Genomic DNA, 116000 nt, shown 5'->3' with positions numbered 1-116000 from the left:
ACCCCCACCCCCCCACCTCACACACACCCCACCCCCTCACACACACACACCCCACCCCCCTCACACACACACCCCACCCCCCCTCACCCTCACCCCCACCCCCCCACCTCACACACACCTTACCCCCCTCACAGACCCCCCGCACCCCCCCACACACACACACACCCCACCCCCCCACACACCCCCACCACCCCTCACACACACACACCCCCCTCACACACACACCCCCCACCCCCCTCACACACACACCCACCCCTCTCAGACACACACCCCACACACCCACCCACCCCACACACACACCCCACCCCCCACACACCCCCCCCTCACACACACCCCCACCCCCCCCTCACACACACCCCCCACCCCCCTCACACACACACCCACCCCTCTCAGACACACACACACCCCACCCCTCCCACACACCCACCCCCCCCCTCACACACACCCCCCACCCCCCCTCTCACACCCACCCCTTACCCCTAACAGCCCTCTCTGTCCCCCACCCCCATACACACACAAACACACATCCCGCACCACCCCCCACACACCCCTCCACACCCCCACCCCCCCCCCCCCCACCCACACACACACACACACACACACACACACACACACACACACACCATCCACCTCTCTCCAGACTCCACTGCCCCAGGGAGCTGCCTCCCAGTGTTGACCCTGTCAAATTCTCCCTTAGTCTTGGCCACATTGACATTCATTGAGGAGGCTGGCCATTCATCTCCAAACTGATAACAAACCAAACCTTGATTTGCTTATCTGGTTGTAAAGTTTCCACATGAACTGACCATTGAACGGGTGGAGAGCAGCATCAGCTTTGCACAAGAGAGATCTGACTTTAATGTGAGATATTGAGATTGCTGGATGCTTAAGATTTATCCATTTGAATCCATCCACTGTTATTACTTTCCAATGAAGTGGCATATAATTGTCATTCTGAGATTAGCCTTCAGAAAGGCTTCGTGTCTGAAACCGAGCTATGCTGAGGTATGTGTTCCATATGGCTAAAAGAAATGGAAACAGGAGTAAGCCCTTTGGCCCCTCAAACCTACTCCACCAGCAAACTGTTAAATACCACCTTCGGTATTTGGGAATGCTGCTTGGAAACTACGTGGCCAGCCCAGCAAAGCTAAGCTCTGATGAGTGTGCTGTCAATACGGGTACACAGCACCTTTCCAAAAAAATTGAGATTTCAGACTTTGTTGCACCACTTGATTTTTTTTTAAGATAGGTCTCAAGCAGGAAAGATGTCGTGCCAGTAGATTGTCCATATCTCTCAGCCCCAGAGAAGTTAAGATCACACAACATCAGGTTATAAGCCAACAGGTTTATTTGGGAGTACAAGCTTGTGGAGCACTGCTCCTTCGTCTGGCAGTTGCCTGACCAGCTATCTGATGAAGGAGCAGTGCTCCAAAAGTTGTACTTCCAAATAAACCTTTTAGACTATAACCTGGTGTTGTGTGATCTTTAATTTTGAACACCGGCTCCTCCACCCCAGAGAAATTATTATAAGATTGGAAGACTTTGACTTTTGCTTTGTAGCAAATGTCATGTTCTCTCCAAAAATGGCAGTCGAGCCGTGGAGAACTGAGCTTTTTTTTGTGGCCGGCTGGTGACTTTTTCATCTTTTTATTTATTGATGAATAAAATGAGTGAGGGCATCATTAGTTAAGCAAGCATTAATCGCCCATCCTTAATTATCCAGCGGGCAATCACGGGTTAACCACATTTCTCTGGATCTGTAGTTATATGTCGGCCAGACCAGGTAGGGAGTACAATTTTCTTCTCAGAAGGACGTTCGTGAATCAGATGGGTTTTCCTGGCAATGAATTTGTGGTCAGCATTAAATTAGCATAATTCAACTTAATTCCAGATTTTTATTGAATTGAAATTCCACCATCTGTCACAGTGGGATTCAAGCCTGACTCCCCAGAACATGACCAGGGTTTCTGGATTAACCGTCCAGCAATAATACCACTCATGTCACTTCCAGCGTGGTGTTACTTGCACATCATATTCTCTCCAAAGAAAGCAGAATGCCTGAACTGACTTGAGGGGTCAAGTCTGTTCTTCTGAACTCCAGAGAATGAAGGCTCATTTGTCCTCGACCTCTCTCTGTAGGACAGTCTCTTGTTGGGGGAAAAAAAAGGAAAAAAAACCCATTTGCACCCCATTTAAGGTCAAGTCAGATCTCCCTTTTCTGAGGAGATCAGCACTGCAGGCAGTACTCTGGTCATGGTATTAGTAATACAATTGTAGCAAGGTTCTTCATAAACTTAATTCTTCACATGTGTCCATTCCTGACAAGACCAGGTTTTTTGACCCATTCCGAAGTGCCCTTGAGAAATTAGTGATGAACTGCTGTGAAGCTGAATGCTGCTTATATTGGCTTCTTTGAGCAATTGCTTTGCTGTGGAGTTGGAGTCACATTTGGGCCAGATGGCTGGTCCATATTGAGGAGATAAGCTTTTTATCTCAGATTTATGAACAAATTGAGATGCTCCCAGCTGGCCCAGTTGATGTTTACCTTCATGTTACTGAAGCAGGAGTCCACCCTCTGGATTTAGTGACATTATCACAGTACTGCCCTTTCTCCCATCTCTAAGCCCCAGTCAATGTCAGTCTGCCTTTTGCCTTCCTCACTATATGTTTATGTTCAACCCATGTCTTGTAAAAATGCATCTGACTGTCACTTTTAAAAGTCTTTTTAAAATTCTTTTAGCCAAAATGAAATTTCATTATAATGTTGCATTGCTGTCCTCTTGCCTGTCAGTCCAGCTACCTCTGTGCCATTACACCCTCCTTGTTACCAAGCTTCTGACCAAGCTTTGTATTGTTGCCATTCAGTTTCGACTCCTCTGCAAGCTCTGTGCATGCACACTGTTTCCCAATGCAAAGTGAGGAATTTCTTGCTGCTGTCTGGTTTCTGTCTTTTAACCAACCTCTGTCCGTGCTAATACCACTCCCCAAGCCCATGTGCATCGGATTCTCGTGACTGGACAGGAACAAAGTGGGGCTGGAGAGATGAGATGTTGGCAGGACATCTGGTTCAGGAGGGTGGTCAAAATGTGGAGAAGGGGGTTTGAGTGAGAGGAGACCAGTGAAGCATGAGGGGAGTGTGGTGACACTGGATGAGTATGCACTGGCAATAAGTCAAACAGGCCAAACTGTACTTCCAAAAGAGTACTGGACCTGTTTTAATTGAGTTGCGACTTCACCTGAAGTGCTCTCTCTCACATCCCTTGTGCTGAAGATAATCCTGGGTAGAGGAATTAAAAAAGAGAGGATCTGAATTGTACATCTGACTGCACTCAAATGTGCTGTCTAAGCCTGTTCAGAGAGAGTCAGGATTTACTGCACCCAAAGAAATCCTCTCTTTGCCTCATCTTTCAATAACTACTTCTGTAGCACCTATAACATAATGAAAAACATTTTACATTTGAGCAAACACATGAGGAGACCATACGACTCCTGGAGCTTGCTCTCCCATTTGCTGAGATCACGTTTGGTCCAACTTGTAGCTTCAACCCAACTTTCATGTCTTTTCTCATTCCCCACAATAATATATCCATAGACAACCGTGTTGCTATCTGCCACTGAGTTCTGCAATCCCTCACCTTAGAGATTAAAAAAAAAAGGTCTTTACAGACTTCTCTTCAGGGGAAGAGTAAAATTGGGCTTGAAACAATAATGCTGTTTCTTTCTCTGGCTGTTGCCACACTTTAAGTTTTTCCAGCACTTTTTATTTCAGATCTTCAGCACTCTCAGTATTTTACAGCCCCTGAAGTATGGTAAATGATTAAAATATAGCAAAGTCACTCTGCTTCATGAACAATTGACTGGGTCATTCATTTGAAATGTTGACTACATTACATTTGAGGAACCCTCCCATTTTTCTTACATCATTTTCTTTCTCATTTGCCTTGAGTATGTTCTGAAATTCATTAAAAAGATTGTTCTTTGCAACAGTGTGCCATTCCCTGGATACTGACCCTCTGACAGTGCAGTACTCCCTTGTTAATGACCTTTTCAACACTGCAGCTGCCCCTCAATGCTATTGCTTGACACCGTGCTGTTCCCAGTGTACAGAATTCACTGGTTGCTGACAGTCATTTGTGGCACAGGCCATGTTTGAGAGTAGTTCTGTGAGTGTGTGAAGCTGTGTTCTGGGTTGAATTCACGAGGAACTCAGTGTTTTTCTCTACCTCGCAGCTGTTCCGATTCCCCCAGCCCGCCGCCTCACCATGCAAGACGTCTACTCAGAAGGGAAACCGAAACTTGATGTCCTCAAGGCTCATTTCATTAAAGAGGGGAGACTGGAGGAAGATGCTGCCATCAAGATTATTGAGGATGGAGCTGCTATCTTTCGCAAGGAGCGGACACTTATCGAAGTGGATGCCCCCATCACAGGTCTGGGCTGTTTCTGCCCCTTCCCTCACATCTTTCCCCCAATCCCTGTCCTGGTTCCCCCCTCCATCCCAGCCACCTTCCCAACAAGGGGGTTGTGTGGGGCCATTGTGTTTGTTTGGACGTGGAAGTGGTTCACTGAAATTGCTCTCTTCCTTTGTATTTCTGTCAGTTTGTGGTGACATTCACGGTCAGTTCTTTGACCTGATGAAGCTGTTTGAAGTTGGTGGTCCACCCAGCAGCACCCAGTATCTCTTCCTCGGAGACTACGTAGATCGTGGCTACTTCAGTGTTGAGGTGAGTTGCGGTGTAACTATCTCTATGTCTGAACGACCAGGGAAGAACTCATTGACCGTGCTGTACATGATTGATCTTGCCCTTAAACAGAGTATCTGAATTGGAGGTGATTGTGCTGTGGTCTAGCTATCACTGACAATCCTCTTGAGCATGTCAAGGACAAGCAGTTTGATGTAGGAATGTTTGAAAGTTCACTCACTAGATCTGGTCCCTGAAACTGCTGCAGATTCTGACTGACCTGTTGAGTATGTTTGATACTCCCAACATGGGCGGCACGGTGGCACAGTGGTTAGCACTGCTGCCTCACAGCGCCAGAGACCCGGATTCAATTCCCGCCTCAGGCGACTGACTGTGTGGAGTTTGCACGTTCTCCCCGTGTCTGCGTGGGTTTCCTCCAGGTGCTCCGGTTTCCTCCCACAGTCCAAAGATGTGCAGGTTAGGTAAATTGGCCATGCTAAATTGCCCGTAGTGTTAGGTAAGGGGTATGGGTGGGTTGCGCTTCGGTGGGGCGGTGTAGACTTGTTGGGCTGAAGGGCCTGTTTCCACACTGTAAGTAATCTAATCTAATCTAATCCCACATGGCCGGGATTCAGTATGATGTTGAGATTCACACACAGCAATATCTAACCAAAACTGGTGAGCTTTATGGTTAAAAATAAAAACCTTGATGTCCTGAAAAGCCAGTTGGTTTGTTAATCCTTTAAAGGAAGGAAACCTGGTTTCCCTTTCTCAGCCTGGCCTCCATGTGTCTCCATGCACACACCAACTCAAATTGCCCTCTGGTGAGAACGAGAAAGCCCCACTCATCCACCAAATTGTTGCAGTCCAGGAAAGTCCATCATCAGCACCTCAAGGCAGCTCAGCACAGGCAATAGATACTGAGGTTCCAGTGCTACCGTACTCAAATTAGGAACAAAAGTGGACCATTTAACCCTTCCAATCTGCTCCACTATTCAGCTGGATCTTGGCTTCTCTGATCATGGCCTGAAATTTCCTTGGCAACTCCTTGGGGAGGCAAAGTCCTCAGACACGCCCTTCAGAGAAAATATTTTATTTAGTTTCGTCTCAAATGGGAGACCTTATTTTTAAACCATGTACCCTAGTTCTCATTTCTGCCCTGAGGAAAATTTCTCAGCTTACACCCTATCATTTCCCCTCAGATATTTCAAGAAGATTGTCTCTCATTTATTGCAGGACCAAACTGTCTAATCTCTCCCCATAACTAACCCCGACATCCCAGAAATGAGCTGAGTGAATATTTTCTGTACAGTTTTGTCCTTTATTAAACAAGGAGACTAAAACCGTGCGTTGTCACACCTAAGCCAGCCTTAGTAATGTCTCTACGTGTAAATTCCATTCCTCTTGCATTGAATGCCAACATTCTTTAGTCTTCCTAATCATTTGTTGTATCTGCATACTCAGTTTTGTGATTTCATACCAGTGCGTCCAGATTGCCCAATATAACCAAGTCCTGATGTCTCTCCCATTGCTTTTCTGCTCTTCCTGCCTAACTGAGCAAGTTGACGTTTTCCCACGGTGTGCTCCCTCTGCCAAAGTTTTGTTTATTTTCTTAACCTGTCTGTATCCATTTACCATCTCCTTCTGTTCCCTTTACAACTTAATCTCTATCCTTACGTCAGCAAATTTGTCGCATTTCTGATGCAGCAAGCCTCAGTTTGTCACATCATACGTGCAGCATTACTTTTGTTAGTCACATCAAATTGTGCTGTGTGCCTCTCCCCAGAGGAGGTTGTATTAACACAGAACTACAGGAAGGACCATATCATTAACCTCTCAGCAAGTCACTGCGAGTGTTTCACTTTGCCCAATCCAGTGCTGTATCGTGTGTTCTGTCTGAAGCTGTGAGGAGCAGTCTGATTTTGGAGATTTTGTTGTAATCTGCGTCTGAAATGTGTGGTATGTAAACCAGATTACTGAAACATTTGCTCTGTTTTTCCTGGCTGTGATGTGTGCAATGAGTGCGCTCCTACTGAAATGGAGAGACCTTGGCGACACCTTTTTGTGTGTCTTTGCTGTTGGTTTGTACGCTCCATTGACAATGTCAGCACTTATTCCTGTCTGTTGGGAAGGTGGTAGTGAGCTACCTTCTTGAAGTGTTGCTGGTACATTGATGGGGAGGGAATTCCAGGACTTTGACCCAGGGACATTGAAAGAACGGCAACATATTTCCAAGTCAGGATGGTCAGGTGGTGATATTCCCATCTATGTACTACCCTGATCCATTGAGGTGGAAGTGGGCCTGGTTGGAAGATGCTGCTGAAAAAGACTTGGTGAGTTTCTGCAGTGTGGCTCGGAGATGGTGCAACAATAAAAACAAAAACAGACATTGCTGGAAAAGCTCATAGGTCTGGCAGCATCTGTGAAGAGAAATCTGAGTTAACCCTCCCTCGGAACGCGAAACTTCTGGTTTTGTTTCTGATTTACAGCATCCGCAGTTTTTTCAGTTTTTTTTTGTGGATGGTGCACTCTGCTGCGACTGAGCATTAGTGGTGGAGGAAGTGAATTTCCAATGTGGAAGTTAAGGTGCTGATCAAGTGGGCTGCACTTCGTGTGTACAGAGCTGCTTTATTCACACTCAGGAAGTGGGTAACACAAGATAGCAAAGTGTTGTAAAGTGGACATGACAAGGATGCTAGGTGAAAGTGAGGGCTGCAGATACTGGAGATCAGAGTCAAGATTAGAGTGATGCTGGTTGATTTTAAATAGCTGAAGTTAATGAGCAAAAATCAAGTGGGTAAAGTATAATGTGGGAAAGTGAGACATGGCAGGAATAAAAAGAGAGAATGATGGTGGAATTCTGAGGGGCCAAGGAACCTCTGTGCTCTTGTGCATGAGCCACAAAAGGTGGGTACATTGGTGCTATCAGTAATTCTGAAAAATGTGTTGCTGGAAAAGCGCAGCAGGTCAGGCAGCATCCAAGGAGCAGGAGAATCGACATTTCAGAGAACCCAACCACTCCGAGGCTGAACACTTTAACTCTCCCTCCCACTCCGCCAAGGACATGCAGGTCCTTGGCCTCCTCCATCGCCAGACCATGGCAACACGATGCCTGGAGGAAGAGTGCCTCATCTTCTGCCTAGGAACCCTCCGACCACAAGGGATGAATGCGGATTTCTCCAGCTTTCTCATTTCCCCTCCCCCCACCCTATCTCAGTCCCAACCCTCGGACTCAGCACTACCTTCTTGACCTGCAATCTTCTTCCTGACCTCTCCGCCCCCACCCCCACTCCGGCCTATCACCCTCACCTTAACCTCCTTCCACCTATTGCATTCCCAACGCCCGTCTCCCAAGTCCCTCCTCCCTACCTTTTACCTTAGCCTGCTTGGCACACCCTCCTCATTCCTGAAGAAGGGCTTATACCCGAAACGTCGATTCTCCTGTTCCTTGGATGCTGCCTGACCTGCTGCATTTTTCCAGCAACACATTTTTCAGCTCTGATCTCCAGCATCTGCAGTTCTCACTTTCTCCTAGCTATCAGTAATTCAAAAGGTTAACAAGGTTGATAAATGTGGAGCCAGGAAAAGCACAGCAGGTCAGGCAGCATCAGAGGAGCAGGAGAGTTAAAGGTTCGGGCAGGAACCTTCAACAGGAGGGCAGTCAATACTGGTCATATTGAATGGCAGATCCATCTCAAAAGGCCACATGACTGCCTCCTGCTCCTGATTTATATATTTTTAGGTACTGCCTCCAGTAGTCTCAACAAGTCTGAAGGTCAAAATGTGTAGCCAATAGTGTGTCTATTAATGGTCCAAGATAGTGAATACATAGAGCAGTGAGGTTAGGGGAGAGGGCGTAATGGGTGCCCGTGTGAGGGAGCTGGATTAACATCAGTAGAAATTCTGTCTTGTTCATGTTGATCTTGTCAATCGCATGGCCTGTGCAATGTCACCTATATTGTCTAAGTTCTTCTTCACCTATGATCTGTATGTACTTGCTCACTATGAACTGCTTGTACTGCTCGTAAACAAAACTTTTCACTGTAGTAGGTACACGGGACAAGAAATCAAATCATAGGGCACGAATGGGTGAGGGATTACTGAGTCACAGTAAGTGGGAACTGAATGAACATCAGGAGGGATACAGTCAGTAACACAGGGCAGTGGGAGGGTGTGGGAGAGGGGTGACTGAGTGACAGCGCTCTTCACTCGCATCTTTCAGTTTGACTGCGATGCTTATCTAGTTATGTGCTTAGTTTACCTATCCCTGCTTCACTTGTTAAACATTTCTTCCTTGCAGTGTGTTCTGATGCTCTGGGTTCTGAAGATTCACCATACAAGCACACTGTTTCTGTTACGAGGGAATCATGAATGCAGACACCTCACTGAATATTTTACCTTCAAGCAGGAATGTGAGTATAACCTGCAAGTAAACTCTGCGATCAGGCCAATTGGCACACATCCTCCTGACCCAGAATCCCTGCTCTCATCCCCTGACCTTGACTCCCTTCACCTCTCAGGTCCTTGATCCAGAACTCCAGCTTGCTGACCTGGAAGCTTTGAGGACTTGGATCATGTTGTGCTGAGCATTCTCAGCTGTTCCTAAAGGACTGCTCCCCTCTTGGCTCCCTCCATGTCCCCAATCTTTCTCTTGCTTACTTCCCAATCTGTGCTTATTGTCTTTGAATTGTCACTGCTTTCAACATGTTTCCTTCACTCCTGTCAGTGGTTGTCAGAGGCTTTTTAGAATTCACAGTTTATCAGTAAATGCCATTGTAGGGAATTAAAGTATCATCCCCTTTTGTGTCAGTATTGTCTGCTTTTTAATGGCTCATTACAGAGATAATCCTGAAGGATTAATCCTGATAACTAACTCTCTGAATTTAGGTTGTGTTATTGTGTGACTGCTGATTGCTTCTGTTTATCATCATCATCATCATCACGGTATCTTGTTTGGAATGTAGTGGGAACTCCCTCCTATTTGAGTTTCTGACAATTGACTGTTTATTATGGAGCTGAACACTGCCCTGATGAGGAGAGCACTTTCACATGCCTGGAAACCCGATTTTTTTTGTGAGCTCAGAAGCTCTTGAAGCTATTCACATCCAGTGAAAGAATTGTTGCATCGCAGCCATTGTTGTTGGAATGTAGGGAATATAGCAGCCCTTTCATGTATTGTAAAATCCCACAGACAGGCATGGAAAAAATCAGATGATCATCTTTTCTTCATGATATTGGTAGAGGATAAATGTTCGAGTAAAGGTTTTGGCAAAAACTCTCCTACTCTTACTTAAGCTAAGACCAAACCCTGTCAGACCAGATTCCTTCACAGGTTTCTGACAATGTCCTCTCCTCCAGAGATCTGCCAGAGAAGGACAGAAAGCTCAGTGGGGTTTTATATCAATGTGATAGAGTTGTCTAAAAATGATCTTGCACTTATTTCAAACTTTGTCCTTTAACCACCATTGCCTTGGAAACACTCTGCATTCCGATATAACAGGATGACTGGAATTACATTGATCTGGTTTCTTAATGATAACAATCCAGTGTAACCCTTTGGCATACTATTCAGCGACCCTGTCTTAGCCCCAGGCTCCTCAATCAGAAGATTCAAGGCCTGGGATTGGGCACACTCCAAGATTAGGTCACATCATTCACCAGTTCCCAAGTTATGGAGGAGCTGGACAAATGCAGTTCTGTGATTAACTTGAATTATGTACAGTTCATTCTCGGTTCCAACTGGGCATAGGCTTTAACTGAGATAGCTCACTGATTGTATCCTGTAGCAGCTGACGTGGGCAACTCTTTGACCTCCAAAGAATGGTATTCTGTCCTTGCCAAAAGTTTGTGCATGAGCTAGCAGGCTCTGAAACCAGAGAACTGTTGTGTTGCACTTCAGGACTGAAGTGACTGTGTCTTACTGTAAACTACACAGGATGTTGTGTATAATGATCCAGCTGATAGTCACACTGGATAAGTCAAGATCTGGAGTGAAATCTTGCTGGATCTCCTTAACAGCTGACCCAGGGAGCTGGCTGTTAAGGAGATCTTTGAGGAGAGTGCAGAGTTTGATGGAGAGGAGCTCAGTATTTGAGGCCCAGAACTGAAGGCAGTTCTGGAGCATTTAATGTCAGTGATTGAGCAAGAGGCTGGAATTGGAGAACAGCATAGATCCTGTTGCAGTAGAAGGGTTTATAGAAATATGGAGGAAATTGAAATTGAGTACAGTTTTGTAAATGAGGCCGTTGCCAGATCAAGAGCTTGTGTTGGTCAGCAAGCACAGGGGTGATTGGGTTATAGACATGATGTCAGTTTGAATGGAGATAGCAGAGTGTTTAATGCAGTGGTATTGGATATTGAGTGAGAACTGTGGGAGGAAGCCAGGGGAAGATTTAATCATCTGGCTAATAGTTAATTTTGCTGATTTAGTGCATTTGGCCTGCAGTTTTGAGCAAATAGTGCAAGTGATATAAAGCAGTATGTATCAGAGAGGAGGGAATTGTGACCCATTGAAATATTTATGATATGAGTTGATATTACTGTGACAGTTTATGGCAGAAGGAGGCAATATTATTGGTCATAAGCTTGTCTTCAGCTCAGAATAATCTACGTTTAATTTTTGGTTAGGAAACCCGGGTTCCAAAAGATTTTAGGGCAGTTTGGAGTGACCTGACTTGGATCTGAAGCAAATGCAGTTTCTTTTAGAACATAGAACATAGAACAATACAGCACAGAACAGGCCCTTCGGCCCACGATGTTGTGCCGAACATTTGTCCTAGCTTAAGCACCTATCCATGTACCTATCCAATTGCCGCTTAAAGGTCACCAATGATTTTGACTCTGCCACTCCCACAGGCAGCGCATTCCATGCCCCCACCACTCTCTTGGTAAAGAACCTACCCCTGACATCTCCCCCCATCCCTTCCACCCTTCACCTTAAATTTATGTCCCCTTGTAACACTCTGTTGTACCCAGGGAAAAAGTTTCTGACTGTCTACTCTATCTATTCCCCTGATCATCTTATAAACCTCTATCAAGTCACCCCTTATCCTTCGCCGTTCCAATGAGAAAAGGCCTAGCGCACTCAACCTATCCTCGTACGACTTATTCTCCATTCCAGGCAGCATCCTGGTAAATCTCCTCTGCATCCTCTCCAAAGCTTCCACATCTTTCCTAAAGTGAGGCGACCAGAACTGCACACAGTACTCCAAATGTGGCCTTACTAAGGTCCTGTACAGCTGCAACATCACTTCACAACTCTTGAATTCAATCCCTCTGCTAATGTACGCTAATACACCATAGGCCTTCTTACAAGCTCTATCCACCTGAGTGGCAACTTTCAAAGATCTATGAACATAGACCCCAAGATCCCTCTGCTCCTCCACCTTACTAAGAACCCAACCGTTAACCCTGTATTCCGCATTCTTATTTGTCCTTCCAAAATGGACAACCTCACACTTGACAGGGTTGAACTCCATCTGCCACTCCTCAGCCCAGCTCTGCATCATATCTAAGTCCATTTGCAGCCGACAACAGCCCTCCTCACTATCCACAACTCCACCAATCTTCGTATCATCTGCAAATTTACTGACCCACCCTTCGACTCCCTCTTCCAAGTCATTAATAAAAATTACAAACAGAATTTTCCGCAGAGAACTTTATCAGAAAAGTTATGGGAATAAGTAGAAAAATTTAGCTTGTGTAACTTCAAAATGAGAAGAGTTTGGTTGAAAATCTTCTGCTTAGTAAAAGCTGAGAAAGTCGAAGCTCACAAAAAGATTTGATCGAGAGGGGTAATTTCTCTGGATTTGAATCTCTAGAATGATGGTGTGCGCAAAAAGGTTGAAAACTGTTTTGTCCTATGTCTCAAGATTTTCCTGAACTGTCATCTATATCTTGAGGTTTGTTTGTTTTTTTTTATTTTTATTTTTGTCTTCTGGATGAAAAACTTGTGTTGTTAAAGAAATTCTGCAGACTATGTGATTGCTTCAGTAACTGACTACCACATCAACTAACTTCTCAAAAGAGAAACCATTGATCAAGCTTGATATTGTTCTGGGATTTGATGTGTTCAGTAGCACTATCAACTGGGATCATAGCCCATGAAACAGGATCAGAGCATTTTTGGCCAATGTGCTGACCCATACCATATAATTCAACTCACAAACCAGTTCCACGTTGTGTGTAACTCACTGCTGCTTGTGGCATGTTGCTGCCAGATATCCAACATGATAGCAGGTGACTACGCTTCACTTGGTGGAAAGCAGTCTTTTCTTAGAACTTCTTCAGCTCAAACCAGTGGATTTGTTTAATCTTGTTTAAAGACAAATCTGCTGGAAGCTGAGAGTAATTTAAGGGCTGGCACAGCAGTTTGGTATGGGGATGGGGAAAACCCATGAGTGAGTGAGCTTATTGTATGGTTGTTTTGTTTAATTGTTTTTGTCCTTCTCCCCAGGTAGGATCAAGTACTCGGACCACCTCTACAATGCCTGCATGGGTGCGTTTGATTGTCTACCCCTGGCTGCAATAGTCAATCGTCAGTTCCTGTGTCTGCATGGGGGCCTCTCGCCCGATGTGCACACACTAGATGACATCAGGAGAGTAAGTACGATCCGTCCTTGAGCTGGGATAAGGAGTCACAGATGCCAAAGTGAATTGACAGACCTGTTCATGTTGGTGAACAGTTCTCCTTTCCCTGTCCCGTCACTCCTCAGCAAGCTACTGTTGTATCTGATTCATCTTTTGCAGGTATCAGTCCTCCATATTCTAGTCTCTGTCACTTCCCTGCTTTCTGTCCCAGTTTGTGAGATCTTCCTGTGCATAAATTGGGTCTTGAGCTTCTGGTCTTAAAGCAATGACTGGACCTCAGATGACCCGTTTTGTTGACTGTCCTCAATTTTCTGGTGCCCTGAGGTTGTGAAGTGTGTTCAGTAATGTTCTTTCTTTGCTTCGTTTTAACGTCTTGTCTTATGTCTTTCAGTTAGACAGATTCAAAGAGCCACCAGCCTTTGGGCCTATGTGTGACTTGCTGTGGTCAGACCCAACAGAGGATTACGGCAGTGAGAAGACACCAGATCACTTCAGTCATAACACTGTACGAGGCTGCTCCTACTTCTTTAGGTTTGTGTTCGGGCACATGTGCAAATGCTGGTGTTGTGAAGATTGGTGTGTCCCATAATAATACCATAAGGTAGAGAGTAGAATTATGCCATTCTGCCCGTTGAGTCTATTCTGTCATTTGATCATGGGTGTTATGTTCTCAACCTCATTCTCCTGTCGTCTTCTGGGTGGCACGGTGGGACAGTGGTTAGCACTGCTGCCTCACAGCGCCAGAGACCCGGGTTCAATTCCCACCTCAGGCAACTGACTGTGTGGAGTTTGCACGTTCTCCCCGTGTCTGCGTGGGTTTCCTCTGGGTGCTCCGGTTTCCTCCCACAGTCCATAAATGTGCAGGTCAGGTGAATTGGTCATACTAAATTGCCCGTACTGTTAGGTGAAGGGGTAAATGGAGGGGAATGGGTCTGGGTGGGTTGCTCTTCAGAGGGTCAGTGTGGACTTGTTGGGCCAAAGGGCCTGTTTCCACACTGTAAGTAATCTAATCTAAAAAGAAAATAAACTTCGATCTGTCACCGATCGAGAGCCCGTCTATCTCTATCTTAAATGTACTCAATGACTGGGCGTCCACATCCTTCTGGGGCAATGAGTTCCACAGTGTAACCACCTTCTGGCTGAAGAAATCCCTCCTCATCTCAGTCCTAAAGGGTCATCCCTTCACTCTGACGCTATAGTCTCACCATCCCACTCTATTCAGCCTCTCAGTATTCTGTAAGTTTTGATCAGATCAACTCATTCAAGTGTAGACCTAGAGTCCTTAACTGCTCCTCATATGACAAGCCCTTCATCCTTGGGAATCATTCTTGTAAACCTCCTCTGGAATCTGTCCAAAGCCAGCACATTCTTCCTTGGATTTGGGGCCCAAAACTATTCATGTTAATCCAAACAAAGTCTGACCGGAGCCTTATACAACCCCAGCAATCAATCTCTATGCTTGTATCCTACACTATCAAAATGAATGCTAACATTGCATTTGCCTTTGCAACTGCCAACTGAACCTGCTGGCAACCTTAACAGAATCATGAACTAGGATTCACAAGTACCTTTGTGCTTCAGATTTCCAAAGCCTTTCCGTGTTTAGAAAATAATTTGCGCCTCCATTCTTTATACCAATGTGCACAACCTCTCACTTTCCCACACTATACAGAGGAACCTTGATTATTTGAAGGACACGAGTGCGGAGTATTTTGATCAGTAATTGAATTCCAGATAATCCAATGCTGGATAACATAGTTTAGCTGAGCATCGGGACCTTGCAATCTTGCCAGATATTCCTAAGTGCTGGATAATCGAGGTTTCTCTGTATTCTGTCTGTCATTTCTTTGCCCACTCCTCCTTGCCTGTCGAACTCCTTCTGCAGTCTCCCCACTTCCGAAACACCAGCTGCCCCTCCACCTATCTTTGTATCATCTGAAGGCTAAGTGACAAAGCTCTCAGTACCTTCATCCAGATCTTTTTAATTTATAATGTGAATAATAATGGGCCCAATGGTGACCCCTGCGCAAGTTCATTAATTACTGGCTACCACCCTGAAAAAGACTCCTTTATCCTGTCTTCTGTCAGTCAGCCAACCTCTGTCCATGTCAGTACCTTGCCCTTCACATCATGGCCACTTATTTAAGAGCCGACTGTGCCATACTTTGTCAAAGGCCTTCTGGGAATCCAAATTGATCACGACCAGTATCACTTTCCAGCACTCCATTGTCAACTTGTGCCTCTCTCTTACCTTTGATAGATCTGAAAATACTCTTGCAATCTTCTTTTATATTATTACCAACTCGGTCTCCTATTTCATCTTCTCCCCTCTTATTATTTTTTCAGTTATCCTGGTTTCGAAAGGCATTTCAGTCCTCTGGTTTCCCAATAATCTTCCTCGAATTGGTTTGTTTTTGTTTTGCTTTTATGTAGTCCCTGACTTCCCTTATTAGCCATAGTTGCCTCATTCTCCCCTTATTATGTTTCTTCTTCCTTGGGATGAATTTCTGCTGTGCCACCTGAATTACTGCAGAAACTCCTTCATTGCTGCTCCACTGTCTTCCAGTCAACTCTGGCCAACTCCCCTCGCATGTCTTTCTAATTATCTTTACTCAGTTGTGGTATTATGACATCTGATTCCAGCTTCTCCCTCTCAGAAATCATCCTGTAGTTAAGCATATTTTGGTCACTGGCCCCGAGGGGTTCCTTCACCTTAAGCTCCCGAATCGAGTCTGCCTTGTTGCACATCACCAAATCTAAAATTGCCTGCTGCCTCGTGGGCTGTACCACAGTCTGCTCCAAAAATGGAATCAATTTAGGTAAAGGGGCAGTACAAAGAAATCTGGGCGTTCTTGTACACCAGTCAATGAAGGTAAGCATGCAGGTACAGCAGGTAGTGAAGAAGGCTAATAGCATGCTGGCCTTCATAACAAGACGGATCGAGTATAGAAGCAAAGAGGTTCTTCTGCAGCTGTACAGGGCCCTGGTGAGACCACACCTCGAGTACTGTGTGCAGTCCTGGTCTCCAAATTTGAGGAAAGACATTCTGGCTATTGAGGGAGTGCAGCGTAGGTTCATGAGGTCAGTTCCTGGAATGGCGGGATTACCTTACGCTGAAAGACTGGAGCAACTGGGCTTGTATACCCTTGAGTTCAGAAGATTGAGAGAGGATCTAATTGAGACATATAAGATTATGAAAGGATTGGACACTCTGGCAGCAGGAAACATGTTTCCGCTGATGGGTGAGTGCCGAACCAGCGGACACAGCTTAAAAATACGGGGTAGACCATTTAGGACAGAGATGAGGAGAAACTTCTTCACCCAGAGAGTGGTGGGTGTGTGGAATGCTCTGCCCCAGAGGGCAGTGGAGGCCCAGTCTCTGGATTCATTTGAGAAAGAGTTGGATAGCGCTCTCAAGGATAGTGGAATCAAGGGTTATGGAGATAAGGCAGGAACAGGATACTGATTAAGGATGATCAGCCATGATCATATTGAATGGTGGTGCAGGCTGGAAGGGCAGAATGGCCTACTCCTGCACCTATTGTCTATTGTCCATCTCACGGACATTTCACAAATTCCTTTTCTTGAGATCTGCTACCAATCTGATTTTCCCTGTCCACCTGTATTGAAGGCCTCTCTGATTATTGTAATGATGCCTTTCCTACATGCCTTTACTATCTCCTGATTTGTTTTCTTGCCCACATCCTGACTGCTGCTAGGAGGCCTGTATGTAAGTCCCATTGCATCTTAATCCCTCTCTCATAGGACAGGATTGAATCATCTGGTGAACTGTCATTGACCTTCTCACTCTCGGCAGAAGTCCTTTTAATAAGAAGTGCTCTCTTCCACCACAATTCCCTCTTGTGGACTGTACTGTCTGATAGACTCTCAGTGTAGACATTTCTGTTTCTTCCTGTCCCACTCGGTTTGTCCAGCTGTTTTCCCCAACCCCATCTTGGAGTGAGGCATCAAAATTGCTTATCTTATTTGCCCTCTGTTAATTTGCTCATGACTCCATTAATAATCCAGAATGTATTCCCTTTCCGATTCTGCTTTTTCATTCTCCCAGTGTCTGCGTGGGTTTCCTCCGGGTGCTCCAGTTTCCTCCCACAGTTCAAAGATTTGCAGGTTAGGTGAATTGGTCATGCTAAATTATCCATAGAATTAGGTGCATTAGTTAGGGGGAATGGGTCTGGGTGGGCTGCTCTTCGGAGAGTCGGTGTGGACTAGTTGGGCTGAACAGCCTCTTTCCACCCTGTAGAGAACCTAATCTAATTCAGGCCTCAGCTGATCATACTCCTGCAGCAGAATCATTGCAGCAGTATGGAAGATGTCCTTCAGCCAATTGAGTCTGCACTGACAAAAACTGCCCTAAATCTGCCCTCGTGCTACTTTTCAGTACATGGCCTTGAATGTTATGACATTTCAAGTGCTCATCCAATTTCTTATTAAAGCTTCTGAAATTTCCTGGTTGAATTATCCTTCCAGGCTGTGTATTCCAACCCTCACCGCCTTCTCGGTGAAAACATTTTTCCTCAAATCCTCTTTAAACCTCCTCCCCTTGGCCTTAAAATTATATTCCCTTGTTACTGACTCTTCCAGCAAGGGGAACAGATGCTTCCTCTTCCACCTGCCCATGTACTGAATAATCTTATACCCTTCTATCAGGGTCCGTCTTGCTCTTCTCTACTTGAAAAAAACTAATCCAAGCTCATCCAGCCTCTCTTCAAAACTGAAATGTTCTTTCCCAGGCAACATCCTGGAAACTCCTCTGCATCCTCTCCAGTGCAACCACGTCCTTCATGTTATGGACAGACCACAACAGCACACACTACTCCAGCTGTGGCCTAACCAAAATTTTATGCAACCCCAACATGACCTCCCTGCTCTTGTAATGCAAACCACGTCTGGTAAAGGCACGTGTCCCGTACACTTTCTTAACAGTGTTTTAGCTTGTATTTGCCAAGATAGCAGCATTCCATTTCCATTTTACCCTAACCAGACACAAACTTAGGGGATGTCAGTTTCTCATGCTTGAAATTTGATTACACTTGAAATAGATGAAGGAGGCACCGAGTTAGGGAGTATGCAAAGATGATTATCTGTAATGTGATGAGGGTCAGTGATTTTCAAAATGACCAAGATGTATATTTAACCACGTTATCTTTATTTCACTGGCAGCACTTTGTGTGTAAACTATTCAACTTTGAAAGCCCTCATCCAGATGGTTTCCTAATGTTAAATCCACATTGGGGTTAGTAGAAGGAAAACTCATCGATCTACCTCTACATCACTGACTGTTGTGTAGCTCCCAGCTGCTGCTCTGACAGTTTAGTCTAGTCAAAGTCAGTCACGGCCCAGAGAGTTCCACGGGGTTGTTGTATTCAAATCCAACTGCTAATGGCTACATTTCCAAATGACTGTTCCAAAATATTAGTTGCATTTAACACTGCTGAGGATCATGAGCAGAGCTTGTTGCATGATTTTCCGCTGATCACTTGATGAAAAACAATTGCCAGATTGTAGTCAGTTGGAGAAGAAGGCAGAAAGAAAACCAATTCGAGCTCAAGAAACAAACAGGAGTCAGGATTTATGTGGTGATGCTTGCTGTTTGTGAAAAGCTGTATTTGTTTCTGTGAATGAATGCTGGAATGGTGTTTGCAAGAATCCAGTTCCTGGAAAGGAAGGTGACGCATCACGGTGTGAGCAGACAGTGAGGCAATATGGATGGAGCAGCTTTTGAATGAGTTACTAGGTCAGATCATTGTCATCCTTTGTGAAGTTTAATGCAATCTAGTGACTCATTGTGTCATTAAGAAATGGGTGGGGGTTGGGGAGACTTGATTTGATCTATTGTGTGCTGTGGGGTGTTTGACTGTGGCTTGTCTGTTACCAATATTTGTTACATGTTAAATTTGTGCTGTGAGATCATTGTCGACAGTCCATACATGTTTGTATGTGGAGCTTCTCTTTTTCGTGAATGAGTTGTTCTTTGTTGACTAAAGAAAGCTGGCTGATCTCTTTCTAATGCTGAAAACCAATATGATTTAAATGACCCATGATGAGTGAGACTAAAAAGGTATCAGCACACCCTGTTCCCCCCCCCCCCCCCCCCAACTGTACCAGTAACACTGGGCTTTCTTTGTGAGCAATTTAAGCTGCACCATCACTGAATTAGGTAGGATGAGGATGTGGATATGTGTGAAACTAGATAGTGGTGATGTTGCAGTTTGGATTCTGACCATGGGCTTGTGAGCTGTCCCATTACACTGTTCTGTACATGCAGCCTGTTTTCCTCCTCTTATCTGCACATAATCCCTTATCACACTCCATCCTGCACCATGATAAAAAAAAGGTTTGCTTCATTTTTTTCCACTGATTCCAAGGGAAATATGGATTTTCTAATGAGTTTACATGTTTGTGAAGGAATTGAGGATTCCCAGTGGCTGAGCAATATTTTCATGCTGACACAACTTTCTTCTCCTTTTCAGTTATGCTGCAGTTTGTCGCTTTTTGCAGCACAACAACTTGTTGTCAGTAATCCGTGCACATGAGGCTCAGGATTCCGGGTAAGGACAGACCATTGCTCCCACCTCTCGTTTGCCTGTTTTTCCTGTCTCTCATAGCACTGGCACTGTTGTGGATATAGAGAGGCAAGGCAGGGCTCCCATGACCACACATGGGATTCTCAGTATCTGATTCAGTATTTGAAAAGGCTCATACAGAAGTTGGTCCCATCACCCACTTTCTGCAGTGAGTCTCTGTCTCATTACCCACTAGGAGAAAGTGAGGACTGCAGATGCTGGAGATCAGAGCTGAAAATGTGTTGCTGAAAAGCGCAGCAGGTCAGGCAGCATCCAAGGAGCAGGAGAATCGACGTTTCTGAAGAAGGGCTCATGCCTGAAACATCGATTCTCCTGCTCCTTGGATGCTGCCTGACCTGCTGCGCTTTTCCAGCAACACATTTTCAGCTCATTACCCACTAGCTCCAGTTTGTCTCGATTTCATCATCCACTCGCTCCAGTGAGTTTCAGTCCCATTACCCACTTTCTCCAGTGCATCTCAGTCCATTACCCACGAGCTCCAATACATCTCAGTCCCATCACCTACTCACTCCAGTGGGTCTTGGTTCCATCACCCACTTTCTCCAGTGAGTCTCTGTCCCATCACTCGCTCCAGTGCATCGAGGTCTCCTTTCTCTCTCTGTTCTCCTGCTGGTGTGAATCCAGTTTTTTCTCACTCCAATATGGAAGCAGTCTTTCATTGTCCATCAACCTCTGTGATACTGTGGCTGATTATTTGGTTAGTGTATTGTTTATTGTTGGATTCTTTAAATTGACAGGTACCGAATGTATCGGAAAAACCAGGCAACTGGCTTTCCATCTTTAATAACCATTTTCTCTGCACCAAATTATCTAGATGTCTATAATAACAAAGGTGAGAAAGTTAATTCATTTATTTACCACTGCCATAGTACATACTTTTTGACTGTTTTCTGTTCATACTTAAGTCCATTGCAGTGTTTGATCTGTGCTGAATCATTGTGATGTGTTTGCATTCTCTTTCCTACAGCTGCTATATTGAAATATGAAAATAATGTGATGAATATTAGGCAATTTAACTGCTCCCCTCACCCCTACTGGCTTCCAAACTTCATGGATGTATTCTCCTGGTCTCTGCCCTTTGTTGGTGAGAAAGGTAAGCGTTGCTTGCTTTAGGATTGATGAAGCTGCGCTTAATGATTACAGGAAGCTTATATTTATGAGTATAGCCTTTGGAACCTGAGATGTGGGTGAGGTGGACAGTCCAGCAGAGAGAGAATGTGTTGCTGAGAGACAGTAGGAGAAGAGTTAAATTTAGATAAATGTGAGGTGTTGCATTTTGGAAAGGCAAATCAGAGCAGGACTTATACACTTAATGGTAAGGTCCTGGGGAGTGTTGATAAACAACAAGACCTTGGAGTGCAGGTTCATAGCTCCTTGAAAGTGGAGTCACAGGTAGATAGGATAGTGAAGAAGGCGTTTGGTATGCTTTCCTTTATTGGTCAGAGCATTGAGTACAGGAGTTGGGAGGTCATGTTGCGGCTGTACAGGACATTGAACATAAAACAGTACTGCACGTTACAGGCCTTTTGGCCATTAATGTTGTGCCAACCTTTTATCCTACCCTAAGATCAAACTAACCTCCATACCCAGCATTTTACTATCATCCATGTGCTGAACCACAAGTCGCTTAAATGTCTCTAATATATCCGACTTTACTACCACCGCTGGCAGTGCATTCCACGCACCCACCACTCTCTGTGTAAACAACCTACCTCTGGCATCTCTCCTAAACCTTCCTCCGATCACCTTAAAATTAAGTCCCTCATGATAGACATTTCCGCCCTGGGAAAAAAGTCTCTGGCTGCCCACTCTATCTCTGCCTGTCAACATCTTGTACATCTCTATCAATTCACCTCTCATCCTCTTCGCTCCAATGAGAAAAGCCCTAGCTCCCTCAACCTTTCTTCGTAAGATACTTCATCCAGGCAGCACCCTGGTAAATGTCCTCTGCACTGTCTCCAAACTTTCCACATCTTTCCTACAGTGAGGCGACCAGAACTGAATGCAATATTCCAAATGTGGTCTAATCACGGCTTTTGGAGCTGCAGCATAGCCTCGTGGCTCTCAAACCCAACCCCACTGCTAATGTTAGCCAACACAGCATATGTCTTCTTAACAACCCTATCAACTTGGGTGGCAACTTTGAGGAATCTATGGACGTGGACCCCAAATCTCTCTGTTCCTCCACACTGTGAAGAATCCTGCCTTTAACCCTGTAATCTGCATTGAAATTCGCCCTTCCAAAGTGAATCACTTCATACTTTTCCAGGTTGAACTACATTTGCCACATCCCAGCCCAGTTCTGCATCCTGGCAGTGTTCCGTTGCAAGCTACAATAGCCCTCCACACTATCCACAAGTCCACCAACCTTTGTGTCATTGGAAAGCTTACTAACCCACCTGTCTACTTTCTCATCCAAGTCATTTAAAGAAGTCACAAAGAGCAGAGGTCCCAGAGTAGATCCCTGTGGAACACCACTGACCACCGAGCTCTAGGCTGAATACTTTGTATTTATTACCACCCTCGGTCTCCTATGGGCTAGCCAATTCTGTGTTAGACAGCCAAAATTTCCGTGTATCCCATGCCTCCTTACTTTCTGAATGAGCCTACCATGCAGAACCTTATCAAACACCTTGCTAAAATACACAAGCACCACATCCACTGATCTACCTTCATCAATGTGTTTTGTCACATCCTGAAAGAATTCAGTCAGGTCTGTGAGGCATGACCTGCCCATCACAAAGCCATACTCACTCTCTCTAATCAAGCTATGCTTTTCCAAATAATTATAAATCCAGTCTCTCAGAATCCCGTCCAATAGTTTGCCCACCACCGATGTAAGACTAATTGGTCTGTAATTCCCAGGGTTATCCCTATTCCCTTTCTTTGACACTCTTCAGTCATCTGGTACTACTCCAGTGGACAGTGAGGATGCAAAGATCATCGCCAAAGGCACAGTAATATCTTCCCTCACATCCTGTAGTAACCTTGAGTAGATCCCATCTGACCCGGGGGCTTATCTATCTTCATGTTTTTCAAAATGTCCAGCACATGCTCCTTCTCAACATCAATCTGTTTGAGTATATCAGCCTGTTCCACGCTGTCCTCACAAATGACAAGATCCCTCTTATTCATGAATACTGAGGCACATATTCATTAAAGACTTCTCCAGGCACATGTTCCCTCCACCCTCCCTGATTGGCCCTACCCTCACTCTGGCCATCCTCTTGTTCCTCACATCAGTGTAGAATGCCGTGGAGTTTTCCTTAATCCTATCCACCAAGGCTTTTTCATGCTCCCTTTTAGCTCTCCGAAGTCCATTCTTCAGTTCTTTCCTGGCTATCTGGTAACCCTCTAGAGTCCTGTCTGATCCTTGCTTTCATGACAACATGACAACAACCCTGTTACTTCTGCACCTTTCCAAAATCTGCTCCTCTATATCTCTGTTGCTACTGGGGGTTCTGTTGAAAACTCCCAGTAAAGTGATTGCTCCTTTCCTGTGTCTGACTTCCACCCATATTGACTCTGTAGATAAACCCTCCTCGATGACCTCTCTTCTTGCAGTTGTGATACTATCCCTGATTAGCAATGCCACTCCCCCACCTCTTTTACCTCCCTCCTTATTCCTTTTGAATCTAAACCCCAGAACATCCAACAACCATTCCTGCCCCATGTAACATCCAAGTCTCTATAATGGCCAACACATCATAGTTCCAAGTACTGATCTATGCTCTAAGTTCCTCCTCCTTATTCCTGACATTTTTTGCATTAAAATTGACGCACTTTAACCCATCACACTGACTGCAACTTTGCCCAATCACCTGTCTAGCCTTCTTCACAGATTCTCTGCACGCTGTATCTGCCTGTTCACCAGCTACCCCATCCTCTGATCCCTAGCTCTGCTTCCCACCTCCTCTGCCAAACTAGTTTAAACCCTCTCACAGAGGTCTCGCAAACCTTCTGCCTCGGATATTGGTGCCTCTCCAGTTCAGGTGCAACCCGTCCTCCTTGTCCCCAGAAGGTATCCCAATGATGCACGTATCTGAAGCCTCCCTCCTACACCAACTCTGCAGCCTCGTGTTCATCTGCATTCGCTCTCTGTTCCTAGCCTCACTAGCCCATGGCACCAGTAGCAATCTTGAGATTACGACTCTGCTCATCCTGCCTTCTAGCTTCCAACCGAACTCCCTGTATTCACTTTTCAGACCCTCATTCCTTTTCCTAGCAATGTCATTGGTACCGATGTGTACCACAGCTTCTGGCTGCTCACCCTCCCCCTTAAGAATCTTGTAGACTCGATCAGCAACATCCCTGACCTGCCACCCAGGAGGCAACATATTATCCAGGAGTCTCGATCACGACCACGGAATCTCCTGTCTGTTCCCCTCACCATTGAATCTCTTATCACTATTCTCTCCCTTTTCCTTCTGAGCCACAGAGCAGGCTCAGTGCCAGAGACCTGACCACTGTGGCTTTCCCCTGATAGGTTGTCCCCTCCAACAGTATCCAAAGTGGTATACCTATTATTGAGGGGGATGGCCACAGGGAACCCCTGCACTGACTGAGGACTACCTATCTCCTTTCCCTCTCCTTGCAGTCACCCAGCTATATTTATCCTGTAACTTTGGTGTGACTACCTCCCTGTAACTCCTCTCTATCACCCCCTCAGCCTCCAGAATAGTCCAAAGTTCATCCAATTCCAGCCCCCCTTCCCTAACGCGGTCTGGGAGGAGTTGGAGTTGGGTACACTTCCCGCAGGGGAAGTCAGTGGGGACACTAAGGTGACCCTTACTTCCCACATCCTGCAAGAGGAACATGCAACTGCCATAGCTTCTATCGCCTCTGCTCTAAATTGCCAAAAGAGATTTGAAAAATCCATTCTTTACTCATCCTCCAAAAAGTCTTTTTTTTTGGTTAGAGGAGGAAGACAGGTGGGAGATGCTGTATGTGCAGTGTTTCAGGTTTAGCCACTGCCTGAATATATTAGTTCACTTACTCAGTAGTACCCGTGTCTGCTTCCACTCACATTCAGCCTTCGCTCTGTTGATTCATGAGGTAAGTATTTTATATTGAAACGTCCTTCCTGGCTGACCCCTAGCTCGCGCTGCTGAAAAGGTTGTCACTTTTGGAATATTGTGTGCAATTCTGATCTCCCTGGCATAGGAAGGGTGTGGTGAAACTTGAATGGATTCAGAAAAGATGATGTTGCCAGGTTTGGAGGGTTTGAGCTTTCGGGAGAGACTGAATAGGCTGGGGCGCAGAGGCCAAGGGGTGACCTTATAGAGGTTTGTTAAATCGTGAGGGGCATGGATAGGGTAAATACACCAAAGTCTTTTCGCTGGAGTGGGGGAGTCCAGAAGTAGAGGGTACAAGTTTAGGGTGAGAGGGGGAAAATTTAAAAGGAACCTAAGGGCAATGGAATGAGCTGCCAGAGGAAGTGGTGGAGGCTGGTACAAATACAACATGTAAAAGGCATCTAGATGGGTAAACAAACAGGGAGGGTTTAGAGGAGTATAGGCCAAGTGCTGGCAAATGAGACTAGATTAATTTAGAATATCTGGTCGGCACGAACAAGTTGGACTGAAGGGTCTGTTTCCGTGCTGTACATCTCTATGACTCTGTGACAGGAGCTGGGTTTGGTGTTATTGCAAACTACAGGGGGACAAGACTTGATTCAGTCAGTGTAGTATCGGGTACATGTATTTATATTGAAGGACGATCAGGAACTGGAATTTGGAAATTTTTGGACAGTGTGGATTGAGAAGGTTTTGAAGTCAAAAGTTTGATGTAGATTTTTTACTGCTTGTCATTTAGTTTTAAATCAAGACTTTGAAAAGCGAACAGGCAAAACTTTAAGATAGATGAATGAAGGGACTTATAGCTTTAATTGTGAAGATTAGTTTGGGACTTCTCATGCTGAAGATTCAAAGAGTATGGTGCTGAAAAAACCCAGCCAGCCAGGCAGCATCTGAGGAGTAAGAGAGTCGATGTTACGAACAGAAACTCTTCATCAGGAATGAGGCGGTGGCCCAAGGGGGCTGAGAGATAAATAGGAGCGAGGGGGTGGGGCTGGGGTGAAGGTAGTTGGGAATGCGATAAGTAGATGAAGGTGGGGGTGAAGGTGGAACGGATCGGGGGTGTTATGAAAGTGTAGAGATGTACTGTACTTTGAAGAGAGTTGAAAAGCTAGCAAGGACGAACAAAGCACAGGAAGTCCTGAGCAATGTTACAATGTAATACTTGGTCAAAACAAATAGCTGCAGATGAGTTGCTGTGAAACAAAAAACAAATTCAAATTCAGCCAATCAGTTTAAAATTTGCCCCAAGATACCCAAATCCAATCAAATTTGAATTTAGTGTGTTGATAATATTAAAACCAATGAAACAATCTGATGTTTTGGGGTATGAAACCAGACATTTTGAACAGTTCGGGGGAGAACTGCCAAAGACCAACAAATAGAGACTGCTAGCTGAAGAGCTCTCTGCAAGGGACCAGTCTGTGGGGAGTTTGAGGCCAACCTGGAGAGAATCTACAAAGGAGATTTGGCAAAACTGACTGGGTTTGAAATGTGATTTTGTTTTTGTAAATCTTAATCAGGATTTTTTATCAGATGAGTATTGTAGAGTGGGAGGTAAAAGATAGATTTAAGAGAAATGAGTTACAAGTAGTAATTGGTTTTAATGTTCTCTGTTGAACTTAGAGTAATTACTTTAAATAGTGACTTCAGGGATAGTTCTTTGCCCGTCGAAATTTAACAGATTACAGCGTGAAGTGAGCTTCTCTGTGTGTCGAGTTTAAATTAGCAGAGGGGTTTACCCCATGTCATAATAGTGGGAAGGAAGATGGACAGGTAGGATAGTTCAAGAGGGCGGTGCCAAGTGGAAAGTTGGATCTGGGATAAGGTCAGGGGCGGGAAATGAGGAAACCGGTGAAATCCACATTGATCCCATGTTGTTGGATGGTCCCAAGGCAAAAGATGAGGCGTTCTTCCTCCAGGCATCAGGTGACTAGAGTTTGGCAGTGGAGGAAGCCCAGGATTTGCATGTCTTTGGCGGAGTGGGAAGGAGAGTTGAAGTGTTCAGCCATGGGGTGGTGGGGTTTGTTGGCTGCGTGTGTCCTAGAGATGTTGTCTGAACTGTTCTGCAAGTTGGTGTCCTGTCTCCTCAATGTAGAGGAGACAATTCAAGAGCATTGGACACAGTCGATGACATATGTGGAAGTACAGGTAAATCTCTGTCGGATGTGGAAGAGTCCTTTGGGGCCTTGGACAAAAGTGAGGGGGGAAGGTGTGGGCGCAGGTTTTGCACTTCTTGCGGTGGCAGGGGAAAGTGCAGGGAGCGCAGGGTGGGTTGTGGGGGGGTGTTGTGGTGTGGACCTGCCAAGGTTGCCCTCAACTAATTGATTGTACAGAATTGAACTATATCCCTCTAATCCCAAGCACGTTCACAAGACAGATTAACTCTGCAGGGACAATGTCAGTTACATAAAAAGGCGTGGACCTGCTGAATGTTGTCGAGCAACAGCCAACTGAAGATGCAGTTTCGATACACGTATAGGTGAGTGAGTTGGAGGAATAACCTCCAAGGAGCTGGTCACAAATGGAGAAGAAACCAGACAAGCTGCACAGTAAAATGTCTTCTGGGAACCTGAGGACATTCCAGAAATCACTATTTTTAAAATTCATCTTCAACTCTGACTGCTGAATGTTACTTATAATTGACTTTCATCTAAACGAAAAGCTGATCTGAAGATTGCCCAATAATTCTCAGAATGTCAGCATTGTGATCTTGATGACAGAAAATTGACTCGAATTTGTGTGAAGTCTTCCCAACTTTCTCACCTTTGAATTCAGACCCTTGGCCTTTTTATGTAACTGACCTTGTCCCTGCAGAGTTAATCTCTCTTGTGAATGTGCTTGGGATTAGAGGAATACAGTTCAATTCTGTACAATCACTTAGTTGAGGACAAGTCTTGCCATTTGTTCTAAGAATAATATTGCTTCTAACAGCCAAATGATTCTCGAGCTCTGAGTTCTGCATGGCACTGTGATTCTGCCTGGCCTGAATTGTCTGCTGTCTCTTCCAGTTACAGACATGCTGGTCAACATCCTGAACATCTGTACTGATGATGAGCTCCTGGATGATGACGATGGTAAGTATGAACTGAACCCAATGCCTTTGATCCAATGGTGGGTGATGGAAGGTTGCAGTTGATCAGGGGCTGGCCACCTTTCATCCAACTTCCTTTCTCCCTCCTGTTGTGACTAATGTTAGTATTGAGGGAGAAACCAACTTACATTTGTGTAGAGGTTTTCACAACCTCGAGCCATTGCAAGTCACTTCACAGTGAATGAAATGGCTTGGGGCAGCACGGTGTCTCAGTGGTTAGCACTGCTGCCTCACAGGGTCAGGTACCTGGGTTCGATTCCATCCTCAGGCAACTGTCCATGTGAGTTTGCACATTCTGACCGTGTCCATGTAGGTTTCTGTGGGATGCTGCAGTTTCCTCCCACAGTCCAACGATAGAGGTCAATTGGCCATGCTAAATTGTCCATAGTATCCAGGGATGTGCAGGCTAGGTGGGTTAGCTGTGGGAAATGCAGCTGTACAGGGATAGGGTAGGATGGTGGGTCTGGGTGGGATGCTCTTCATAGGGTCAGTATGGACTTGATGGGCTGAATGGCCTGCTTCAACACTGTACAGATTCTATGAAGTATTTTTGCAGCGTAGTCAATAATAAAGAGTAGAAAACACTGTAAACATATCGTGCACAGCAACCTTTTCAAGTAAGGTGGTCATGACCAGCGATCTCATTTTAATGACTGAATTTGACTGACATTACAAATGACTTTCTCACGATCACCGTGTCCTTAGCTTGACAGTTTAAGGACAGAGAGTGAGAGAAGAGTTCTCTCAGCCGAATGGCCTATTTCCTCACTATGGAGATTTTATGGAAAGTGGTGAATATATTGGGATGGATGCATTTTTGATGTAAGTGCTAAAATTAAGGCTCAAATCTGGACTCGGACCTCTCCTGTGCTTCTCCTCTCATTGTGAGCTTTCTTCTCGAGGAATTCATGGTGTATGTTCTGATGGCCCTGGATTGCACCTTGACCACTGGGTTTGTCACCATCCGTAAAACCCAACGCTTATGTGTAACTTGCTTGGGGCTGACTGGGTTAGGGGTCTGTCGAGCCTAATGATAGCCTTGTGCACCTCTTTGTCTCAGCTTCTCAACATGATCGCAAGGAAGTCATCAAGAACAAGATCCGTGCAATTGGCAAGATGGCCCGAGTCTTCACTGTTCTTAGGTAGGTTGTCTGATGTTCCTGATTTCTCAGTGGCTGGAAGTGTGCTGTGCTGCTGCTGTATGACTATGCACGCGGTGCCTTCATTTCATGTTTTTTTGGCAGCTCTTTCAAGTTAACCTTTCTGTTGGTTTGTTCTCTTTGCAGAGAGGAACATGAAAATGTACTGACGTTAAAAGGCTTGACTCCAAGCGGCAATCTGCCTCTTGGTGCCTTGGCAGGAGGAAAATCAGCCTTGGAGAAAGGTTAGGAAAGTTAGTGTATGCCTTCAGGACTGTCCCTCAGGGGCACAGACAAACTGTTTCTCTCCTATATACCATATGCCTTCTTTCCAGCTCTCTGTGGAACACATTGAACGCTCCTGTTCCCTCTCACGGTTATCCTTCCCTCTCCAGCCCCAGCCCTGTTCAAAGCACCTCACCACATTCTCTTTGCCAGTGCTTTAGTTGGAAAATTGGAACGTTGAAGCAATTCAGTTGGAAACAGAAACCAGAGGTGCCTGAGGGTTCACTGCGATCAATGCTATTGTCAGGGAGAAATTCCCTTTTCTCATTTCATGCACAATCACTGCAACATTGATCCCTCTCCTGGTTGTAACTTTGCAATGTCCTAGTTTGAAAGCTGCTGTCTCAGCTCCTGCTGACACCCTCAGAATGATGAATTCACATGCTGGTGTGAAATTTCCTCCCAACCCCAGTTCAGGGCTTTTACTTCGAGTGAGGTTGTGGGCTATGTGTTTTGTCCAGACTCATTAAGTGAACGGGTCACCAGCAGTGATACTGAGGACATAACTGGAGCCCTGAACCCAGACAGGAACTCCCTGCTGCTGCCTTTATACCCATTGGGAGATTGGCTGGAAATGGGGTCCCTGATATTGATGCTGCCTTGCTCCTCAGTCAGTCTGTGTTTCAAATTATACCTGAGCTGTATACCGGAGGTGAGAGTTGATGCAGATGAGGCAATAGCAAGAGGTAGACCAGCTAGTGGGAAGGATTTTCCTGGGAAGAAACCAAGGGGTCAGTTAAAGTGTGTATGCTTTAACACAAGGAGTATCAGGAATAAAAGTAATGAACTTAGAGCATGAATCAGTACCTGGTGCTATGATGTTGTGGTCATAACAGAGACATGGGTTTCTCAGGGGCAGGAATGGTTGCTGGATGTTCCAGGGTTTAGAGCATTTAAAAAGAATAGGGGGGGGGGAGGGGGAAAGAGGAGGGGGTGTAGCACTACTAATCAGAGAGGGTATCACAGCTACAGAAGCTTCCATTGTCGAGGAAGATCTGCCTACCGAGTCAGTATGGGTGGAAAATAGGAACAGCAAGGGAGCAGTCACCTCATTAGGGGTTTACTACAGGCCCCCCAATAGCAGCAGGGAGATTGAAGAAAGCATAGGTCGGCAGATTTTGGAAAAGTGTGGACGTAGTAGGGTTGTTGTAATGGGTGTCTTTAACTTTCCCAATATTGATTGGAACCTCCTTCGAGCAGAAGATTTGAATGGAGCTGTTTTTTTAAGGTGTGTTCAGGAGGGTTTCCTAACTCAGTACGTTGACAGGCTGATGAGGGGAGAGGCCATTCTAGACTTGGTACTCGGAAACGAGCCGGGGCAGGTATCAGATCTTGTGGTGGGAGAGCATTTTGGTGAAAGTGACCACAACTGCCTCACTTTCTACATAGCTATGGAGAAGGAGAGGATTAGGTAAAATGGGAGGAAATTTAATTCGGAAAGAGGAAACTATGATGCGATCAGACATGAGTTAGGAAGCATGGATTGGGAGCAATTGGACCATGGTACAGGCACTATGGACATGTGGAGACTGTTTAAGGAACAGTTGTTGCAAGTGATGAATAAATATGTCCCTCTGAGACAGGCAAGAAGGGGTAAGATAAAGGAACCTTGGATGACGAGAGCAGTGGAGCTTCTCGTCAAAAGGAAAAAGGTAGCTTACATAAGGTGGAGGAAGCTAGGGTCAAGCTCAGCTCTTCAGGATTACAGGCAGGTGAGGGAGGAGCTCAAAAATAGTCTGAGGAGAGCCAGGAGGGGGTACGAGAAAGGCTTGGCAGAACGGATTAGGGAGAACACAAAGGCATTTTACACTTATGTGAGGAATAAGAGAATGGTCAAAGAACGAGTAGGGCCGATCAGGGATAGTATAGGGAATTTGTGTGTGGAGTCTGAGGAGGTAGGGGAAGCCCTAAATGAGTTTTTTGCTTTTGTCTTAACGAAAGAAACGAACTTTGTAGTGAATGAAACCTTTGAAGAGCAGGTGTGCATGCTGGAATGGATAGAGATAGAGGAAGCTGATGTGCTGAAAATTTTGTCAAACATTAAGATTGACAAATCGCCAGGCCCAGACCAGATTTGTCCTCGGCTGCTTTGGGAAACGAGAAATGCAATTGCTTCGCCACTTGTGAAGGTCTTTGGATCCTTGCTCTCCACTGGAGTCGTACCTGAGGATTGGAGAGAGGCAAATGTAATTCCTCTCTTCAAGAAAGGAAATAGGGAAATCCCTGGCAATTACAGACCAGTCAGTCTCACGTCTGTTGTCTGCAAGGTGTTAGAAAGGATACTAAAGGATAGGATTTATGACCATCTGGAAGAGTATGACTTGATTAAATACAGTCAACGCGGCTTTGTGAGGGGCAGGTCATGCCTCACAAACCTTATCGAGTTCTTTGAGGATGTGACTAGAAAAGTTGATGAGGGTCGAGCTGTGGATGTGGTGTATATGGACTTCAGGTAGATAAAAACAATGACTCCAGATGCTAGAAACCAGATTCTGGATTAGTGGTGCTGGAAGAACACAGCAGTTCAGGCAGAATCCAAGGAGCTTCGAAATCAACGTTTCGGGCAAAAGCCCGTCATCAGGAATAAAGGCAGTGAGCCTGAAGCGTGGAGAGATAAGCTAGAGGAGGGTGGGGGTGGGGAGAAAGTAGCATAGAGTACAATGGGTGAGTGGGGGAGGGGATGAAGGTGATAGGTCAAGGAGGAGAGGGTGGAGTGGATAGGTGGAAAAGGAGATCGGCAGGTAGGACAAGTCTGGACAAGTCATGGGGACAGTTACTGAGCTGGAAGTTTAGAACTAGGGTGAGGTGGGGGAAGGGGAAATGAGGAAACTGTTGCAGTCCACATTGATGCCCTGGGGTTGGACTTCAGCAAGTCATTTGATAAGGTTCCCCATGGTAGGCTCATTCAGAAGGTCAGGAGAAATGGGATACAGGGGAACTTAGCTGTCTGGATACAGAATTGGCTGGTCGACAGAAGACAGCGAGTGGTAGTAGAAGGAAGATATTCTGCCTGGAAGACAGTGGTGAGTGGTGTTCCACAGGGCTCTGTCCTTGGGCCTCTACGGTTTGTAATTTTTATTAATGACTTGGATGTGGGGATTGAAGGATGGGTCAGCAAGTTTGCAGACGACACAAAGGTTGGAGGTGTCGTTGACAGTATAGAGGGATGTTATAGGCTGCAGCGGGACATTGACAGGATGCAGAGAAGGGCTGAGAGGTGGCAGATGGTGTTCAACCTGGATAAATGCGAGGTGATGCATTTTGGAAGGTCGAATTTGAAAGTTGAGTACAGGATTAAGGATAGGATTCTTGGCGGTGTGGAGGAACAGAGGGATCTTGGTGTGGAGGTACATAGATCCCTTAAAATGGCCACTCAAGTGGACAGGGTTGTCAAGAAAGCATATGGCGTTTTGGCTTTCATTAACAGGGGGATTGAGTTTAAGAGTCGTGAGATCTTGTTGCAGCTCTATAAAACTTTGGTTAGACCAAATACTGCGTCCAGTTCTGGTCGGCCTATTATAGGAAAGATGTGGATGCTTTGGAGAGGGTTCAGAGGAGGTTTACCAGGATGCTGCCTGGAATGGAGGGCTTATCTTATGAAGAGAGGTTGACTGAGCTTGGACTTTTTTCATTGGAGAAAAGGAGGAGGAGAGGGGACCGAATTGAGGTATACAAGATAATGAGAGGCATAGATAGAGTCGATAGCCAGAGACTATTTCCCAGGGCAGAAATGGCTAACACGAGGGGTCATAGATTTAAGCTGGTTAGAGGAAAGTATAGAGGGGATGTCAGAGACGGGTTCTTTACACAGAGAGTTGTGAGAGCATGGAATGCGTTGCCAGCAGCAGTTGTGGAAGCAAGGTCATTGGGGACATTTAAGAGAGTACTGGACATGCATATAGTCACAGAAATTTGAGGGTGCATACATGAGGATCAATGGTCGGCACAACATCGTGGGCTGAAGGGCCTGTTCTGTGCTGTACTGTTCTATGTTCTAAATTATTCGCAGGGAGAGCCAAGTGCTTGTGACTGGGTTGCAGGGTGGCACAAACCTCACTTTGATCTCGACTGAGTTCGGAGCAACCTGCCATTGGAGCCATCTCATGAGTCACCAAAATGTGTGTGACATGCCCAGAGTTTGCTGATTGTTGTATAATGCTTTGCAAATTAATGGTCAAGCCCAGAGTGTACTGAAGAGCGACTCTGCATTCTGCCGAGTACTTGAGTTGAGCTGGTGATAAATTGTGTTGCAAGAGTTTCTGGTGCCTCACATCATTGTCTCTTTTTTTTCCTCCATGCTGACGTTCATCCTCACAGCAATGACTGATGCAGTAACCTCTTCTTCAGGTATGTGTTTGTATGTTGGTAATTGTGTGTTCTCACTCATGGCCACATCCCAATTGCTGCTGTACAAGCCAAGCTGAGTATCTAGCCACACTCAACTGCTGAGTGTTGGTGATGAGTGTAGGTGTCCCTGGCTGCTGCTGCTTTTTCTTGTATTTAACATTTCAAAAGGAACAGTGGAATGCATACAGCCACAGGTTACCCTTCAAGTGAGAGGCCTCATTTTGCTGGCTGCAGTGGCCTTAGATTTCCCAATTTCCAAAACTGCAACAGGCAAGAGGAAACTGCTGTAAGCAAGTGCTGGATTTTTACTTTATTTCTCCCCTTCCCCTTCCTTAGGGGATAGGGTGAGGTGATATTATTGCCCATTGCTTTTTGCCTTGAGGATATGAGAATGTCAGTTGGGTCATGTGTGATTGGAGTGGATTGTCAGCCCAACTTGGGTAAAGATGGAGGTCCCATTGACCACAGGATGTCATTGAGCAGCTGACTGCATGGGGCCACCTCAGCTACAGTAGGGAGTGGACTTGAAACTACACTATGGGATGGTCCGACTCGGCTGTTACCTGGCACATTGTTCAACTGCCTCACCTGAGGTTATCACACCAGTGATACTGCTCTACGCTACACTGTCCAGAAGCTGCTTTTACTCAGCACAGCCAAAGGGAGGTTTTTTTGTTTTGAGTTGGAAGTGGTTATGTCTGAATTCCTGGAGGTTTAAATCCTGGTGCTACTGTTTGTCCCAGTTTGAAAAGGGAAATTTAGATCACTGTGCAACCAAGAATAATGACTGCACTTTTCATGTATGCTAGGTTATCAGTTGTTGCCTCTGTATTTGCTGTGTACTTCCATTTCCGAACCTCATTAATGAATATGTATGAAGTTATTGCTCATTGCTCTACTCTTTTTATTGTATGGTAAACAGAGTTTTAACTCCAGACAAATATCAACTTCAATTGTTCTTTTTTCCAAAGTAGCTTTCAGATACTTGTTGTCTATTAAACCTGGTTCCCTGATTGGATTTAGTTCCAGCAACGGTTTAACTGTCTAAATAGTCATTTAAAATCAGTGAAATAAAGCAAAGAGCTGGAGATCTGTAACAGAAATCACTGGTGGAATGCAGCAGGTCTGCATCATCTCTGGGGTGAAAACAGAGTTAATGTTTTGAGCCCAGTGACTGTTCATCAGTTCTGACTCCTCCCTACCCAAGTACGTTAAAGTTGAGAAGATTAGCAAAGAAAGAGTGGGAACTACTCGAGACCAAAGGGGGCAAACTTGCACAAAGTCAGAGGATGTGGGTGAGATCTGAAATGAAAATTTTTCAACTGCATTCACTTGCTTCGCTTAAACATGTTAAGATTAATAAGGATGAGATGTTGCAGGTTTTAACTGGTATGCAGGTGGATGAGAATCCAGGACTGGATGAGATGTACCCTAGTCTGCTTTTGAGGCAAGGGAGGAGATTCTGGGGCCCTGGCAGAGATATCTACTACCTGGCTGGCCACAGGTGAAGGGCCAGATCCCTGGAGGATAGCTCATGTGGTTTCTTTGTTCAAGAAAGGCAGCAGGGATAGGCCAGGTAATCACAGACCAGTTTTTAATGTCACCAGAAGGGAAATTATTGGAAAAAATTCTGAAGAACAGGATTAATCAATACTTGGAACGGAGAGACATGGTCAGCAATAGTCAGCATGGATTTGTTCGAGGGAGATCCTGTCTGACCAATTTAACTGAGTTTTTTGAAAAGTTGACGAAATACATTCGTGAGGGTAGTGTGTTTTACATGGCCTTCAGTCAGGCCTTTGACAAAGTCCCACATGGAAGGCAGGGCCAGAATGTAATAGCACATAGGATCTAAGGCAAGTTGGCAAACTGCATCCAAATCGGAAGTGAAAGAGTGATGGTGGAGAGATGTTTTATGTACCACAGTGATCGGTGCTGGGACCCTTGCTGTTTATTATGTGCATTAATGACTTGGATGTGAGTGTAGAAGTTATCAGAAGTACATTGGTCGGCATAGATGTGGTGAGCCTAAAGTCCTATTCCTATGCCATATGACTCAATGATAGTCACCATGTGAAGGAGCAAGCAGGTGGGGGGGGCACTGGAGAGGAATTCTGGAGGTCTATAAGGAAACTTGGATCAGTGTCTCCATCCCAATAAGGAAGGGAGCAGTGATGATGGAGAATGAAAGAACAAGGGAATCAATAACACTTTTCCACATCCTTTCCATGTCCTGAAGGACCTCACAGCCAATGACAGACAAGTAACATGTTTTCAGTGTTGTAATGCAGAATACCAACCAGTTGCTGCATAGCAAGCTCCCACAACCAGCAAAGGGGTAATGGTCTTGTTTGAGATATAAATGTTGATCATAATTCCATGTAAAACTCCTTAGCTCTTGAGCATAGTGTTGTGGAAACTGGGAGTCTTGTTTAGTGTGTGAGCTGTAAAATGGTTCCCCTGCCAGTGTGGCACTCCCACAGTATGTGAGATTTACACCAGTATCTGACTAGCAAGTAAGAGTCTGTCTACTGAGCCACAATTGACACATACGGAAGGAACACAAGAGACTTGCTCAAGATACATGACTGACCTGGGAACTGTGGAATTATCAAAGCAAATTGCCAAATGAACTGGCAGCTGCCTTGGTCAATAAGCCCACTGCCCAGTCACCATTCTACCCATGCTGTTTTTCTACTTTCTTCAATTGATCATGGGATGTGGGCATGCTGCTTAAGGCTATGATTTAATTCTAATTGACCAAAGGGCAGAGTCCACCACATTGCTTTGGATCCAGAGTCACATGTAGGTCAGATCAGGTATAGATGGCAGATTCCTCTCTGTTTGTGAACCTGATGGGGTGTTTTTCCAATACTCAACAATAATTAATGGTCACTGTTACGGTTTTAATTCTAGATTTTGATTGAATTCAGGTTCCATGTCTGACATGGCAGAATTCAAACTCGGGGCCCCAGAACATTACTCGAGTTTCTAGATTAATAGTCTGGCGCTATTACCAATAGGCCATCACTTCTTTATTTCTAACTGAGCAAGCAGAGGAGCAGGATGAGACCATTCAACACTTGAAGCCTGCTCTGCCATTCATCTAATCATCCCACATCTGCAAGGAGTTCCATTTCCTCACCTTGCTTTAGGATGCTTCATAATCTTGGCCAATGTCAATGTAGCAATTGGCTTGTCTGACCTCCCCCCTCAGACTCTCATGCTTTACGAGAGAACTACTCCAGATTTCTACCACCTGCTGTATAGAACAGTGCTTCCATTTCTCACCTTTGAACAACCTGGCTCCAACTTACCCGTACATGCAGACATAGGAATTAGGAGTAGAAGTAGACGATTTAGCCTGAGGAGCCTGTATCACCACTCCACAACTGATCTGGTTGTGTTTTGAATTCCACCTTCCCATCTTTTCTTGATAATCTGTGATTCCCTGACTTAGCAAAAATCTATTCACTGCCGTTAAACATTTCAGTGACTCCACCTCAGTTGTCTTCTAAATCAGGGTGATCCAAGATCATGAACCCTCTAAGAATAAAATTCCCAGGGACCTTAAGTTGTAGAAGTAGGTATGGTATGGGAACATGTCACAGAATTTCAGGGTCTATGGTGCAAAGGGAGGCTATTCGACCCATTGTATCTGCACCAGCTTTCCAAATGAGTATTCTGACTGTGCCGTTTTCTTGCCTTTTCCACAAGCCCTTGCATATACCTTTTAGTTTTAAATAATCACTGAGTAACTTCCTGAATGCCTCAAATGCCAATCTCACCATATTTCCAAGCTGTGCATTCCATATCCTAACGACTTGCTGAACAAAAAGCTTTTTTTCTCCCTTCACATTTGCTCCTTTTGGAATAAAACTTTTAAATTTATGCCTTCTCATTCTTGATCCTTTAAAGAGTGGGAAGATTTCTCTCTCTGTTCTATCCAATTCGCTTACGGTTTTGTAAATCTCTCTGAAATCTCTTTTTAGTCGCCTTCTCTCCAAGGAGAACATTCCAAGCTTTTAAATCTATTCTCATAACTTAAGTTTCTCATTTCTGGAGCTGTTTTTCTAAATCACTTCTGCACTGATTTCGGTGCATTCGCATCTCTCCTATAATGTGGTGCCCACAACTGTCCACAATACTCTAACAGGTCTACAAAGTAACTTCAAAATCACCTCTTGTTCTTGTGTACTATGCTCCCAATTAGTAAAGCTGAGAACACTGCTGTTTATTAATTTCTTTCTGCACCAATCCTACCACCTTCAATGACTTCTGCACATATGCACCCAGGTCCTTTTGGTCCTTCACACCCTTCAGAATTGTATCCCCTATTTTAGATTGCCTTTGTGCTCTTCATGTGCATCATCTCACACTTCTCTGAATTGAACGTCATCTGCCACCTCTCTGACCATTTGGAACTCTACCCTGTCCTTCTCATGGTTTACAATTCTTTGAGGTTGAGGGTGAAGATCAGTTGTGATTTTATTGAACGGTGGAGTTGGGGAGCTGAATAGTTTGCAGCAGCTCGTGTTTTGTATGTTCCTGTTTGTCTATAAGCTGTGTGATTGCCAGTGCATAGCCTTACATGTTGCTTGTGTCTCTGTCCATCTCTAAGGCAAAGCTTCGCTGCAGAAGATCAGCTTTGAACAGGCCAGAGGCTTGGACCGGATCAATGAAAGGATGCCTCCCCGCAAGCCGCTGACGTTAAACCAGCCCCTGTCTCAATCTCCGCCTCCTGCACCGACTCCAACTCAGGCCCAAGCTCGAGCTCAGGCCCAAGCCCAGGCTCAGGCACGGGCTCAGGCTCAGGCACGAGCCCAAGCCCAGGCCCAGATGAAATGGCCTCCTCAGGGTTACCAAGCCACCCGTGGACTGCAAAACACTTCTCCACAGCAGCAGCAAATGGCGGGGCGAGGCCAATTTGCCACCAACGTACCTCCTGACCGTCGGCAGCAAGCAATGGGCCAGCGCCCCATGCCCACTCAGTCAGGGATGCCAGCTGCCAAGACCAACCAGGGAATAAAAGGAAAAGATAAGATGGCACACTAACAAATAATGAGGTCCTATTTATTTATTGAGAGTGCTTGGGAGTGTCCTGAGATCCATAATTCCCGACCTGTCCCGTCACCTCCGCTGTGAGTGCCCAGTTTTACTGGAATATTGTGAAATCCGATCTCTTTGACTTCAGAAGCCAGCTCACCTCCCTCTTGGACTGAAGTGACTGGAGAGAAGCCGACTGACATAGCTCTTGATTTTGTGCGGACCTTGCTAAGTTTTCTGAAGGAACATTCTGGGGGAATGTGTGGTGGATTTGGGAAGTGGATGCCATCTCAGTCCCATCTCTGCTCTGAGTGCCCAAATCTAATATTTGTTCTCAACCTGGTTCAGGGCGCAGTTGGGGGAAGGACTGCGCTATTCACTTGTGTTGCTCTGCAGTAGATGATGACAAACAGCAAATCCTGCAAATGTTGAAGGGTTGCTGAAGGCATTAATTGCCTCTTGTCCAGTGGCTGACCTGCCTTCACCCACTCCCCCATTTTTACCTGTTCCCTTCACCTATACTTGTAACAACTCATGATTTCAACAGGTGAGGCTCAGTACATCTTAGCACTCCTGTGTGTTCACATTTGGCCACCTGAACAATTCTGCCCATTGGAGAACTCAGTCTCAGTTCCCAACTAGTCATGCCTTCAGCTTTTTTACAAATCTGGCTCCGATTTTTTTTTTAAATGTGTGATCTTGAAGGCTCATCGGGAGCCTTTTGGGAAAAGGAAATATGGATACAAAGTTGATTTGTTCCAAGTTTTTATTTTTAAAAAGACAAGCCTGTTGCATGGCATGATGTCTATATCCCATTTAGAAACTTTACTTTAAAATGAATGAATCTGTATGTGTGAACTAGATTGAATCCTGATGAATCGGGAAGGTCAACGTGAGAAGGATGTTCAATTGTGAACTCTGGTGTTGCCTTTGGGGATATGTCTCTGAGCTGGTGTATGTGTGGGAGGCCAATTTGTAACATGATTGAAATCGACTCGCTCTGTTCTGTTTCTCCTTCTCTGCCTTGCCTCTGTCTCTCTCCCCATTGTGTCTGCCAGTCTCTCTGTCCCCATTCCTTTCCCCTACTTTCTGCGTCTGCCTATTCTCTCACATGCTGTCTTCTCCATTTTGTCTCATTTTAACTGACTGTCTGTCTCTCCTCCCACCCACGTTGCACACTGTCTCTCTTTCACTAGCTCTCTCGTTCTTGACAGGACTGTCAGTAATCAGGAGACTCCTGCAGGCCAAATACACTTTCTTGTAATTGAGCTCTGTTTTGTATATTTGGAAGTCTGATTGTTCAGGTTCTGTCCTGCAGAATACATCTTCTTAGTCAAACTTGTCCCATTTTGGTATTGAGTTCAGGGTGCTGCAGTGTTTGAGGAGGTCATCAGAATGTCGAGAGAGAAAATAGATCTGAGATCTCTGGCGTACATCTTTTATCACCTGACCTTTTGGATGGAAAATCAATAGTTCTTGAAGTTGAAGAGCTGATGACGGTTGCTGTTCCTCAAGGGTTGGGCCACACACACCTTTTGGAACATTAGTTCCACAGTTCAAATGCTGAATGTTTTAAAACCCAGCTTCATCTGAGAAATGACTTTCAGACTACTTTAACCAATGAAAATGAATCCAACTTGTTTGGTTCCCTCTGTGAAGACTGCTAGAAGTAAATGTAATGATCTGCAGTACCTCTTCCACTGATTGCATGAGCATAACAGTGCCTCAGATTTCGGTGTGCAATTCTGGAAAATCTTTCCTAGTTTGTGCTTTCATTCTCTTGCAATGTATGTTTGCAATGCTCTTCATTCGAGTGCCTGTGTATTTAACTGCAGCACACTGCCAATTCTCGTCTGTACTGCACCCTTTGCAAAAAACCCCAAATCACCCTGAACAAAGAAAATCTGTTCTGCAACAGTACTGCAGTACCCACCCTAAACAGTTGGCACAAATCACTGTCACTGCCTTGGGATGCAGTTGTGTATTGTTAACAGGACAGGTGTCCTAAGACAGCAGTATTGGGTTTATTGTAGCTCTGAATAAAAAGGCCTACCGGATGAAGATCACTTTTTGAATGTCACAGACGTTTGGCAGCTGACAGTCACAAAATATCAGCCTACGTGCATGTGGTCAGGCCCCTTCTCGAGTGAGCTCTGACCTTGCAGCTCTCTTCCAGTGAGCTCTGTTGGGCTGCATTTGGGCACCTCTTACTTTGCAAGGAAGGCAACTGATTTTGTAGAACAGATAGCAGAGGTGATGCAAGAGGCCAAGCATCACTAGTCAGGGGTGGACTCCTGATGGCATGGATTGCCAGAGACCAGATCATCAGTGTTCGTACAAAGGTCATTTGCTTGAGTGAACCAGACAGTCTGTTTCATGGATTATCCCTCATCTCCCCTGCTGTTAAATGCCGAGTACTGGTACCTGTGGCTTTCCAGATGAGAATGCGCTTTCCTCTGGTCGAGAGAAGTGAGTACAACAGATGAAGAGGTAGGCCGTGGGTGTGTTTTCATTTTTAACCTTAGTGAGTTTGCTGATTGTTGGTATGGGTGCCAAAGTCATCTTGTTCTCACTGTTTTCATGTCAAGAGGGGGCATGAGGTCACTTTTAAAGCCAACTGATCCCAGACCAGTGACTGTCAACACTGATGCATTGACAGATTGCTTGAATTGGCAATTTGCTGCTAGAGCGAAGTCTGTATGAGAGCAAGAGAGTTGGCTCTCATATTGATCCCTTGTTCACAGCAGATGTCTTCAAACGTGGGCATTTGTGAGGCTTTGGCTTCAGTCTCTGACTATCTGTGAACAACTGACCACATTCCAGACAACATTGGGGTCATTCAGTTTGCATCCAAGCAATCCTATCTACCCCTTCTTCCCAACCTAAGACCTAATGTCGAACACTGGCTTCGAGCCCATTTTGAGAAAGCAAATGCAAGTTTGCCACAGTGGGATTTCAGGGGCTGTTGGGTTTGGACTATGGGGTAGAAGCTTGCTCAAGTTGAAACTAAACTGGGGAGAAAGGGCCTTTCAAAGAAACCTGACCCCATCCCTGTTTTAACCACTTGGCTTCCAATTCACACAAAGATTATTATTTTGGTGTCTTTTTTATTTAGGAAAAGTTCTTTTTGCAGAGTCTTTTAAAAAAGTGCTGTAACTGTTCCCCTTTTTTTGTGGAAGAAAAGGATAATTCCCCACAGGAGAGACATTCTACATTGATACTGTTGGTTAAAAAGAGTTTCATTAACTTGTGTTTTTTGTAAGTGCACTGAGAAAACTGTCGCGGTTTCTAATTAGCATAACGATAACATATACTGAACTTTTCTTGTAACAAAATTTGCATTAAAAATCCAAGTTTGGTTTTATTAGCTGGAGCTGCAGATGTGTGTTCCTGTTCCTGGCTTTCAAGTGTGATGTTTTGGTTTGTGTGAACTGTTTAAAGTGTGGAAGAGGAGGCACAGATAGACCCAGATTCAACAAGCTGACAGATTTTCCCACTGAAAGACCCTCAGAGGGGCAATTGAGTTTGTCAGACAGCTTCATGGTCACACTGAAACCAGGCTTCTATTTCCTATTATTCATGCTAATTTCAAACAGTCAAACTACAGCATGTGAGATGGCTTATTTGCTCTGAATATCCTGTCCAATCGTATTATGACTGTGTCTGTCTGATAGCACAGGACATCTCACTGAGAGATGTTTGAACCCAGGCAGTCATCCCACGGTAACGATTTTGGTCCTTGTTGCTTTGTAGCATTGCTACTGAAGGATGCTTGGAGGACAGTGACGTACTCTAAATAGTCTTTACCATCCTGATGAGAAGGATATATATAGTTGCATGTAAATTAGGAGCAGGAAGAAGCCATTTGGCTCCTCAAGCCTGCTCCACCATTCAGTAAGGTAATGACTGATCTGATTTTAATCTCACATCTACATTATCACTTACCCCTTATAACAAGAATCCATCCACCTGTGCCTTAACAATGTTCAAAGGTTCTGCTTCCATCTCCCTTTTGGATAGATCCAAAGACTCATCACCCTCGATGAGGAAATGGTCTTGGCTCAAGTCTGTTCTAAAGTAGTGACTTCGAGTTTTAGATTCTCCCACATGAGGAAACATTCTCTCCACAAGTCCTCTGTCAAGGCCCCACAAGATTTATTTTTAATATTTGTCTACGGCGTGTAACATTGCTGGCTAGGTCAGCATTTATTGCCCATTCCTAGTTTCCCAGAGGGCAGTGAAGAATCAACTACATTGCTTTGGGTCTGGAGTCACATGTGGGCCAATCCAGAGAAAGGCATTATGAACTGAATGTATTTTTACAGCCATTGATGGTTATTATGTGATCACCATCAGGATTTTAAAAAAATATTTATTCCAGAGATTATTGAATTCGAACTGCAACAACATCTGCCATGGTGGGATTGGAACCCATGTCCAGAGACCATTAGCCTTGTGCTCTGGATTACTGGTGACATTGCCAACATCTCCCCAAGACAAGTTCTTCAATCAAGTCACTTGTCATGGCTTGGAGGGCAGTAGGTCGTGTGTGTGTGTGTGTGTGTGTGTGTGTGTGTGTGTGTGTGTGTGTGTGTGTGTGTGTGTGTGTGACAGACAGATGGGGGACCATGACTCTGTGGGTTCATTGCTGATTCCTGGAATCACCGTTGCAGAGGTTGAGAGTGAACGTGAGTCTCTGCTGATGATTTCTCTTTGTGATTTTTGTGTGTTTAGTTGATGACACTACTTGCAGTGGTGGGGTGGGGGGGAGGGTGGGGTGCAGGGGAAGGGTCTTGAGAACCATTCACCAGAGTCTATAATTCCATTGTGAAAGTTGATTTTGGAAAATGAAATGAGTGATTTAGCTGTGGCAATTCACTTGAGTAAAGTTTGATGAAAAGAAAAATATGACAACAAACCAGCTTGCACAATCAAAGTTTTGGAATTCTTAATTTGATGATTAATAGAACAATACTACAACTTGGACAACGACAACAGATAGAATTAAGTTTTCTTTTCTGCACCAGCGTCTGACTGACAGAAACAACTTCAGGTTCTGCATAACACGTACCTGGCTTTGCTGTGGGCACCACATCAAAACTCAGGAGGGCCTTCAGCAGACAGGCAAGGTTCATAAGGACTCACTGGTGGGTGAAAAACCGCAAACAAGATGGTTATTCATTGTGCTGCATTCAAAGCACATAGACCTCCCTCCAGAAACTTCACCTTCCATCGACAAGTTATCACTCCAATGTGGAGGAGTACAGAAATCTGAAAACGATCCCCTCTGAAGAAAATTCTCAGGGCAAACAACATCAAGAGGTGCAGTGCAAGTGACAAAAATCAAAAGGCTTCCACCCTTCTGCATCGATGTGGGAAAACACTATAGCCTATGTGGAGGGAAGCACTGGAAGTAGATTCAGATATGAGGACTGTCCAAATCGAGCACAAACTTGTAGTGTGCCCAGAGGAAGATAAGAGATAGTAGGGCTGTAGGTGAGCCCTCCACACACACACACACACACACACTCTTGCAGAGACCTAGTGAGCTGTGGATGCCCAGGTCAATCCTGATACACAAACTTCAGTAACATGAGAGAACCCAGCAAAGGCAGTTGTCTTATTTCTAGCTTGGAGAGAATTCAAGAACAGGAAACCTGCCATAATGGGAGGAGATTAGTCTTGGATGGTAGGTGGATGGATGGATGGATCCAGAGCTGATGACAGTTGGGAATGTTTTCTGGTGAATTCCCCTTGTCATTTGGCTAATTGGGAGCTGTTCATTCTCAACTCTTCAATTGCAGCTTCAAAATTAAAGGTACTGGCTGGCAGAGCTTTCAGCTGGTGTAACAGCAAATAATGTTCGATGAACACTCCTACAGTGCTGAATGACAAACGCAGGCAGAAAATTGTTATTGTCCCAGAGGATCAGAGGCAGCTCTTGAGAGGTAAGCAATGATTAGTGAGTGTAACCTGAGGGTCACCACGTGTCAGCCAAAGGGCAAGATTGAGATGTCAGAACCTACATGCAGGGGGAATTGAACATGTACTGTTGGTGTCACTGCATCACAAATGAACCATCCAGTCATCTGAGCTAACTGAGCTCCAACATTATGGTGAACACTAACCACACCCGCTCAGAAACCAGAGTCAGAATGACAAAATCACTGGACCACTTTAATACGCATGGCTAAACACATTCCAAATGATTCTAATCTGTACTCTCTACCTAGACTAGTCGTACAGTAATGCTACACTGACATCTGTCAGCTGGATAAATCGAAAGAGATGTAGGACAGATGAGGCTGTACAGAGGAACTTCGTTGGAATGAGACAGAGTGAGTACCTGGATATTTGTGTCAAAGTGGGAATTCAATTCATAAATCTTTTGAAAGTGCAATAAGGTTGAATCAGTAGCCCTTAAAATAGTTAGAAAAGCCAAGTTAAACAGGCACCTGCCCAATACTGGTATTTAAATATCAAAAACCTGAAATTGCTTGGCACCTTTAACTATATGTTATTGCAGTAGGAAGTTCAGAAAAAAGAAGTGAATCTTCAGAGTTCTCAGTCTAAGAAAGTCCATTTTAGAATGTAGAAAGATAGATCAGGATAATTTCTATGATGGTATGCAGTTAAATATGGTGGAAGACCAAAAAACCTGGGATCCACGTATACAAATCATCAAAATGCTACAAACAGGTACAGAAAATAATCAAGAAAGCTCATGGAATGCTGGCTTTTCTATCTAGAGGACTGAGTGCAAGGAGCAGACGTTCAGCTGCAGTTATGCAAAACCCTGGTTAGGTTCCACTTGGAGTGCTGTGAGCAGAGTCAAGATTAGAGTGGTGCTGGAAAAGCACAGCTGGTCAGGCAGCATCCCAGGAGCAGGAAAATCGAAATTTCAGGCAAAAGCCCTTCATCAGGAATCTGCTGTGAGCAGATCTGGACACCATTGCCTTTGGCAGGATCTATTGACCTTGGAGGAAATACAGCGTAAGTTTACAAGAATGATAACTGGACTTTAGGGGTTGAGTTATGAGGACCGTGTACTAGTTAGACCTTTTTCCTCTGAATTTAGAAAGTTAAAGGGTAATCTGATTGAAGTCTTCAAGCTACAACAGGAAAAGAAGGGTCTTGTGAAACTTGAAATGGTTTAGAAACGATTGACAAGGATGTTGCCAGGGTTGGAGGGTTTGAGCTACAGGGAGAGGCTGTGAAGGCTGGGGCTATTTTCCCTGGAGCATTGGAGGCTGAGGGGTGACCTTATAGAGGTTTATAGAAACATGAGGGGCATGGCTAGGGTAAATAGACAAGATCTTTTCCCTGTGGTGGGGGAGTCTAGAACTAGAGGGCATAGGTTTAGGGTGAGTGGGGGACAATATAAAAGGGATTTAAGAGACAACTTTTTCACATCGAGGGTGGTGTGTGTATGGAATGAGCTACCAGTGGGAGTGGTGGAGGTGGGTACAATTACAGCATTTAAAAGGTATCTGGATGGGTATATGAATAGGAAGGGTTGAGAGTGGTATGGGCCAAATGCTGGCAAATAGCAAGAGATTAGGTTAGGATATCTGGTTGGCATGGACACATTGGACCAAAGGGTTTGTTGACTCCATTGGGGATTCTTGAACTATAAGACATAGGAGTGGAAGCAAGGCCATTCGGCCCATCGAGCCCACTGTGCCACTTAATCATGGCTGATGGGCGTTTCAATTCCACCAACCTGCACTCTCCCCGTAGCCCTTAAACCCTTGCGAGATCAGGAATTTATCAATATCTGCCTTGAAGTCACACACCACCCTGGCCTCCACTGCGCTCTGCGGCAATGAATTCCACAGGCCCATCACTCTCTGGCTGAAAAAATGTCGCCTCATTTCCGTTCTAAATTAACCCCCACTAATTCTAAGGCTGTGCCCACGGGTCCTAATCTCCCCACCTAACAGAAAAAACTTACCAGCGTACATCCTTTCTAAGCCATGCATAATCTTGTAAATTTCTATTAGATTTCCCCTCAACTTTCTAAATTCTAATGAATACGATCCCAGAATCCTTAGCTGATCAGAATCTGTTAGGCCTACCATTCCAGGGGATCATCTGTGTGAATCTCTGCTGGACACGCTCCAGGGCAAGTGCGTCCTTCCTGAGGTGTGAGGCCCAAAAGTGGACACAGTATTCTAAATGGGGTTTAACTAGAGCTTTATAAGGTCTCAGAAGCACATCGCCGCTTTTATATTCCAACCCTCTTGAGATAAATGACAACATTACATTTGCTTTTTTAATCACGGACTCAGCCTACAAATCAACCTTTAGAGAATCCTGAACTAGCACTCTCAGATCCCTTTGTGCTTTGCCTTTATGAATTTTCTCACCATTTTAAAAAATAGTCCATGCCTGTATTTTTTCCAAAGTTCAAGACCTTGCACTTGCTCACATTGAATTTCATCAGCCATTTCTTGGACCACTCTCCTAAACTGTCTAAATCTTGCTGCGGGGAGAAAGTGAGGACTGCAGATGCTGGAGATCAGAGCTGAAAAATGTGTTGCTGGAAAAGCGCAGCAGGTCAGGCAGCATCCAAGGAGGAGAATCGACAAACGTCGATTCTCCTGCTCCTTGGATGCTGCCTGACCTAAATCTTGCTGCAGCCTCCCCACCCCCTCAGTATTACCTGCCTGTCTGCCTAACTTTGTATCATCGGTGAACTTCACCAGACTGCCCCCAGTCCCTTCATCCAGATCATTAATATATAAAGTGAACAGCTGTGGCCCAGGACAGAACCCTGCAGGACCCACTTGTCACCAGCTGCCATTCTGAACTAGAGGCAGAGTATGAGAGTTAGAGTCAAACTGTTCAGGAGAGATGTTAGGAAACATTTCTACACAGAAAGGGTTTACAGCTCTCTTCCAGAATCGGTAGTGGATCCCAGATCAGTTGTTAACTTTAACGCTGAGATAGTTAGGTTTTAAGCAAAGGTGTTAAGGGATATGAGCCAAAAGCAGGTACATGGAGTCAGGCCATGGAGCAGCCATGACCTCATTGATAGTGGAACAGGCTTGACAGGCTGAATGACCTGACTCCTGCTCCTATGTTCCTGAGGGCCTCTTCGAAGTTTACGGTCGTTGAGAGAGACTTCATTGTAGTTAAACTGAGACAGAGTGAGTACCTAGAAATTTGGATCAAAGTGGTGGAAAGCGGTGCTTTCATTTATGTTTACTGCAAGTATTGAAGCTTGCAGAGTGCGAAGTGAACAGGAGAGGAAATGTTTTGAGGATCAAATTGCCACGCTGCACTGAGGCCAATGGCAGTCCAGTCTCATGAGTGGAGGGAAAGAGGCTGGTTGGTGAGTAGGTTAGATCAGTATTTCAAATCTTTAAAGTGAAAGTTGCATATACGTCTCTTGGCTTATTTTTCAAAGGTAGAGAGAAAACAGCTTGTGAAGTTTTCATTGTAAGTCTACACTTATTGTAACAGTGACAAAAGGTTTTTGTATTAGTGCTACAGCATGGCAGGTCACTGGAGTATCCCAGACAAACATATGTAGGAAGTGTCAGCAACTGCGCAAGCTCGATCTCCGAGTTTCGGAACTTGAGCAGTGACTCGAGTTACTGTTGTGTGTCTGCATGGGAAACATGTATGGGGGGGTGGTCACATCGCCAATTCAAAGTGTACAAGCAGAGAGGCAGTCTGAGCAAACCAGGCAGGCAGTGCAGGAGTTCCCTGAGTGATGGGATCATGTTTGCCACTCAATATTTCATTTCGGAAACTTGTGATGGCAATGATATCTCAGGAGGGTGCAGCCAAAGACAAGATCAGGGCACCTCATGCAGCTCAGCCCGATGTGTTAGGAGGAAGTGGAATGGAAGTGCAATAGTTGTAGGGGATTCCGTATTTAGGATCAGACAGTCATTTCACTGGTGGTACACCAGCATGGTGTGTTACCCCCTGTGTCCAAGGATGTCATGGAGCACCTGCAGAATGTTCTCCTTGGGGAGGAGTTTCACTCAGAAGTTATGGTCCACATGGGTATCAACATCATCGGTTGGGGGATGGCTGAAGTCCTGAAGCTAGATTTGTAAATGGACTGTGAAGCTTCTGTAAATATAAATAAAGGAAAAGTTGGCGAAAATGAATGTGGGTCCATTACAGGCCGTTGGAGAATTTATTATGTAACAGCAAAGATAAATGATTACTTATATCTGTTTTCATCGCAAAAGATAAAAGAAAATCTACCTGAAGTAGTGATCCAATTGACCAGGGAGTGAGGAATTGAAGGAAATGACATTAGTAAGAAGATTGTACTGGTGGAATTGATGGGCTGAAAACTGACAAGTCCCCAGGACCAGATGGTCTCCAGCCCAGAGTGTTGAAGAAGGCAGCTACAGAGATAGTTAATGCATTGGTGATCATCTTCCAGAATTATGTAGGTTCTGGAATGTTTTCTGTGGATTTGAAGGTAGCAAATGTTAGAATGTGAATACAAGAGAAATTGCGGTCTTCTTCAAAGACCACAATTTCCCCCCAGACGTGATCGAAGATGCCCTCCACCACATCTCCTCCACTTCCCGCTCCTCCGCCCTTGAGCCCCGCCCCTCCAACCGCCACCAGGACAGAACCCTACTAGTCCTCACCTACCACCCCACCAACCTCCATGTGCAGCGTATCATCCGTCGTCATTTCCGCCACCTCCAAACAGACCCCACCACCAGGGATATATTTCCCTCCCCTCCCCTATCAGCGTTCCGAAAAGACCACTCCCTCCGTGACTCCCTCGTCAGGTCCACACTCCCCACCAACCCAACTTCCATTCCCGGCACCTTCCCCTGCAGAAATGAAAGCTCATCAATTAAAGGTAATTACTGGTATAGATGAATAACTGGCTTCCAGGCAGAAAACAGAAAGGAGGAGTAAATGAGTAATTTTCACGTTGGCAGGCTGGGACCAGTCGAGTACCACAAGGATCAGTAGTTGGGGTCCCAGCTATTCACAGTGATTTGAGGAGGGGATCAAATGTCATATTTCTGAATTTGCAGATGATCCAAACCTTAGAGGGGCTGTTCTAAGGTATTGTCAGAGGAGCAGTTGTGAGGGAGTGCTGCATTATGGGCAGTTGTTTTGATGAACTGCTGCAAGGTTCTACTGTAAAGCTTTGTCCCACTGTCCCATGTTTTTAAACACTGGTTGTCTTGGAGAATGTTGTGAAATACTGGAAGGGGATTGCAAGATGATGATCAATGAGTTGGAGCATTAATGGGCTCCCAGGACCATGATTCAGCAGCACAGGGTTTGCCCAAATCCAGCAGAATACATCTTCTTGAAAGATCAAGTCAAGAATTCTGAGCTAGAGATGGTGGGAATTCTCATGGCAGGATTGAAATCTCAGAATTACTACCATGTGCAACGAGGCCATGCAGCCCAACATATCTGCACTAGCTCTCCAAGTGAGCTTCACGAGACTTGCTTGTCCTCCACTGCCCTTGACATGTCCACTGTTCAATTTGATATTTGGGAAATTAACTTCCTCCCTCCTAAGTACTGTACAATGCTTGGAACTCTCTGTAAAATTGCATACAGATTTGTTCATTTATATCCTTCCCTTACCGAGATCGTGACCCTTCCTCTTCCCTTCCTTTCCTGAGCACCCTGTAACCAGGAATACTTAACACTCAGTGCACCCCTTTCTGCACTGTTATTTGTTATTGTGACAACATCATAATTTTACAAGGCAGTCTGCTCCTGTAACTCCCTGCTCTTATTGACTATACCCTATGTATGCACGGACATGCAGTTTAACCTTAATTTAGATTTCACGACTTTCTCCCTTACTTTGACTCTGCCTGTCAAATTAATATTCTGTCTCATGCTGTCTGCTTCTCCTGGCATTTGTACACACCCTATTATTACTTACTAACATTTCTCTTGCTTTTCACAGCCCTTTCGAACCAGTTTAAACCCTTGCCAGCAGAACGAGCAAAATATCCCACACAGATCTCAGACCTGGCGCTGTTCAGATCGCTTGCTCAGGTGGCATCTCCCCAGAGCTAGACCAAGGAATTTGAAACCCTCCCTCCTGTACCATCCATCCAGCCACACAATCTCATCCTCCTATTTTTGTACTTGTTGGAGCATGACATTGACAGTAATCCAGACATCACTCCTTTTAAGGTTCTGCTTGCTAAATTTCTTCTGAGCGCTCTCCATTCTGACTGCAGGACCACATTACTTTGTGTTATAGATACTAACAAAGACAATAATGACCATATAGAGTGTCCTGCAACTGCTCTGTGACAATCTTGAGTCTGGCCCCAGAAGGTAGCATATCATTCTGGAGTTATATTTATTGCCAAAAGGATTTCTGTCTATCCTCCCTCACCGAATCCCTTGACTACTCCTCTTTCACGTTTCTTCCTTTTCTTCTCATGATGCCACAGGCTTGGCTCTTGCTACACTCCTTTGATGAATTCTTACCCTCATGAGTATCTGGAATGGAAAACTGAGTCAGGAGCAGGACTCCATTACATACCTGGTTCTCTTGGACTGCCTGGTGGTTGGTCATTGCTTTATCCCCATGCCCCTAACCTGCAGTGTAGCCACCTCGCTGAATGTGCTAACTAGGTAACATTCAGCATTTGGATGCACTCTAGTGATTCTCACCACCACCCTGGCTTTGAAGGCTGAAGCTCAAATTTCTGCAGCTGGTGAAAGTACTTACACGTGTTCAGGTAAATCACGTGAAGTGTTCACAATTCCCCTTGATGGGCATTCCACAGACTCGAGCTGCCTGTCATAACTCCCTGTTCCTCGGAGGCTGACAGATAAAATTAGCAAAACAAAAACACCTCTCAACCCACCTCACCAAGCTCTCGTAATTAAGATGACAATGATTTTTCATGTGGTTGTGTGGATGACCAGCAGAGTGCGTTGTCCTCCTAAAAAATCCAGATGCGACCAGTCTGGAATTCTTCTGATCCTCGCCTCAAGCTTTCAAACTACAGCTGCTGTGGATAACGCTGACATTAAAGTGGTCACTGCCAGCTCTCATAATATATTCAAGCACGCCACGAGACTGGAGATACTTGCTTTTTTCAAATTTCCCGCATTCCCTCGGTAATGCAGGTATAGATTCTGTGACATTCCCATGTTTCACTTTCTTTTGATGAGATGTGAAACTGAGGCCCTGTCTGCCTGTTCAGATTAATATAAAATGGCACTATGGCACTCTGTCAGGAATAGTAAGAGAGATCTCCATGAACAAACCGTCAACACAATCAGGCAAAACACATTGTTTGCTTATTTTCACATTGCTGTTTGCGGGGGCTTGCTGTGCAGAGTTTGTTTGGCTACAGCCCACTTCTATACAGTGCGCCATCTACGTTTTCCACTCTGTATGCTGTGTTCTAAGTGACATCCTCTGTTTTAAACTTGTCTTTTTCTCCTGCCTTCAGTGCTTCACGTTTCACAGCCTGTATTTTCTCTGCTCTTGCTGCCCCTATTATAAAGGATGTGCACCTTCTGAACTGGAAATTCGGTATGAGCAGTGAAGGATTTTAAAAAAGGTTAAGAAAGATATGGATGAAGTCAAAAGGATTTAAGCACAGGACCTGGGCCCTGTGACAACATCGAGACTCTGAAGCTGAAGGTTGAGACTCCAAGAGGAAGCTTTGGATTGTTATTCTTTGTGATTCCTGTGCATTTGGAAAATCTGTGGCAGAAGATAAGCGAGCTGTGTCACGGTGAAGCTGACAGTTGGCTGTACCCACACCCTGCAGTATCACTGAAGACCTGTACCAATTTCTATCCCCTCTGCCTACCCCTCTGCACTCCTGGGCAGTGTGTGAGGGCCACAGTTGCACCAGACAGGAGTGGTAGTAAGGCCTGGATCTAAGGGATCTGTATCTCTGCCTTCAGAAGGCGTAATGGTTTCTGGTTTATTAGGAGCCAAGGCAATAGGAAGAGCAACACTATTCTTCCAATAATGTTATGGGACCTTTGTGCATCACCCTGAGAGGCTAGGATGGGATGTGCATTTAAATTTAGCACCTCAAACAGTGCAGTGCTGCCCCTTCAACAGTGTAGCACTCCCTCAACACTGAACCTCAACGCAGCACTTCCCTGGTAGTGCCCCCAAATAAACTTCATTCCCTGAGTAAAAGCTCCAGCTCTCTTCTGCTCACAGGCTGATCTTTGGTTACACATTTAAGACTGAGATGTCCTTCATGTCACCACTCGCACCTATACATTATCACAGAAAGTTTACAGCACAGGAAGAGGCCATTAGGGCCATCATATCTATGCCAGTCAAGAAATGAACCACCAGTCTAACCCCAGTATCCATCATTTGCTCTGTAGCTCTGAAGGTTACAGTGCCGGCGGTGCACACCCAGCAACCTTTAGAACCGTGTTGAAGATTTCTGCTTCTACTCCGACCATCCACCCTACTCCTAATTCTGTCTAATTGGAATAACCCCAACCAATGTATATTTTCCCATGCCTGGATCTTTCCAGTCCAGGCAACATTTGCGTAAGTCTCCTTTGCACCCTCTTTCGTGCAGTTTCCTCCATTCTGTATTGAGATGACCCGAACAGCACGCACTCCTCCTTATGTTTGATACCTCTGCGAATGAAGGAAAGGATCTGTCATGTCTCACTTGGATCGTGTGCTGGAAATCAAGCCTCACTATTTTTGGAATCAAAATGTGAAAGATTTACTCAAGCTATCCCAACTTCACAATTTACTTAACTGAGAAGCCTAGGTTAAAAGAAAATACTTACCAAGTTTCTGTCCTTGAGAAAATAACTTATGAACAATTTAAGTTATCCAGCAGCATTCAGGAAATGTGAATTGCTATCTTATAACTATACAGACCCTATCCCTGTTTAAATTCCCATCTCCTATCACAATCCGACAGACATTTAAAGGCAAATAAAATGAGGAGATGAAGGGTGGAAAAGAAAGAAATTCAGGGAAACACAGTTCGATAGCACCTGTCTGGACCATAGGATTCAAGGAATTTATTTCTTAGTTCTTTGCTGTTACCGCAAGCTTGTTTGCACATCAATTATCTCACTGGTTGAGAATATGTCCTTTCTGTGTTTAGAAGCTTCTTATTCCTCATTGAACAGTAGATTTTTTGCAAAAGCTGACTGAAAGATAGCTACCTATAGTTGGAGTCTTTGATGTACCTGCACACAAGAGGAAGAGACAGTGAAAGAGTTTGATATCTTCTCTTTGTAGGTTGGATTGTTCTTGCTCCACTAACCCCACACAAGCCATGGTCACCTGGACAGGAACCAATTGGAAGCCAGACGCCAACTCGCAGACACCTCCTCTTACTGCCCCCTTCATCATGACCTCACCTCCCATCATCTCCCAGACCATCCACAACCTCATCACCACTGGGGATCTCCCATCCACAGCTTCCAACCTCATTGTCCGTGAACTCCGCACTGCACGATTTTACCTCCTTCTTAAGATTCACAAACCTGACTGCCTCGGTTGGCCCATTGTCTCAGCCTGCACCTGTCCCACCAAATTCATCTCTTCTTACCTCAGCACCGTCCTGTTCCCCCTTAGTCCACGAACTCCCCTACATTCGTGACACCACCACTAGGATTTTCATTTCCCTGGCCCCCAATGCCTCATCTTCACCATGGACATCCAGTCCCTTTACACATCAATCTGCCATGACAAAGGTCTCCAAGCTCTCCGTTCTTCCTCTCATACCATCCCAACCAATACCCTTCCACCGACACCCTCATCCGCCTGGCTGAACTGGTCCTCAACCTTAACAACTTCTCCTTCCAATCCTCCCACTTCCTCCAAACCAAAGGGGACCCAACTGTGCCTGCCTGTTTGTCGGATATGTGGAACAGTCCATCTCCCCCCCCCCCCCCCCCCACCTGTTCCCCCACTACGTCAATGACTGTATTGGCGCTGCCTCGTGTGCTCCCACGAGGAGGTTGAACAGTTCATCAACTTTACCGACACCTTCTACTCCGACCTCAAATTCACCTGGACCATCTCGGCAACCTCCCTCCCCTTTCTGGACCTCTCCATTACCGTCTCTGACGACTGACTAACCACAGACATATACGACAAGCCCACCGACTCCCACAGCTACCTAGACTACACCTCCTCCGAGCTGAAAATGTGTTGCTGGAAAAGCGCAGCAGGTCAGGCAGCATCCAAGGAGCAGGAGAATCGATGTTTCGGGCATCAGCCCTTCTTCAGGGCTGATGCCCGAAACGTCGATTCTCCTGTTCCTTGGATGCTGCCTGACCTGCTGCGCTTTTCCAGCAACACATTTTCAGCTCTGATCTCCAGCATCTGCAGTCCTCACTTACACCTCCTCCGACCCTACCTCCTATAAAAACACCATCTAGTATTCGTAATTCCTCCGCCTCTGCGGCATCTGTTTCCAGGATGACCAGTTCCACTTCGGAAAGTCCCAGATGGCCTCCTTCTTCCACGATCGCAACTCTGCTTCCTAAGTGGTTGATGATTCCCTCCAGTGCATCTCCTCCACTTCACGGACCACCGCCCTTGAACCCCACCCCTCCCAATGCAACAAGGACAGAACCCCCACCGATCCTCATCTTCCACCCCACAAACCTCCACATACAACGCATATCCTCCGCCACTTCCGCCAAACGGACCCCACCACCAGAGATCTATTTCCCTCCCCACCCCTATCAGCGTTCCGAAAAGCCCATTCCCTCCACATCTCCCTCATCAGGTCCCCACTAGCCCACACCCCACTCCTGGCACCTTTCCCTGCCACCGCAGGAAGTGTAAAACCTGTACCCACACCACTTCCCTCACCTCTGTCCAAGGCCACAAGGGAACCTTCCACATCCATCAGAAATTCAACTGTACCTTTACCAATGTCATCTCCCTCATCCATTGCACCCGGTGTGGTCTCCGGCTGCAGTAGGGAGACAGGAAGCCTTCTTTACGCCGTTTCAGAGAACATCTGTGGGACACCCGCACTCACCAGCCCCACTGCTCCGTGGCTGAACACTTCAACTTCCCATCCACTCCGTCAAGGACATGCAGGTCCTGGGCCTCCTTCACCGCCGAACTGTTAGCACCTGATGCCTGGAGAAGGAATGCCTCAAATTGGAACCTTGCAACCACACAGGATAATTATGGATTTCAACAGCTTCCTCAATTCCACCCCCGCCCCCGTTATCCCAGTCCCAAACCTCCAACTTGGCACTGCCCTCTGGAACCGTCCATCACTGCCCCCTCTGGCCTATCACCTTCATCCACCTATCACTTTCCCAGCTACCTCTCCCTAACCCCACCCCTCTCCCACCCATTTATCTCTTAGCCCCGACCCACAAGCCTCATTCCTGAGGAAGGGCGTAGGCCTGCAACATTGATTCACCTGCTCCTCAGATGCTGCCTGACCTGCTGTGCTTTTCCAACACCAAACTCTCAACACAGGAACCAATTGGAACATTGTTGTCAAGTCGATTGCCTTTAGTTCCAAACCAATCAGCTCCCTGGTATCTGCTTTTGCCCTCGCTATTCCAGGAAAAATACATGACATCTCACAGTGTGCTCCAGTAAACATGTTTTTTCAAACTGAAGCCATCTCTTTGCACAGTTTCCTTGCTTTAAAACAGTATCATTCTGTTTATCAGTCCGCTGTCCAGAAATAAAGGAAATAAAATGATGTGGTCTTTACAACGCCATGTGCCTTCTTCACTAACTTATCAACCTACTCACTTCAGGGATCAGTGGGCATTCACTCTATGTTTCTTTTTTTCCTGTACTTCTCTGTGTATTCTCCCATTTTTTCAAATTAACCATTCGGTTAATTTTTCTATTGACAGCAGAGTTCTTTATTGTGCCCCCCACCCCGATCGCCAATATTTACACTGAAATCATGAACAGATGCCACAAAAAGCAGGAGATACTGTACTGTGCCCTGCAGAACCTTCTGCTAAACAGCCTTCCAGGCACAATAACAACTCTCAACCATCATCTCTGTTTCCTGCCACCGAGCTAAATTGGTATCAGCTTGCTATGTTCCATTGGATCCTGTCAGCTTTTATTGTTTTAACCAGTCTACCATCTGGGACTTTGTTAAAAGCCTTGCTCAACTCCATGTCAATCAACTACACTAGCCTCATCAATCTTCCTTGTCATGTCCTCAAAACAAAGCAATGCAGTTCGTCAGACATGCCTCTTAAAGTGATAGTTTGTCCTGTCTGTCAGAATTAATTCCAATAATTTGCTCACTACTGAGGTTACACTCACTGGCCTCTAATTATTTGTCTACCCTTTGCTCCATTTTTAATTGATGATACACCATTAGTAGCAGTCCAGTCTTCTGACACAACTCTTCACATCCAGTGAGGACTGGAAAATGACAGTCAGACATTCGATAGAACGAGAGAGAAGTTGCAGCACAAAAAGAGGCCATTTGGCCCATCATATCTGTTCTGGCTGTCTGAATGAACATCATGACTCAGTGTCAGCCAATACCAATTATCCTGAATACTGTTTTTCAAATAATATTCCAATATCTTCATCAATGTATCAGTTTAGCCTGTCTCCATCACACTGCATTCCAAATCCAAACTACTTGCTTTGTGAAAGAGTTTTCTCACATCACTGTTGTTTCTTTCGCACAGTTTCTTCCTATCGACACTGTCTAGACCCCACATTGTTTTGGAACTTTCACTCAAATCTCTTCACCTTCTCCACTCCAAGGAAAACAGCCTCTTCAACATGTGTTCGGATAGAATTTGGAATGTTAACAAATCTCTTAGTGAAAGACAGAACATGCTCAAAGAGTCAAATAGCGCACTTCAGCTGTATGTTTGGATGTACATTGTTGTGGGCAGGGAGGTAAATACTATTTTCAATGGCTGAGGTACTGCAATATACAGAAGACAGAAAACAGGTTTCAGGAACAAAATCAGAAATTGCTGGAGAAGTTCAGCATGTCTGGCAGCATCTATGGGAAGAAAGCTAAGTTAACATTTTGAGTCTGGTGACTCTTTAAATGCCACCACACCTGCTGAGTTTCTCCAGCATTTTCTGTTTTTGTTTCAGATCTCAAGCATCTGCAGTTCCTGTTTTATTTTATTACGGGTCTGGAGCTGACCCTTCCCTAGGACAGGAGCTGCAAACAAATTTACATTTATACTATGCTTCTTTGTGATCTCGAGAACTCTGATAACACTTTACTGCTAATAAAGTTCATGTTGAGTAACCATTGTTGAGATGTAAGACAGCAGCTGACACCTCAGGCACAGCCACCTCCCACAAATAGAGATGTGATTGTGATCAGATTATCTATTTGAGTCATAGTGGACGAGGGAAAGACATTGCCCTTCGGACTCCAGGAAGAATTCCTCTGCTCTTGAAAATAATGTAATGTGATATTTTACATTTACCGGAGTGAAGAGGGCAGATGTAACTTTTTCATTGTCAGATTTTATAGACATCTCTGTGACAGTGGCATACCTCCTCAGTGGTGAACTCGCAGTGTCAGCCTGGACTATATGGAACAGTGTCCAGAGTGAAATCTGAACTATCCTTGATTGGATGGAAGCACTACCTACTGAGGTTTGGCAGCTTTTACTGTTAGTGAATCAACAGAGTTGTGTTTCACATTGTGACTCCTCCTTTGCCTTTTAACGATCAAAGGTTTCCAGTTGTTGCCAACATTGTTGAACTCCAGTCTGTTGGGATGAAGTCATCGTTTTCTGTTTAACCAATGACACCAGTTCCCCAATCTTGCAACATTTCTGTGTCTATTAATACACATAAATGTTAGTTTTGTTTCCTGTGATTTTGCTTTTCCATTTCTGTCTGCCACATTATACTGCCTTAGTCCCAAATGCTCCCATGTTCAACCCATTTACCTACTTATTCCCATTGAGTGGCATCTCACCCTCCTTCCAAACCTGCTTCCTTTCCATTTCCTTGCTGTTAATACAAAGTTTGATGTGCAGATGCTCCATTCAATCATCCACCATCCTCCTCTGAAACTGCTCCGCTGTCAGGTAAACTACATTCACACAGTTCCATTCTCCTCTGTCACATCATAGCCATAGGGCCACTTGCAATGGTTTCTCTTTCTGCACCTACTCTGTGCTCTCTGGTGATCCTAAGAACCTGTACTTGGCTACCTTCTTTTTCCCATCTACCTCGGCAACATCAACAAAGCATTAGTTTTTGTCACATACACTGATGAGACCCAGCTCGTCCTCTCCTCAAGCTCTCTCTATTCCTCCACATTTCTAAATTGCCATGGTGATTTCTCCAAAATCCAGTCCTGAGTGAGCAGAAGTGTCCTTCAGATAGAAATTGGGAAGACTGAATCTCTATCTAATGACCCTTCACTTTGGTCATTGTTCCAAACACCATTTCCAAGTGTCCCTTTTCACCCAGAGAATGGTGAGTCTGCATAAATCTCTGCCACAGGAAACGGTCAAGGACCAAACATTGAATGTTTTCAAGAAGCAGTTAGATATAGTTCTGAGGGCTAAAAGAAACAGGATACTGAGTTGGACAATCAGACATGATCATATTAAATGGTGGAGAAGGCTCAAAGGGTTGATTGGCCTATCCTGCTCCAATTTCCTATCTAATTAAATGGGTTACTGCAAGCTTTTTGGCCTGACGTGCATGGGGAATGTGAGGAAGAGCTTGGTTCTACCGTGTCTGCTCACCACCTTGAAGATGCTCTACTGAAAGTGATTTCAACAGGCGGTTGAAGCAAGAAGATTGACAGGAATACAGGGATAGAGCAGGGGAATGGCATAGATAGGATTGCTCCACAGAGAGTTGCCACACACACATACACTTGACCAAGGAGTAGAAGGAGGAGGCCACTCAGCCCCTCAAGCCTGCTGTGCCATTCTGTAAGATCATGGCTGATCTGATTACTTCACATTACCACTTATCCCAGTAACCTTTCAACCCAAGAATCTACCCATCTCTTCCTTAAAAATACTCAAAGACTATCCATGCTGTGTCTTTTGAGGAAGAGAACGACATGACCCTCTGTGAGAAAGACTTTTCTCCTGCTCTCAGTCTGAAATGGGTGACCCATTATTTTTAAACTTTGATCCCTAGTTTTAGATTCTCCCACACGTCGAAACATCCTTTCCATATCCACCTGGTCAAGACTCCTCAGGATCTTGTATTTTTCACTGAAGTCCCCAGTTGCTGTTCTAAACTGTGCCTGCTGAGTCTCTCCAACCTTTCCTCGTATAACCTGCCCGTTCCAGGTAATAGTCTGTTAGACCTACTCTGAATAGCTTCCCAAATTTTTATATTCTTCGTAATTAAATAGCAATACTTTCGTTGTATTCTCACCAAAGCCCTGTGTAACTGAAGCAATTCCCCTCACAGTAAATGGTGACTATTAGCATTCCTGATTACTTGCTGTACCTGCATAATAACCTTCTGCAATTCATGCATAAGGACACCCAGGTCCCTCTGCATCTCAGAGCTCTGCAATCCCTGACCTTTTCGATAATATGCTTTTATTCTTTTGCTAAATAGTGATGCCTTGAAAAGAGTTCATGTTACAGAAGAGGAGGTGCTCAAGGTCTTAAAACACATAAAGATAGATAAGTCCCCAGGATTTGATCATGTATTTCACAGAACTTTGTGGGAAGCTAGGAAAGAAATTGCTGGCCCCCTTGCTGAGATATTTCTATCATTGATAGCCACAGATGAGGTGCTAGAAGATAAGTTTGGCTGGTGTGGTGCCAATATTTAAGAAAGGCTACAAGAAAAACCTGGGGCAGCAGGATGGCACAGTAGGGAATCTTAATTAAAAGCCAGATCGGCAAGCCTTACGTCTGTGGTGGGTAAATTGTTGGAGAGGATTCTAAGGGACCAGATTAACATACATTTGGAAACACAAGGACTCATTAGAGATAATCAACATTGCTTTGTGCGTGTGAAATCATGTCTCACGAACTGGATTGAGTTTTTGAAGAGGTGACAAAGAAGATTAATGAAGACAGAGCAGTCAACATTGTCGGCAAAGCATTCAACAAGATTCCACATGGTAGACTGGTTAGTAACGTGAGATCACATGGGATCCAGGGAGAGCAAGCCAATCGGATTCAAAATTGGCTTGAAGATAGGAGACCGAGGGTGGTGGTGGAGGGTTGTTTTTCAGACTAGAGGCCTGTGACCAGTGCTGTGCCACAAGGATCATTTTATAAATGATTTGAATGTGAATATAAGAAGTATTGTTAGTAAGTTTGCAGATGACACCAAAATAGATGCTGTAATTGATAGTGAAAACGATTAACTCAGAGTACAGCAGGTCCATAATCAGATGGACCAATGGGCCAAGGAGTGGCAGATAGAGTTTAATTTAGATAAATGTGAGGTTTTCCATTTTGCTAAGGTAAACCAGAGCAGGATAGTAGGCCCGTGCAGAGTGTTGCTAAATAGAGATGTAGGGGTGCAGGTTCATAGTTCCTTGAAAATGGAGTTGCAGATAGGGTGGTGAAGAAGGTGTTTGGCACACTTGCCTTCATTGGTCATAACACTGAGTATAGGAGTTGGGATGTCATGTTGTGGCTGTACATGGCATTAGCATATTTTTGAGAAGATTTGTAACTCAGGTTGAGGTTCTGGATGTAAGTTTGCTTGTTGAGCTGGAAGGTTCGTTTTCAGATATTTTGTAACCATACGAGATAACATCATCAGTGAGCCTCTGGTGAAGCACTATTGTTAGTGACCCACTTTCTGTTTATGTGTTTAGGGTTCCTTGGGTTGGTGATGTCATTTCCTGTGGTGACATAATTTCCTATGGTGATATCATTTCCTGTTGTTTTTTTTCTCGGGGGTGGTAAATGGGATCCAAGTCACTGTGTTTGTTGAGAGAGTTCCGGTTGGAATGCCGTGCTTCTAGGAATTCTCATGCATGTCTCTCTTTAGCTTGTCCGAGGATGGATGCGTTGTCCCAGTCAACGTGGTGTCCTTCCTCATCTGTATTTAAAGATATTAGTGACAATGGCTCACATCTTTTTGTGGCAAGTTGATCTTCATGTATCCTGGTAGCCAGTTTTCTGCCTGTTTGTCCAATGTAGTGTTTGTTACAGTCCTTGCAAGGCATTTTGTAAATGGCAATAGTTTGGCTTGTTGTCTGTATAGGGTCTTTAATGTTCATTTCACTGCTGTTTTAGTGTGTTGGTGAGTTTGTGGGCTACCATGATGCCAAGAGGTCAGAGTAGTCTGGCAGTCATTTCCAAGATGTCTTTGATGTAGGGGAGAGTGGCTCGGGTTTCTGGACCGTTTTGTCTGCATGTTTGAGTTTGTTGATGAGAAATCGGTGGACCGTGTTCATTGGGTACCTGTTCTTTTTGAATATGCAGTATAGGTGATTTTCCTCTGCTCTTCATAGTTCCTCTGTACTGCATTGTGTGGTGGCTCATTGAAATAGTGTTCTAATGCAGCTTCATTTGTGGGTGTTGGGCTGATTGCTTCTGTAGTTCAGTATTTGGTCAATATGTGTTGTTTTCCTGGAGACGCAGAGTTGTAGTTCCCCATTGACTGTTTGCTCTAATGCGACGTCTAGGAATGGCAGTTTGTTGTTGTATTCCTCCTGTTCAGTGGATTTTATGCCAGTAGGGGTGTCATTAATGGCCTTGAAGGTTTCCTCTAATTTGTTTCGTTCAGTGATGACAAAGGTGTCATCCATGTAGCGGACTCAAAATTTGGCTTGAATGGTTGGCGGAGCTGTTTGCTCGAATGTCTGCTAAGAACCCTGATATCGGAGATCCCACGGGTGTTCCATTGGTTTGTCTGGTGGTTTTGGTTTTGAAAGTGAAATGGGTGGTAAGGCAGGTACATTGTTGAGGCCACTTTTGGAATACTGTGTTTGGTTCCGGTTACCCTTCTATAGGAAGTATGTTGTTAAGCTTGAGAGGGTGCAGAAAAGATTTACAAGGATGTTGCAGTGACTGGAGGGTTTGAGCTATTGGGACAAGCTGAATATGCTGGGGCTTTTATCCCTGGAGTGTCAGAGACTATGGGGTGACCTTAGAGAGGTTAATAAAATCATGAGGGGCATTGATAAGGTGAATAGCCAAGGTCTTTTTCCTCGGGTGCGGAAGTGCAAAACTAGAGTTGTGAGGGTAAAGATTTAAAAAGGACCCAAGGGATAACTTTTTGATACAGAGGGTGGTGCATGTATGGAATGAGCTGCCAGAGGAAGTGGTGGATGCTGGTACAAGCCCAACATTTCAAAGACTCTAGATGGGCGTATGATTAAGAAGGGTTTAAACGGAAATTGGTCAGATATTGGCACGTGGGTCTAGGTCCAATTGGGTTGTCTGGTCGATGCAGATGAGTTGGACTGTAGGGTCCATTTCTGTGCTGTATTACTCTATGACTCTAAAAATGACACTTTCACATTCTTCCACATTGTGTTCCAATTACAAGATCTCTGCCCACTCACTTAACTTATCGACATCCCTCTACAGTCTCCTTATTTCATCCTCCAACTTATTTACTACATCTCTTGATGTCATCAGCAAATTTGGCAACTGTATCTTCCAACCCTGCAAACACATGAGGTCCCAGCACCAATCCTTGTGGTATACCACTTGTTGTATCTTGCCAGTTTGAATAAGACCTATTTACATCTGCTTTCTCTTTCCTGTTAGCCAGCCAAGCTCTATCCGTACTCCATAAAGCAGGAACTTTTATTTTCCTCAATAACTTTGAATAACAAACACTTTATCAAATGTTTTCCAGAAGTGACAGTACAATATGTCCACCAGTTCCCCTTTATCTGCAGCCTGTGTTTTGTTTCCTCAAAGAACTCCAATAGATTGTTTAAAAATAACTTTTCTTTCTTGACACAATTAATTCTGCCTGATTACCTTGAAATTTTCATAGTGCCCTGCAATTTTTAACGATAGCGTCTGACATTGCTTTGTGACAGATGTTGAACAAACCAGCCTCTAGTTTCCTGTCCTCTGTCTCCATCTCTTTTTTAAACAAAGGTTTTACATTTGCTATCCAAGAAACGAATGGATTCCTGCCAAAACTTAGGGCATCTTGGTAAACTGAAACCAATATGCCAACTATCTCACTAAATACTTCGAAGACCCGAGGATAAAGTTCACCAGGTTCCGGGCACTTGTCAGCCCACAGTTGCAAATATTTACTCAATGTCACTTCTGTGATGATTGTGATTTTCCTGAGTCCCTCCCTCCATTCCACTTCCTGATTTACTGCTCTTTCTGAGATTTCTTTCCTACCCAGAAGTGCTCTTACACAGAACTGAACTTTTCTTTTCTGCATTCCTCTCAAACTGCAGAGTGAATTCTATCATATTATGGTCACTGTTCCCTCGGGATTTCTTCACCTTAAGCTCCCGAATCAAAACTGCCTCATTACATGTCACCATATCTAGAATGGTCTTCCCGGACATGCTGTATGACACATTATAGAGTCATACAGCATAGAAATAGGCTCTTCAACCCACTGTGTATATACTGACCAATAAACAGTAAACTATACTAATCATAAACTATGCCCTCTTGTTCTTGATGCTTTTATAAACGGAAACAGTTTCTCACTATGTTCTGTGTCCAGCCCCACTCATGATTTTGAAAATCTCTGTCAAATCCCTTCTCAACATTCTTCTCTCCAAGGCAAAAAGTCCCAGTATTTTCAACCTATCCTCATGCCTGAAGTTTCTCATTCCTGGAACCACTCTTGTTAAATCCCTTCTATTCATTCTCCATTCATTCACATCTTTCCTCTAATGTGACACGTACAAGTGTTCACATTACTCCAGCTAAGGTCTAACAAGTGTCTTATACAAGCTCGCCATCACCTCCTTGCTCTTGTGTTCAATGCCCCATCACTAAAGCTGAGAACACTGTGTGCTTTATTTACTGCTAATCGAAGTGCATCACCTTATACTTTCTCATTGCCACCGATCCAACCACTCCTCCAACTTACCAAAGTTTCACCAATTTATGCTTCATTCCCAGGTCCCAATCCACCAGTCAGGATTAACTTTTCAACCCTATCGCTTAAAAGAACCAACTCTTGTTTGTGTTCTGGGTGATTTCTCTATTTGAGGATAGCTCTTTTCTGAACCAACCCAGACCAGCGAAAGTCCTTGGATCCAACGGGTAAGTGGCGTGTTTAAAATGGGACTGTATCAGGCAGCAGGCGCTGCCCAGTGTGTGGCAAGGAGCGGGGCATGGTCACTGCCCAGTGTGGGACAGAGAGGGGTTGTGGTGGGTTTGTTTTACTTAGTGTGGGGCTGTAGTCACAGATGGTAAATCCAAAGGCTGCCCCTCTGTGTTGAGTGAAGTGATGCCAAATGAAGAAATTGCAGGCGTATGTAGAAATCCTTCTCCTGTGTCACCAGTCCATGCATTTGGAAAGGAGAAATTAAGTCAGCTGTGATTGACTGTAATGGAAAATGATGCCATGTATATGTGGAGCAATAGACTGACTTATGCTATTGGTGCTGACTCTGACAGTGAATGAAGATATCCATGCAGTGGGTACAGTCTGGCTGAACCCTAAGCCAGTCCCAAAGCAGCCTACCCATGAGAATCAGAAGTAGCAGTCTCTGTCAGCAGGGTTCTGAGAGGCACTGTGTGAGTTAATGTCCAGTTCATTGCTCTGAACGTGGGCCAGATTTCATGTAAATAATCTGCCGAGCCTCTCTGCTCTCGCTCATTGCTGCAAATGAAAATGTTTTACACACTCAACTTCCACTCACACACAAGCAAACTCACTGTCCTTCACGAGTGACAGGAAATAGTTACAATCAAAAGCCGAACTTGAGAAGAGGACTTTAGACCAGCTGGTGAAGCGAGGGAGGCAGAATCAGCCAGTCAGCAACCATAGTGCAGCTCATCTGAAACACAGCCAGAGCAACAGTAAGTCAATTTTTAAACTAGATTCTTGGCGCAGCTGAAATGTCTTTCTCATTCCCACAGCTGGTTTGGAATAAACAGTTTTTGTCAGAAGCCACCAATGTGCTGCTTCTAATCTGTTTCTGAGAGGCTCATGAACAAACTGTGTGTGATCAGAATAGAATGGCTCTGGGTGTGTACAACTTTGTATCAGTTTTTCTGAGACTGTGTCAGTGTGCCTTACTGTTTACATCACTCTATCTGTCTGTGTCAGTGTGTGTGTTACAGTCTGTATCACAGTGCCTGAGATTGTATCAGTATCTTTCTCATCTGTATCACACTGTCTTTTGACAATGTGTCAGTTTGTGTTACAGTCTGTATCACTGTATCTGTCTGGCTGAAAGCATATCAGTCTCTTTTCCAATCTGTATCGCAGTGTCTGAGAGTGTGTCAGTGTATGTTATGGTCTGTGTCACAGTGTCTGTGAGTGTGTCAATGTGTGTCTTGGTGTCTGTCTGTTTGGGAGTTGGTTTTCACTTTGTGTTGCAGTATTAACATATCTGAAAGTGTGTCTCAGTGCCAGTGAGCCTCTCTCAGTGGCTGTGACTTTCCTACTGTTTAAGCAGATTTGTGTAAGTTTGATCATGTGTTTCATTATGTAGGTGAACATGGTGAACATTGTGTCCATTTGTGAATGTAGATGTGTTTTTTCTGCATGTTATAGATCTTTGTGTCTGTGCTTCTGGAGCGTGTTCCTGGATTTGATTTTGAGTGTTTGTATATATGCGTGTACTTTCCAATGTATTTGTGTGTTTGATTTTCTGTGCAAGCATACTTGACTGTGTTATTGTGCGCACACACACGTGTATGTGAACGGGTGAACGTTTACATGTGCGTAATCTTATGTTTACGCTGAGGATTTATCTGTCTGTGTTTCATATTGGTGTGAATGTCTGTTCATTGTTGTGTTGCTTCACCTCTGTCAGTTGTACATGTGTCTGTTTGTGTTTGCATGCTTTTTTTTGTGTGTCTGTGTGCACACTCCAAGGTGTCTATTTCACTCTTGTCCCAGTTTTCTTTGACATAATTTCTGACTTGTTTTGTATAAGAGGGTCAGAGGCACTGTTGCCTGATTCCGGGCAGGGATTTGGTGAGGGATGATCAGCAGTTCACAGCCTTTCTGGGTCTGTGCGGAATCTACAAAGTCAACCAAATGGGAACTGGAGATCTTGGCCATTGTTGGCAGTAAGACAATTACAATCGTGATGAGGCGGATTTGTAAACTGCATTGGTGAAGGTGGCCTTAACTGGCCTCAGTACAGAAGTAAACTTTCTAGAGCTCATCTGGTGCAGTGACGGTTTCCTTACATGTCCCAAAGGACTGGGTTCAAGTCCCACCTGCTTCAGAAGTGTGTTGTAATGTTCCTGTACATGTTGGGTAGAAAATTTCTATTCAAAAATTTCCTTTGGAGGCAGCTTACACACAGCAGTGGGACATTGCAGTTGAAATGGGTAACTTTTTCTGAAAGAACAAAGTGCATTTCCCTGGACAAGAGTTTTGAATAGGTATTAACAGATGAAGCATTGCAGTCAGTGTCAGAATGCAGGAAATATAATGATGACAGAAAGCAGCAAGGATATAATAACTGGGGATTGTCTTTTGTGGTGTTGCTTCAGGGATAAGAATTTGCTAGGACACCATGGAGAGTGATCCTGTTCTTCATACTACACCATACAATCTTTTACGTCAACCTCAGAGAGTTCAGTGTGGTGTTCAGTGCCTCATGTGACAAAAAATTACATCTGAAGTGCAGCACTCTCTCAGTATTGACCTGACAACAGTGCAGCACTCTCTCAGTACTGACATGAGTCAATGTAGACGGGAACATTTGAACAGAATTAGGCCATTCAGCTCATTGTATCTATTGTAATATTAAATATGATCATGGCTGATTAAATACTTAAATGCCTATTAATCACACTCTCTATAACTCTGCATGCCATTGACAATCAGAAATGTATTTATATGTGTCCAAGGAATGAGATTCCACAGCCCTCCGTGGCACAGAATTCCAAAGATTCAGCACCGTTGAGTGAAACAAATTCTCCTTACCTCGGACTGAAGTAGTACCCCCCTTTATTTAAATTGTGTCCCCTGGCACTATACTCCCAAACCAGTTGAAACATCTTACCTGCATCTACCTGTCTATCCCTTTTAGTATACCCAAAGTTTCAATGAGATCACCTTTCTTTGTTGAAAACCTGTGACAATACAGACCCAGTTTCACCAGTCTGTCTTCACAGGATCGTTGCACCATCCCAGGAATAAGTCTGGGTGAACCTTTGTTCACTCCCTCGGTGACAATAATATCTTACCTGAGATAAGGAAACCAAAACTGGACACAGCATCCTGATGGGGTCTAACCAAGCTCTTATGAAGCAAAAGCTGACTCCTCCCATCCTCAAATCCTCTTAGAATAGAAGGCAATATTCCAATAGGCTTCTTAATAACTTGCTGTTCCTGTTTGTTAAGTCTTCAGTGACTTATCAACAAGGACCCTAGTCCCAACATCTACACTTTCTAGCCTCACACTATTAAGAAATATTTTGCATGCCTGTTCTTCCTACCAAAGTGGATAATGTCACATTTTTCAACATTATATTCCATCTGCCATGTTTTTGCCCAATTGTTAAACCTGTCTAAATTCTCCAGACGCTACTTTACATCTTGTTCATGACACACATTCCCATTTAGCTTTGTATCAAGTGAAAATTTGGAAAAATTGCATTATATAATTGCTTTGGGTGTGAACTCAGGAGGTATAGTTAGTAAGTTTGCAGATGACACTAAAATTGGAGGTGTAGTGGACAGCGAAGAAGGTTACCTCAAAGTACAAAAGGATCTTGATTAGATGGGCCAATGGGCTGAGGAGTGGCTGATGGAGTTTAATTTAGATAAACGTGAGGTACTGCATTTTGGAAAGGTAAATCAGGGCAGGACTAATACACTTAACGGTAAGGTCCTGGGGAGTGTTACTGAACAAAGAGACCTTGGAGTGCAGGTTCATAGTTCCTTGAAAGTAGGCTCATAGACAGATTGGATAATGAAGATGATGTTTGGTATGCTTTCCTTTACTGGTCAGAGCATTGAATACAAGAGTTAGGAGGTTATGTTTCGGCCGTACAGGACATTAGTTAGACCACTTTTGGGATATTGTATGTAATCCTGGTTTTCCTCCTATAGGAATGATGTTGTCAAACTTGAAAGTTTTCAGCAAAGATTTACAAGGATGTTGCCAGGGATGGAGGGCTTGTGCTTTAAGGAGAGACTGAACACGCTGGGACTGTTTTCCCTGGAGCATCGGAAGCTGAGGTGTGATCCTACAGAGATGTATAAAATCGTAAAGGACGTGGATAGGGTAAATAGACAAGATTTTTTCCCTGGAGTGGGAGAGTCCAGAGATAGTGAGCATAGGTTTAGGGTGAGAGGGAAAAGATTTAAAAGGGGCCTAAGGGGCATCTTTTAAATGCAGAGGGTGGTGCATGTTTGGAATGAGCTGCCAGAGGAAGTGGCGGAGGCTGGTACAATGACAACATTTTAAAGCCATCTGGACAGGTATATGAATATGAAGGGTTCAGAGAGATATGGGCCAAGTGCTGGCAAATGGGACTAGATTAATTTAGGATGTCTGGTTGGCATGGTCAAGTTGTCTGAAGGGTCTGCTTCCTTGCTCTACATCTCTGTGAGTCCATGGCTGTATTTGCTCTAGTGTCTTAAGTGGGAGTACTCAGACTCTGGGGTGACATAAGCTATCACTGACACTCTGTTGGATGTGACTTACTGAGTACACCAGTGAGTGGAGTTGCAGAAGGAAAGGGAAAGCCTCTGTCTACTTCATTCACGCTTAGGTTGAAAATTATTGTGTTCTGCCATGATGCTGCTCTGACAGATACTCTTCATGTCCCTTGCTCATAGCTAGCTTCATTGGGCATCTAGATCAATGGGTATTCGAGCTTGAGTGAAGACCCTAACGCAGATCATTATTGTCTTCGCTCAATGTTGTTTCTGATCAGAGCGAATTCATCGTCATCATTGTCTCACTCATCCCCACCTACGCACTAACTGCATTCCTTGCCACCCTACTCTGCTACCCCATGACTCTACCCTATCACACACCTCACACTGCCCTTTCTCTCCCCAACACTCTCCATTCCTCCCTCTCCAACATCTTTGCCATCCCACCTCCCTCGCTGCTTCAGCAACCCACACCTGAATCTTGGATCTCCAAGTTGTGGTTCTTGCCACAAACACACAGTGTAGTGAGGCCTGTGTAAATATTAAGTCCAATGCTCTTTCTTTAAGAACCCCAGCTTGATGCAGCTCACGTGAGCATGAAACAATAAAGCTAATTAAGCAGCGACAGACTTTCCCTGAATTACGTTGCTCAATTCTCCCTCTTTCTTCTACCCCAGCTGCCAAGAACTGTGCCACTGATTGAACAACTGAGGGAAAGAGGAGCTGCCTTCAACCCAACTCGTCTGCTGGCCTCAGCTCTCTCTCCCACAAAGGAAGAGACTTTACTTTTACGAAGTTTCACAGAGTTGGTGCCAGGAACAGCACAGAGGGCGGCACAGGAACTGATCAGTGAGTCACTGATCCCTTGAGCTACAGCTTTGAATGGATGCACACAGCTCAGTGAACTGGCAGTCTTGCCTTTAACCCTTCAGTAGCAAGACTACAGAGAGAGCTTGGCAGTGATTTACAGACTGGAGTCCAATCTTGGTGAGTTTTATGATATATACCTGATTATCCAGGGGTGAGTTCCAGTGCTGAATCTCATCGATGGGTCAGTGTGGTTTGTTGCTGTTCAGTTGTGTGGTTTGATGATATTGTTTGGTTAACTGAGTACCAGTAACCAGAGCTGAACTAATAACCAAATTGCTGTTTGATGTGCTGGTCAGTTAACTGTGTCCTCACACTTAATGGCTTGTGCACCTCATAATGTGGCATATAGACAGAGGGCAGCTGTTCAACTAGAGTAGGCATCATGATCAGAACCAATCACTTCTTTACCACAATGATGCAACTTCAGGTGCCTCTTGATAAACTCCAGCACAATGAGCAAGACTGACAGTCCTAGCCCAATGTTGAGTGAGTTCCGCACTGTCAGAGGATCAGTAATGAAGGAGTGCTGCATTGTTAAAGTCAGTATTGAGGGATTTCTGCACTGTCAGATGGTCATTACTGGCGGAGTGTCACACTGTTGGAGGGTCGGTACTGAAGGAGTGCTGTGCTGTCAGAGAGTCAGTGTTGAGAAGGTGCTGTTAAATTGAAGCCTCATGTGGGGATATAAAAAATGGTACAGGCACATTCTGTCGCTAGCTAACATCTGTCTATCAGATTAGCTGGTCGCTATCTCAGTGCTGTTTTTGGGAACTTATTGTGCACTAATTGGCAGTTGTGTCCGCCCATTAGAACAGTGAAAATCTTTGTGAATTCTTTTGTTCACCACCTACTTACTTAAGGCTCTCCAAGAAGAAGTGAAAGGTGTGACAGAACTGTTAAGTTTTTCCTGTGGTGCCCTGGCTGTGAGAAATTAATCCAGAGAGAAGACTGGTATATAGTTCTGCATCAACCCAGCCCTCTCTGTCTTCCAAGTTCACAGAGTCCCTTTGCAATAAATGTGTGTGTGGTTTGGCTCAGTGTTATGGAAAAGAATGAGTAATATTGGCCATTTGGAAAGCTATATACAATTGCCGGATCCAAGCAGTGGCAGCTCGGGGAATGAGTGTGTCTCAGAGAGAAACAGAATCTAATACAATAACATGTTGAATTCTGTGTATTGGCCACTCAGGAACTCCACAGTGGAGTCTTGTACTAGTCTGTACTGTTATAAAACTTGGGAACAGCATTGATAATGAAATGCACAATATTGAGCATCTCATATTCAAAATTAAACCTGCAGTAGTCACAATTCAGATTAGATTAGATTAGATTACTTACAATGTGGAAACAGCTCCTTCGGCCCAACAAGTCCACACCGACCCACCGAAGAGCAACCCACCCATACCCCTACATTTACCTCTTCACCTAACACTACAGGCAATTTAGCATGGCCAATTCACCTGACCTGCACATCTTTGTGACTGTGGGAGGAAACCGGAGCACCCAGAGGAAACCCACACAGACGTGGGGAGAATGTGCAAACTCCACACAGTCAGTTGCCTGAGGCGGGAATTGAACCCGGGTCTCTGGCGCTGTGAGGCAGCAGTGCTAACCACTGCTTGTATTCAGCTTGTAATATTCAGCATCACAATATTACCCGTATGAAGTTTTGAGATAACCCTATGAAATGCAGGAAGAGACCTCCAATATACAGTATTAACTATTTCATCTGCATTATTAACTCTGCCATGTAAATAGAAACCCAAGTGCACTCTTAGGTCTGAAAGTCAGTCATCTCAGCTCCAAGACATCACTGCAGGAGTTCTTCAGGATAGAGTCCTAGGCCCAGCCATCTCTAACAACCACAACCATCTTCCTTCCTGTCAGATATGGCTCCAGCCAATGGAGAGTCATTCCCTCATTCCCTTTCATTTCCAGTTTTGCTGAAACTCCTTTGTGCCACATTAGTCAAATGCTGCCATGGTTTCGAGGGTAATCACTCTGACCTCACCCATTAGTCAAAGAAGCATAGAATTTTATAGTACAGAAAGATGCTATTTGGCTCACTGTGTCTGACCCTTCTCTGAATAGAGTGACCCAGCGAGTCCTGTTCTCTCGCCCTACCTCTGTAGCTCTCTAAGTTCATCTCTTTGAAATATGTATCCAACTCTCTTTGAAACCTACGATGGAACCTGCCTCCACCACCCTCCCAGGTAGTGCATTCCTAACAATTCTGAGTAAAGAAGTTTCTCCTCATCTCACTCCTAGCTCTCTTGCTGAAAATCTTGAAATTGTGACCCCTTATTACGAACTAGTGAAATCAGAATGTCTTTCTTTACCCAATCAAAATTGTTCACAATTTTGAATATCTCAGTAAGGTCTCCTCTTAATCTTCTCTGCTCCAAGGAGAATAAGCCCAATATCTCTAATCTTTCAATGTATCTAAAATCCCTCATTCATGGTATCATTCTATCCAATCTCCTTTGCACTCTCTCCAGGGCTTTAACATCTTTCCTTTACTAAGGTGCCCAGAATTGAACACAATACTCTCAATGTGAGCTGACCAATGGTTTCTTTTTAAAGAGGTGTAGCATCACTTCCTTGCTTTTATACACTATGCCTCTATTTGTGAACCCAAGGGTTGAATAAGCCTTCTTGATAACTGTTTCAACTTGCCTGGCCACCTTCACAGTATTATGCATGTGGATTCCCTGTGTTCCTGTACTCCCCTCAGAGTTGTACCATTAGCCTGTGTTGTCTCTTCATGTTTCTTTTACCAAAATGCATGACTTCACATTTCTCTGCATTGAACTTCATCTGCCAGGTGGGAGAAAGTGGGGACTACAGATGCTGGAGATCAGAGTCGAGAGTGTGCTGCTGGAAAAACACAGCAGGTCAGTGAGCATCTGAGGAGTTGGAGAATCAACGTTTCGGGCAAGAGCCCTTCATCAGGTATCACCCTGATGAAGGACTCTTGCCTGAAACATCGGCTCTCCTGCTCCTCAGATGCTCCCTGACCTGCTGTGCTTTTTCAGCACCACCATCTCAACCTTCATTTGCCAGGTGTCAGACCATTTGGCCAACTTGTCAGTGTTCCTCAGAAGTCGCTCGGTGTCGTCCTCACAATTCACTATCCTCCCTCTGAACATTTAGAGATTTTGCCTTCAACTCCCATCTCTAAATCACTTATATAAATCAGCAAAAGCAAGAGTCCCAACCCAACACCAATCCATGGGGAACACCACTTTCAACCTGCCTCCAATCTGGAAAATATCCATCTATACCTACGCTATCTTTTAGCCAACTTCTAAACCAAGTTGCTAAGGCCCCATCAATCCCAAACATTTCTAATTTGCTAACCAACCTGCCTTGGGGCACTGTATCAAATGATTTCTGAAAGTCCAAATGTACAACATTCACAGCATTGCCCTCACCTGTGTAACCTCATCAAAAAGTCAAATTAATTTGATATGACCGGCCCTTGACAAAGCTACATTGACTGTCGAGTAGTAACTTATTTTTCTCCAAGCATATATTTATCTTTTCCCATATTATGGCTTAGATGAGTTTTCCCACTCTGAGATCAAGCTGATGGGTCTGTCGTGGGCTGGAATATCCTTTGACCCTTTCTGAAACAACAGTGTCATATTTCCAATCCTCAGTCCCCCGGGGCAAATCCTGTGTTCAGAGTGGCCTGGAAAAGTCAACGGCTTCGTTACTCGCTCCCTCACCTCTGTCTCAGCAATCTATAATGCATTCCATTGGGGCCTGGCGACATCTCTCCCTGGACTCCTTCAGCAACTCTTCTTTATCTATCACTGTATTGCTCAGTTGCTCAACATACACATTGTCAACTGGATCATTGTTACACTTTTCTACTTTGGTAAAAACAGAAGCAAAGTACTCATGATGTACCTCTGCTAGATCCTTTGTTTCAATAAGCAGCTTACCCTGCTTATTCCTTATGGGCCCCCACTCTATCCTTTGCTAATCTTTCACTATCAATAAGTTCACCAAATGTTTTAATGTTTGTTTTAATGTAGCCTGCCATCCTTTCCTCATTCTTCCTCTTAGCCTTCCTTATTACAAACTTTTGCCTCTCTCCTGCTATTGAGATGTTCTTCCTGACTTCTGTTGTAATTATTGTTCCAGTATGCATCATATGCCATCGTCAAAGAGTATCGTGGAGTTTGGTGGAAGCCACATACCTTACAGTCTTATCCATTGATGGGCAGGTTACAATTGGAGATAGAGCCTAAGTTGTTTGGTCCAGTAATAAAGTGAAGTAGAGTGGTGCTGGAAAAGTACAGCAGTTCAGGCAGCATCTGAGGAGCAGGAAAATCGACGTTTCGGGTTTTTACCTAGTTTTCACCTAGTAATAAAGTGACCTTTCAAATAATCTGTGCTGAGCTCCTTTGGCCAGTAATATGAAATGCATAATTTGAATCCATTTCAACACTATTTTGGTTATTAATTTATCATCTGAAGCACTTTATTCATCACCAGTTGCTCTGAATAACTCTATGATTTCCACCAAGCAGTAAATGGATGTTTCGAATCCTGTTGCAAAGAAATTGGAAAGAGATTAATGATTAAATTGAGGCAGCAACTGAATTTATTACTACGTTCAGTCAGTGGTAATTGTATGTTCAATTGTATGTTCAGTCAGTCAGTAACTCAATAATTGCACTGAGTAAGTAATTTAGCAAAGTAATGCAGCAACGTAAAAATAACCTCAGTCCTGATGTAGTTCATCCCAATCCTCATAATCACCACAAATCTTAATGTCTCTGTCAGTTCCCCTCAGTGCTCACTCTATTCATTAAGGTCACCTTAGGGCTGACCTGTTTTCAAATGATTGTAATCTGCAAAGATAATTTGTCCTTTAAAGAGTAACCGTGGTGGAATTGCCCCCAAAAATATCAGGATCACATTTTGATTTCATACTTTTCGTGATCTCTGATGACTCATCATGGGTTCTGGGTTTTGAGTGGCAATATTTCCTTGAATTTCAACAGACAAGTGTGTACACTGGGCTGGGCTTGCATTGAACAAATCCGGTCCTTCTGATAATGGTCGCAGCTCCTGAAATCACTTATTAATCACAATAACCACAGTTTATTGTGGCTATAGATTATCACCATGGTGACTGAAGGAAACTTTTCTGTTCCGGTATTAAAGTGACAGAAAAATCCAAGAATCTGAGGAGAGAGTGCATGTGTATCTGTGGGGGGGCGGGGAGGGGGGGGGGGGGGGGGGGGGGAGTGGGGGGGGGGGGAGGGGGGGGGACAGGAATAGGAGTAGGCCATTCAGTCTGCCCCACCATTCAATTTGTGACAGACTGCAGACTTCCATGCCTTTTACTCACCCCATCCACATAGCCCTGAACACTATTGGTAAACAGAAACCTATCAATCTGTGCGTTAAACATACTCAACAGTCCTCTGAGGTTGAGAATTCCAAAGTGTCACAACCCTCTGAGTAAAATAACGTCTCCTCATCTCAGCCCAACATGGTTTCCCCTTAGTTTTAAATGATCCCCTTAGTTCTAGATTCCCCCAACCGAGGAAACATCTGAGTTGCCTCTACCTTATGTAATTATCCCTTCGCGTATTTGTAACTTTCACTGAGATCAGCTCACGTTCTTCAGAACTCTACAGAATACAGATCCATTTTGTCCACCAAGTCTCTCTTCATGGGACAGTTCCACCATCCTGGGAATAAGTCTGGTGAACCAGAAATGGATTCAAAATTATGCACTTCATATTACTGGCCATGGGAGGTCAGCTCAGACTATTTGAAAATGCCACTTTACTGTTGGACCAAACTACCAGTCTCTATCTCCAATTGTAGCCTGCCCATCAATGGATAAGACTGTAAGGTATCTGGCTAGTCCCAAACCTCACGCTGGCAATAATATTTTCCTGAGGTAAAGAAACCAGCTGCACAAAATACTCCTGGTGTGGCCTAACCAAGCTCGTATCCAATTGAAGCAAGACCTCAGCACTGCTGTCATCAAATCCTCTCAGAATTAAAGTTAACTTTCTAATAGGCTTTTTAATAATTTGCTGTTCCTGCTTATTAGCCTTCAGTGACTTAATAAGGACACCGAATCCAACATCTACACTCTGCAGCCAAAGTGGGTAACTTCACATTCATTATATTCCATCTGCCATGTTTCTGCTCATTCACTGAGTCTATCCCAATCCTCTAAGTTCATTAAACATGATTTCCTATTCACAAATCTCTGCTGACAATGCTCAACCTGATCATTGTTGTATAACTGCCTGTTCGCACCATCCTTTTTTTATAGATTCTGACATTTTCACTCTGACTGATGAAAGGTAGCAAGTCTGTAGCTCCATGTTTTCTCTCTCATTCCTTCTTAAATAGTGGAGTGATACTTGCTACCTTCAAATACACAGCAATCATGTGTGCTGTTTGTCTGTGCATATAGACCTAAATGCCTCCGTGTATGTCTGTCTGTCTGTGTGGGTGTGTGAGAGTACAGGAGCGTGTTCAGAGAAGGTTCACAATAATAGTTCCAGGAATGAAATGCTTGACATATGAGGAAGGTTTGTGGACTCTGGACCTCTACTCGATGGAGTTAAGGAGGATAAGGGGGCATCCAATTGAAACCTACAGAATACTGAATGGCCTGGATGAAGTGGACGTTGGGAAGATGTTTCCATTGGTAGGAGAGACTAGGACCCGAGAACACAGCCTTCAAATAAGGGGAAGAGCTTTTAGATCGGAGATGTAGAGAAACTTCTTCAGCCAGAGAGTGGGGAATCTGTGGAATTCATTGCCACAGAAGGCTGTAGAGGCCAGGTCATTAAGTATATGTAAGACGGAGATAGATAGGTTCTTGAGAATCTAGGGGATCAAGGGTTACAGGGAGAAAGCGGGAGAATGGGGTTGAATAACTTATCAGCCTTAATTGAATGGTGAAGCAGACTCGATGGGCTGAATGGCCTAATTTCTGCTCCTATATCTTATGGTCCTATGATCAGTGTCAGTGTTCCTGTGCACTCATGGGCAAGTAATTGGGATGGATTTTCCTACACTCTGTTACATTGCTATCTGACAGTTTGCTGTCCTGAGATTTCTAGCATATCCATTGTTAGCTCCCTGATCATAGGGAGTGAGAAACCTGGGCTGGTAGACTGTTTTGATGTTCACTTCTGCTCCTGTTTTGAGGCTCCTAAATATATTTTGGTTCTGGTGCTTAACTGGACTAACAGCAAGACCCAGCATGTCTCTCACAACATTTATGTTGTCTTGTGTGTGCGTGTGAGCTGGCTTTGTGTGGATTCATAGCCTGCTAATGGGCTGTGTGCAGACAGGGAACACTGACACTCTGAGCAGTCTTTACACTGGAGCACCTGCACACATCCAGCTCCTGTTGTGTGCTCTGGTGTGACACTTGTAAGTCAGTCAGTGTGGCACCGAAGCATCTGTTATCATAACACTGAAGCCAGACATTGTGTTACAGGGAACAACATCAGTTGTATTGATGAGCAGCCTTGTTTACTCAATGACCATGTGGGCTGGAGTGATCTTGGAATTATCTGCCTGCAGAATGGCTGGACAGTGGGACTTTCTGGGTGCTGAGAACGCCTTTATTGGGTGCTTGTGTTTTTTGTAGTCTGTGTCCTTCCTTATGTCTTGGTGCTGGGTTTGGAGAAAGGAATGTGTGGCCCTCAACTGGCTGTTATGTTTTCTTATTTACCCTTTCAATGTTTCTCTGTACAGATCCGTAAAGAAAGCCAAGGTATGGAACTGAAGCAAACATTCCCCACAGCTTCCAGAATGGAGTCACAGGTAGTAGTATCTTATACCTGAGGCTTGTGAAGCTATTAACCACTGTTACTTCATGCTGACAGGCAGAAGACTTTGTGTTCATTGCCTCCAGTTTGAGTGTTGAATATTGTCACTTCCTGCCCCAGCCAGATTGACTGTTGGTATCTGCTGGAACAGATTCCCGAGTGCAGGAAGGCTGTGTTTGCTGTTTAATTCACAACTTGGACAGTGCGTGGATGCACCCCACACTGACACTGTGTAGTTTCTCGAGAGTTCCTGACACTGTGTAGTTTTTCGACAGGTTTGTCACTCGATGGACCAGATCTCTTGACACGTCTGTGCATCTCTAACTGACCTGTTTCCTCAGTAGACATGTATATCTTAGTCCCTGGGAAAGAGCTTTGATCTCTGACAGTACAGCAGCTTTTTTCTATCTTTTGGATTCATTCTGTCTTGTGAACTTTGCTCTATTATTGGTTTGATGTTCCATCAACAAACTTTTCTTCCTCCTGTCATTTACCAGCTGTTGGAATTTGCACTCTCTGCCATGTCTCCTTTCGACGTCTCATCCTATGGAACTTGATTCCTTCTCAATCACATTCTATCGGCAGCCTATGAAAACACAACCTGAACAATTTGTTCATTTATCTCATCTTTTAATCATGCCACTGTCCCACACACTGTCTACAAACCAATCCGGGATCTCTGACCTTCATTCTTCAGATCAGCCATTATCTTTTCCTGGGTTCTCCCTGGCACCCAATTCCTTGCAATCTCTCTATCCCATACAATCCCATGGGATCTTTATGTACAGGATGATTCCTTTCTATTTAAATTTCTTCTGAACTCTTCAACGAACTGACAGATGGCCCATTCAGTCCTAGAACAGTGCAGCAATCAGTACTGGTGCTCTAAAAGTACACAGTTCCCTCTGTACTGGCCCTTCAACACTGTAGCACTCCCTCAGTTACTAACCCTCTGAATGTGTAGCATTGCCTCAATTCTAGGTCAGCAGTTCTTGATATGTCAATTGTTAAGTTCCTTCCATTGGTTCCGATACAGGCATAGTTGCTGATCCTTATCAACATTTATCTGACTTACGACCTTTGTTTTCTCAGGATGGGCCTGTATGTCAACCCAAAATTTTCCTGGTTTCCAAACACACAAGTGTCCAGCTGGCTGAACAACCAGGTGGAACTTTCCAGAAGAGGATTCCGTCACCAATGGAAGCTGCGACACCTCCCTGCTCCAGCTCTGACAGTGTTCCCACAGCCGATGACTTTGACCCTTCACAGCGTTTGAATCAACTGAAGACGGAGCTCCATGTTTCTCCAGGAACAGCCATCAATGGATGGACTGAACCACACAATCCAGCACTGGTAATGAATCCCAGTGACAGTCCCCACACAGGGTCACAGAGCTGCAGAAAAGTTTGACTCCTGGAAAAAGAGGGACAGTTGCAGCAAGGATACAAAATGAGCTGAGTGTTAGGAAACTGAGAGGAGTGGTGAACAATTGTTGTTTGGACTGGTATAAGCTTTTTATTTGATGTTGGGACCCTTGCTGCCCTTGGTGGCTATTACAGAGTCAATTTGGTGCACTGCACACAAGTTTGAAACCTCGTGCCTAGTGAACTGTGAAGGAGAGAGTGTGGGAACCTTTGAAAGATATGGACAAGGTGCTGGAGTGGGCAGACTGATGGTGGATGAAATTCAGTGCAAAGAAGCATGAAGTGATTGATTTCGGGAAGAGGAATGCTGAGAGTCTAAAGTAATGAGTGCATTTCTAAAGAAGCTGCAGGAGCAAAGCATGTATAAGTGCATAATTCTTTAGAGGTAATTGGACAGGAGGAGAGAGCAGTTGATAAAGTATACAGTGTCCTCGGCTTTTACTAAAATTAGAAACATAGAAGATAGCCATTCAGACCTGTTATTTGTTATGATCATGGCAAAAGGTAAAGATCAGTGTGGGGCTATTGGGTTTGAATTTATGGGACATTGGCACCAGTAGGGAAGGAGGGAGCTGTTATGGTAGGATGGGCTCCACCCGAATCCTGCTGGGACCAGAGTCCTGGCAAATCACCTGTGGGTATGGAGATGGACAAGGTGTGAGTCAGGGTCGTGTATTCATTTATTGTTGCTTCTTCACGGAGTCTGGCTCACATGTTCTCAAACATTGTTTTGTTTCTCTTCCTACTGCTTGTGTATCATTCTCACTTCCCCATTCCCCCTTCTCCTTCCCACTTACTTCTATTCTCCCTCTGTAAATCTTGTTGTCTCACTGTGTGGCTCTTCGTGTTCTCACTGCTGTGCATTTCAAACGCTGTTTCCTCTCCCTTCCCACCCTGTCTATTCTCTCTCTTTTCCCACCTTCTTCCCTGCCTCCCATCTCCTCCCCTCTGTCTTCCTTGGTCCCCCTTCTCTGTCTTTTCCATCTGTTTTACCTCTCTCCCCCTCTTCTCTCTCACTCTGTCCCTGCACTGTCTCTGCCAGGTTCCGGAGATGAATGGAAGTGAAGGACACTTGGCGTGTTTAGATGTCGCACCCACCGATCAGGCCAGGGGTAAGTTATCATTTAACATGTCAAAGGGAAGGACATAAAACTTAATACTTTCGACAATGTATTCTGTAACTAAGCCTGGGCTGTCCCTGCCCTGGAGCATTTGATGGGGCAGTGTCAAGGAAGCTTGACTGTGTATCTAACCCTCTGGTCTCCCTGATTCTGGGAATGTTTGATGTGGAGAATGAGCTTTTCTCTGTTTATGTACAGTTTGCCCTGTTTGTGCAGTTATTGTGCTCAATGCTTGCTCTTCCAATCCAAACCCTCTTGCAGTGGAGGCTGGATCAGCTCAGGATAAAACCAGAGGTCGACGGGAAAAGATCTGGATAAAGTACGAAGGTGCTGGCCCGATGGATGAAGTCGGAATGCCTATTGCTTCCAGATCAGTGAGTGAGAATTTTGTGACAGAATATTCTTGACTCACTGTGACTTTGCCTTCCTCATTGATGTTCATACTTTCAGCAGATAACATCAGCAAGTCAAGGACAAGCTCACTACAGCAATCAGTGTGAAGTGATGCAGTCAAAACACTGAATCCAAACTTACCAGATTTCCAATTACTGACTGTGCCGAATCCCAGACTCTAGGATTACGGCACATATACAATCCCGATTTCCAGATGTCTGCCTGTTCCCAGTAGCTAGAATCTGGGTTTTAGGCCCTCGGGTTTAACTCCAACCTATCCTGATTCATTGTTGGAGGAATCTCCTCTGTGAGTTCACAGCTGTACAGAGAGACTGCATGGATATGCTGAGAGTAGAAGACTATTCCTGCAACCATTGCTGACTGCAAACCCTGAACCACTCGGATCTGCAGTGGATGTCTATTCAAATACAATGGTCCTGTTTTTGCTTTGAACCTTGTTAGTATTGCTGAGTGAAAGGTGAATCATGATTGTAGGTCTTTCACAAAATCCAAGATCCCTCCATATGGTAAAGATAATGAAGAATGGGTGGCACAGTGTCTCAGTGGTTAGCACTGCTGCCTCACAGCACCAGGTACCCAGGTTCAATTCTGGCCTCGGGCAACTATCTGTGTGGAGTTTGCACATTCTCCCCATGTCCATGTGAGTTTCCTCCCACAATCCAAAGATGTGCAGGTTAGGTGAATTGGCCATGCTAAATTGCCCATGGTGTTCAGAGATGTGTAGGTTAGGTGCATTAGTCAGGGGGGGAAAGGAGAATCTTACAGGGTGGGTTACTATTCGGAGAGTCTGTGTTGACTTGTTGGGCTGAAGGGCCTGTTTCCACACTGTAGGGATTCTCGGATATGTGGGAGATACGGACTCGGGTGAGAGGCTGCACATTTGATGGAGCTGTGCATCCCATTCTCTCTCTCTCTCTCTCTCTCTCTCTCTCTCTGTCTCTCTCTCTCTCTCTCTCTCTCTTGGTCTTGCTGTCTGACTCTTGCTGTGTTTTGTGTTTTGAACAGAGTGTGAACAAGCCAAAGGATTGGTACAGGATGATGTTTCAGCAGATTCACAGCAGACCCACAGGTAACTGAGAAACTGACCAAGCAGGGAGGGAGGAGAGGCAAGGAGTGTGAGTAAGGAGGGGAGGATGAAGATGAGAGAAGGGGCACAGAACACAGCCAGGGGGAGCAGCTGTCGTCCAGAAGTTGAAAGATTGCCTCAATTTAGACACCAGCCTTCCTTATCTCAGAACATCCTGAAGTGCTTCACAGTGAGGTGACACACAGCAAGCAGCTCTGAAGACTGATCCAATCATTTGTTTTCCTGACCTTGGTTCAGAAATGAAGGTTAGGCAGAGTGCCCTGGTTCCAGTTTTGGCCATGGGATCTCTGACATTCATCCATGAAGGAAAATGGGAGTTCTGCCTTACAGCTCATCCAAACAGCACAGTACTCCCTCACTGACACTGGGCATTCCAGCCTGGTGTGACATTTACAAGGTCTGCAATGAGGTTCAAACTCACAGCCTTCTAACTCAGAGGCCAGAATGCCTCTGATTGGGCCTCAGTGTCTGCTGGAAAAGGCAAAGGCCCAAAGGTGTTTTTTTCTCCATTGAATACCTGACTTTAGACTCTGGGCTTTGTTGCTTGTTTGGCTGGAGAGAGTTTCGGCCTTGAATTGCCCATTGAGATGCGCTCTGGATCTTCAGAAGGAAGTGGCTTCTTACGAAGATGTGATGTGGAGGTGCCAGTGTTACACTGGGGTGGACAAAGTCAAAAATCACATGACACTGGGTTATAATCCAACAGGTTTATTCAAAAGCTTGCACCTTCAAATAAATCTGTTGGACTATAACCCGGTGTCATGTGATTTTTGCCTTCGTTTCTGAAGAAGTGTCATACTGGACTCAAATTATTCACTCTGTTTCTCTCTGCACAGATGCTGTTAAACCTGCTGAGTTTCTCCAGCAGATCCTCTGATTGTTTCAAATTTCCAAGTGTCTGTAATATTTGCTTTTATTTTACTCAGTCTTCTTCATTGGTGACCAGTATTTCTGGATAGAGTGGATTCCTCAAGCCATGGATTCCTGGGTAGGGGATTCTGGAGGGAATGGATTCCGGGAAAAGGGAAATCAAGTGAAAGTGGAGGAATAAGTCTTCCCTTTTCAAAGTGTTATTTTGCTGAAATCACAATCAAGCATTGCATTGATCCGATGAATGTCTGTTCACAGATGATGAATTGGATGCCTATGATGTAACAGACCAATCAAACAGTAAGTTCCTCGTTAACTTTTACCTTCAAGAACAGCCATTGGCCACTCACCAATCTTGGCGCAGTCTTCGAGGCTGACATTGAGAGACATTTTGGGGAGATTGATATCAAGAAACAAAGAGGTTATGTGGTCTGTTCCTTGTGTTTGCAAGCAGACGTCTGTGAGGAGTCAGGGTGACGGGCCACACTGGCTGAAGCGACGAGAGCCTGAATGGTCTCCATGTGTTCCTATGTTTGTGCACTTCGTGTGTGATGAGTTGCATGATTTTTGTGTGGGTTTTTAGTTCTGGTGGAGTTCTCATGTTCAATTTCCTTTGTTCTGGGTGAGAATTTATTCCACAGTGATTTGTTCACCCCAGAATAAACTGCTAGGGTTGGTGAATGAAGCTGAGAACATTGAAAAACCAGGGCAGCTGGAATTGGCCTCCATAGCGTTGGGATAAACTCCAACATGGGCTGAATGGACTGAACGTTGTAGTTTCTTTTTGCACTTTGTAAAAGAGGCTGCGAGTTGTGTTCTTGCAGGCTTTGTGGTAAAGGTACTGCCACAGTATTGTTCGGGAGGGAATTTCAGGTCTTTGAGCCAATGATCTGATGCCGAATCAACAGGCATCACCATAACATGTCACTGGTATGCAGTTGCTGATGGTTCCCCCTGAGACTCGCCAGAGTGGGACAAAGTGCCCAGCGTTCTCACTGGTCACTGAGCTTTTGCAGTCACCATCAGACAGCCTCACTTCTTCACTGAAACAAAGCAAAAGCTCTACAGCACGGAAACAGACCCTTTGGTTCAACCCATCCTTGCCAATCCTAACCTAATCTGCCAGCACATGGCCCATATCCCTCTAAACCCTTCCTATTCCTATACCCATCCAGATGCTTTTTAAATGCTGTCTTTGTACCAGCATCCACCACTTCCATACGCGTACCACCCTCTGTGTGGAAAAAGCTGCCCTGTGGGTCTCTTTTATATCTTTCCCTTCTTACCCTAAACCTATGCCCTCTAGTTCTGGACTCCCCCACCCCAGGGAAAGACTTTGTCTATTTATCTTATTTATGCCCCTCATGATTTTATAAATCTCTATAAGGTCACCCCTCAGCCTCCGACGCTCCAGGGAAAACAGCCCCAGCCTATTCAGCCTCTCCCTATCGCTCAAATCCTCCAACATCCTTATCAACCTTTTCTGAACCCTTTCAAGTTTAACAACATCCTTCCATTAGGAAGGAGACCAGAATAGCAAGCAATATTCCAAAAGGGGCCTAACCAATGTCCTGTACAGCCACAACATGACCTCCCGACTCCTATACTCGATGTTCTGACCAATAAAGGAAAGCATACCAAACATCTTCTCCACTATCCTATCTACCTGCGACTCTACTTTCAAGAAACTATGAACCTGTACTCCAAGATATCTTTTTTCAGCAACACTCCCCAGGACTTTCCCATTAAGTGTATAAGCCCTGCTCTGATTTGCTTTTCCAAAATGCAGCACCTCACATTTATCTGAATTAAACTCTATCTGCCAGTCCTCAGCCCATTGGCCCATCTGATCAAGATCCTGTTGTACTCTGAGGTAATCTTCTTCACTGTCCATGAACCTTCAATTTTGGTGTCATCTGCAAACATACTAACTATACGTCATATGATTACATATGAATGACGAAAAGCAGCAAACCCAGCACTGATCCTTGTGGCACTCCACTAGTCACGGGCCTCCAGTCTGAAGAACAACCCTCCACCACCATCCTCTGTCTTCTACCTTTGAGCCAGTTCTGTATCCAAATGGCTAGTTCTCCCTGTATTTCATGAAAACTAGCCTTGCTAACCAGTCTCCCATGGGGAACCTTGTAGAACATCTTACTGAAGTCCATATAGATCACGTCTACTGCTCTGGCCTCATCAATCCTCTTTGTTAATTCTTCAAAAAGCTCAATCATGATCATGAGACATGATTTCCTCCACACAAAGCCATGCTGACTATCCCTAATCAGTCCTTGCCTTTCAAAATACAAGTAAACCCTGTTTGGGTAAGACTTGAGGTAAGACTGAGACAACAAAGAGTTTCTTCTCTCAGAGGTTTGTGAATCTTTGGAGCTGCTTGCCACACAGCTGTGGAGGCAGAGTCCTTGAGTACATTTAAGGTGGAGATAAATCAATTCTTGCTAAGTCAGGGAATTGAGGGTTATGAGGAAAGGGCAGGAAAATGGATGTGAGGAATGTTCGATCAGCCATGATTCTATTTGAATGGTGGAGCAAGCTTAAGGGGCTGAATGGCCTCCTTCTGTTGCTATTTCTTCTGGTCTTACTAATCATCTGGTGGCACCAGGTAAGGAGTTTCCTAGATGTTATGCTGTATTTCCAACATCTTTATTTCAGCCTTTTGTGTTTCAGGAGAATCCCAATGCAGAGATGAGCTCCAGCATTTGACAAACGTGGAGATTCCAGATTCTGATGCCCTTCAGCCAGATTTCACCCTCAGTCATTGGTAGGCAAGATGCTGATGTTCTGGACTGGGAAGGATTAATGCCTGTCCCTTTGAGGAAACACTCATTCCTTTCAAATGACACCAGCTGTCACTCTGACAGTCCCGTTGTGGAATAAATATTCCTGAAGAGGACACAGTGGGAGGTGTTTACCACTTTCAGATGCGCAGTGGGGAAGCCAGTGAAGGGGTTAAATTCAGCTGTTAAGTGCAACCATTCTGGCTGAGTGCTCCTTCTCTCAGCAGGGAATGCTGCATGCATTCCTTCCACAGTACACAGCCCGATCCAGGAATCTGATCCAGATTCAGAATACTCCTGCTAATGGAGACTGTGACCAGACAGCTCAAACACCCCCCAGCATTGCCCCTCCTCACTCTCTCCACTGCAACTCTCTCCAAGCTCCCTGTCCTTTCACTCCCTCACCGCTCACGCTCCTCCCCTTATTTCCTCTGCCTCCCATTCTTCCCTCATGCACTCCCCCCCCCACCCCATTCACAGATTCTCCCTTCCCATTGTCGCTTTCTTTTCCCCTTTCCACTTTCTGCTGCTTGCCTCTGACTAGTTTGAGGGGCTGAAAGGCCTCCTCCTCTTCCTGTCTGGAGACCCCAGAGGGGGAGAGCAAGAGGCCAGCTTCCCTTTCAGGCAGCAGGCCAAACTGCCGAGAATAGAGAGAGAGAGAGAGAGAGGGCAGCAGGAAGATGTTGCCTTCTTTTATGTGACTGAGCAATGAAACAGTGATTGTGGAATGTGAGCGATGTGTTTGTGTTCAGCTCAGCCACAGACTGTAGTCTCAACATGTTGTGAAATGTGGAGTTTCTCCAACAAATGCTCAGCCTTGGCTCTCATCTCCCTAAGCAACCATAACGCTTGATTTGGCATTTCCTTTCTGATCTGCAGGAAGGAGTTGGAACTCCGAGGAGTGGAGAGTGAAGGCCTGAGGCTGCAGGCTCAGCACAACAGCATCTTCAACTATGAGCCAGGAGACTGGACAGTGCAGGGGCCAGAGGAACAGGTCAGTCACTTTCTGGGTCTCAACTCTCCCTCCCTCTTTGGCTCCACCTCTCTCTTTCTGGCACAGTGTATCTCTATTTGTTCCTCTCCATATCTCATCTCCCCTCTCTCTTTCTATCTACCTATCTATCTAACTCTGTCACGAGCTATTCCCCCTGTCTCTGTCTCTCTCTCTCTCCCTCTCTCTCTCTCTCACAGGAGTATGAGCCAGAAGACCAAACTGACGTTAACTGTCTGCAGTTTTGTAACTCACTCCCTTTCTCTCTCTATTTCCCTTTTCTCCCTCCACCTCAGTACTCCTCACTCAAGTCTACTTTTTCTCCCACATTATCTCCCAATCCTCCTATTGCACCCCTTTCTCCATAATCCGTTGTCTCACTCTCTTTTTTTACTTTCTCTCCTTCCTGTCTGTTTTTAGACTGTCTCTATTTTTGTCTTTGATTATGTCTCTGTATCTCCCTCTGTCTCTCCCTGTTGTGTGGTGGGAATTGTTATCTCAATGTTGTTTGGCTGTGCCTATCTCTTGGGAGAGGGACACAGGATCGGTGTCAGACTGTGAACTTAGCTCTTTCACTCTGCAGCACTTCAGACTGTGTTTGTGAAAACTGGAAGCCTCTGACGTAAGCTAACCTTTTATCTGGGTCAGTTTGTCTCAGATCAAATAATCAAAATATTTTACCTAACCTGAGATGATCTGACCACTGGAAACTTCAGATCAGCATTGTGAGTTCAAGAAGTTGTGGCTCTTTGCAAATTATACACGATTCTTCAAGCTGGTTACTGAGTGACAGTGTGAGGGAGTGGGATTAACATCAGTGGGGATACCGTCAGTAACACAGGGTGCTGTGGGGGGCTGGTCGAGGAGTTACTGAGTGACAGTGTGAGGGCTCTGGATTAGCATCAAGAGAGTCACCGTATGTTGGGGCAGGGGAGAGTTCACTCAGTATTTGCTGTTGCCTACATTTATGGTGCTCCATTTCCAATATTTTAGGCTGAATTATCTGCTCTGAATTCTTCAACCAGGAGACTCTCAAACTCCATCGAGGTAAGGGACTCCCTCAGCTCATGGCTGTATTCTCAAACGAAGGTTTGAATCAGGTGACTGGTGCCTGGGTCTTGCTTTGTCACGTCTGACCCTCTCTGTCCCACATTGAAAGTTGTCCAGAAAGAGTGAAGGGACAAGTTGGTAAAGAAGAAGTCTTGAAATCCAAACCCACATACTGCAGCAGGAGTCAGAATATTCTCTTAACAGATAGAAAGTGGCACAGAGATATGAAGGGAGAGATAGAGCAAGAGTTAAAGACAAATGGCGGTACAGATTGAGTTACAAAAAAGAAAAGCAAGTAGAGAAAGAAAGGAACAATTTGCATGAAAGAGATAAAATGAGAGGGTCAGTAAGATGGAGCAAGATAGAGTCAAAATGTGTGGTGCTGGAAAGCCTCAGCCAGTCAGGAAGCATCCGAGGAGCAGGAGAGTCTTCAAAAAGCCGACTCTCCTGCTCCTCGGATGCTTCCTGACTGGCTGAGGCTTTCCAGCACCACACATTTTGACTCTGATCTGCAGCATCTGCAATCCTCACTTTCTCCTCCAGAGTGAGATAGAGGTAGAGAAGTGCCCTGTCAGAGGTTTCTACACAAACTAATAGCTCATGATGAAATGGATGACATACCTTGTTAGATAGAAGATCAGTTAACAAGAGGGAAACTGAGATCTAAGGTTGAATGGATCATGTTTGGGTTGGCAAACCTGAACTGTTAGAGTGCCACAGGGATCAGTAAAGAGACCTCAACCTTCTACAATCAAACTCACCGATTTGGATGAAGGAGCTGAATAGAGAGTGACTATTTTGCCAGCAAAACAAATGTCATTTACAAAATACCCTGCAAGGACTGTAACAAATACTACATTGGACAGACAGGCAAAAAACTGGCCATCAGGATACATGAACACAAACTAGCCATCAAAAGACATGACCCACTATCACTAGTACCCTTACATACAGACAAAGAAGGTTGCCACTTTGACTGGGACAACACATCCATCCTTGGACAGGCTAAACAGAGACATGCACAGGAATTCCTGGAGGCCTGGTATTCAAACCGGAACTCCATCAATAAACACATTGATTTGGACCCCATTTACCAACCTCTGAGAAAAAGGACCGGAGGTGATATCACCCATCTTTAGGAACCTAGACACAGAAATAGAAATAGAAAGTGGGACAAAACACCAGCACTTCACTGGAGGCTCACTGATGATGTTACCGGGCATGGCAACGAAACGTCTGAGAATAAACCTTCCAGCTCAGTGAGCAAATTTACAACCTGAACCTCAACCTGAGCTACAAATGTTCTCAAAAATCATACTCAAACTGAGTTTGGTAGACAAAGGAATCAAGGGGAAGAAACAGAAACGTTGAGTAGTGATCTTAACAAGACAAGTCACGATCTTAATAAATGGAGCAAGCTTCAGGGCTGAATGACCCCTTGTTTTAAAGCTGTATGGCACGATGGAAAGTGTCAGTGAGATTGAAATGAAGGTGTTACGACATGGGGTAAACCCTGCTACTTAATTTAAACCAGCAACACAGAAAAGTTTTATCCCGTGCAGTAATCTGTAAAAATTCAAGAGGCCAAGAACTAGTTAAAGTAAAAATAACAACTTTATTTTTTAAAGTATAATGAGAATAATTAAGTAATAATTACTTACAATTCCTTCCTCTCACCTATCTTTTTCTTTCCCTTCCATAATACTAGTCTGATAAACCCCCGCCTCCCTCCTCCCCCCCGATTAAGATTGACCAAAAATTCAAGTTTTCAAAACCAGCCAGCTGTTGAATCTTCTATTTGGATCATCCTGTGTCTTCTTTCCTTCTTGTTAGGGATTATTCTTCACAGGTCATGGATTGATAAAGATTCCTTTTAGAGAGCTATTCTCCGGGCAGCCTGCAGATGTCGTTGGTTTGGCAATTCTCCTCTCAACTGTTCGATTTTCCCCAGTCTTATTCCCCTCAAAGCAGTGGGATTGTGTCATTGGCTCTTAAGATTGTCAATCTACTCAATTCAAACTTGATTGGAGTTTGGTATTTTTTGGAGTATAATTTAAACTGATTGACCTAATTAAATCTGTTTTGTCATTTCCACGCAACCAGCTACACTAGCTATGAACCACATGTTACATTATATCTTGTTGAGAACACTGGTACTGTCCAGTTGTTCTGCTAGGTTTTAACTCTCTTAAAGGTTCAGTACACCCACATCTTCATAACAAATGTGAAGAAAAAGAAAGCTAGAAAGTGGGAGAGAGTCAGGAAAGTGAAAAGAGAGAAAGACAGAAAGAGAGAGAGAAAAATGTGTAGATAGAAAAAGATAGAAACTGGGAAAGAGAGCGAAATGATGGGAGAAAGAGAGATGAGGAGAGGAAGATTGAAAACAGAAGTAGAGAGATGAAGAATGAGAATGATAAATGGAGAGAGATGGCTGGGGAGATCTCAGCAAGAGTGAGGGAAATCCAGTCCCAGATGTAAAGCCACTTAATGGAGAGGCAGAGAGGTTGCAAAGAGACAGGACTGTCTGTGCACTGAAGGTACATTGTGGTTTTGTGTCAGGCAATGATTATTGTTTATTGTTACAGACTTCACTCGAGAAAGAGCTAAGCCAGTTGGAAGCTGAGTTGGATTCTGATCTACAGAACCTAAAGCTGCGGCTGGCAAAGAGAGACGGGAAGTGCCAGGTACATATCTCCCTGCTCATACATCCCTGAGACAACAAGTAACTTGGCACTGAGTCCTGAACATGATTTCAGCTCATCCATTTTCTGTCTCGCAAAACACACCTGGCTGGCATCTAGTCATTGTCCCTGCAGAAACTTCAGCTCATACTGAACCGTCCTGTCAGGACCCCAACTCACACTGACAACTGGTCAGCCCTCACTCTCTCAACTCACTGACTGTCACAGGCTATCTGCCATGAAGCAACATTTTCATGCCAATTTTCAAGTCACTGCAACGCTTCCAATGTTCTAAATCCAGAACTCTACTGTGATCTCAGACCTCCTCAAATCGATGCTTCCCTGACGTAAATCATTCCATCCATGATAGATTTATGGAGATTAACACACGTATTGGATGTGCAGTTATAGCAGATCTATCCCTCACCATGGGGGCAGGCCCTTTCTCTGCATCAAATCTCTCTGGCCTGCTTGATGCATTGTGCTCCAGTGAGGCCATAGAACATGGAAACAGACCCTTCAGTACAACTCGACCATGCTGACCAGGCATACTAAACTGAACTTGTCCCACTTGCCTGTATTTGGTTCATATCCCTCTAAACCTTACTTATCCATGTACCTGTCCAAATGTATTTTAAATGTTCTAATTGTACCCATCTTTACCACTTCCTCTGGCAGCTCATTCTGTACAGGCACTGTCCTGTGTGTGAAAAAATTGCCCCTCATGTTCCTTTTAAATCTTGCCTCTCTCACTTCAAACCTATACCTCTGGTTTTGGACTCACATACCCTTGGAAAAAGATTATGGATGTTCACCTTATCTATGCTCCTCCTGATTTTATAAACCTCTGCAAGGTCACCCCTCAGCTTCTGAAGTTCACAAAAAAAATTCCCCAGTCTACCCAGCCTCTCCTTTTCACTCAGACCTTCCAGACTCAGCAACATCCTTGTAAAATTTCTTCTGCACCTTTTCTCATGAGAACAGGTTCTTGTAGTTAATAAGAGGCTACTCATTCCTCCTAGCAGCAGTTACATTGACATGATAGGCATTGGTACAGAGCTGTTCCCTCTCACTCCTTCCAAAGCAGAAGCTGTTTTGGCCCAAAGTCAATTCCACCAAGCTGGGTGGGGTGTAAGACACTCCTCAGTATTAATCCTTTCAGACCCTTACTCCCTGAGACAACAGTATGCCTTCAGCCTGGAGCCTCACCTTTGGAACTACTTCCTGACCTCTCCAGCCTCTCGTTCTTCTCCTCTCCTCTCCTTCAGGCACAGCAGAAAGCCTACACATCTTGAACCATGGTCACCTGCCCTACCTCTCTGCCTCACTATCAATTCTTGCCTGGTATTGTTCCGTGAAGCACCTTCAGAGGTTTGATGTGAATCTCTATCACTTTGTAAGTGCCTCATAAAAACAGTTTTATTCCTTCAGTGAATTGCGCAAAATGCCTGTTCAATTTCCCCCTGTCCCCTCAGCATTCGGAGCCCCTCACACCATCTCTGCCAAAAGATTCCTGTCCCTCTATTCCACACAATAGCTGTACAACCATCCTCACTTACTTCAGTGGCAAGGTATTGCTCACCCCCGTCAAACCTCCCAGGACAGTGACAGGGACAGTGACAGACGGGATGAGATATAGACACATTGTTTGATTTGCTGGCAGCTTTTCTACCCAGGGATGATATCAGGTGGAGTTTAGGACCCAGTGTTGACTTGTTGACTAACTGTTAGTAACTGACAGCTTCCAAGAATTCCCCATTCCGATCATTCCACTCTGTCTCCTTCTGAGTTCCGGACTTTGGTCTTTCAACACTTCTCCGTCTGCTTTCTTTCAGGAAAGCTCGGGAAGACGGCAGTTTCAAGGGCAGCCTGCTAGTGTCAGGTGAGTGTGAACTGGTGAGTGTGAACTGGTGAGTGTGAACTGGTTAGCTGTGGACACAGAAAGGCAGGGTAGGGCCGGAAATAAGGTCAGTCTTCACCTGGGGATCACTGGGAATTGACAGCATTTCGGGTGGAATTCTTCCAGCCACTTCCTGAGATTAAGGTGCCTACTAGGTTTACCAGAAACCACAGTACACATTGTTCTAAAACAGGTCAACAGAAAGACTGTGTGACACTATGTATCTGCTTTAACTTGAGTGTATGACTGAGTGTTAGATTGAGGGGTGTGGGATATATCAGTGTGTTACAGTGAAGGGTGTGGGATATATCAGAGTGCTACAGTGATAAGTGTGGAATATGTGTGTGTGGTATATCAGTGTGTTACAGTGAGAGGTGTGGGGTATATGAGTGTGTTACAGTGAGGGATGTGGGATATATGAGTGTGTTACAGTGAGAGGTGTGGGGTATATGAGTGTGTTACATTGAGGGGTGTGAGATATATGAGTGTGTTACAGTGAGAGTTGTGGGGTATATGAGTGTGTTACAGTGAGGGGTGTGGGATATATGAGTGTGTTACAATGAAGGGTGTGGGGTATATCAGTGTGTCACACTAAGGGGTGTGGGGTATTTCAGAGTGTTAAAATGAGGGGGTGTGGGGTATATAAATGTGTTACAGTGAGGGTGTGGGATATATGAATATTTAAGGTGTAGGTTTGCTCGCTGAGCTATAGATTTGATATCCAGACATTTCATTACCTGGCGAGGTAACATCATCAGTGGTGACCTCCGAGTGAAGCGAAGCTGTTGTCTCCTGCTTTCGATTTATATGTTTATCCTGGATGGGGGTTCCTGGGGTTTGTGGTGAAGTCATTTCCTGTTCATTTTCTGAGGGGTTGATAGATGGCATCTAGATCTATGCGTTTGTTTATGGCGTTGTGGTTGGAGTGCCAGGCCTCTCGGAATTCTCTGGCATGTCTTTGCTTAGCCTGTCCCAGGGTAGTTGTGTTGCCCCAGTCGAAATGGTGATTTTTTTTCCTCTGTGTGTAGGGCTACGAGGGAGAGAGGGTCGTGTCTTTTTGTGGCTAGCTGGTGTTCGTGTATCCCGGTGGCTAACTTTCTTCCTGTTTGTCCTACGTAGTGTTTGTGGCAGTCCTTCCATGGTATTTTGTAGATGACGTTGGTTTTGTCCATGGGTTGTACTGGGTCTTTTAAGTTTGTTAGTTTTTGGTTAAGAGTGTTGGTGGGTTTATGTGCTACTAGGATTCCAAGGGGTCTTAGTAGTCTGGCTGTCATTTCTGAAACTTTGATGTATGGTAAGGTGGTTAGTGTTTCTGGCTGTGTTTGGTCTGCTTGTCGTGGTTTGTCCTTGAGGAATCTGCGAACTGTATTTTTTGAGTATCCGTTCTTCTTGAATACGTTGTATAGGTGGTTCTCCTCTGTTTCCGAAGTTTGTCTGTGCTGCCGTGTGATGTGGCTCGTTGAAATAGTGTTCTGATACAGCTTTGTTTGTGTGTGTTGGGATGGTTGCTGGTGTAGCTAAGTATTTGGTCAGTGTTTGTCGGTTTTCTGTATACATCAACAACACCCTCACAGGCATAAAGTTCACCTAGGAGGAAGAAAGCGACAACAAACTCGCATTCCTGGACGTCACAGTCGAAAGAACAAACAACGGAGAACTACAAACCTGCGTATACAGAAAACCAACAAACACAAAGAGACAGTGATAGACTGGGTGAATGAGCAAAACTGTGGCTGATGGATTTCAATGTCAGAAAGCATGAGATTATCCATTCTGGACAGGTAACAGATAGATTGGAATGCTTTCGAGGAGGTATGAGGTTATATGTAATGAATATCCAAAGATAAGTACATGAATAAGAAAGGGGCCAGATGTAGGCAAGTGGGACTAATTTGGTTTGGAAACAAAGTTGGTGTGGACTGGTTGGAGTAAAGAATCTATTTTTATGCTGTCTGACACTCCACCTCGATGACTGTTGGGGGTTCAGGTGCATTGATCTTCAAAATGCAATGAACAGTTCTGGAAAATAATGCTGGCCTTTATATCGAGAGTATTGAAGTACAAGGATGCAGAAAGTTAAGCTGTTGATAGTGGGCGGCACAGTGGTTAGCACTACTGCCTCACAGTGCCAGAGACCCGGATTCAATTCCCGCCTCAGGCGACTGACTGTGTGGAGTTTGCACATTCTCCCATTCTCCCCGTGTCTGCGTGGGTTTTCTCCGGGTGCTCCAGTTTCCTCCCACAGTCCAAAGATGTGCAGGTTAGGTGAATTGGCTATGCTAAATTGCCCATGGTGTTCGGTGAAGGGATAAATGTATGGGAATGGGTCTAGGTGGTTTGTTCTTCGGAAAGTCAGTGTGGACGTGTTGGGCCGAAGGGCCTGTTTCCACACTGTAAGTAATCTAACCAAAAAAAAACCCCTGGTTAGACCTGACTTGGAGTGCTGTAAGTAGATCTGGGCACCATACCTTACGCCCCATCTCTTGGCGATGGAGGGAGTACAACATAGGTTTACTCGGACCAAGGGTATGGCCTCAGACTAAAGGGATCAGAGATGAGGAGAAACCTCTTTCACCAGAGAGTGGGAAATCTATGGAATTCACTGCCACAGAAGACTGTGGAGGCTGGGTCATTGAGTATATTTTAGACAGAGATAGATAGGTTCTTGATTGTCAAGGGGATCAAGGGTTACCTGAAGAAAGCGGGAGAATGGGATTGAGAAACTTATCAATGGGCTGAGTGGCCTTATTTCTGTTCCTGTGTCTTATGATCTTAATGACACCTGGACTTCAAGGGTTATGTTATGAGGGGAGTATACACAAATTAGACCTGTTTTCTCTCGAGTTTGGACAGTTAAGGAGTGATCTGATCAAAGTCTTCAAGATTGGTTAGGGATTCTAGGGGAGAGATTTGAAGAAACATTTCTGTACACAAAGGGCGGTAGACGCTTGGAAATCTCCTTCATAAATGACAGCCCATGCTGGATCATTTGTTAATTTTAAATCTGAGATGAATAAAGGTATTAAGGGATATGGGTCAAAGGCAGGTACACAGAGTCAGGCCACAGATCAGTAGGATCCTGTTGATGGTGGAACAGGTTCAAAGAACTGAATGGTCAACTCCTGGCCCTGTGATAATATTGAATGGGAGAGCAGGATTAATGGACTGAATGGACTCCTCATGCTGCTATTTCTATAGCATTGCAAACAGTTTTGTAAAAATGTCCAGACAAGAGTTCAGATAATATTCAAGTTGCCTCCTCAGCTCCTAATTTACCAAGTAATTATTCTGCAGACACCTTTGCAGGGGTTCAGTGCAAACTTAACCTTGTTGCTAAATGGATAGTGTATCAAGCTAAAAATAGCTCAAAGTCTGTAGTTAGTCTTGTCAGGGTCTCCTGTCGTAGCCATTTTGGAAGCTGCCAGTTGGTTGTTTATGAGGGCACAGTGAGAGTGAATGAACACAGATTAACTGCACCTATCAGGAGTGGGCATTGCATCAGAAAGAGCTTCCTCCATTGTCCCCCCAACAGCAGGCCAAGACCCTGTGTTAATATTCAACAGTGTGACCTGACGTGAGAGTTACGGTCACAGAGTTCAGCTCTGATGAAGAGTCATCTCGACTGAAAATGTTAGCTTGCTCTCTTTCCATGGATCCTGTGATCTCCAGCATTTGTTGTTTTCAATGCAGATTTCAGCATCTGCAGTAATTTGTTGTTTACAGTGAATTATATCTGGGTGGAGCAGAGTATGAACATCCACTGTATATCCAGGAGACAGACTAGCAACCTCTGTGTGCTGAGGCAAACACAGCAAGTTCCTTCCAGCCTCTTCCCCCACTGTAGCGTGACCTTGTCCTGAGTCATGTTCTGAAACCTCACTGACCTTCATTCAAAACTCCTGTTGTAATTCTTTGACTCTAACCCTAAGCCTTAGCTTCTGCTGCTGTGTTGTATAACTGTATCAGGTTTTCAAACATCATTCAGCATTTCCACGATAAGGCCAGAACAGGAGGCCTTTTCTCATTCTTTCACCTGAACATCACTGTCAAGGGCATCTATGTGATGTTATACGTACTACTATCTATTGCAAAAGTGTGATATAACATGATCCTGTCCTGTTCGCGGAGCTGGGAATTTGTGTTGTAGACGTTTCGTCCCCTGTCTAGGTGACATCCTCAGTGCTTGGGAGCACTTCTGTGAAGCGCTTCTGTGATGTTTCCTCCGGCATTTATAGTGATTTGTACCTGCCGCTTCCAGTTGTCAGTTCCAGCTGTCCGCTGCAGTGGCCGGTATATTGGGTCCAGGTCGATGTGCTTATTGATTGAATCTGTGGATGAATGCCATGCTCTAGGAATTCGGACAGATAACCAGGTTTGACCGACAGAGAATGAAACCTGAAAGCAACAACACCCCCAGATTCTATGGACTACCGAAAGTGCACAAACCAGACATCCCACTCAGACCCATAGTATCACTACCAGGGACACCATCACACAAACTGGCTAAAGAACTACAGCAGAAACTGAAACACCTGATCAGCGGATCCAGACAATCTATACAGTCAACACAGGAATTCTTGGACATCATCAGAAATATACACATAGACAAGGAAGAAACTATGGTCTCATTCGATGTCACGGCACTGTACACCTCTAGCGACAAAACCCTAGCCAGAGAAACAATAGCCAACCTGCTGGACACACAGAACAGACAACAGGACGGGGAACCTATCAACAAAGACGGCATACTCAAACTACTGGACCTGTGCCTCACAATGCACTTCACATTTAACAACCAAATATATGAACAAATCAACAGCACACCCATGGGCTCACCCATCTCTGGACTCATAGCAGAAGCGGTAATGCAAAGGTTAGAACAAACAGTCTTACTGCAAATTCAACCCAAACTCTGGGTCAGATATGTGGATGATACCTTTGTAATCATTAAAAACACAGAAATAGAGAACACACACTGGATCATCAACGCCACACTCACAGGAATCCGATTCACTAGAGAGGAAGAAAAGGACAACCAACTCCCATTCCTAGACGTGATGGTACAGAGAACACCGAACGGAGAATTCCCCACAAAGGTATACAGGAAAGCCACACACACATACCAAGTCCTAAACTATGAAAGCAACCACCCCTACACACACAAAAGAAGTTGCATCAAGACACTGTTCAAAAGGGCCACAACACACTGCAGTACACCAGAACTGCAAAAAGAGGAAGAACACCTATACAATGTTCAAAATTTGGTAGAAGATTTGTAGCTCGGGTGCTTGTTGTTGTTCAGTTCGCCGAGCTGGGAATTTGTCTTGCAAACGTTTCGTCCCCTGTCTAGGTGACATCCTCGGTGCTTGGGAGCCTCCTGTGAAGCGCTTCTGTGCTGTTTTCTCTGGTATTTATAGTGGCCTGTCTCTGCCGCTTCCAGTTGTCAGTTCGAGCTGTAGTGGCCGGTATATTGGGTCCAGGTCGATGTGTTTGTTGATAGAGTCTGTGGATGAGTGCCAAGCCTCTCGGAATTCCCTGGCTGTTCTCTGTTTGGCTTGCCCTATAATGGTAGTGTTGTCCCAGTCTAATTCATGTTGCTTGTCGTCTGTGTGTGTGGCTACTAAGGATACCGGAGAAATGTCGGAGGAAACAGCACAGAAGCGCTTCACAGGAGGCTCCCAAGCACTGAGGATGTCCCCTAGACAGGGAACGAAACGTTTGCAAGACAAATTCCCAGCTCGGCGAACAGAACCACAACAACCTATACAATGTATTCGCCAAAAACGGATACCCGCGCAATTTCATCAACAGATGCCTAAGGGAAAGACAACGGAATGAGGTCATGCTGCAACCCAAAGGACTAGCCACACTACTATACATCAAAAACATTTCTGAACTGACAGCCAGACTACTGCGACCACTAGGACTCATATCAGCACACAAACCAACAGCCACGCTCAGACAACTCACCAGGACGAAGGACCCGATACCCAGCATGAGCAGAACCAATGTAGTGTTCAAATTCCCATGCAAGGACTGTACAAAACACGACATAGGACAGATAGGAAGACAGCTAACGGTCCGCATCCATGAACACCAACTAGCCACGAAATGACACAACCAGCTATCCTTAGTAGCCACACACTCAGATGACAAGCAACATGAGTTCGGCTGGGACAACACTACAATTATAGGACAAGCCAAACAGAGAACAGTCAGGGAATTCCTCGAGGCATGGCACTCATCCACAGATTCAATCAATAAGCACATCGACCTGGACCCCATATACCGACCACTGCAGTGGACAGCTGGAACTGACAACCGGAAGCGGCAGAGACAGGCCACTATAAATACCAGAGAAAACAGCACAGAAGCGCTTCACAGGAGGCTCCCAAGCACCGAGGATGTCACCTAGACAGGGGACGAAACGTCTGCAACACAAATTCCTAGCTCGGCGAACACAACCACAACAATGAGCACCCGAGTTACAAATCTTCTCACAAACTTTGAATGATCCTGTCCCTTGAAACAGTGCTGTTGGGGGCCTTTCAATCAGCTTTATCTTACCCTGTGTTATGTTGGAGCACTTTAGAGGGCAGTTATACTATGTTGGTGTGGAGCTGCAGTCACAAACAGGCTCAATCTGGGCAGGTGTCACATCTGCAGCCGTCGAGTGGCTTGGTTATTATGAGACGATCGTCATTTCCTGACTGCCTGTACTGAATCTCACTCAACCAGATTGGAGATTCACCTTGTTGGATTGAGGGTCTAGGCATCAACAAGATTGAGCTAGGAAGAAACTGACTGTCCTCACTGGGTCTCCCTGAAGCGACATGAGATTTGAACACACAGATAGTCGAGAGATCATGAAATGGGTTTCTTTTCTCCACTGGCATCAGATTATTCCAAATATGGTCGGAAATTAAGGTGGGCAAGGAAGACACAATACCAACATGGAATTGAGCCTGTGGTTTACATCTTCTGGAAGAAACATGTTTTCTGTCTGATCCTTGTTCCCATCAGACATCCATCTGTAACCCAAAGACAGCTTTTCTTCCAGAGAAGGCCTGTTTGACCAGCTTGGCTACACCACTTGATGCCTGTTACCACCTATTAGTAGAGGCTCTGAATCTCTGGGTACAACTGGATTTGACTGGGTGGGGTCTGTTTTTGAATCACTACCCACCCATTTGAGAAGCAATGATGAATGCAAACTGTTATTGAACAAGCATTAGTGGGAGAGGCAGACAGTGTTCAATGGAGGGAGAGAGAAAGGGAGGGGCAAACTGAGAGAGAATTTCAGCGATCAAGTCGGAGAAAGAAAGAATTGTGCATAATTTAGTAAGAAACATGCAGGTCACTCAATGGAATGCAGACAGACTTATTAATATGCAGGAGAGACTCATTAATATGCAGGAGATAGCTGTTGCTGTGTCGGACAACGTGATTAATATACAGAACAGCTTTGCAGGCATGGTTGGCTCAGTCTTGTTAATGAATAGCTCTTTAGAAACGAGAGTGGCCTGACAATATTGGGCTCTGAAGAATAAATGCAGTCCAGTGACAGCTGATGCTGGTGTTATCTGTCAATCTGCGAGCTGCGTGGGAGCAGAGGGATTTGGGGGTTTGTTTGGAGCAGTCCTCCAGGCAAAGACCTGGTTTGGTCATAGATTTCCAGCCAGAGGCAAGACTTTCAAAGTGGACAAAACATTGTAAATCTCTGCAAAGCCTGGTACCACGAGACCACAGTTGGAGGCTGTGTACAAGTTTAATCTCTGCACTGTAAGTGAATGTTGAATTTATTTACGAGGACGTTTTGCTCATTCACAATGATAGTGCCGAGCCTGAACAAGGACAAAATGTTCAGAAGTTGGAGTCCTATACAACTGGAATCATTAACTTTGTCTCCCTTGCACAGATATTGTCTGACCTGCTGGATATTTCCAGCACACTGTTTCAAGGACACGTTGTTCTGCCTCTGTTTCCACACTTGTCCCTATGTCATTTTGTACTTTCTGATTCCTGTTTGTTTGTTATCGGGTGTGACTGTTGTCATTTTAGTTTCTGAAAATAATTTGTCAGTGGAGTTTGGAGCAATGTTCTTTGTTTTGTTTGGCTTGTCAATGTTTGATCAGATGCCATGAGTCGGGACTCCCCTTTGGGTGTAGATTGAAGAGAGGGTTTCCAGGCTGGGTTTTACCTCCCTGAGTGAACTGGATCACACTTTACACTTTTCTCTTTTTGCTCCAGTGTAATGAGCTCACCTCCTGGGTGGGAGCAGTCGCCCGTCAATCTCCAACCCAGTGGTCAATGCAGCAAGTTGCCTGGCAACCAGATCCTCCATGGAGTCACTGGCACCAGAGATCACCCAGCATCTTCAGGAGGTGAGAAGAAAGGAGTTGCATTTCACTAGCGCCAGTCAGACAGTCAAGATGTTCCAAACCAGCTTGCAACCAGTTTACTCATGTTTGAAGCTTAGTTATGTAGGAAGCAAAGCTGCAGGTTTACCCTCAACCAGCTCCCACGTACAGCAGCAGGATCAGTATTCAAGCAGTGATGAGAAAGGCCAGTTGGGGGAGAATGCTGCCATCAGTTCACTTATTCTTGAAGTGAATCTGAGTTCAGCCACAGCTCTGCTGACTCTGCAGTACAACCACAAACCAAGAGGTGCAGTGTTACGCAGGTTGGGCACACAGCAAATGGAGTCTGTGGTGAAGGATGGACTAGAAACAAGTCTTGTAAGACTTGTCTTAGACAATAACATCACAGTGATTATGTACAGGTTACATTAACTCTGGGACATGAACAATGATTAACAAGAACTAAATAAGACGCGTGAATCTCCATGAAGAGACCAAGCCAGACTCCATTTGCTGTGTGCCCAACCTGCGTAACACTGCACCTCTTGGTTTGTGGTTGTACTGCAGAGTCAGCAGAGCTGTGGCTGAACTCAGATTAATCTTGTCATATCCATCCAATTATACAACAAGAACCAAATAACTCCTTTTAGAAATGTTGTTGAGGGATAAATATTTGGCTCCAGGGTACACAGTGCAGACTGACAGGCCCTGTGTCGTTCTGTAAGAGTGCTGCACTATCAGAAATGCCATCTCTGAGGTCAGCTGATAAAGCAAAGCGTTTGCTCCTGTTTCTGATGTGACAGCCACGGCTCCACATCACGAAGTTGATCAGTGGCTGTAAAACAGTTTGGGGTATTCTGTGATGGTGAAAGGGTGCGATGGAAGTGCTAGCTCTTCCTTTCTCTTTCGTTGTAGGTCCTCTGAGCTGTGTGAATAATGGGAACAGTCCTGATGGGAGACAAGACAACCTGACAGATGGGCCACACATCTCCGAAACGCGAAAGGTAAGCTCAGAGACTGGGCTGGGTAGCAACAACAGGTTGAAGGTCACTCAGTGCAGTATTTTGTGTTATTTAATCCCGAACATAGTCCTCAAATCTCATCGCTCAGAGAGTAATCGTGAGAGAGAATAATGAGGCGCAAACGATGTTTAGTTCCAGGTGCAGCCAGTCAGGAAGATGAATTATGGTCCTGTGTCACTGTGGTCAGTTGAATAGCCATGAAACTTTCCCCAGTGCTCTTTGGGGAAATACACCAAACAAACAATATTCCCTGTGAACTGAACAGGTGTGCAGCCTTCCATAAATGTGGAAGGTCACACACAGGAAACAAACTGGCAGCAGAAGACAGTATTTCCAAATCAGACTATTCCTACGCCACTGCACAGCCTTCAGCCTAAAAGTCAGACTGCCACTCGACATTAGGGCAAGACCGAGAGAGTGCTGCCTTGTCTACAATCCTGCTCTTCGGATCATCAATTCTCAGATGGTTAAAAAAATCCCAAGTACTCTTTGAAAGATCAGAAGAATGAAGAGGGAGCTTTGTTCTGGATCTAACCCTGTTGTGGACATGTTTGCTGCGGACAATAAAAGAGCAGAGAGAACTTCACATTCAGTTTAACAAAGTAAAGGGAGCTATACATTCTACCTCTCGTGGGAGTAGTTGATGGGGACAATGCACGAATAGGGAGATTTACAGTCAGCATAAAAGGCTAGAGCAAATTTTATTCTGTGTCTGTTTGAATGTGAATTCAGTGAATACATTTGGAACTGAAAATCTGGCTAATGGTGACCACCACTGGAGCTTTGTCAATTTTCAGAGAACCTATCTGGTTCACTACTGTCCTGAATGGAAGGAAATCAGGCATCTTTACCCCTGCCTGGCCTGCACGTGACTCCAGACTCACGGCAATGTGTCTTAACTGCCCTCTGGACAATTACAGGTGGACAATAAATGCTGCCCTAGGCAGTGAAACACGAATCCTATGAAAGAATAAAGAACAGAAAAAACTGAATTGAATCGGTTTGTTTCTATTGGGAACCAGGCTGGGAGCTTAACCCCCACAGACTCTTCTCTCCTCCTAACTCTTCTTATTATCTTCACAGATGAAGGCAGCACGGGCCAAGTTTGACTTCCAGGCTGAATCTGCAAAGTAAGTTGAGTGTGCCAGAACCAGTGAGATTGAGATATGACTGAACATGATAAAGTCAGGTGGGCCTGAGACCCATTGAAAGCTGGAACTAGTCCATCTGCAGAAGATTGGCACAAACCAATATTAAAGCTGGTTTTGGTCCCGTGAGTCAGAGAAGGGGGAATTTCAGCAGCCAGTGACTCCCTCACTTTCTCATATGTGGATTCAGTGATTGAATTCTGGGAAACCCATGTGGTTGAATAGATTCTGCTGGCCAGTCTGTAACTGAGGACTCAAATCAGTTACTGGGAGGGAACATGAGGTCTATCCAACTGTATCCAATGTGGACAAATTGTTAGGATTCAGAAGAGTGGGAGTTAAGTGTCAGAGTAAGTTTGTTCTCTCTTTCTGAAAATCCCACTCTCTACAGATGTTGCTGTCATGCCCTTGGGCAGCTGTTCCAAGATACCTTTTTTGACTTAGATGATGGGACTGGACATTGGCTGCTCGGTGTCTTGTGTTGCAGTCATTTCTCTTTGAATTATGGGCATCCTACAACCTTTGATCATTGCTCTGACATGATTTATATGGTTTGCTCTCCAGGGAACTTACTCTTCAGAAGGGAGACGTTGTTTACATCCACAAAGTGCTCGACCAGAACTGGCTGAAAGGGGAGCATTATGGGAGGCTCGGGATCTTCCCAACATCTTATGTTGAGGTAATATGTTCTGGTATGATTTTCCTCTCTCACACAAGGATAAAAACTCACCCATTTCTGGGAGGACAGCAAAATGCACTAAATCACTGATTCGTTGCTCGAAGGACAGAGAAACCAACACAGACATGGGGAGAATGTGCAAACTCCACATAGACAGTTACTTGAGGCTGGAATTGAACCTGGGTCCCTGGCGCTGTGAGACAGCAGTGCCACTGGGTCACCGTGCTGCCCTCAGCAATATTCTAGTGATAATACGATTAGGACATTGCCTCCCCTAATAGAGCAGTATCAGGCGACGAGGGGTCTGTGACATTTCACTGCAATCCCAGGCTCAGTGGGCTCACAGAATCGTTACAGCATTAGTGACTGCCAATCTCCCACCTTTTCCCCATATTGACTTGATTCTCTACTGTGAACTGACTGGTATTTCATCTCTTGCTTTCCTATTTCAGTTTATTCCTGACACTGAGAGACCAACACCAATCAAGAACCCACCCATCCAAATCCTGGAGTATGGAGAAGCTGTTGCCATATTTAACTTCAAGGGAAATTTAAGTGTGGAGCTCTCTTTTCGCAAGGTGTGTGTCTGAAAAGTTTAAATTTAACAAAAGTAAGTCCAGATTATTTGGAACATGACAGCCTTCAAATGAGGGTACAAAATCAGTGTTCATAGGAAAATGGGTCAGGGGACAGACAGCAGAGCTTGCACAGGTATGAATCGATGAATGTCCTCCTCTCGCACTGTATCATGCTCAAATTCTGATATAATATTTCTTTCGCTGTCTCTGTCTCTCTGTCTCTGCCTCACACTTTCACTCTCTCCTTCACTCTAGGCTCCCCGGCCTGAGTGTCACCGCCATCTTGTGGGAATGTGGAGATTTGCACAGGGATTGTGAACTGATTCAGGCAGCAGGAAGTTACAGTCGAGCAATTTCAGGTTCAGTGAGTGTTGGAGCAGTTGTGCATTCCCTGCAATTCACCAGATTTTTGACAACATTCCCAGTGACTGTATTGTCTTACTGACCCAGTCTGTACAGGGACTCTTGTTTGGACTCCAACAGTACCTTTGTTATACTGTGGGGAGAACACTGTCACGGAGGAAGCTCCAGACATCATAGAGAGCCTGCTTGTCACGATGGATATCAAAGCTACGGTGGAGCAGCTGATGCTGCACCATCAGAGCTTCTCAATCAGGGGAAACCAGCAATCCTGCAGCATCTGCACAAACTTCCCAGCCTCTACACGCGGTAGAGGCCAGTGCGGTAAGAAATGTGGGATGAAAAGATTGTGACCCTGCCCAAGAACAAGGGTGGCTGCAGCCAATTGCAACAGCTATCAACATCTCTCCCTCCTGATGCACATCACGGGAAAAGTAGTTGCTCAAATTCCCCTTGTCAGACTGCAGGTCCTGGTAAGACATATCCAACCCTCATCCTAAGTAATGGTCTGATCTACAATTGTTGTGATCATCTCAGTCCTACAGCTGCAAAAGAAAAGCTCTGAACAAAGGAGGTAATGCCTTCATCAATCTGACGAAGGAATGCAAACATGGGAATAGCTGGAAAATACTTGCTGCCTGTTAAACACCTCACTGTGACCTCCTCGACTGATAACAGTATGGTGGATAAGGCCAGCTCATAATCGGACAACATCAGAACACTTTCCTCAGCATATTATTCTCTTTGCTGCTGTCACAGGCCTTCAGCTCATCAACAGAGAATGTCTCCTTAATGATACAGAACTGACAGAAAGCTGTGCTTGCCTGAGATCTAAGGCAAAAGTGCACCAAATTCTTATCTGAGAGCTGCTTAACGCCACTGATCCCACATGAACATTCTGCACTGAGGAACATTTTCAGCGCAAACACACAAACTCTCTTACACCTGGAAATGGTCTATTTTGACCATCAACATCAGGAAGACAATGCCATCATCCAGGATGTTGCTACCCTGCCATTTATCAACACTGAGTATGACTTCATCGACTTCGGCGTTGCAGGTCTCACTCAACTATCACTTGATGCTGAAATCAACACAGGCAACACAAAAGCTGCAGTGCTATATCTGAACTGAGTAACAGAGTGTATACCAACAGCGTCCTGATCAAGAACACCACACTGTGAGTGTACCAAACCCTAACCTCTACAAGCTCTTCTACATAGTGAGGCCTGAGAACCATATGTTCGGTAGGTGAAAAGGCTGAGCTATTTCCACCTTCTCTGTCTAAGATACCTCTGGTATGTCTTGGTCAGATAAGCTTACCAACTCATTGCGAAGCCAACAAATCTGTATTGGCTGGGCCACATTCATTGAATGAAGGCAAGCTGTACACTCAATGATCTTCCACATAGTGAGCTGACCATTGGGCCACACCATCCTGGCACCCATATCTCTGGATCGAGGACACCTGCAAGCAAGGACATTAACACTGCCAACTGGGAGATGGTGGAAAGGTGAACAGAAGCAGAAAGATCAACTGGCTGAGAAGAGGGCCCTGAGAAACAGAGCTAATGAGTCATACCCACTGTCATCTTCTGCAGCAAATATCCCAGAGATTTCTGTGCTAATGTGAGCCAAACACAAGGCTGACTATCACAGGGAAACCATCACCTTAGGAGACAGAAGGCCGCCACAGACAGTGAGCCTTGTTCAGAGTGGGAGTGAGCCAAGGACAAGGAGAAAACTCTATGAGTGCCCTATGAGTGCTGCAGTGGAAAGGAATTGATGCAGACGTGCAGAGCTCAGTGAGAAACTTGGGTGAGTGGAAAGTTAGACAAGTGCAGAAAGTTGAGTTGCTAACTGCAGTTTGAGCCTGGGCAGTGACCAAAATGAGAGAGTGATCCATGTGCAGGAATCATGGTTGAGGTGGTGTCAGTAATTTAAAAGAGTGTTAGCAGAATGTTTGCCTTATCCCAGATATCATGAATATGGACAACACTGACAGCATATTCAGCCCAAGTGATCCCTCCTGGTGTCTCTGCTCCACAAGAGGACATTTCATCTCCTACATCTGACTCTATTCCCCCATTAGATTGTTTTCTGACTTCTATTTCTGCCCTGAGTCTCCTTCTCTCTACAAGTGAAAACATCTTCTCCACATCTATCCTTTCAGCTCTTTTCATAAATTTAAAGGTATCAACCAGATAATCCTGGTTTCTGAAGATAGAAGTTAATTCTAGTTTGAGGATGTCCATGTTCCTGGATGTGGGTAATCGCAGCATCTTGTAGAATGATCAACAGTTATGACAGCAAATGTATATTGCACCTTTAATTTTGTAAAACTACCGAAGGCACTTCCCAGGAGCAGTTATCGAGGAAAGGTTTTGTTACCAAGTCACGTCAGGAGGTGTTGAGACAGATGTGTAACAGTTTAATTGAACTGGTTAGTTTTAAGGAATATGTTAAAGGCAAAGTGAGATTTAGAGGTGCAAAGAGAAGAAATTCCAGAGCTTAGGATCCAGGCAGCTGAAAACATGGTGCCAAGGATAGAATGATGGACACTGAGAATGTGTAAAAGGCCACACTTCATAAAGCATAGAGATATTTGAAAGTTGTAGACGTAAAGGAAATTCCAGAGATATTGAAAGGTGTGAAAACGAGAATGAGAATTTTGAAATGGAGGGATTGCTTAACAGGGAGCCTCTCCAGGTGATCAAATCCAGGATAGTACAGTTCTGGGTGAGATGAGGTTTACTGAGGTTAGGATGCATGAGACCATCCACTTCACAGTCAGCTCTGGAGGTCACAGAAGTGTGGATGAGGAAGTATGCAGCAAACCAGAGGAGTTTGGATTAGAGTCAGGCGATATTTCACCCTAGTCCAGAACACCTCAGCTGATTGTTTGTTTGTGTATCAGGGTGAAACAATCTCATTGATACGAAGAGTCGATGACAATTGGTTCGAAGGAAGAATAACAGGCACCAACCGACAAGGAATCTTTCCGGCCAATTACGTACAAGTGGTGAAAAGTCCAAAAGTCAAGAGTGCTGTTGGCTCAGTTCCAATCTCCCAAAGTCAGCAGTCCCCCCATAGTCCATCAACTTTTCCAATGCAGCAACACTGCAATGTTTCACCAAGCCCTTCAACCTTATCTCATGGTGATACTTCACCAACCCAGCAATATCTGCAAACCTCCCCCAACACGACCCCAAAAACCCAACAATTCCCCAACAGCTCACCAATTGTACCAACCCAGCAATACCTGCAAACCTCCCCCAACACGACCCCAAAAACCCAACAATTCCCCAACAGCTCACCAATTGTACCAACCCAGCAATATCTAAAAACCTCCCCCAACACAACCCCAAAAACCCAACAATTCCCCAACAGCTCACCAATTGTACCATCCCAGCAATATCTGCAAACCTCCCCCAACACGACCCCAAAAACCCAACAATTCCCCAACAGCTCACCAATTGTACCATCCCAGCAATACCTGCAAACCTCCCCCAACACGACCCCAAAAACCCAACAATTCCCCAACAACTCACCAATTGTACCAACCCAACAATATCTAAAAACATCCCCCAACCCTACCCCTAAAATGCAACAATACACCTACAGCTCATCAACTCTGCCAACCCAGCAATACCCGAAAACCTCCCCAACCCTCATAAGCCAGCAATATCTGAACACTTCACTAACACTGCCAACCCAGCGTTACCACACCCCTGTAACCCAGCATTACTCCACCACCCCATCCATCGCCCGAACCCAGCATTACCCCAATACTTCTTCAACTCTACCAACCCAGTATTATTCCCCCAGCTCACCAGTCTCCACAAAAATGGAGGGATCAGATTCATTGACCAGACAACCAGCCAGTCACTATTCTGTACCAATGCCAACCAGCAGACAGCAGGCAGTTGTAGTATCGAACACCAATCAGCATGCAATGCCAGCTTTGCCAACCAGTCAGCATGGAGGCAGTCCCATTGGCCCTCTCTCCTGGCAGCTGTCGTCACCACCACCTCAACCAGCAGTAGACACAGGAACCATGGCGACTGTATCCTCCACTAAGCAACCAGTGCAGACCTCCCAGGTAAGCGATTGCAAACAACTTGAGTTGTGTTGTCACCCTAGTGGATGCCACGTTGGATAAATTGGATCCCAGAATGAGATCTGGTTGGATAGATTCTAAACTCTACTTTTGCTTTTTGTTTGCAATCACTGAATGTCTTCACAAGAGGCTGCCAATGTACTTTAACAAAAGGACAGAAAGTTCAGTATTTGTAAATGTAAAAGAAAATACCAACTTAATTACATTATACAAGAACTATTTGAAATGTCTTATTATAAATATCAAGAATAAATTTTCAAATTTTTGCAGTGAATAGCAATCTAACAGAATACTCAAACTGCAGTGTAGGGTTACCCTCTCTCCACTTTAATATTCCTTGTTCCTTTGGAGTATTGTTTCCAGAAATTTCTTTTTAATATCTTCTATGCACATAACAAACTCAGCACATAACATGCTCAGAACAAACCCATGGATCTTCCATACCCTTGGCTTCAGCAGTTTTCTGTTTCTAGATTTTTTTTTCTCTTAAAACACTCAGGAGTTTGTCCCAGCCCCTGACTTTGATGGAGACTGCGAAACAAAAGCCACTTTTTTGCTTTGACTGAACCTCCAGACACTGCCACCAAGATTATTCTGTCGTTCTGTGATGCTGGACTCTTGGTAAAAACAATGACTGCACATGCTGAAAACCAGAGTCTATATGAAAGTGGTGCTGGAAAAGCACAGTAGTTCAGGCAGCATCTGAGGAGCAGTAAAATCGACGTTTCGGGCAAAAGCCCTTCATCAGATCCCTTTCGGGCTTTTGCCCAAAACATCGATTTTACTGCTCCTCGGAAGCTGCCTGAACTACTGTGCTTTTCCAGCACCACTCTAATCTAGATGCTGGACTCTTGTCACTAGATAAGAGCAGATTATTTATCTCGACATTTTTTTCCCTCATGTACCTGTATTCAACTCAGGCTGTATCAAGTTTGTAAACCCTCACAAAAATGTATATATCAATAAGCTTTAGACATTCCAACACCCTTAGCATAACAAGTGTGAAGTGAAACCATGTCTCCCCTTCTTAATACACACAATATAGACATACAAGTCAAACTTAAAGCTACACATCATTTCTCCACTTTAGAAACAAAATTTCCAAAAGTCGATGATATATTTATGGATCTTGATCACAGTTGATATAAATCCTTCATGTTGCAAAATGTCCCAAGGAGCATTCTAGAATAAAATACAAGAGTGAGCCACTCAAGGATATATGAGGGACGGATGACTAAACCCTCAGTCGAAGGAGTGAGCCTTAAGGAGGGTTTTAAGGATGGAAAGCAAAGTGGAGAGTTGCAGGGAGAGAATCCCAGAGCTTGAGGCTGAGGGAACTGAAGGCATAGTCACCAATGGTGGTGTGATTCAGTTTTGGATTGCACAAGAAGCCAAGGTTCGAGGAGTGCTTGTGGTGCTGAAGGAGATGACAGACACAGGGAGGGACAAAGCTGTAGACAGCTATGAAAACAAAAATAAGAATAATTAAATCAGAGCGTTGTTTGCCCATGTGCCACAGAAGAAAAGCTAATGAATTTACAATAACACCCTGTGCACCATCTTGGGACAATTCAGGATGTTCAGCTGGCAGCAATACCCACACTCTGAGAAGAAATGTACAAAATGGAGTTGAATCCATTCTGGAAAGTTTCATGAAAAGCAGCAATTGCAGTTCAAGGAGCTTCCAAATAATTTCCTATTTCAGAGAGAGGACAAACACTTTCCTTTCTGGGGAGGAATCTGGACTGACACATTTCCACCATATTATTTCCCAAATCCACAAATCGGACTGCCCTTGCTGACATGACCTTTCAGCCTGTTCCTCTCCCATTGACCTTCATTTCTTATCTTGACTTGACTTTTCCCTCCTTGTCCTGTCTCTCCCCAGTTACATTTGTGATTTTTTTCTGACACTTTGCAGCGGTTCCACTGGTTCTGTCCATCTCCTGCACAATCCTTTCACCCCAACCCCCCTCCATCAGGACAGTCTGAAAGCTCTTTGCTTCTTCTTCAAATAGAGGCTCAACAGTCTCCATCCGAAACCACCCTCCTTCACCTGGATGAGATCATTCTGAGTTTGAACAGCTTCTCCTTTACCTGATCTCGCTTTCTCCAAGTTGAAGGTGTAGCCATGGGTGCCCACATGTTATGCCTGTCTCTTTGTGGGTCCAGAAGATTCCTTGTTCCAATCCTATCTGGGTCCCCACCCCACCTGTTTCTTCTGTACATCAATGATGCTGCTTGTCCAGAATTGAAAAAAATAATCAATTTTGCTTCCAATTTGCTTCTTTCACTCATCTTCGTTTGGTCTGTCTCTGACTCATCCCTTCCTTGACGTCTGTGTTTCCATTTCTGGAGATAGGCTGGCCACAAACCCAGATTTACCATATACCTTCAATACCCTTCCTCACTTCCTGTTTCATGTAAGGACTCTATTCCATTCTCCCAAGTTGTCGACCTCCATCATGTCTGTTCCAATAATCCCTCCTTCCACAGGGGCACTCCAACATGTCTGTCTTTTCCCTCAGCCAAGAATTCCCTCCCACTATAACTGATAGGGCCCTCAACCATTTTCTGCACTTCTGCCCTCACTCTTTCCCCTCCTTCCCAGAACATGATAGGGTATCATGCCAGTACTGCCAGTATCCACAAATCAAAGAGTCAATCTTTGCCATTGCTGCCACCTCCAGCAGGATGACACCACCAAACGCATCTTCCTATTCCCTCTCTTTTCCGTGTTCCGGAGGGACCATTCTCTCTGTGACACCCTGGTAAACTCCATTGTCACTTCCCACACGTCCTCATCCCTTTCAAGGCACTTTCCCAAGAAATCACAGAAGGCCTAACATTCTGCTTCTCCTTGCTCACTGTCCAGGAACTGAAGCACACTTTCCAGTAAAGCAGTGATTTCCTTGTGCTTAGAATCATAGCATCCCTGCAGTGTCCTCTGCAGTGTAGAAACAGGTCCTCTGGCCGAATCCAGTATTCTAAAGCACTGCTCACAATGCGGTCTCCTCTACATTGGCAAGACCAAATGCAGACAGGGTAATTACTTTGCAAAACACATCTGCTCTGTCCAAAGGAATGGCCCTGACATGTGAGCTGCTTGCCATTTGAATCAACCAACTTGTTCTTGTACTAATTTTTCTGTTCTGGGTCTACTGCAAAATTCCCATGAAACACAACATAAGCTGGAGGAACAGCACTTCATTTGCCACTGAAGTACTTTACAACCTCTCGGATTCAGCATTGAGTTCCACAATTTCCAAGCCCGACCTGTGTCCTCCCTGTTCTGGACTGAGATCAGACCAGCCAGAAGAAGCTGCAGCTTCTCCCAGTCTCTGAATCTGTCAATCACCGATTCCTCCAAGAGACCAGAATGACAGGCAGCGCAGAATCCCTGCTTCTGATCAGAAACCACCTTGGCCCACACTTCCCAGATTGCACCCATTAAGTTACGTTAAGCATATGGAGAGCAGCCCCACTGGGGGTCCTATTCTGACCCAGAAACAGTATGGTTACACCAGGCTGTGTCTGCTGGCCATGGGAATGTAAAAGTGCATAATGTGCACTTTGCCTGTCAAAGGAGCAACCTGTTGGATGATAACCTGATGTCATGTGACCTCTGACTTTGCAAAGTGTGCAAGAAGAAGTCAGACTGCTGAAGAAGGTTAGCTCAGAGTGGCCGGATGTGGTTTCACAGGGAGTGCTCCGAGTCTCTCTCTCTCTCTCTCTCTCTCTCTCATGATTGATTTGTCCTTAGTTGGGTACAAACACGCTGTGCCCACTTCCCATGGGCACACAGGTGAGGTCAGGGCACCATGAACCCTGCTGCTTCTCAAACTCAACTCTTTCTCCTCTGCTGATTGGATCATTTCAGGTGTCCTCTGACCCCAGACTGCAATCTCACAGAAATCCTATGAAGCTTGTCGGATACCAGACAGAAAATACCAGAACTGGAATTGGTGAAAGCTGGAGTCCGTGAGTAACCCTAACTTGTTCACTCCATGTTTAGGGATGGGATCCAATGGTATTGGTGGGAATCACTCAGGTATCATACCTGGGAAGATCAGGATCAATGGTCGAGGTGTTGATGGGGTTGATGGGATGTGTCTCAGAGGAAGGAGCCAGATTGTATTCTGAGATGGTCCATTATTCTCCAGTCTGTTATCAGGGGTAATACAGATAGGCTGGTCTGAAGGTGTCGACAGAGTGATAGCTCTCTGAGGATAGAGGAAATGGCGTGGGATTTCTAGGGGAGAAGAGTTGGTCAGCTGATACCATGTGACTGAATTGTCTCTGTGTCGCAGGTACCGGGCACTGTATAACTACCATCCAGTGAATGCAGATGAACTGGAACTGATGGAAGGTGACCTTGTCGATGTGATGGAGAAATGCGATGATGGCTGGTTTGTAGGTAGGTCCTGTGCTCTCACATATCAGCCTCAAGAAAACCCTCGCATTCAGAGTTTTTGAGCTGTGCAACACAGATTCAAGCTGTAGCCAAGAACTTGATCTTCTTCACTTGGTCATTTCTGTCTCTACCTTGCAGGTACATCTCGCCGGACCAACAATTTCGGAACATTCCCTGGGAACTATGTGCGACCAGCTTAATCTTCTTCATCAACAATATGACCTTCATTACAGTCATTCAGGCCTGATTACTCTCTCTCCCTCTTTGTATTTCTCTCAATCTCACAGTTTTTCCCTTGCTGTGTCGCTTCCTCTGTCTCTCTGTCTCTCTCTAGTGCACTGTCTCTCTGCCTCTGTGTCTCTCTCACCCTCTCTCTGTCTCTCTTCCTCTATCTTTCTCCCCTCCTCTTCTCTCTCTCTCTCTCTGTTTGTCACTTTAAGGTCAGATAATATTCCCTTGAGACCTGTGATCTGAAACCTGTCCTCCACCTACTCATTATTGCTCAGTGTGGACCTGAACCGGAACTGGGTCGAGAAGAGATTAATCAACTGATAGGATCTACCAGATCCAAGTGGAAGTGTGTCTCAAGGCCGGGGTGGAGAGTTGGGGACTGTTGTGATGAATCAAAAGGAATCACATGACTCCCAGCTACAGGAGTGACTGTGCTGTGACGGGGAGTACTGGGGATACTGCTGAGTGTTTGGTGTGCAGGATCGAGCTTATCATTCCTCACCCTGGAGTCGTCCCATACTGGGAATGGACAGTTACTCAGGGAACCCCCTCACATACTGAGACAGTCACCCATCAGAGTCAATCCTCTGATGCACACATATCCAGTCAGCTCTGTCAGGTTCTCCAAGAGCTCAGTGAAAGGTAGAAACCATGCTGCATTTCAGAAGGGGGCGATCTGAACAGCCACAAAGCAGACCTCTACCTGAGTCCAGACTGGGAGAGTCCCAAACTACGTGAGTCCCAGACAGTGAAACTGCAGGCAGCGAGAGTCTAGACTGTGAGAGTCCAGACTCTGTTTGCTGAGATCAGCCCAGGGCTGTGAGCTCCTTCTAAATGAATGGCAGTGGCAGGGTGATGGGGACTGTCAGTGAGTCGTCACACAGATTCAAATAGCAAGATGCTGAGCAGACACTGCCAGAATACAGGCACAGGATGATCCCAGGCTGGAGGAGCAAGTGCCCTCCCCATGTGGAAAGTGTTCCAGGCTGCTGTCTTCAGAAGGGATCCAGCTGCTGATATTTTTGGCTGTCTCTAACTATGTCCCGGGGTGGGTTTGTGATCTTTGTGCTGTGGCTGTCTGCAGAATCTAGTGCTCGACCCTCACAGCTGTGTACCAGGAATCATGCTGAGTTCAGTCTTTCATCTGTGTCACTATTTACTCATCATATATTTGTATAAATGTCCTATACTTTCCAATAAAAAAAGATATCACAGATTCAGGAATTCTTTCCTTTCAGGTATTCTGTGGCCAAGGAACAGAATTGTTGGAAACTGTCACTACTTACAGGTTCATTGCCTCATCATGTTACACACAAAAACTTGCATTTACATAGCCCCTTTTCATAGAGTGACCGCGCCCTGTGTGCTTCCCAATATGGTATGATCTATCAAAGTGTAATATGGCATAATGGAAGGAGAGATCAGGTTGCTGAGTGAGTGGGTGCTTGCTTAGAATGAACTGCTTTAAAGACAGACCTGACAGAGGACAGAGTTCAACAAACTGAAGTTTTCAATCCCCGCTATAATAATGTCTGCAGTGCTGGAATTTGAACTCCTGTCCCAGAACATTAACATTGTCCTTGGGATTTACTGACCTTGACCATTAGCACTGTCCTACCATCTAACCCTATCATTGAACCTTCTTAGAACATAGAACAGTACAGCACAGAACAGGCCCTTCAGCCCACGATGTTGTGCCAACCATTGATCCTCATGTAAAATAAACCTAATGTACGAATCCTCAAATTTCTGTGACCATATGCATGTCCAGTAGTCTCTTAAATATCCCCAATGACCTCGCTTCCACAACTGCTGCTGGTAACGCATTCCATCCTCTCTCAACTCTCTGTGGAAAGAACCTGCCTCTGACACCCCCTCTATACTTTCCTCCAACTAGCTTAAAACTATGACCCCTCGTGTTAACAATTTCTGCCCTGGGAAAAAGTCTCTGGCTATCAACTCTATCTATGCCTCTCATTATCTTGTACACCTCAATTAGGTCCCCTCCTCCTCCTTTTCTCCAATGAAAGAAGTCCGAGCTCAGTCAACCTCTCTTCATAAGATAAGCCCTCCAGTCCAGGCAGCATCCTGGTAAACCTCCTCTGAACCCCCTCCAAAGCATCCACATTTTTCCTATAATAGGGCGACCAGAACTGGACGCAGTATTCCAAGTGCAGTCTAACCAAAGTTTTATACAGCTGCAACAAGATCTCACGACTCTTAAACTCAATCCCCCTGTTAATGAAAGCCAAAATACCATATGCTTTCTTAACAATCCTGTCCACTTGGGTGGCCATTTTAAGGGATCTATGTACCTCCACACCAAGATCCCTCTGTTCCTCCACACCGCCAAGAATCCTATCCTTAATCCTGTACTCAGCTTTCAAATTCGACCTTCCAAAATGCATCACTTCGCATTTATCCAGGTTGAACTTCATCTGCCACCTCTCAGCCCATCTCTGCATCCTGTCAATGTCCCGCTGCAGCCTACAACATCCCTCTATACTGTCAACGACA

The 116000-nt window shown here is 44.8% G+C and overlaps 2 protein-coding genes across 3 annotated transcripts in view; both read left to right on the top strand.

The window, feature by feature from the left end:
• The window catches only part of LOC140459593 (serine/threonine-protein phosphatase 2B catalytic subunit gamma isoform-like), a 59491-nt gene extending 17264 nt beyond the window's left edge, over positions 1-42227 (top strand). The window contains exons 2-14 of the mRNA XM_072553852.1: positions 4231-4428; positions 4598-4722; positions 8981-9092; positions 13136-13281; positions 13661-13800; positions 19761-19838; positions 20612-20706; positions 20842-20967; positions 27961-28026; positions 29104-29185; positions 29330-29427; positions 33785-33814; positions 38436-42227. Coding sequence (XP_072409953.1) covers positions 4231-4428; positions 4598-4722; positions 8981-9092; positions 13136-13281; positions 13661-13800; positions 19761-19838; positions 20612-20706; positions 20842-20967; positions 27961-28026; positions 29104-29185; positions 29330-29427; positions 33785-33814; positions 38436-38869 — 1730 coding nt within the window. The 3' untranslated portion in view covers positions 38870-42227. The remainder of the gene's footprint in view (positions 1-4230; positions 4429-4597; positions 4723-8980; positions 9093-13135; positions 13282-13660; positions 13801-19760; positions 19839-20611; positions 20707-20841; positions 20968-27960; positions 28027-29103; positions 29186-29329; positions 29428-33784; positions 33815-38435) is intronic.
• Positions 42228-65614: 23387 nt separating this feature from the next.
• On the top strand, positions 65615-114699 carry sorbs3 (sorbin and SH3 domain containing 3). 2 transcript variants are annotated; one of them, XM_072553845.1, is made up of 22 exons: positions 65615-65761; positions 70211-70520; positions 78159-78227; positions 79325-79585; positions 80699-80768; positions 81039-81151; positions 82197-82260; positions 83407-83448; positions 85840-85933; positions 86829-86943; positions 87934-87987; positions 90576-90674; positions 92507-92553; positions 100822-100955; positions 101847-101935; positions 103037-103083; positions 103666-103780; positions 104233-104358; positions 107636-108820; positions 112719-112819; positions 113149-113255; positions 113391-114699. In XM_072553845.1, exons 3-22 carry the CDS (start codon positions 78180-78182, stop codon positions 113450-113452), a joined length of 2973 nt encoding a protein of 990 aa, XP_072409946.1. In that variant the 5' UTR covers positions 65615-65761; positions 70211-70520; positions 78159-78179; the 3' UTR covers positions 113453-114699. The 2 variants fall into 2 exon arrangements, with proteins under 2 accessions (XP_072409946.1, XP_072409945.1); XM_072553844.1 differs by having other exon boundaries at positions 78159-78230.
• Positions 114700-116000: the final 1301 nt, after the last annotated feature.

This window comes from Chiloscyllium punctatum, chromosome 35, assembly GCF_047496795.1.
Source record: "Chiloscyllium punctatum isolate Juve2018m chromosome 35, sChiPun1.3, whole genome shotgun sequence".
NCBI lineage: Eukaryota > Metazoa > Chordata > Chondrichthyes > Orectolobiformes > Hemiscylliidae > Chiloscyllium > Chiloscyllium punctatum.
This window is presented reverse-complemented; position numbering and strand designations above follow the sequence as displayed.

Bases quoted from the DNA above. Each gene is read 5' to 3' on its own strand.
- sorbs3 (XM_072553844.1), top strand. From the start codon at position 78,180: ATGGAACTGAAGCAAACATTCCCCACAGCTTCCAGAATGGAGTCACAG. The intron at 81,152-82,196 runs GTGAGTGAGAAT...TGTTTTGAACAG, and splicing joins TGCCTATTGCTTCCAGATCA to AGTGTGAACAAGCCAAAGGA. The intron at 86,944-87,933 runs GTCAGTCACTTT...CCAATATTTTAG, and splicing joins TGCAGGGGCCAGAGGAACAG to GCTGAATTATCTGCTCTGAA.